The sequence below is a fragment of the Artemia sp. Qi Xiang Cuo genome, chromosome 8, assembly GCF_049724085.1.
Source record: "Artemia sp. Qi Xiang Cuo chromosome 8, ASM4972408v1, whole genome shotgun sequence".
NCBI lineage: Eukaryota > Metazoa > Arthropoda > Branchiopoda > Anostraca > Artemiidae > Artemia > Artemia sp. Qi Xiang Cuo.
The window spans coordinates 77137980-77282158 of NC_142801.1; the positions used below are offsets into that span (position 1 = coordinate 77137980).

The 144179-nt window shown below is 36.8% G+C and overlaps 2 protein-coding genes across 9 annotated transcripts in view; both read left to right on the forward strand.

The window, feature by feature from the left end:
* The first annotated feature begins 3722 nt into the window (after positions 1-3722).
* loqs (double-stranded RNA-binding domain-containing protein loquacious) lies at positions 3723-73522 on the forward strand. Of its 2 annotated transcripts, none has more exons than XM_089093757.1 (8): positions 3723-3781; positions 23773-23908; positions 25894-26032; positions 30999-31174; positions 40223-40332; positions 62305-62433; positions 65297-65408; positions 71261-73522. In XM_089093757.1, the coding sequence occupies exons 1-8, from the start codon at positions 3764-3766 to the stop codon at positions 71398-71400; spliced, it is 960 nt and encodes a 319-aa protein (XP_088949883.1). In that variant the 5' UTR covers positions 3723-3763; the 3' UTR covers positions 71401-73522. The 2 variants fall into 2 exon arrangements, with proteins under 2 accessions (XP_088949883.1, XP_088949882.1); XM_089093756.1 differs by lacking the exon at positions 3723-3781 and adding an exon at positions 12057-12089.
* A 16535-nt stretch (positions 73523-90057) lies between these two features.
* Positions 90058-144179, forward strand: part of LOC148949809 (rho GTPase-activating protein 21-like) — a 280475-nt gene continuing 226353 nt past the window's right edge. For 6 of the 7 annotated variants that reach the window (XM_089093760.1, XM_089093758.1, XM_089093761.1 and 3 more), the window contains exons 1-2: positions 90058-90163; positions 114614-114816. In XM_089093760.1, the coding sequence (XP_088949886.1) occupies positions 114664-114816 (153 nt within the window). In that variant the 5' untranslated portion in view covers positions 90058-90163; positions 114614-114663. Of the gene's footprint in view, positions 90164-114613; positions 114817-143385; positions 143433-144179 lie in introns of those variants that run through there. The other variant, XM_089093762.1, reaches the window with a different exon arrangement.

The following is a 144179-nucleotide window of genomic DNA, read 5'->3' on the forward strand; positions in this document are numbered from 1 at the left end:
CCCCACGCCCATCATTTCCCCAAACACATCCAATCAAAATTTTTTAGACAGCCATTTTGTTCAGCGTAGTTGATTTCCATATAGAAAATATGTTTTTGAGGAGAACACTCCCCCACAACATTCGGGGCAAGGTTTTTAAGATATGACCTGGGGGCATATAAGGTTTTTATGGAAGGTGTTGTCGTATAAACTTCAAAAAAGGCTCATTTGATTTGAAATTTAAAGGGATAGTGCCGTTTTCAATAGTAAAAAGTGATTTGAGGGCAACTAACCCCCCTCTCACGCCCACCTTTTCCCCAAACACATCCAATCAAAATTTTGAGACAGCCATTTTATTAAACTAAGTTTTAAATTCTGGAAATTAGGTCTTTGAGGATGACAACTCCCCAACTGTCCTCAGGGCAAGAGTTTTAAGTTAAGGATTTTCCGAATCCTTCCCATTATTTCTTATGGAAGGGATGCTCGTATTAACTTTGGAGAGGTATCATTTGACTGAAAATTGAAAGTTTGTGTTCACTTTTTAAGAGTCAAAAGAGATTAAAGGTTGACTAGCGCCCCCCCCCCGCCGCCACGCCCGAAGTGCATCAGATAAAAAATTTGAGATAGACATTTTGTTAAAATAGTTCAAAGTTCTTATAAAAAAAAACTCCGGTGTCGACACAGCCCAACAGGGCCCGGGGGTAGGCGTTGTAAGTTATGCCCTGGGGCATAACTTATTAAAGGGGGTTTATAACTTATGGGAAGGGGTTTTGCATGGGAAGAACACATAGGAAATTTATTATGATTATCCAATTATAAGGTTAAAATACATACTCTGAGATAGATGTAAAATTGCTTTGGCACACAAAATCTTATTAAGGTCAATTCCAAACAGTCGTGATCCCTTTGTGTCAGCAAGTGAAATGTTCTAAACCCCCGTATTGGAGCTATTTTTTCAATCCATTCATTGTTGTCAATCGCTGTACACAAGTTATGCAAGCTGTTTATTGTTCATATATAAGGTTTTTATGAAAGAGGTAATCGTACAGACTTTGAAAAAAGCCTCATGCGATTTAAACTGAAAGTTCTAGATCCGTTTTTTTAAATCCAAGAATAATCGGACAGTAAGCACCCCCCCCCCCCCATGCCATAAAAAACTGAAACTTTTTGCAATCAGAATCGAAAAAAAATTAATTAAAAAAAAATTCCCGAAAAATAAGTTTTGAAAATATAAGTAAGGGCAATTTTATACTTACCCTCAGGAGGTAAAAATACTTGTTAAAATTAAAACTCAAAACGACCAGAAATTACTATTAGAGAATAAATGAAACCCAAAACGAATAAAAATTATATAAACAATCATAGCAAAAACCATACAACAAGTAATGATATAAATGAATAAATAGATCTTAAAGCGAGTAATGCTTCGATTGAATATGAAAATCAAGCTTAAAACGAAAACAAATATTTTGCTATTAAAGTATAAATGAAACTTAAAACGAACAGAAATTAAATAACAATCAATGTGAACAAACATACTATATATATTAACGTAAATGAATGAATAAATCTTTAAACGATTGAAACTTAAACTGAATATGCAAATCAAGCTTGAATCAAATAAAATAACTACAAACAAAAGTTAAGGTATTGCTTCACTTCAGAAGCCTAAAATCTTCTGCGTTATCGGTGCTGTGCTGAAAATGAATTATATTATAAATGTTTTCTTTTGTACATAATACTGAAAATGAATATTAAAATTAAATCAAAATTTTGAACCGATGATATTTCAGAAATTAGTATAATTATTTATCAAATACTCTTATTAATTTATTATTTCTTTTGAAAATTGGTCAAGACAAATAGTTTCACTAAAAACAAAATTTGGATATTGCCCCCTTCTTTAACGGTAAAAACATAAAGCCTTCTGCGTCATTGGTTCTTCACTGAAAACGAATTACTCGTATATTATAAATTTATTATTTTCCAGTTCTTACAGCATTGAAAATGAAAATAAAATTGAAGTGAAAAAAAAATCTTGAACTGATGGATCTTTCAACAATTAATATCATTACATATCTAATGTTCAATTTGATTTTGTTTATACTTTCCAAGACTGTTCAAGACTCATATAGTTTTGCCATTTTTTTTAACTCTGCCATTTTTTTTTACTAATCGTGTTGGTTTGTAATGAAAACACTCTATGGCTTCTAGGCATTTCTATTTGAGCGGAAAACTGCACCTCAAACTTTGTAAAACATGCATTTTCTTGCATGAAACAGCAAAATATAATAAAATGTCAAGTTTCGGAGTGTTCCACCACTCGCAAGCAAGTGCCATTGGTATTTTTGAATCCACATGGTCAATTTAGGGGGTGGAGGGTAGGCTAATTCTCGTAGCAGCCCCATTCTGTCGTCGTATAATTCACACTTTCAACACCTGGCGTCCGGACTATCATATAATCTACCAAGCATACAACTACCCCAAATTAGTATCAAATAAATGAAACCCAAAATGAACAAAAATTAAAATAAATATTAGAGTCAAATTCAAAACGAGCATAAAATAATATCAGTACGGATCAAACCCCCTGTGCTTTTTAAATGCCAGAATCTAATTTTTAATTTTCGGAAAAAAATTCAATTGAATTCACTGAATAAAAATGTGCATTGTCAATTTAATACACATATGCTGATATTTATTTCCTATAATCTTAACTAATTAAATAGTTGTTTTCAGTAAAGCGCCAATGACGCAGTAGGTTTTAGGCTTCTGCAGTGAGGCGATACCCAAACTCTTGTTTGTAGTTATTTTTATTCGATTCAAACTTGATTTGCATATTCAGTTTAAGTTTCACTCGTTTTGAGATTTATTTATTCATTTACATTAATATATATTGTATGTTAGTTCGCATTGATTGTTATTTAATTTCTGTTCGTTTTAAGTTTCTTTTATACTTTAATAGCAAAATATTAGTTTTCATTTTAAGCTTGATTTTCATATTCAATCTGAGCATTACTCACTTTAAGATCTATTATGTTTTTTGTATGTTTTTGCTATGATTGTTTATTTAATTTCTATTCGTTTTAGGTTTCATTTATTCTTTAATAGTAATTTCTGGTCGTTTTGAATTTGAATTTTAAGAGGTATTTGTATCTGCTTGGCTTAAGTTTAAAATGGTCTTTACTGTTTTTTCTAAAACTGATTTTTTGGAATGTTTTTTTTAATTAATAAATAATAAAACATTGGAGCCGTATGGCCTTTATTATAGGCAGCGCTACAGCGTTGCCTCTGAAATAAAGAACATTAATTCCCCTCAATGGGAAGGTGAGAGTAGATTCATTAGGTAAAAAGGTAAGAAGCATTCTTGATGTGTCCTCCATCCTGCTTTGTCACGTATAGTGAGGGACTTGACGTTGATAGAAATGGAGTACCCACTGCAGAATTTGCCAAAAAATCATTAATTCTATTAAAGTCTATACCCTAACCCTGATGACTCAGAACGTGTTGAAATTGGATGATAATATTTCTCTCTTGTAGATCGAAGATAAAACTCCTAAGGGAGAACATACCTGAGTCAGGTGCTGATTTTTGTACCTCAGAAATGAACTGTAAAGCTGACTTTGAGTCTGTGAATACAACGCGTTTTTTTCTTTTTTTTTGTGCCCCGGCCTATGCTATATTTTCCGTCAAAAAATAGCCATTGATGTGCTTGGACGTTACAAAATTTGTTCATTTTGGCAACTCCGTTCGAGCATTTATTCTTTATTGGCATACAAATAAAATGGGATCAATGTCTGAGGTAAAAGTTTACACAAATATAGTCAGGATGACAAACCAAGGAGCTATCTTTTGTCATCCTCTTCTAAATAACTCATCTGGTAGAATTCTAGATAAAGGTCTGTGCTATCTAAGAAAGTAGGCAAGGGTAAGGTCCCCTGTATTTGGACATTGAATAGCCCAATCTTTGACAAATACCCAAGTGTAAACCTTGAATTAGGGGTTATTTAGAAGGAAGCATATTCGGCAAACAATTCTTACTTCATAATATGCAGGGAAATTTCTAGGTGGTTCATTAATTGTAAAATTCAGTGCTTTTTTTGTCAACAGCATTTGAAAAGCTTGAAATGGTAGGAAAATGTTTATTACCTTAAATTACCTTAAATCACAGCTTGGAGTGAAATAAGGACTTTCGATCCTGTTGAATCACTCCTTATGATGACTGTTGTAGTTGGTTAAGTTCTGGTGGAAGATTCTGGTGCTTCCCAGTCAAACTTCCATGGTGTATCTTTCCACTCAGCATCCAGGTGGCGTTTGAAAGCATCTGTTGATTCAGCAGCCACAGTGTCCTCCTTGAGGTTATTCCAGAGGTTCTCAATCCGATTCAAGAAAAAATTGCATCTTGCTCCAGTTGTAGCGTGATGTTTGCGGATTTGTCTAAGGTGTCCTTGTGTTTTGTGGGAGGTGTCAATCTCCAGGATCTCATTTTCTTGATTGGTTGAGAGGAGTTTGTGCGCCTGGATCATGTCTCCCCGTTTCCGTCTATATACTAAGGAGGGGAGGTTGAGTTCCTTCAGCCGTTCACTGTATGTCTTGTTTTCCATGCCGACAATCATCTTAGTGGCCCTTCATTGGATTTGCTCAAGAACTGCCTTGTCCTTTTTGAATCGAGGGGTGGCCAGTATCATCCCCACCTCCAGTCTAGGTCTTACTAATCCTTTATAGAGTTTGGTGATTACGTGTTTACTCCTACTGGTGATGCTGTGTTTGATGATGCCTAGGGCTCTACTAGCTTTGGCTGAGATTTTCTGTGAGTGGGAGCTGAATTTCAACTGGGAGTCAACGATGACGCCAAGGTCACTCTCCTCCTGGACAGGCTCAATTGTGTGGTGACTTCCAGAATTTTGGGTTATGAGGTACTGATGTTTGGGGTTTTTGTGTCCGAAGTGTATGACCTTGCATTTTTCTGCGTTGAATCCCAGCAGCCATCTTTTGACCCAGGAGCACATGTGGTTGAGATCAGTTTGGAGGGATTGGATGGAGGAAGAGGTGTTGGCAGGACCTATGAGTTTCGAATCATCCGCATATAGGGTGGTTTTGTTGCTGGTGATGAGGGGTAGCTCATTTATGTAGATGTTAAACAGGGTGGGGCCCAGGACGCTGCCCTGGGGAACCCCACTAGTGACTTTTATTTCGTCAGAAAGGACATGGCTGTTTGGTCCAGTTATCACTTTCACTTGCTGTGTTCTGTCCCTCAGAAAGTCCTCTGTCCAACTGACCACTTGTGGACTAACAGATAGAGTAAGTAGCCTGTGAATGAGGTATCGGTGACAAACCTTGTCAAATGCTTTGGCTAAGTCTAACAATATAATATCCACAGGTAATCCTCTCTCTAGTAGGTCAGTTACAAGACTATATGACTCAAGAAGGTTTGTGTCCACCGATCTCTTTGAGCAAAAACCATGCTGACTACTGCTGATAAGTGAGTTGGCCTCAAGATGATTAATGATACGCTTGTTTATGATTCTCTCCATGACCTTGCATGCCACACATGTAAGGCTGATAGGTCTGTAATTTGCTGCAGAAGTTTTGCTACCCTTCTTGTGAATTGGGATGACTATTCCCTTCTTCCAGTCCCCAGGAAGCTTTCCTTGTGCAAGCGACAGATTGAATAGTTTTACCAGTGGGGCTGATATTACAGGGCTTAATTCCTTCATCAGTCGTGGGCTGAGACCATCAGGTCCCGTCGATTTATTGGGATCGAGGTCCTTAAGCTGTTTGGTTACTTCTTCGATTGTGACTGGTGAGTGTACCATCGGGAAGGGAGTGTGAGCCTGTTCTGCTGGTGGGGGGGTTGATTGGGGGTCATCCATGGAGAACACTGAGGCAAACTGCTGATTAAGCAGGCTTGCTTTTTCAGAGGGGCAAGAGGATATAGAGTTGTTGTTTACCAGGTCTGGTTATAGGGTAAGACACCCAGTAGTCAGCCACCTGCCTATTCTCGGACAGAACCTGTTAGTTACACAGTTAGATATACGAGTTTTCCCTGTTATTTTATATTTAAATTTCACTTCAATTGCTAATGGAAAGGCAGTGTGATCTAAGAAATTATAACAAAGAAGATGAAAACAGTATTTTCCCTACATATCCTGTTAGTTAACTAACAGGGAAACCAGCTATGTATAAAAACTTTCTAAGCACATTAGCCTAGAGGTTGGTTCCCTGTTAGTTACATTCTGTCCGAGAATAGGCAGGTGGCCAACTACTGGGTGTCTTACCCTATTTGAGTTGCCTAATAAATGAGGTTTGAATTGTTATAAATAAGTATTTTTGGAATATTTTACTCTTGAACAACTTATTTATAAACTAGTTATATGTCTTTCATCACTTTTCAATAACTTAACTTGTCTTGATAACTTCTTTGTATGGTTACAATTCAGGTTATATTGGCTATTTGCACATTAGGGGGATGGGGTGGGTAAATTTGAATTTCTGATAGAAGCTATTATTTTATTCATAAAGAGCATTGAGTGGTATGTTTACCTTATTCCTAAGTCAATAATATGAACTGCCAAAAATTTGCCCTTTTTTTTGCTCTTTCATAATTCAATAATTGCTTGTGGTGCTAGGCCCTAATTTCAACTTGAGCCCTTTAAGGGGCCCCAAAGATTTTTAATTTTTGTAACCACACAAAGAAGTTATCAACACTAATTAGGCTAAGTTATTCAAAATCAGTTAAAAAATATCTATAGGCCTAGTTTATAAATGGGTTGTTCAAGAGTATAATATTCCAAAAATACTTATTTATAACAATTCAAATCTTGTTAATTAGGCAGCTCAAATATAAACCATTTTCCTACCATTTCAAGTTTTTCAAATGCCATCAACAAAAATAGAGCTGAATTTTATGATTCAAAACTTTGCTGTTGACAAATTTTTAAAGCAATTCTAGCCTACTATACTTTACCCCACCCCTAATGTCTGGGCTGCTACAAGCAGGGGTGGCAAGGGGGGGGCAGTTGCCCTCCCAATAATGTGGAGAAAAAAATATTATACATCCCATGCCCTTTGTCTATTCAGACATGGACCCCTCTTCCCCCCCCCCAATAAAATGCTGGAGATTTGCTCCTGGATATAAGGTCCCTAAAATTTCCTTAGGACTGCAGAATAATTTCAGTAAAATTCTTGCTTAGCTACTTTTTTGCTATCTCAGAAATAGAGGTCACCACCATTTCTGTTTTTGGCTAAAATAGAAACAGTAAAAAATGGCAATTAAAAATGGAACAAAAACAGATTCTAACAGAAACAAGGGGAAAAAACAGAATTTTGTTTTTTGTTTTTTTTACAGAAAAACAGAAAGGGCCTGTTTTTTTCTTTTTAGCAGATATTTCCATATTTTCAGTTTTTTAGGCTTATGAGAGTAAAATGAACATTGACAAGCATTGATTAATAAAAAAGATGAAATATAAAAAAGACCAAACATTCAAAATAGCCACATAAATCAAAAGTTATCACTTAGAAACATTCAAAGTCCAAGTGACTTTGCAGTCATTTGTGAGCACTGTCTTTGAGTAAAGTACCCAGTAATACTAAATGCACTCTCACTTGGTACTGAAGTTGCAGGCACTGTAATATGCATACAAGCAATTTCACTTAACTCTGGGTAAGTGTAGAGATAGTCAGTCCAAAATCTTTGCAGATCAGAATTATTTTTTCCTGATCTACATCTCTCACTCAAGAACACTGGAACTTTCTCTTCATATGCCCTAATAATATTAGCTGTTGTGCTGGCAGTGCTTATATTGTTAGCATTTTGATTTGAAGAGTTCATCCAACACCCAGTCATGTTGAGAAACTTAGCAAACAAGCTGTCTTCTTGATGTGGAGTGGTGATGCATTTTTGTTAATCTTTGTCTTGATAGGAGTTATGTCAATAAGGAAAGATGCAAAGTTCAATTGGATTTGAAGGGGTTCTTTGGTATTCCTCTTCTTGGAAATGAACTGCTGATGAGCTGAATCTCTTTCTATATTGTTAATTTTGTTCATAGATTGCAGGGTCAAAAAACCAGCTCTTGTGAAGAGTAGCATATCAAGCTTAGGACTGTTAGAACAATATCTCCTGGGTTGGACAGCTAATTATGTCAGGCCATTGACTGACTCAGGAATAGCACTGTTATCTGGCTTCTCACAAAATAACTGAAGTACTTTACTTGCCAAAATATAATTATGCCCACTAGCTATCACCATTGCCTGTTTGAACAGGTGAAGAACCTCAATGACAGCTTCCACAATGGACCACTTATTGTTGTTGAGTTTGAGCTCTCTGATTTTAGCATCACAAAGGCTTCAGTTGAAGAATTTGCATAGTGGTTCTTTATGGGCACAATACATTTCTATCATAGTAAGGGTGCTGTTCCATCAAACATTCATGTCTTTTGTGATGGATGGACTAAGATTATATGTCTCTATACATGAAAGTGTCCAAATCCAATAAAAGTCACAAGAATGGAATATGATTATATCTGCAACCAAAACACAGAAAATGAAGATGGGTTTAAGAAAAACAGAAATGGCAAAAACATTAATAAAAATAAGGCTACATGGTTTCTGATTTTTCTGTTTTCTAAAAAAAAAAAAAAAAAACAGTGCTGACCCCTACTCGCAAAGGGGTGAGGTTAGGTAAATGAAACTTTCAGTAATGAATCCAGGGCCAAAAACGTACCCTGGGAAGATAGGCTATTGGCAAGCTTCCATTTAACCCTCTTCTGATTTCTAAGTCTTAGAAATTTGCCAACTTGACAGGTATTTTGACAAAGCAGCATTTGACGTTAATTTTCAGTTATCTGTTTCCTTTTCTCTGGTTTTGCACTAGTTCTGAAATTGCAATTCCTGTTATTTGAATTAAATTTTTAGCCATGTCAATGGTATTTTTCTAAGTTTTGGGAATATATTTGCAGATCTTTGAAACCTCACAAATTAGGGTTGAACAAATTTGTGAAGCTGAAAACAGTTTCTTATACTTTATTTAAGCTGGAGATCTGTTACAAGGTTCACTTTCAAAATGCAAAAACCTTGAAAGGTCATAAAAGGTCACTGTCCTCTAGAGGGAGAAGGATTGGAGGTAGGGACTTTAAAATACCTGTAAATATTTTGCTGTTCATATTATTAAATTATGCATAAAGTGAACCTACCACTTGATGTTTTTTTTTTATGCTCTTTCCAAATATAATAATCGATTTTGCCACAAATGAATTTTACTCCCACTTGTAAATATATATATCAATTCAGAGTATATATTTGCACATTAGCAGGGAAGGGGGTAAAGTTTATTTATGATGCAAATCAGAGGCAAGTTTGAACTTTACCTCCCCCTCCCACCCACCCACCCCCCCGCCCTAATGTGCAAATGCATACCCTGAATTGGTATATATAGGGGTGGGGTAAAATTCATTTGCAGCAAAAGTGATTATTTTATTTGGAAAGAGCATAAAAAAGGCATTGCATGGTTTGTTCACTTTAGTTTCAAGTCAGTAATATGAGCAGCAAAATATTTTACAAAATACCTTCCTGGGACATACTTTAGTCTGTAGACCAATCAGGGAAATTTTCATTTTCCTAACCTAACCCCTTTCCAAGATAGGGAAAAGTAGCTAAACCAGAATTTTACCAATAATTTGAAGGCTATAGCATCTAAGTCTTCTTGATAGTTATGGATAAAGAGATTTTATGTCTTTTGCCTCTGGAGCTGCTTAAGCTGGCATGTTTTTTTTTTTTGTATTTGATTTTTTTAGATATGTATTCTCAGATATCAAACATTTTTTCCCAGCTTGCTCTCAATAGACTAATAACTTCACCAAAATAGCCATTGATGTAAAATCCTTGCATATGACCTAATCTTTATGTCATTGTTGCAGTGGTAAGTGCAGCCTTATAAAGAAAAATCCTTTGGCCATAGTGACCAAAAATTTGAAAAATAGTTAAAAAAAATTATTAAAGTCATTAAACTAGTGATTGTCTGTCCCATTATAAGGCCCCCTGCTATTTATTCAAAAAGCTTGTGAAAGGATGGACATTGCTGACTCTGAACAGCTACTATTGTAAGAACCAGTGTCATTCATTGAGTGCATGGAAGATCTGACAATTAGAGTCCAATCTGGAAGAGGTGTCACTTCACCTATACTCATCCCATTGGTTATAGATCTGATGAGCATTCTTGAACCAGAGTCAGAGAGCTATCCACAGAGCAGGTTTGTTCAAAAGCCTGCCACTTCATTCAAAATAGACATGAACAGCAGAATATCAAGCTACACTAGTGATAAGAAATTTATCCTTGCAACCATACTTGATTCTCCTTTCTGGATCAAATGCCAAGGTGGAAAAGAAGCAGAGAAAAATTGCTCTCCTTTATAAGCTGCTTTTGAATCTGTGACAGAAACTAAAAATAGGAATAGTATGGCTCATGAAAATGATTGTGTGCCATAGTCATCATCAAGTGTCCTTGTTTTTTTTGTGGATCAAAAGATCAAAATTTATGCTAGCCAATGGTGAAGTCTGAAAGTATCCAAGCAAAGCAATTCAAGTAATGACATATGGTAAGACTTGATACTTTTTTGGTATTGGGCTATTAAGGACCATCACAAATTCAATTTCTTTTTCACAATTCTTTGGGTCAAAATGTATTTTGAAATCCAGTGATCTACATAGTGGATCAATGTGATAAAAGAATCCATTAGTCTATTCTGTAAAAATTCTATTGGCATGCTATTCAGCCTTGTAAGGCTTAGGCTCCAGTCAAGCATTCATGCAAACCTTTGGTTGGAGGGGACAGATGTGAAATATGTGAAGTAGTATGAGTGTATGATAAGCCTAAGCATTAGACAATTTTGAAAAGTAAGGTTTCTTGGGAATCTGGTCAACAGTCTCTCCTGGATGCATCTGCTGTTAATTAATAAATTGTAAAAGATGATAATGAAAAATTCTAGGTTGACACAATAATTTTATTTTTTATTGTCTTTCATCATCAGGCTTAAAAATGCCTCAAATAAAACCAAACCTGAAATAGACATTTCCATTTTGGTAAATAAGAAAAATGTAGATTCTACAAGTTCTACAATATGTACTGTATAGGTTCTTATGTCTTGGCCTACATGTGTTCCTTCTCATGTATGGATTTTCTTCTTTTTTTTATCAAAAGAATTTCAGCATTTATCAAGATAAATCAGAAGAAAGTAGTTCAGAAAATAATAAATTGCTGCAAAAACTGAGTAAATATATTACTAGGCAAATACTAACACAAATTTAGTAGAAAAATTGCATGTAAATTGCTGGATGTGAATTTGATTTTTTAGTCTCAAAGATTTTCAGATAATTGTGAAAAAAAAAATATTACAAAACAAAGAATAACATAGTAGAATTACTTCAAGAAGAGGGAAAATTTGTTTTAATTCCTAATTCAGCTCCAATTGTTAAAAAAAACTATTATTATCCCAATTTCAAATCACTGTCAAACTACTAATAGTTAGCAGAAATAAATTATAATTTACATTATTTGCATAATATATAATTGCAAAAAAGAATTATTAAGAAGATTAGTCTCCTTCAAGATTAATCATCTAGGGCTTAGAACCTAAAAGAAATGTTATGAAACTTACTAAAATTTACAAGGGAAAATTACCAAATTCCTAAATTTGCTCCAATTATTTGAAAAACTATTATTATCCCAAAACATAATAGGCATGCTGTAAAACTTTCTAACAATATAATTTTACTCTGGTTGCACTTCTGAATTAAGTTTAATTTATAATTTTTTTAAGTTATTATTGTTCAATAAATATCATTTTACTAAATCCAAAGTTTTTTGTTTTTTTTAGCAAGGTGTACTGTAGAAAAACTAGAAACCAAGTTTTTTTTTTCACCAAAATTGAGCCAAGAAGCATATATGGCTGAAAACCAGATGAATACAAATATAGAAATAAAGAAGAGGCTAAAATAGCTAGGGAAGAACAAACCTTTCTAAAAGTTATGAGAAATGCTGCTAACTTAATTTGGACTTCAGGGCAAAATAAGATCCAATGCTTGATCAGTTTTTAATAATGGTCACTATTTATATAGTAAGTAAGTAAGTTTATTTATTAACCCGCAATGTAAAATAAATGCAGAATAAAAAAGAAAAAAACAAAATAATATTATCCAAAGGAAATAATAAGAAAAACACAACATAAATAACATAACTATATTTATAAATCTCTAATCTGGAAAAAAATAAGTGAGGGGGTCACTGGCGCTTATCTTCCTTGGCGTATTGGTCCTCAGGTCCTTAGCGATGTTGTCAAGCTGCACTAGAGGGTCAATAAGTCCAAAATGAGAAATAATCTTGTGATTTCTTTACCACCTTGGTAAATATAGCAGGAATTTGCAATATTTAAAATAGCCTCTCTTTAGCTGAAGACGGTCTTTTTTGCGCATTAAAGGCTGCAAACCGGAAAGAAAAAGAATTGTAGGAGAACAAAAACTATGGTAAAGTTTACAAAAACCTTGGCAGCAGAGACGTGCATTTAGTTGAAAGTGTATCAGAAAAAGTAATCCCAAGCCATTTCAACTTTGAGACACACTTGAGAAGCATTGTGGGGGAGACCGGGGCATTATGGACACTTTTTCACAGGATTGCAAATAACTTTTCAATAAGACTCTATTTTGCACATATTATTCTACCAACATTAACTTCAGTATGTTAGCTTTATTTCACCTATTCATAACAAACTTGTACCTCATACCAGATTCTCATGGGAAGTGACCAAATGAAAAGTGGCAAAAGTGTCCATGTACCTGGAATACTGGGGTATAATGGACACTTGGTATGGGTAATTTGGACACAGATGTCCATTATACCCTGGGTTGTTAAAATCAGAAATAGAAGAGTAGATAACTGAATATTTCTTTTGTGTACATTAAAAATGTTTTGAATACATATAAAAATCATAACTACTTGATGTCAAATTGAGACAAGTTCACTTGAAAGACAAGCTGTTCTGCTTGTCGCATAGTGCCGCCAGTAAAGGATGGAGGCCCTATGTTCATTTTTATGCTGGCTCTATCAAATGTAAAAATCTGACCCGTCCGCTTGAACTTCATGAATGGCAAAAGTCTCTTCAAATAGAGTATCTCATACTCGTCTTCCTCCTGAGAAATGATCTCGCCAATTGAGTAGATGGGAATTTCCCCTATTTTTTCCTCAAAGACAAGGACGTAGTCGCCATTTTTCACATCTTCATAGTCGACGTCTTCCACAATCTCTGCATGCATGCTTTCATCATCAGAGTCACTTAGGTGGAATTCTCCTTCCATTTCATCCTGACTACTATCTATGTTGTCAAAACTCAAGGCTTTTTTCCCCTTTTTCTTGGTAACTTTTGCCTTGTTACTTCTCACTTTTTTATTTTCTTTGGCCTTTTCTGATCGTTCTGCAAAGTCTTTCATCAGTTGGTTTTTACAGGTGTATCGGTAGCTACAGTGCTTTTGATCCTTTTGCGGTTGGTAGTATTTTCTCTGGCACCGGCTTTAGGGTGAGGGGAAATCTGATCGAGAGAGACATTTAGGGGTACAGGCGCTTCTTCTAGTACTTCGAAACATGCATTAGAAGATGTGCTTGGTTGAGACAGATCATTGTCTTCAGGAATATTAAAACTCGCAGAAGCTGGTTCTGCACGATCAGAGACATAGGAGCTCAAGAATTCAGAATCGGTAAAAATGTCACGGTTGAAGGGATAGACTCCAGAAGCTCTAAAGCCAGACTGAATATTTTGTAGTGTGAAAACCTCTGGAAAAGCACTGCCAAGCAGTTCAGTAATACTATCAATCTTGATGAGCTGCCCAGAGTGGTTAAGCATCCATGCATCAGTAGCTCTATTGTAGTGAGCTTTCAGTGGTCCAAAAACAGATCTATCAAGGGGCTGAAGCTTGTGACTTGTATGGGGTGGGAACGTAAGAATTACAATTCCGTTTGATTTCGCATATTCCAGTGATTCTGGACTAATGTGGCTCACATGGTTGTCTATGATCAATAGGACCTTTGAGATAAGACTGCATCGTGTGTGCTTTTGAAAGTGTTTTAGAAATTCAACAAAGTTTTCAATGGTCATCCACCCGCTTACGTAAGCAGCACCTTTCGTGCCAGTAGGAGCACCAGAAACCATGCGTTCTTTGAAGTGAACACGCGGAAAGACCATAAAAGAGGAAATTGCTACACATGTAGTGCTAACAGCACAAAATACTGTTACAAGTTCACTCCTCTCGGCTGATGTCAGTTGACCTACTTGATTAGTACCTTTTTGAGCAATCAATTTCTTAGGTTTCTGCGCAGTTGTAAGACCGGTTTCATCAACATTCCATGTAGCATGATGTTCAAATATCTCTTTCTCTAACACAGCTGAGTACTTGTCAAAAAGCTCATTGACTGTTGCTCGACTGAACACTGTAGCCCGAGCAATGCTCGTAGCCTGAGGAGCACAGATAGACACACCTGGGTTTCTCTTCAGGACTGAAGTAAACTAATCCGCACCTGCAATTTTTTTATTTTCCCAGCTGTCCGGAATCTATTTCTTGTTCAGTTTTGCAAACTGATAGGCCAGAGTACGACATTGTTTGGGGCTGAGTCCATAGTCCAGCTTGCTAGCTTTTGTAAGATAATCAGTTAGATTCTTTTCTTTGATTGCACTTAATATTTTTTTAGTGCCTCTATCAGTTTTAAATGCCTCTGGTTCCTTACTCTCAAGTTCATTTAACGGCACTTCCTTCTACAGTTCTACCCATCTTATCAGGCTTGCTCTATGAATGTTGAGTTGCATTGATGTTTTCTTTTTGGAAACACTGTTGCAAATCATTATCAAAGCTTCTTTAATTGTCTGCCCGTCTGTTAAACCCCTCGTTAACTTTCATAGATAAATTCTTGCCATCTGAAATAGAACAAGCTATTATGATCTAGACGTAGAACAGATTTTGTTGCAATTGCGGAATCATGGACACCCCTGTCTATATTAGCCTGGTCATTGGTGTCCATATTGCCCCTAAATCAGTTACAATAAAAAACTTAAAACATGTCCACTCCATGAAGTGCCATTTCAAATTGTAGTTATCCAATTCCTAGCTTAAGTAGCACTCTCTTAAACTTAGCTGAAACACTATCTGTAACTAAATACTACTTGCTGACAATCTTAATACAGTAAAAACCAAGAAATTTACTTTGCCTTTGAAAATTGCAAATTTATACTCTCAGGAATGAATGTGTAATCCAAGCAACAGAATCCACTAACCACGTGTTTCTACCACTAATGCCACCTATTTTGGCTATAATGCATTTTAACCAGGAGTGCATAAGAATGGGGTGTCCATATTACCCGAGTGTCCATAATGCCCTGGTCTCCCCTACCCACATGTAAAGGATACAAATACACTAAATACTAGCAACCAAGAAAATACTAATACAAATATATTAATATTTGACTATTAATGACTGTCTATTTTATTATATTATTTGTAATCTGTTCTATTGCATAAAATACAATTTACAGAGGAAATTTCAGTTCGAAAATGTTTTTGTCTAATGAAGAATTGCAGTGCAAACATAGTAAGCATAGCAAGGTGTCAAATTATCATTTATCCGCCTCTAATTCATTTTTTTTGTGCTGAATGCTCAAGTATTCTCTAAATTTGTATCTTGGTTTGCTGTGGAAAGGTTATCTGGGAAGTGGGACGCCCACTTTTGCTATCTTCCTCCCACACTATGCAGCCAATTAAATTAGCTGTTGTCTAAGGGAAAGTCTCCCCTGTCTCCCTGTCTGCAAGCTCTGGATCCAGAAAAAATTCAGTATTCAGAGACTCCTGGATCATCCAGATCACAAGAAGGCTCTACTGGTAGCTTATGCAGCTACTGCCACCTGGCAGCTGAAGACTCAACTGCACTCAAGCGCTTCTTCTGCAGTGAGTATGAACATGTTTCTTGCCGAAGGATGCATCTAGACTTATTCCTAGCGCTGAAAGCCCATGATAAGAGCTCACTACTACTCAAATATGAATGTGTATGCTGTAGTAAGCGAAGCGTAGCCAAACTTCAATTGGCAGTACTTCAAATGACACAAACTAACCGAAGCATGGCACCTTTACGGCAGCAACAGCAGCAGCCAGAAATGCAACCAATTACCAACATCATCCCATCTCAGTCACCAGCAACTAACAGAATTCAAAACTCAAGCGCCATTACAGTTAGCGTTCTACTGCAAGCCGAAAAAGAGAGGAAACTACGAGAGGAGAAAAGTATGAACTTTGTAATATCTGGCATTCTAGAATCTGACAAAGAGTCTGATGCTGAGAAAGTTGTGCGGTCTCTGGCAATGACCTTGGTGCTCAACTACAACTGACAGACATCCTAGAAACAGCAAGACTGGGGAGCCCCCTCTCAGACTCGGATAACGTGCAAGGCCAAAGGCGCCTACTCGTGAAACTGTGCAAGGACTGTGAAGAAACCCGAAGAAAGCGATCAAAAATCTTGAAGGGTGCACCAAATCTGCAAAGATCCACTGACAACCATGTCCGACAAAACGTCTATGTGAATCCAGATCTCACGCTAATGCAAAGAACTGAATAAGCTGCTACACGCCATGCAAAGAGATCACAGTCCTCTGACAACCGACCGGATGTCGGCTCTTTAGCTGCTGGTCAACGCTATCCCAGCCCATGTCGTCAGTGACATAGAGTGCGCTGTGTACTTCAAGGTGGTGACCACTGTATACAAGTAATATCCATAGTTCGGAACAACAACAGAATCAAAAGGCCAAGAAATAACCGACATTTGACATGTGTAGTAACTGCAGGGTATTCAGCACGTATGCCATCCCTAAGACCTTACTCTCCTGATAATCCTATGGACCACCTCCCCTCGAATAGTTCCCCTCCCTTTCTAAAACCTGTAACGCTGAATGCCAAGACATATCTTCCAAACCTAATTCTTTGCAATGCCCGGTCCCTAACCAACAAGGTTGATGAATTAGAACTTGTCTTGCGCATAAATTTAGCACCATTAGCAGTAATTACTGAATGCTGGGATATGACAACCGAAACGGGTGCAATCAAAGGATATCTGCACTTTTTTAATACCAGACGCGATAGAGAGGACAACCGACGGGGAGGTGGCGTAGGAATTTATTGCCGCAAAGACTTATCATGTAAACAACTTAGTATCCCCTCAGATTCGTGCCACGAGACAATTTGGCTCTGGTGCAAGCCGAAGGGGCTACCAAGGACTTACTCATACATCATATAGCAGCAATATACTATCCAGAAGTTGCGTGTAATAGGCGAGAATTAGTGACGTAACTGCAATATCAAGTTGACAGTTTTCGGAAACAGTACAGCAATCCAGCATTTATTATAGCAGGAGACTTCAACTTAACTGACAAAAAATGGATTTCACGTGTGTTGGACCTTAAACAAGTTGTCGATGTTCCCACTCAAGCACACTGGACCTCATACTGACAAATCTCGAAGCGTACTATGAACCGCCATTTTCCTTAGGACCACTTGCAAAATCTGATCCCAACATTTTATGCTGGAAGTCAAAGAACAGAGACTGTATGCCTAAACCAAAAAAGACTAGAATACTGTACAGACCACTGAGTGAAAGCTCCATTCACGCCTTTGGCAGATGGATTGTGAACTTCGATTTTGCTGCAATCTGTGCTATAACTGACATCAATGAAAAGGTCGAGACACTATATTCGACTCTGCAACAAAAATACAGCGAATTCTTTCCTGTCAAAATTCGCTTGGTCTGTGAAACAGATAAGCCATGGCTAAACTCAGAGCTCAAAATAATGATCAAAAAACGATGCAATCTCCATGCCATGGGAGAAGTATCAGAGGGGAACAAGTTGAGAAACAAAGTTGTTTCAGCCCTCCGCGTATCTAGGAAAAGGTATATACAGGAAAAAGTAGCTCCACTCCTCAAGTCAGATTCCCACAAGTGGCACGACGCGGTAAAAAGGCTTACTGGAAAACAGAAAGCGACTGAAGTACGAATCAGCAACATAGACGGGAGTCTAACCAGAACCTCGGATGTTAACGAGTTTTTTACACAAATTTGTACTTCTTACCCCACCATAAGTGACGAACAGATGAGCAATATCATCAACAGTTGTAGTGCCGATGATATTGTGGAAGTGTCTGAAACATCAGTATTCTATGAAATTAAACGACCACGTAACGACTGTTCCACATACCCAGGGGAGCTCCCTATGAAGCTACTAAAAAAGTGTTCTCCTTCTCTAGCCAAACCCACGGCATCAACCATAAATCACAGTTTTTGAGAAAAAATGTTCCTAAAATTATAGAAAGCTACCTATATGTAGTTCATTCCGAAAGTAAGAGCACCCCATTCCTGCGATCACCTGATACCTATATCCATAACTCTCAACTTGGCTAAAGTGGCCGAAGGTTTTATCCACCGTGCCCAATTACAGTTGATTGCACCCTCAATAGACACTTACCAATATGGCTGTATACGAGGCAGTAGCACGGCAATATACCTAGTGCGGATGTACCAGTTGATAGTTGAGTGGCTGGACAGCCCAAATAGTGTTATCGATTTACTTTTGACAGACTACAGGAAAGCATTTGACCTTATAGAGCACCTCATTGCACTAAAAATCTAAAAGAGATGGGAGCTGGAAAAAACTTGCTGCTATTAGTGAGAGATTTTCTACGAGGGCGACGGCAATCGCTATATCCGTTATTTGCCGATGATATCCGCTCTGAGTGGACTGAACTTACTTGTGGCTGTCCCTAAGGAACGAAACTAGCTGCCCTTTTATTCCTCGCAGTCATCAATAAAATCCTTGCAGAATTTGAGGAGCGTTTCAAGTTCGTTGACGACTTGTCTTCACTTCTCAAATACATAGTAGAAAACGCAGTAGCAAAACAGCAGTTTCAACCAACACTTTTTTCGGACTTCGTTAACCAGTGTAAATCTAATAGCCTGCAACTGAATGAGTAGAAATCGAAAGTGCTACGTTTCAACCCGCTCAAACAAGATATTACAATACCAGATGTTCCCTTTCCAACTGTTTTGTCTCCAACAATACTGGGCATGACTTTTACAAGCGATTGCTCGTTTAAACTGCAAGTAGACAATATTACACTCAAAGGACACTACTCAATCCAAAGTTTAACAAATATGCGAAGACTGGGTTTCTCAGATTGTAAGCTCTTACTGGCTTACATGACGTACATCAGGCCAATCCTTGAATATTGTTGTCCTGTCTGGGGTTCTTAAGCAAAAAAACTGCCTTCATGTCAGAAGAACTAGAAGATATTCAAAAACGTGCTACTAAAATAGTTCTTGGACTCAGGTATGAGATTAATGGCCTGTCCTTGCGATTGTGAATTTGCCCACTTTTTTTGCTGGAGGACACGACTTGATAATGAGATTCGGGAAATTACTCATGTCAAACGAGAAACATCGCTCAATTCTTCCTCCAACCGCACCGACCCCCAAACTCACCAGGCATCAGAACAGACTACAACCCGCCAAGTGCCGAACGAACAGATTCGCCAATTTCTTCGTACTATATTTTGTTAGTGTATTAAATAAGTGATTTTTTTCTTAAATGATTGTAAAAATAGCAAAATTTAGTATTCAGTTTTGTTTGCTATGAAAGCTATTTGATTAAATAAATACGAAAGGGATTTTGGGTTCCAGTTTAATTCACATAATGCATGTGGAAAAAAAGGCTCAAATTATGGACCAAGCTTAAAACTCTGTTTTCAAAATGGTTCAAGGAGCCCTAACTACTTTGAATGGTAATAAGATTAAAGTGAAGATATCCATTGTTAATTATTTTTTATGCATTATTTATGTACATCCTGCCTTTGGTTTTTGGGATCAATTTATGTCACAGTAGCTGGTGTAGATTTCTCTTCTTTTTTTTCTCTGTCTATACTTATTTACTTTAAGTAATTACAGTGGATGATTCCACATATTTTGCTCATGTTTTGTTTCTCGATATAAATTTCGTACATCTATGTCTCAATACATGTTTTATATCTCATGTTTTATTTCTTTTTTTGTGTTGTTTTCTATGTTTGTAAAAAGTTTAATTTTTTTTCTCAAAATTATTTTCTGGCTCTCTGCTGGTTAGATTTGTGTTGATACCTGCCAACTCTAGAAATAACACATTATGTGAGAGCTTCTGTCGGTCCTGTTTGTAATTCTGGTTTTTATTGTTGGTAATGAATGAAGCTGTACGAAGTCAATATATCTTTTTACATTTCAAAACTAGGAATTTTTTTGAAAATGGTAGGAATCATAATTCTTCAACGAAAGGGGGGGGGGGAATTTCCAGCGTGATTTGAAATACGATTATAAATTAAATAAACTATTTTTTTGTCGAATTAAGGGAAACAGTATTTTCCGAGGAGAATTATCTGGAGTAAATTTTCAAGGATGATTTTTCAGGAAGGAGAGAATTGTTTGGGGGAACTTTACGCGGGAGCAATTTTCGGTGGTGGACTGGGAAAATCTTTCGTGGGTGGGATTTACTGGGGGAATTTTTTGACGGAGGGGGAGGGTGCATGGGCGCCCATAAGCTGAATTCCAGGGGGGGCAAACCTTGTCTAATTGGTACTTTTAATGCTATATAATAGAAATCTCAGAACAAAAATATATGGGTGCCCCCCCATATGGGTGCCCATGGGAGGGTGATTTCCTAGCATCATTTGAAAGACGATTAGAAATTAAATAAAAAACAAGTTTCGTAAACTGAAGCAACATTAAAACTTAAAATGAACAGAATTTATTCCGGATATGAAGGGAGCTGCCCCCTCCACAATCCTTGGCTCATTACACTAAGTTCTTTAGTGTTTTCAAAAAGCTTCTTATTACAATTCAGTGGTCTTGGGATTCAGTAGTTGTTCTTAAATGGCCAAGGTTTTTCAAAGGTATTTTGGTGAAACAACCTCAGACTTATACAAATATCACAACAACAAAAATTATCAGTGGATTGGACTAGAAATGGGAGAATGTTAAACTTGATTAGAATGTGGATCACTTAGAAATTTTATCCAAAACAATTCAAGGATCCAAAGAATTTTCCAAAGAATGTTGCTTCTGGAGCCTAGGGACCTTTCTTGTGTTTTACTGAAAGAAAGTAAGACCTAAAAAAGTGGCTGACAAATCAAAACAGCTATATGGTATCACACTGTAACCCAAAGCATTTTTAACCAAAGTACTACAAAAACAATTTTGATAGCTATATACACATGAAAGAAATCTGAAAAATTTACAAACTACAACCCGATTTTTTTTTTTTTTTTTTTTTTTTTTTGCATTTCACACCTACACCCCCCCCCCCCCCTTAAAAGAATCTCAGTGATGCACCTTTTTTAGGGGGACATTTTTTTATTTTTGGAGCATTTTTATGCAAAAGTTAAATCTTTTTATAAAGAGCAGAGGCTGAGGAAGGTATCATCCACCTCCTATTTAGTATAGCTCTGAATATAATATATAATATTAAAAGTGGACAGGTATATATATATATATATATATATATATATATATATATATATATATATATATATATATATATATATATTTAAATGAAATAAACCTTTTTATAAAGAGCAGAGGCTGAGGAAGGTATCATCCACCTCCTCTTTAGCATAGCTCTGAATATAAAATATAATATTAAAAGTGGACAGGAATTTATATATATATATATATATATATATATATATATATATATATATATATATATATATATATATATATATATATATATATTTAAATGAAATAAACCTTTTTATAAAGAGCAGAGGCTGAGAAAGGTATCATCCACCTCCTCTTTAGCATAGCTCTGAATATAATATATAATATTAAAAGTGGACAGGAATTTATATATATATATATATATATATATATATATATATATATATATATATATATATATATATATATATATATATATATATATATATATATATATATATATATATATATATATATATATATATTGAAATAAACCTTTCATAAATGAAATAAACCTTTTTATAAAGAGCAGAGGCTGAGGAAGTTATCATCCACCTCCTATTTAGCATAGCTCTGAATATAATATATAATATTAAAAGTGGACAGGAATTGATATATATATATATATATATATATATATATATATATATATATATATATATATATATATATATATATATATATTTAAATGAAATAAACCTTTTTATAAAGAGCAGAGGCTGAGAAAGGTATCATCCACCTCCTCTTTAGCATAGCTCTGAATATAATATATAATATTAAAAGTGGACAGGAATTTATATATATATATATATATATATATATATATATATATATATATATATATATATATATATATATATATATATATATATATATATATATAGAAATAAACCTTTCATAAATGAAATAAACCTTTTTATAAAGAGCAGAGGCTGAGGAAGTTATCATCCACCTCCTATTTAGCATAGCTCTGAATATAATATATAATATTAAAAGTGGACAGGAATTGATATATATATATATATATATATATATATATATATATATATATATATATATATATATATATATATATATATTTAAATGAAATAAACCTTTTTATAAAGAGCAGAGGCTGAGGAAGGTATCATCCACCTCCTATTTAGCATATATCTGAATATAATATATAATGTTAAAAGTGGACAGGAATTGATATATATATATATATTTAAATGAAATAAACCTTTTTATAAAGAGCAGGGGCTGAGGAAGGTATCATCCACCTCCTATTTAGCATAGCTCTGAATATAATATATAATATTAAAAGTGGACAGGAATTGATATATATATATATATATATATATATATATATATATATATATATATATATATATATATATATATATATAAAGCCTATATATTTAAATGAAATTAACGAGTATTTTTAAACTAAAATAAAAATGAATTGTCAAATATAGGGAGGGGGACTGTCTCTTCCCCAGTCTGTCTACCGTAGTATAGATTAGATGAAATTCGCATATTGATTAGTATCAAGAATATGTTGAAAATTTGTCATAGATAGTGAATAGGGGGATTGGAGAGAAGGGACCCCTCCCCCCTCTCTTCGTTTATACTATATCTGTTTTTTTAAGCTTGAACATTGCTCTTTACTGTTCTCTGAAAACGCTTGTTTTTTTCCTACTGTGCCTGAAACCAGCAATGTTCTTCTGGAAATAAGGACAGAAGTTTCTGAAAATCAAAGTCTAAAAGATACTACTGAATTAAAGTTAAAAAAGAGAATATTTTTCAAACCATTACGTTTGAAAAATGTAAACCAAGTCTAATCGTTTCAAATATGAAAGTTTAAAGAAGTCCTCCAAAGATAAAGTCAAGTTCATACTGACCTGACCACATACATTTTGTGTTGAAATGCAAGATAGTTGAATCAATCAAGTGCTGGAAAACCTGTATATAGTTCTGAATCCCAAAACCCCTCTACTGCACCATTTAGCTTTGAGGGCTGAAGCAGTACACTCCAGTTGTGGGGGGGGGGGTCAAAAGTTCTACCAATGGGCTCTGGACTTATCTCCAAAGGCTTGCTTAAATAATTTCATGACATGTAGGTACAAGTTGTACCTTGTTTATTTTAGTTAGGAGAAGGACTGGGTTTGGACAAGTCGTCTATGTTTTCAGTTATGTTTGTGTAACTTTATGCTGCACATCACGATACTCCTTCTTTTTAGGTGAAAACACCAGTTTCATTGTTGCAAGAATTGTATGTGAAAAAAGGCATAACACCCAAATATGACCTTGTACAGATTGAAGGAGCTATACATGAGCCAACTTTCAAGTACAGAGTCACAGTTGGAGATCTAGTTGGTAAGCGCTGATATTTAGTTATCAAAATAGTTTTAAGATTTTGTAAGAAGTTTAAAATACTGTAACATGGCTTTGATAAGTTTGAGGGGATCGTTGCCCTTACCTTTCTGGAAAAAAAACTTTGTTGGAAGGACAAAGTTGTATGGTGTTTCAAATAAGTGATATATTTCCAGTGAAAGTATTTTAGGTTTAAAAGTGTTGAAATAAAGCTAAAGGAACGCTGAGCCTCATGTTACTACTATTTGCGCCACTAAGCACACTGTTTTGCGCCACTAACCTACTGTTTGCGCCACTAAAAACAAATCCAGGTTCCAGAACCTAGATTTGGGAGGGATGTTTCTTATGCTTATTATATATGCTGTTTCTTATGCTTATTTGGGTTTCTTTTTCTGAAAGAAAATAATCTGTTAATTCAAGAAATATTTGTGTATACCATTCTTGTATACTGCATGCAAAGGACAAAAATTTTCTGTTCAAACAGTTTGTGGTAACGAACTGTAAGTAAGGAGCTCCTCAACACCTTGCTCTTTACGCTAAAGTTTAACTGTTGGTTTCGATTTTTTAAGAACGACTCCTTATAACAAGGGTTGTTTAATTAAAATAGGACGGTTTTTGATACGTGTTAAACACTTCGGTTTGAAGAGCAGGGTATTGAGTAGGGGTGAAACCCCATCATATACGAAATAATCTCTGTTCGTTTTAAACTTTAATGTTGCTCCTTGCTTTCAGTTGAAAAAAATTTTTTTTTTTATTTAAAAAAAAGAACAACCAAACGGTTGTAACGCCCGCTTTATCTGCAGCCGATTGTCGAGCAATACAACAATTAGTGGGATGATGCAACCATTATGCTCATCCTTGCTACTGAACAAATGGCCTATATATGGCAAATATAGGCTAGTGGGAATGTGTAAAACTTCAGTAATATAAATGACATTTTTAAACCAGAAGAAAGTAAGGATTCTATTGGTATACCTGTAGCCAGTCAAAGGGATAGATCATAGATATAAGAGAATAGCCTAAAAGAGGTGTTTTTGAAGGTAAGTCTCATTGATTAATAGTTTGAAGTTTTTCATCTTCAATAACTGTAATAATATCCATATCAATGTATAGCTTAGATGGCAGTGTTTTTCTTTTGCTACAGCAATCAGGAAAGTTACATTTCTAGAGTTCCATGATGATATTGTTTTTACGCTCATTTTCTGCTGATTTTTCACACATACTTCTTATTTTCAAACTTGGCGCCTGCTAAGTGTAAAACTACCTAACTATTTGAGAGTGAGTTCCTGGGTTTTCCTAATTTTTTAAGGAGTGTATGGTCGAGTAAGTTTCAGTTAAACAATTTAAAGCTTCGGATTTCATCAGTGTCCTTGGTACTTAAAGACATATTTTGAAAAATCTTCTTGCTGGTGGTACTGTGTCACCTTCAGTTGATGGTTGGTGGCGTTAAACTCATGAATTTTGGTTTTTACACTATTGGAAGGGAATTCGCTCCTATCACTCTGTGTGAAAACTATGGCTGTGTCCGAAGTAAATGATTTTTTTTTTTGTAAAAAGAAATATAATACTGGATTATTGTTGAGGGTGTGGCCTAATCTACTAATTTCCAATTTGGTTGGTGTTCTAGACAGTAAAAAATTACTTTTGAAACACAAAATAAAATATTCTAATGAGACTTGGGAGAAATTAGCAGCGTTATTTACTTTACTTTCTGCACACAAAACTTGTGAAGTACAAACATTCTATAGCATTATTTGTCATCTTTTATACTAAAATTGAAAATGATTTTATAGTTTTCTTTTTTCTTAGTCAACATCTATCTTTTATCTAGATCCATCTTCAACATTTGTCTTAACTACAAACAATCTTTGCCTTAATCGTTAGTGAGGTATCTTAGGGCACCTAAACTAAGAACAAAGTAAATGATATGCACTATATTATACAGTAAATAATCATTCGAATTTGTATATGCTTCTTTTTTCCTACAGCAACGGGTAGTGGCCAGTCAAAGAAGAAAGCCAAGCATACTGCTGCGATGACAATTTTGGAAAAAATTAGGGCTGCAGCTGCTACAAAAGCGAAAGATGAAGCTGCAAAAAAACTGAAAGGGTCGAGCTTATCTGTAGAGTAAGAAATTTGCTTTTCAAAGTTTCAATCTGCTTCCCAATACCTATGTGGTCGAACGGTTCTTCCTCTCTCTCCCCCCCCCTTCTATCTCTCCTCTTTATTTCTTTCTTTCCTCTTTCTTTCTTTCTTTCTTCTTTCTTTCTCTCTCCTCTTTCTTTCTCTCTCTTTCCTCTTTCTTTCTCTCTCTCTTTCTTCTTTCTCTCTCTCTCTCTCTCTCTTTCTTCTTTCTTTCTCTCTCTCTCTCTGTTTATCTCTCTCTCTCTCTCTCTCTCTCTCTCTCTCTCTCTCTCTCTCTCTCTCTCTCTCTCTCTCTCTCTCTCTATATCGCGATATTCTAGGACCACTGGGTCAATACGATCACCCCTGAGAAAAAAAAACAACAAATAAACGTGCATCCGTAATCTTTCTTCTGGCAAAAAATACAAATTCCACATTTGCAGATATGAGCTTGAAACCTCTACAACAGAGTTCGCTGATACTTTGAATCTGATGGTGTGATTTTCATTAAGATCCTATGACTTAGAGTGTTTCCTCCTTTTTTCGAAAATAAGACACATTTTCTCAGGCTTGTAACGTTTGATGGGTAAAACTAAACTTGATGAAACTTATATATTTGAAATCAGCATAAAAATCCGATTCTTTTTATATATCTATTGTTACCAAAATTCCGTTTTGTAGAGTTTTTGGTTACTATTGAGCCTGGTCGTTCCTTACTTATAGTTCGTTACCACGAACTGTTAAAAAAAAAAGAAGACACAAGACTAAAAATATAAAACAAAACACAAATAGATAGCAACACAAAAATTTTAAAGCAGCATGTGCTGCTTCAATGTCAATAAATTAAAATGAGTCATAAATAAAATTAATATATGTCAAGAGTCAATTTTCACGGTTAAATAGTGACTGGTTATACAAAATATATTAAAATATTAAAAACATAAATGGTTGGTACATTCAGAAACACCCACAGGCAAATACCTGAAATAAACTATCAAACATTAAATATTTGTCGAGTTAATATTATTAAAATACTGAGTAAAATAAGGGACAAATGAATTGCAATATCTCTCGGTACTAGAGGCTGGTTAAGTCATTAACTGTGGACAATTTTTCTTATTTTTCGGAATCTAGCGAATGGTCCTTCTGTAGGGGGTCTCTCAAGGTTGAGTAGTAGACCACGATGAGTTGGAGACTTGAAACAATTTAGTCCAGGTTGAGTTGTTTCAGTACATCATCATATGTTGAGTAGTTGTGTCCAAGTATAGTTTTTAAAGCTCTTTCTTGTATCATCTAAAGTATATCTGATTGTTTTTTCCTCAAGCCCGGATGTCAAGCTCAACATGCATACTCATGAGAAGGCTTAACTTAGCTGCAGTATATAGACTTTAAAACCTCAGTTGGAATACCAAATCTCTTCAGCTTGGAAAATGAATGTAAAAGTGAGGCGCCTTTTTTATTCAGATAGTGCGAGTTCCTTCTTAAATCTTTCTTCCAAAAGTATTCCAAGTATTTCAATGTTTTCTTTGTCGGCAGTAGGGAATTAAGAGAAGAGTGGTTGTCGACCTTTAGGAAGGAAAAAGTCATATAAGAGCTCTTAGTTTCACTCACCCTCAGTTCTACCTTTCCTAATTCACGTTTTAGATCATTAAAAATTATTGTCAAGTTAGACTGGTCTGTAGTCGGAGGGCTTCGTCATAGTGATAAGAAAGTTAATTCATCAGCAAATTTAAAACGTACTCGAATTGTTGCTAAAATACGGTTAAAACAATCAAACAGTTCGTGGTAACGAATTGTAAGTAAGGAACGACTCGGCTGAATAGTAACCGAAACTCTAAAAAACGAAATTTTGATACCAATAGATACATCAAAAGAATCATATTTTAATGCTGATTTCAAATATACAAGTTTCATCAAATTTAGTTTTACCCATAAAAAGTTACGCGCCTGAGAAAGTTTGCCTGATTTTTGAAAAAGGGGAAAACACCCCCCTAAAAGTCCTAGGACCTTAATGAAAATCGCACCATCAGATTCAGTGTATTAGAGAACCTGACTGCAGAGGTTTCAAGCTCCTATCTGCAAAAATGTGGAATTTTGTATTTTTTGCTCGAAGAAAGATCACGGATGCGTGTTTATTTGTTTTTTCTTTTTTCCAGGGGTGGTTGTATCGACCCAGTGGTCCTAGAATATCGTGGGAGGGTTCATTCGAACGGAAATTAAAAGTTATAGTGCCCTTTTAAGTGACCCAAAAAATTGGAGGGCAACTAGGCCCCCTCACACGCTCATATTTTTCCCAACGTCACCCGATCAAAATTTTGATAGCCATTTTGTTCAGCATGGTTGAAAATATAATAAATGTCTTTTAGTATGACTTAATCCCCCAAAGTCCCCGGGGGGAGGGCTAAAAGTTATGAACTTTACCCAATTTTTACATATAGTATTGGTTATTGGGAAGTATACATATGTTTTCAGGGGGGATTTTTTTCTGTTAGTGGGGGGGTCGGGGGTTATGTGAGAGGATCTTTCCATGGGGGAAGGGGCATTGCTATGAAGGGGGCACCAGATTTCCCAGCATTATTTAAAAAACGATCAGAAATTAAATAAAAAAACAAGTTTTTCAACTGAAAGTAAGGAGCAACATCAAAACTTAAAACGAACAGAAAGTATTAAGTATATGATCGGGTTCTCCCTCTAGTCAATACCTCGCTCTTTAAGACAAATATTTTTTAGTACTTTCATAAGAGTTATTTATGCTAATTAACGGCCTTTGGGATGAAGGGGTCATTTTTAAAGAATTGGAATAAAATTCGAACTTTAGCGTAAAGAGCGAGGTATTGACTAGGGGGCGAACCCCCTAATATACGTATTAAAAATATATGAATATCGAAGTTCGTTACGTAAGTTAATTCGTAAGTTACGTATATTTATTACTAATAAAAACGTTCGTAAATAAAATTAAACAACTTTCGAGAAAGCCACTTAACCAAATAAAAGTAAAATTAATATAAAAATCTTGTTTTAGTTATTCATGTACGGTGAGCCAAAATCAAAACCTGCATTAATTCAAAAACGTTCAAAAATTAAATAAAAAAAACAAGCTTTTTTTTAACTGAAAGTAAGGAGTAACATTAAAACTTAAAACGAACAGAAATTATTCCATACATGAATTGGGATGTCCCCTCCTCAACGCCTCGCTCTTTACGCTAAAGTTAGACTCTTTCTCCCAACGCTATTTTTTTAACAATAAAAAACTTTAGCGTAAAGAGCGAGGCGTTGAGGAGAGGACAGTCCCTTTCATATACGGAATAATTTTTGTTCGTTTAAGTTTTAATGTTGCTCCTTACTTTCAGTTAAAAAACCTTTTTTTTATTTAATAAGAAAAGAAAATGGGATCAGGGAGTTGGACACACTGAGATCTTTAAAAAAAAAAAAAACTAGCAAGCAGACGTACAACAAATGGACGGAGGCCCATAACTTTAGCTTTTTCTACTTCTTAAACATGGTTGATCACTTGTTTGGAGCCACAGCTGCCAGGTGTTCTAGTACACGTGCAATACGCTTAAAAACAGGACATAGCAAATGTGCTTAGAACTGATAGAGCTCTATAGTAGATGTCGTGAGGAATGGTTCCTACATATTGGTATGGCCCCTACCTATAGCCCGTACCATGGCCCTACCTACCTATATAGGAATGGTCCATACCTATTGCCGATGTCTTGAAAAATGTCATAATGTCTTGCATTTTGTCGAGAGAATGATTGAAAAGTTTAGCATCTCATGTGGCCTGATACTTACCTTTCTACTCACATCTAATCACTTTAGGAGGCATTCCTAATCTAACCATCTCTTTCCCATCCAAAAATGTCACCCTTCAAATTTTTCAAAATTCTACACTCGGCATATTAAGTGCAACACTCTCAAGATTTGCTTGAAAAGGCTATGCGATCACAAAACCCCTTTGTGACAAGCCTTAATATAAGGTGCATATCGAGATTGTTGAGTCTAATGGATTCCTTTGGAGAGACAATCTCTAACTTTCTTTTCCTCATTTTTAATTATTTACTTGCGACATATTTTTAGCCGACTTAATGTTCGTGTTTTTAAATTTGGGCTCGTGAAGCTGCTTTTGTTGTTGTTGTTGTTTTTTGTGTGTGTGTTTTTTTTGTTTTTTACGCGAAATAGACACAGTAAAAAAAAAGAAACAAACATGAGATTGAATGAAAAAACTAGTAACTTTGTAATTTAGCAATTTACTATTTAAAATAGTAATTGACTGGGCAAGAGAAGTCGGAAATTACTTTTTGGCGTTAGAAAACAGGATTTAGTATAAACATTTGGATTTACTAACTAGCATTTTTCTGTGAGCTAGCTTAAGTTATTCGTCGCGGCTGTTTAACAGTATTAAAAGAAAAAACCATAATGGACACAAAAGACAAAAACGTATTAAAAGACACAAAAAGAAAAACCATAATGGAGGAAATCTGAAACAAAAGAATTCCTTTGAAAATGTATGTGTGTTAACTAAGCATAGGCATCTTAAAAAAGTCAAACATTATTTGCCTTTTTTGTGTCTTTAAATTAAATTCCCTGATAACTCCTTCAAAGCTTTAAATCTTCACCCTGTCGTGGGACCAGGCAATTATGCAGATTTTCTGGAGGGGGGGCAAATTAGGTTCCGAAGTAATGCTAAGGAGGCATGTATGCAAATAGTTGAGGGCGTCTGCCCCTCCCACCTCCATTTTGAAATCTTCGTTTTACGTCTTGTTCTCTTTCTCTCCTCTGTTTGTCGTGTAATTTGTCTGCTTTCTGTCTTATCTGAACTCGAAACCAAATAAGAACCTTTGTACTTCCCTGGTTCCAAGACAAGCAAAAGGTTTGAAAAAAGTTGAAAGCTTTGAAGATTAAGGCATCAAATTCGAGTGTCATAAAAAAAACATTTAAGGTTTATCTAGGTTACCTGTACTTTTAGAAGTTTTTGTTCACCTTATGATGATGGTATCGATGGTAACCCCATTGGGAGGCTACAGGAACTGTGCATTGCCAAACGTTTTGCTCCGCCAGGATATCTTATTGCCTCTGAGGTTGGACTGCCCCATGACAGGATCTTCAATATGGTGTGCATTGTGGATGTTTACAAGGAAACAGGTGGGAATTTTTTCTTCTAACAGAAATATTTGAAATTAGTTCAGAATTCTCCAAATTTTAGGTCTCACACCCTTCCAGCTCTTCTACTTTCGAATCGCTTTTATAGACACAAGTAGATACACCCATAGATCAGCACCGTCAGCGGGCCTTAAGGGTCTAGAGCCGTCATACTTACTTACTTACTTACACCCATAGATTGTTTTCCTAACTTCGCTTTTATAGACACAAGTAGATACACCCATAGATCAGCACCGTCAGCGGACCTTAAGGGTCTAGTGCCGTCATACTTACTTACTTACTTACACCCATAGATTGTTTTCCTAACGTTTTTTTTGACGAGAAAAACATTGTTTATAGCTGAAATTTGAAAGCACCAGTTTAACAGTATTAGAGTTTGCCAACACGTGTTATTCTCATTACGGGGGTGTAGCCTTTGTTGCTCTTTGACACTAAGTTATGCCAAAATGTAAATATGATTGCTTCTTTTAGCTCTAGATGATAGGAGGAGACCTTAGGCTTTTCCGTTGAAGAAGGTAAGACATCTCAAAGTGGTGCAAATACGAGGGCTATTCAGAAAGTAGGGAACGTTTTGTTATAAAACAAAAACTAGGCACAGGAAAAATATTTTATTATATACATCTGAAAGAGTGACTAAAATGCTACTTTTCTACATAGTCACCAAACAAATTAAGGCACTTATCGTGGTGGTAGAGAGGCTTCGAAATTTCTTCATCATAGAAATCCGCCGCCTGCGATCTCAGTCACTCAGTGACGCACTTTCGGAGCTCGTCGTGGTCATTAAAACGCTGTGTCGCTAGCCAGTTCTTCATCTTCGGGAAAAAGTGAAAATCATTCGGTGCTAGGTCTGGACTGCAGGGGGGATGTGGGAAAATCTCCCATTTGAATGAGTCCCACGAATCCTCTCATCAGCTTTGGCGATAAGATCGTCTGTCACAATGCTCGGGCGTCCACTCCTCTCTTCATCATGCACGTTGGTTCGGCCGTTTTTAAACCGGATACACCATTTTCGCACTGAACTTTCATTCATTACTTCGTTGCCATACATTTCGCACAGTTGCCGATGAATTTCGATAGTTTTTTATTGCTAACAAAAACCGTATTACGGACTGCACTTCACAACTGGAGGGATTTGCAATTGCAGCGCACATTTTAAATTGGAATATTGGGGAAGGGGCAGTCCGGAGATGTTCTCGTTCTCACGGCTGGATGCCGACTAAAGCTACGAGCACGCGCCTACCAAAACATACGTGATCGCCGCGTGTCTAGTGGCGTCAGACAGAAACGTTCCCTAGTTTCTGAATAGCCCTCGTAGATCTCGATATCTCTTTAAAGCAAGATTTACGGAGACGATGATATGCCGCTATTATTATCAGAGGCAACGCTCTAGCTTTATCTGTGGATAAAGAGCAATAAGCCTTCAGTTACTGTTATTTATTTATTATTAAATTTTTTCCTCCCTGCACTACTTTTCGAACCCCCCCCCCCCTCTTAGGTTTTAGACTTTTACAGTGAGAGAAGGAGACGATATCCAAACTTGCTTTGTAGTGATTTTTGTTCGTTTCAAGCTTGATTTGCAAATTCAATTTAAGTTTCACTCGTTTTAAGATTTATGTGTTAATTTACATTAATATCTATTGTATATTTGTTTGCATTTATTGTTTATTTGATTTCTGTTCGTTTTAAGTTTCATTCATACTTCAATTAATTTAAAAAACTTTTTCCACAAAATAAGTTTTTCAAAGAAAAGTAAAGAACTCCATTAAACAAAAAATGAGCAAAAATAAAATCAAGTAATCTACCAAGCGTAAAACTACAACAAATCATCATCGATAAATAAATGAAACCCAAATCGAACAGAAATTATAATAATTAACCGAGTCAAACCCAAAACGAGCAGAAATTAACATAAGTTGGGCGCTAAACCCCTATTCCTTCCCAAGGCCAGAACAAAATTTGCACTTTACTAAAAAAATATAAATGTTTGTACTTTTATAACTTTAATAAATCAAATAATATTAACATTTTGATTACTAAATATCAGTATATGTATATTAAACTGACAATGCACATTCATTTGTATTTTTTAAGTAAAGAGCCCTTTTTGAAGTTTCTACAACAACGCCTTCTATAAAAAACCTTATATGACCCCAGGGGATAACTTAAAAACCTTGCCCTGAGGGCTTTGGGGGATTGTCCTCCTCAAAAACATATTTTCTATCTGGAAATCAACTACGCTGACCAAAATGGCTATCTCAAAATTTTGATTGTATGTGTTTGGGGGACTGAGGGGCGTGGGGGGGGGCTAGTTGCCCTCCAATAACTTGACTATTAAAAAGCGTACTAACCCTTCAAATTTCCAATCGAATGAGCCTGTTTTGAAGTTTCTACGACAACGCATTCTACAAAAATCTTATATGCCCCCAGGGCATAACTTAAAACCCTTGCCCTGAGGATTGTGGGGGAGTTTTCTCCTCAAAAACACATTTTCTATCAGGAAATCAACTACGCTGAACAAAATGACTATCTCAAAATTTTGATTGGATGTGTTTGGGAGAATGATGGGCGTGGGGGGGGGGGGGGCTAGTTGCCCCCCAGATCACTTTCGACTATTAAAAAGGGCAATAGAACTCTCAATTTCCAATCGAATGAGCCCCTTTTGAAGTTTATAGGACGATCCCTTTCATATGAAGTGCCCTGCTCTAAAGGAAAAAAATAATACATAGTATATTGTGCAAACATCGTTCTTATATGCCCTCAGGGAATAACTTAAAACCCCTGCCCTGAGGGTTGTGGGGGAGTGTCCTCCTCAAAAACATATTTTTTATCTGGAAATCAACTACGCTGAACAAAATGGCTATCTCAAATTTTGATTGGATGTGTTTGGGGGAATGATGGGCGTGCGGGGGGGGCGAGCTAGTTGCCCTCCAATCACTGTCGACTATTTAAAAGGGCACTAGAACTCTCAATTTCCAATCGAATGAGCCCCTTTTAAAGTTTCTGCGACGACTCCTTCCATATGAAGTGCCCAGCTGTAAAGGAAAAAAATAATAAATAGTACATTGTGCCAACATCGTTTTTATATGCCCTCAGGGCATAAATTAAAACCCTTGCCCCGATGGTTGTGGGGGAGTGTCCTCCTCAAAAACATATTTTCTATGTGGAAATCAACTACGCTGAACAAACTTGGTTTGCAGACTTATCTTCCTATTCTTCCAAACTTTTTTTAATTGTAAAAAAACACCCTGAGCCTTGGCGATTCTACTTTTAACATCTTCACTGCTCCCACCATCTTTACTAATAATACTACCAAGGTAAGTGAAGATGCCGATTTGATCAATCTTTTCATCACCCAACGTCACCTTTTCATCTTCACTTATTCCTAGCCTTAGTAACCTATTCAAACCTATTCTAGCACCCTGAACTCGCAAACCTCTAAAAGTTCATTCATTTTGCTCACACTTTCCTCTAGGATGCTTAAATCATCAGTCCAGGAGACTTTTTCCTCCCCATTTGATTCTGTGGTCTCCCATTGCCTTTCCTGTGCTCCTTAATACAAAATCCATATAAAGGGAGATAGAACACAGCCCTGCTTAACTCCTGATTTAATATGAAACCAGCTGCTAAATTCATTTCCTGCCTTAGCTACTGCCGTGTTATTGTCGTACATAGCACTAATCGCTTTAATGTATTTGTCTGGTATACCATACAAGGATAAACCTTTGCTATAGCTCTTTTATCAACAGAATAGAACGCTTGCTTATAATCTATAAAACTAAGGACCAAAGGAGTTTGACAACTAAGGCACTTCTCAATTTTTAATCCAAGGGTTAATATTCGGTTGACACATCCTCTACCTTTACTAAAACCGCACTGTTCTTCTCTTAAAACTTTGTTTACGGCATTTCTCAGTCTAAAAAGTATCATATTACTAAGTAATTTACTACCTACAGAGACCAGACTAATACCTCGATAATTACCACACTCACTTTTATCACCTTTCTTATAAAGTGGCTTGATTAAGGTTTTCCTAAAATCATTTGGTACTTCCCCTTTTTCAAACCATATTCGTAAAAAACAGATCATCTGTTTCTGTTCTGTTTCTGTGTTTTTGTATGAACAGAACAGAAACAGGTGCTTTGGAAACAGAACAGAAACAGTTCCCATGCTTACTACCGACCTGGGTGTTCAAATCTCCTAATAAAAACACCATGCTTCTACCTGGGACCCTGTCTATTTGTTCCTGTAGCTGTAAGTAAAATTCATTTGAGTCACTACTTTCTCCGTCAGTCAATTTTACTGGGGCATATACTACTGTGACTGATATCCTGATTTTTTTATTCATAAAAGGAGCGACTAGTATTCTACTTCTAATACCTTCCCTACCTATAACAAGACTTGGCAGCTTCTTTATGCATCATGAGTCCTGATCCCTGCCTATGCACGCTGTCATTCCTGCCCGAGCAAATAATTTCTATATCACCTAATTTCATGTTTTCTATCCCTGGGAAATGAGGTTCTTAAACTCCCAAGAAGTTCACTTCTAAGCGTCTGAATTCGTCAGTCAAAATGTTGATACGATAGTTATTTTTTAATGCTGTAACATTCGAAGCTGCAATATTCTTGTTTTTTTAATCATTGAAATTATTTTGGCCTCAGGAAAAGCAATGGCCCCAGAACCAGGGCAGGGCCGGGACTAAAACATCTTCTAAAGTCTACGAGAATTGCTTAAACCGGCTTAGAACCGGACAGCAAAGTCTCTGGGACCTCCATTTGAATGAAGGCTTTGTGAAATCCTGGGCTCATCAAGGTCACAACATAAGTTTCCACAGTTGGCGATGCTCTTCTGTCAACAAGAGTCGAAATCCTGCACAGACAATTTCAAGTCTTTTACCTTCGACTCATTATATATCCATGCCTACAAAAAATTATGCTACAACAGGGAGGCAACCCATGATAGATAAATTAGCTAGGAAAAATTCTTCAGTCCAAAAAAGCCCACTGAAACAGACCGAACCTAGAAGAATTATCCATTAATCAGAATCCAGTGCAAAAACTTTGTTGTTTACTAGGCCATAATTTCCTCCAGGGGTGCCACTCCTCAAGGTCACTCTGCAGCGCTGTTAGCAATCACAGTTTTGGTTAGGAAAACTAGTTAAAGGTTCACCCTGATGCAGCTACGAGGCCACGCAAGCAAGGATGTCAGGAATAGGGATGGAGAAGGAGCTTATGACGTAGCGGAGACCCCAAATCATCTCACAGCGATTTGTCAGGTTTATGCAGTTTATCAGGAATGGTTCAGGATATTAAGTTGAAACTTCCAGGAAATACTGAGGGGGATGCTGAACTAAATCAATTGGCACTGTGTGTTTCCAGGTTGTCAAAAGGACGTATCTGCAATATCTTTTAAGTGTCGGAGGGTGTTAAGTTGGAACTTCCAAGAAATGTTTAATTTCAGAAGGGAATATGTTCATCATGGTTTTCAGAAGGGTGTATCTGCAAAATTTCTTCAATGGATAAGGGTATTTAGTTGAAGCTTTCTGGGAATGTTTTACTAAATCAAGAGGCATTTTGTGCTTTCAAGTTTGCAATATCTCGGGAAGGCCTACGAACATTATGTTGAAACTTTCAGGGAGTTTTGACGGAATACTCTTTCAAATGACACCATTTGCAACCATGCTGTCAAAAGGGATATCTGCGATGTTTCAGGAATAGTTAGCTGTACTAGTTGAAACTTGTAGAGAATGTTGAGGGGGTTGTTGAACCAATAAAAAACACACCATGTGCATGCTGTTTGTCGAAAGAGCGCATCTTTAATATCTCAGGATCGGGTATTATGTTTAATATCTAAGGGTATTATGTTGAAACTTTCAGGGAATCTTAATGAGGATGTTGAACTACATCAAAAGACACTATTTGCATCCAGGTTTCCAAAAGAGCGTGACTACAATATCTCAGGAAAGACTAAAGGTATTAAATTAAAATTTTCAGGGGAAGTTAATGGGGATGCTGAACTAAATTAAATCACATTTTTGCCTTCTAGATGTCGAAGGGGCTTACCTTCGATATCTCAGGAACGTTCAAGGGTATTACATGGAAATCTCCAGGGATGTTACGGCGATTTCGAACTAAATTAAAGCGCATTTTGTGCATCCTGGTTGTCAAATGGGCAAATCTTCAGTATCTCCGGAATGGTTGACGGTATTACATTGAAATTTTCAGGGATGTTACTGGGGATTTTGAACTAAAACTATCACTATCTCCATCCAGGTTGTCAAAAGGATGTGTGTGGAATATCTTAGGAACGCCCAAAGCTATTAAAAAATCTTCAGAAAATGTTAAGGGTGATCTTGAACTAAATGGAAATACAGCATGCGAGTCAGGTGTTAAATAGACGTCTAAGCAACTAAGTATATTAAGCTGAATCTTTTAGGAAATATCGATGGGGCTGTTGAATTAAATCAAAAGGCACTATATGTATCCAGATTGTCATGTGGGCGTGTCTGTAATATCTCAGGAACATATAGGGGTGTTGAGTTGAAGCTGTCAGGGAATATTGGTTGGGCTGTTCAACTAAATCAAAGACTACTTGTCTACCTGTTCAACACTGCTTGCATCTAGTTGGTCACGTCGTTGTATCTACAATATCTCAGGAACAGCTATAGCTATTAAGTTAAAAATTTCAGGGAATGCTGAGGAGGATGTTGAACTAAATCATGAGATACCAGTAGTTTAACTAGGTGTTCAAATGGATGTTTGTGAGTACCTCAGGAACACCGTAGGGTATTAAGTTGAAACTTTCGGAAAATATGGGGGGTAATGTTAAACTAAAATCAAGAGACGCTATGTACATTCAGGTTGTCAAAATTTCATACCTGAAATATCTTAGGAACAGGGAAGGGTACTAAGTTGGAAATTCCATGGGACGTCGAGGTAGACAATGAACTAAATCCAAATACATTATTTGCATCCAGGTTGTCAAAATGGAGTGTCCACTATATTTTAAGAACGGTTAAGAGCGTTAAAATGAAATTTTCAAGTGAATACTAACGGTGATATAGAAATAAATCAAAAGGCCCTATCTACGTCCAGGTCGCCAAAATGGTGTAACTATAAGGTTTCAGGAATGGTAAGGGTTTTAAGTACAAGCTTTTAGGGAATTTTGAAGGGAATGTTGACCTAGTCAAAAGACTATTTAGCCAGGTCGTCAAAAGTGTGTATATGAAATATCTCAAGAACGGCTAAGGGCATTAAGTTGAAGCTTCTATGGAATGCTGAGAGTAACGTTAAACTCAATCAAAAGCAATTGTGTGCATCCAGGTACAGAGACGTCTTTTCCTACCACACTAAGCATGCGCTCAAGTCAAAAATAAAAAGAGCTGAGTGATTTCCCTGACTTATATTTATTTTCTTATTCTATTTTTATTCATTCTTAATCTTTCGAACATTTTCCTGGGAGATTCTTTTCAGTGTATTATCTAGATTTTCCTGTTGAATCAAAAATTTAGTTCAAGAACCATCCTGAACCATGATTTCAAATTGAACGAAGCTTATGCTATAACTACGTGGAATACTAGCGAAGGCGACGCTGAGACCACCTTTACAATTTAAGCTAGAATCCGATGCTCTAATTCTTAATCAAAAAACCTGAAAAACTGGAAAAATATTTGTAATATTGACCAGTCATAAAACTTTTGCATCCAAATTCCAAAAAGAAGTGTCCAAACCAATATGCTGCCAAAATGTTAAATGCTCATATTTATTAACATGCTTGCTTGTGTGAATTTGTTTTGAGGATAGAGGGCGCGAATTTTAAAATATATGTGAATTGTCGGAGAAACATAGTAGATTACGAATCATATCTTTCAGGCTAAACATGACTGTATTTCAATAATGGGAGTGTATCATATCAGCTTTTGATCTAGAGATTTCTAGGCTGAAGTTCGGTTTTGGGTGTTTTTTACGTTATATTTTCTAGTTGGAGTTTTTACTCAGGACGACTGATATTCCTTTCATTGAGTTTGGGAGAAGCCCTGCTAAGGAGATTTAAGCTCATCACATCTTACTCTAACATCCATAATGATGATTTGGGCTGATAAATCGTCTTAGAATTCCGTGCTTCGTTAATTCACAGCTAAAACAATCGAAATTATTCTGTTTTTGAATATATGTAAATTTTCTTTTTGTTTTTATTTATGACCTAAAGCCTGTATAAGATAAAGTAAAATTGTATGATTTTATTAACAATGCTTTATTAAAATGCTTTTGTTATTGATATAAGCATTTATACTTACTTTAAAGTTATTTTGAGAATTGCCGGTAACCATTTTCTAGTGGCTAATAGTAAGGAACAAGGGGTCACTTTAAGGGTCCCTTAGAGGGCTTGAAATAGAGTTTACGAAAAGACTGGTTAGTATACATGGAAAGAGCATAAAGCAACACATAGAGTGGTGTCTTAACATTCTACCTAGGTAAGGTACGCATGAATTTGTTCGAGAGATTGTCATTGGGAGGGTGGGGAGAAGGGGTCAAGTCTCTTGTGGCGATTAGAGTATCACCAGCTGTATAGACAAATAGTCCACAACAGAGAATACGACTTTGCAATATAAGAGCTACTAAACAACAATGCCTGATATGATAAGGAACAGCCAGTTATAGCCTACTTGCCCCCCAGCAAAGATGGTGGTAATCCACATAAGTGATAGTAGTTCTACTTTGTAACGCCTACTGTGCTCATGCTCTACAAGCAGGGTAGTTAACCTGAATGTAGTTAAGCAAAGTCCATCATGAATTGCCTGAAATGTGGTTATAGATTTAGTATAACAGGATAGTTCACACAGTGTGTTCTGCAAAAATTAGTACTTTTTTGTTTGTCTTTCGTTGAGGCTGCCACTGGTTGTTCCAGAAATAAATTCTAGAAATTTGTTTAGTAGGGCTCAGAGTCAGAGAATATTTGATTTTCTAAGGGAATAATAGTCTCATAAAATGTAAAAAAGTTGCGATAAACCTTTTTATTCTGACTTTTTCTAGGCTCGGGAAAATCCAAAAAGCTCGCAAAACGCCAAGCAGCTATAAAAATGATTGAGACCATAAAAGATGTACCAGTGGAACAGCCAGCCGTATACGATGAGGATGATGAGGTGAGTACAGGTGTTGCTAGGTAAAAGGGCGGGGAGAAGTCACTAGAGGAGCTACTGGCCAATAGTGGGAAAAGCTATTGCGTTTCACTTACAGGTAGATCTAGAGCAAATCTAGAAAAACAATGAATCTGGTACTCTTGGCACGCACGTGGGGATACATTTCGGGGGGGCGGGGCTGTAATTTTGGTCGAACTTGTACGAGAACAGGTAAACCCCATTTCAGACGCAATATTGCGATAGACCTGTAATGTTGAGGATGGTGACAGGGGTAGAGGTGCTGCTAGGTGAGAAGTCACTAGAGGGGCTTCTGGCCAAAAATGGGAAGAGCCAATCCTTTTCAGACGCAATACTGCGATGCGATATACCTGTCATGTTCGGTTATTTGACTTACTTACTTGACTTAAGGCTCCTGCCGAGGGTTCGGCGTAGAGAATGATGAGACTAGGCGCCTCCAGGTTGACCTATCACTTGCTAGGCTCGCAGCTTCTTCCACCGGGATGTGGGCTTGGGTGAGGAATTCATCGGCTTTGTATTTCCACCTAGTGGGTGGGCGTCCTCTGGGTCGCTTCCATCCGTGTAGGGTGGGGTCGAAGTTGAATGCAACCCGTGCTGGGGTGTCGCGTGGCATGCGAAGGAGGTGGCCGTACCACGAAACAGTACGCTGGGTGAGCTGCGTCGAGAAAGGAGTTTGAGCGGTACGTTACAATAGAGTGGTTGCTAACGAAGTCAGTCCAGTGAAGTCTTATGATTCTTTGGAGATGTTTCGTCTGTGCGACATCGACGGCGCTGAGGATAGATTTTGCAGTTGGTCTCGTCTCCGCTCCATACAGCAGGACGGTGCTAACTGACGCATTGTAAATGCGCATTTTGGTAAAGCGGCTTATGTTTGGCTTTCGCCAGATGCTGCTAAGCATCCCAACAAGTGCTGAAGCTTTGGTAATTCGAGATATAAGCTCTTTTGTGATCAAGCCATCATTCGAAAAAATAGATCCCAGGTAAGTGAAGTCTTCAACCACATCTACTCGGTTGCTTCCGATGTTGACTTCTTTTACAGTAGAACGGGACGTGGGGGCTCAAGGAGCATAAATTTGGTTTTCTGCCAGTTGATCTTCAGTCAAACTTTCGAAGCTTCTTCTGAGAGCACCTGGAGAGCTTTGATAACCTTTTCGACGGTGCTCGCAACTAGCGCTATGTCGTCGGCGAAGTCAGCATCAGAGAGTAGCCGGTCTTCGAACTGAAGGCGATTCGTCGTGCTAGTCATAACATGGTCTATAACACAGTTGAAAAGTTCGGGAGCGGCGGCGCAACCTTGCCGGACGCCAGTCTTCACCGAGAATGTGGGACTACGCCTTCCATTGACTTGCGCGCAGCTTTCCGTATCATCATACAGCGTTTCAAAAAGTGAGCAATATTTCTTGGGTAGACCCGTAGTTCTTAGTATGAGCAAAAATGAATGGCGATCAACAGAATCGAAGGCAGCCTTAAAGTCCACGAATGCGATGTACGCTTTTCGATGGAACTCTCCTGTCTTCTCGATCAACTGGCCCATAGTAAACATCTGCTCCGTCGTCGACCTGCCGGGCATGAATCCGGCTTGCTGGGCTCTTCTGTTTCTACGCAAAAAGGTGGAACACCTGTCCAGGAGTGACATGGCGAAGAGTTTACCAGGAACGGAGAGAAGCGTGATCTCACGATAGTTGGAGCAGATTTGACGGCTTTCCTTGCGTTTCCAGAGTGGCAATATGATGCCAGCACGCCAGTTATTCGGTATGCTTTCCGTTGTCCATACAGCTGATAAGATTGGCTGGAGCCGCAGAATCATCGCTGCACCCCCGCAATTGAGGACTTCTGCAGAAATACAACAAACTCTGGGGGGTCGATTATTATTTAACCGTTTTACAGCATTTTGGATCTCAGAGGTGGTAAACGGTTGCGATACGAGGTCGGAAGTAGCCTCGGGTGTGGTCATGGCTGCTTGAATCAGATCAGGGTGGGGATGAGCAACTGCCTCGGCATTCAGAAGTGTTGAGAATTGACTGCTCCAGGCAGAGACTTGGCCTGCATCGTCATCCAGCATGCTTCCGTCAACAGACAGAACATGGCTCCCGGTGGAAGTCTTCCCTTCCGTCAGCTCGCGGAGGTGTTTGTACAGGGAGCAGGTTTCTCCTTTTCTTGAAGCATCTTCAAAATCCCTGGCTTTCTTGTCAACAACGGTCTTCCTATCACTGTGCAGTAGGCTATTGTGCAGGCCATTGAGTCGTCTGTACTCTGGCATATTCTTTGCTAAGCGGTGCTTCCGGCGCAGCTCGATTACAGACAGAGTCTCCTGGGATATCCAGGGTTTATTCTTGTGTCTGTTGCGGCCAATGGTACTGCCAGAAGAATCGAGTATATTGTCTTTGAAAGACTTTCATGGTACTTCAGGGTCGTCCAGAACTTGGAGGCAGCTAAGCCGGTTAGAAATATCGAGAGCATACTTCTGTTGCATCTCAGATGTAGCCAGACTACTCATATCGAGCTTGGGAGGCCGTCTTTCTTGTCCTTGTGCTCTCAGGCGTAGCCTCAGTTTGGCGACTACCATCCTATGGTCTGTGTTTCCAAGCTCGGCCGACCTATAAGTCCGGCAATTTGTTATTGATGAGCGCCAGCGACCCGAGATCATAACATAATCGATCATCTTCTTTGTCTGTCCGTCGTTACTATACCAAGTGTATTTGTGTATATCTCGTCTCTTAAAGAGCGTGTTTGATATAAACGGATTATGCATAGTGCAGAGCTGGAGGAGTCGTTGTCCATTGTCATTCAGTGGATCCGGAGCCACAGGGCCAAGAACTCTTTTCCACACGCCTCCCGCGTCCTTTACTGCCGTGTTAAGGTCTCCCAGTAGAGTGACGATGTCGTGGGGTGGGACTCTAGACAGGGTCGCTGAGAGCTCTGTATAGAACTGATCCTTAAATTCCGCAGGACTCGGATTGGTGGGAGCATAGCATACAATCATTGTCCACTTTCCTTGCTTGGGCTGGAGCTGAGCCATCGGTATTCTATCTGAAATTTGTTTATAGGAGAGAAGGCATCTCTAGGCTCTGGCGTTCAGCCCAAGGCCTACACTATTTGTCTTGCTTTCTGGGTCACCAGACCAGATCAGGTGATATCCTTCTTCAATATCCTCGGACTCTCTTCCGACAAGGCAGGTTTCCGTAAGACCAACCACAGCTATATTGAAGCGTTTTAGCTCATAGACAAGCATTCATTTAGCTCCAGGAAAGTTGAGTGTGAGTACGTTCCTGGTGGCGAGGCGTATTCCACCTTGGTCAAGAAGGTTCATTCGATGGTCTGAAATCGGTCCAGGGACATGCTGGGGTCGTGGAAGGTAAAGGGGGGTAGGTCATCCGAGGCAGTATCATCGTTATTCGCTGCGGTAAAATTTTCGGGTGGAGGGTTGCAGGCCCAACGACCCTAGGCCTGGGATCTAATTAGAGCTAGGACTTGCCTAGATACTGAGAGTCCCTGGGGTGGGCTCCGCCCACCTCATCAGGTTGAGGCTGCCCATTAACATGGAGCGTTTAGTTAGGGGAAACCCCATATCCAGAGGCACGTGGTCAGCAGACATAGTCTGCCTCATTCCGGACGAACTCCATCCGCCTCCATGGCGGATGTTCGATTATTTGCGTTCAGTTAAACCGAAGCAGGCAATCTATGAGATCAGTCTTACGTATATAGATATCATGTAAATATTTTATCTACTTTTCTTTATTTACAGTACTTAGCTCTCGTAGTCCAAGTAATTTAGGCATTGAATTGGTTAAATTGGATGTTTTGTGCTCTTATTTTCGACGCTCTGTTTTTTACTTAGTGGCTGTAGACACTGGGCTGGGAGTACCATTGATGCTCCTCTTCTCCGTAACAGCTCTAGAATTGAGTGGTGTAAGTGTGTGTGTGGGGGGAGGGGGTACAGCCGACATGGCTGCGGTGTGGGAAAATTCAACTTAACTGTATTGTAATTGGATATAATTGAACAAACAGTCAATAAATGACTCACTAGTGTTCATCAAACAGTTCGTGGTAACGAACTGTAAGTAAGGAGTGACCCAGCTCAGTAGTAACCAAAACTCTAAAAAACGGAATTTCGATACTAAAAGATACATAAAAAGAATCGACCTATTATGCTGATTTTAAATATATAATTTTCATTTCGTTTAGTCTTACCCATCAAAGGTGACGAGCCTGAGGAAATTTGCCTGATTTTTTAAAAAGGCAGAAAAAGCCCTTGAAACTCATAGAATCTTAATGAAAATCACACCGTCAGATTCAGCGTATCAGAGAACCCAACTGTAGAGGTTTCAAGCTCCTATCTGCAAAAATGTGGAATTTTGTATTTTTTGCCAGAAGAAAGATCACGGGTCCGTGTTTAGTTGTTTGTAAGTTTTTTTTTTTCTTCAGGAATGATCGTATCGATCCAGTGGTTCTAGAATATCGGGATAGGGCTCAAAGCTCTAGTGCCCGTTTTGAGTGACCGAAAAAATTGGAGGGCAACTAGGTCCCCCCTCACGCGCCTTTTTTTTCTGTAAATCGTCCGATCAAAATTTTAAGATAGCTATTTTCACCATAGTTAAAAGGCTGAATAACTATGCCTTTGGAGATATCATGACCATATTTTGTTGTTAATTTTTCGACAAATGAAAATTACACGGTTCAAATCACAAATATTTTCACTCGATGTCCAGCCTCCCTACCGAAATATTAAAAATCTCCAAAATTTCTGGGTAATCCATTTCTAATTCAAATTATCGAATAAAATTATTTTTTTACTATGCATAACTATTATATTTTTTACTAGGCATAACTATGCCTTTGGAGATATCATGACCACCCACAGCCCCTGGGGAAAGGTCTTTAAGTTACAAAAGTTGCCCATTGTTTACGTATAGTATTTGTTATTGGGAAGTAAGTACACATTTTTCGGGTGGGGGGGGGGGAATTTTTTGCTTTTGCTATTTTCCAAGAGGATAATTTTCCATGGGGAGGGAAGTTTCCAGGGGTGAATTTTTCAGGGAAAATTTTGCGCTGGGGTAATTCGCCATAATTCCTATACGAATTTAGTCTTATCACCTGTTTCGTCTATGACGAGTCGGTCTCCCGCGTGAAGGTTTTGAGGGCAATCACACAGGATAAATTTTTGACTGGATCGTAATGTGCGAAGGATAAATCCGTGGGGAGGAGGGATTTTTCCGGGGAGGTGTTGCTAGATTCCCTGGCATTATTTAAAAATGCCAGATCAGAAATCAAATTTAAAAAAAAAAACAGTTTTTCAACTCAAAGTAAGGAGCAACATAAATACTTAAAACGAACTGATAATATTACGTATATTAGGGGGTTTGCTCCTCCTCAACACCTCGTTCTTCACACTGAAGTTTGGATTATGTCCCAATTCTTTGAGAACGACTCCTGAAACACTGTGTTCGTTTAATTAGAACAATGAGAAGGTTTTTTTAGAGTACTAAAAACTTTAGCGTAAAGAGCGAGGTGTTGAGGAGGAGCAACTCCCCTCATAAGCGTAATAATTTCTGTTCGTTTTAAGTTTTAATGTTGCTCCTTACTTTCAGTTGAAGAAACTTGTTCTTTTTATTTAATCTAGTGTATAGCGACTGGTTTCCTATAGTAATCTAGAAAATTGAGAAATTGACAGTTGGGGAAATTTATCTATGCAATTGTTGTCGGGAATTGTGTTAAATTTCATATAAATGTCTCTTTATAGTACATTGAAATTATAAATGTTGTTTTCGTACTGAAATTATGGAAAACGAAAATTTTATTTTAATGAAAATTAAACAATAAAACGTTTTGATGTAGAGGTGTGAGGTCACTATCAATCAAGATTGGTAAATGTAGGCAACACACTTCAACATTTACTAAGAACTTGGGTTATTCCTTAACCTGTTTAGGTTCGGCGAAGGAAGTTCTTTTTAGGTGAGCTCTTAACATATGTTGAAGTGTGGCACCTCGATTTACTAATTTTTATCAGATTGTGGTTATACGCCCCTCAATAGTCCTTATATACAAAATAAGAAGCGATTGAAGTTTGAAGCGAGCAAGCATGATGAAATATTCAACGGTGGCTGATGTTCCCATGAACCCCTTCCCCCAATGAAGCCTAGTGGGGTATCATTTGCCTTTTACTTAAAGAACAAAAAGGGTTCTGATCATAAGGCAAAGTATCTATATTTTGTATTATCAAGTCCTATTTTGCTTTGAGTTTCTACTAAAAATGTTTTGGGTTTCTGTCATAATCCTGCTATAGCGTTAATAACTGCTGATATATCAAGAGATCCCATTTAATGTGAGGGATTGCAACATACCCAGCTTCTAAAAGGCTGCATGTTCTTGAGATCAGGCTTAAAGTAGAGATTTTAATTTAAGTGAAAAATGAATCAGTCGGTGCTACATTTTGGATGTGACTGTGGTGATCTAAATTGCATATTTTACTATATGCTTTTAACTTGAAGTAACTCAATTTGCATTTTTATTTATTTATTTATTTCCCTCAAAAACGAGGAGTATAAAAGATAATTAAATAAATCATCAAAAATCCAAATAACACACCATCAAACATAGCAACAATTTACAAGTTGCCCAAAAGAAAACTTAATCAAATGCAACAAATAGTAATAATGAAATCATGCACTTTTTAAACTATATAAAAAAAAGGAAAAAGATTATGAACATAAAGTATATTTTCAGATTTACGGTAAAAATTATTTATTTTTACCTTGGCTATTTCCAACGGCTCTTTAATTTTAAATTTTGAAACTAATTCAGTATTACTAAAGGAAATTGGAAAACCAAGTAAAAACTTACAATATTTAAAATAACAAACGCGAATTGCTGAAAAATCACAAATTTTAAAATCTCGAAGAAGAAGGGAAGGATAAAGAACATGCGGGAGGGCTACTGCATTAAAAAGAGAACCTAGAATTTCACGACGATAAACACCACGTAGCCGTATTATGGAACCAAACGCCTTTCTAATTTTTTCTTGAATATGTAAAATTAGCATCGACTTAGATTCACGAGCTGAAGCAGAATAAGGTAACCCAAGATAAACAACAGCATCAGAAACCGGAAATGATATATTTCTATCGCAAATTAATTCAGCTCGGTCATTAACATTAACGGGAAAATATTGACATTTTTTAATACTAATAGAAAGGCCCCGAACATTAAGCAGACTAGAAAGGGAATTAAAATTCTTAATTAGACTAGCTTTAGAACGGCTCAATAGGATAATATCATCAGCATATGCAAGAAAAGACACATCCCGTCCCCAAGAAATAAGGGTTGTAGATAAAGAACGAAGACACTCCGCCAGACATGCGTTAAAAATATAAGGAGATAAAACCCCACCCTGTCTCACGCCCCGACCCACGGAAATTGGATTAGAAAGAGAATCAGAAGTATGTGCAAAAATTTTTATCCTAAGCCCCGAATACCAAGATCTAAGAACTCTAACCACAGAAAGGGGAATCCCACCAGAAATAAGAGCTGAAAGAGCGGACGCATGCGAAATATTGTCAAAAGCTCCTTTTATATCAATTAATAGTGTATAAAGTGGGGAGCCAGTAGATCTTGACTCCTTAATTATAGTATCAAACGTTGCATGCGCATGGTCGCAACCCATTCCTTTTTTGAACCCTACTTGATTAAGACCAACATCCAAATAATCAAAAAGATCCTTTATACATAATTCAAAAAGTTTACCAATCATAGAACCCTTCGTTATCGGCCTATACGAATCACAAGAAAGGAGATCTCTTTTACCAGATTTTAGAATAGGAGTTACCACAACAATCCTAAAAGATGGAGGAACATTACCAAACTTGAGAATAAGATTAAAAAAAGTCAAAAGAAGAATAAGAAAATAAGTTGGAGCAAATTTCACATGATTTGAAAAAATCCCATCATGGTCTTTAGAGGATTGTGGCTTTAATTTACGGCATGCACCCAACAAAGAATCAAACGAAATAGAAAAATCATGCGAATTAAAAGAACTGTTTAAAATTATATCAACATGCGAAAGTTGTTCAGGATCATCACAAGATTTCGAAAGGTTTGCAAAATGAGTTTCCCACTCAACAAGAGAAGGGCCATTCTTTTTAGAAGGTTCATTAACTCTCTTTGTTGAACGTAGAGCTTTCCAAAGTTTCTTTTTATTCATATCAACTTCAGACGAAGCATCCATAAGCAAAATATTATTATGACGACGGAGCTCCGACTGGAAAATTGCCTTCTTTTTTTCATGCATAGAAAAGCCGGATGAAGATCACGCGGTTTTCCACTATTTTTCCAATGTCTAAAAGCTAATTTAGATTCATGATTAGCATGTACAAGAAACGGATTTGACGACCAAAAAGGTTTTTCAACATTGGGTTTACACTTTTTAACACCAAAAGTTTCTTTAGCACCATATTTTAAGCAATGTAATAACTGAAGATATATGCAATTAAGCTCAAGCTCTATGTTATCTTTATGACACTTCAGAATATCAGGTACAACTACTTTTCGAGCTAAAGAATCAACTTTATCTTGGTAAGCCGGAATCAGTTTTTCATCCCAGATAATTCTCTCAAAATAATTAGGGCGAATTGGAATAAAATTAGAAGCAGAAACAGAATCATGAATTACAGAAAACGATGTCAAAAACTGAATAGGTAAATGATCACTTATCGGGAAATCCGGGATAACTTTTACAATAATAGATGGGGAAAAATTAAAAAGTACATGGTCAATATTACTCGTACTCCCACTCCAATGAGAATAAGTAAAATCAAGTGTCTTACGGCAGATATTAAAATTTGGTAAAGACGAAAATAAAATTGTGCTACGTTCATTTACACTATCAAGATCACAGTTAAAATCACCAAAAATAAAAATACGTAAACTCGAATCTAATAGGGCAATAAAGCTACTAAGTCTATGGCAAGCTGACGTAAAGGCTTCAAAAGACGAATCAACATGATAGTCAGTAGGCAAATAGCAATTGACCAAAACACAATCAAAAAGTTTGCAGGCAAGAAAAGACTCATCAGCACAAGATAAAATAGCACTAAATTCTTTAGGAACAAATGTAGCAATGCCACCCGCAGGGCGGCCTCCGGTAGGCCTCGCAGGAACGGTAAATATATCATGTAGACTTGAAAGGGAACTTAACATATTCAAAGAATGGTCCAACAAATGATGCTCTTGCAAACATAGTATTGAACTATTTTCAGAAACAAATTCATTCAGCACTACAAATTTGCCAATGACTCCATTCGAATTAAAGGACGTAATCGTAGAACCAATATTCATTTAAAAAGCTTTTTCATAGCAGGGCAACTGAAACTGTAAGACGGGTGGTTAGTTGAGTTGCAATTTGCACAACAAATGGGGTTAGTACATGGAGTATTCTTCGTTGATCTATGATTTCCACTGCAACGAGCACACTTCAGAGTAGAAGAATCACAGTTTTTTTCGGTGTGAGAGGGACTTTGACATGCGAAACATCGTTTTGGAAGCACCTTGTCTTTCTCAACTTTGTAGAGCTCGTAACCGAACTTAATCCCATGGACGATATAATATTTTAAAAATGCTTCGGACTCAAACGACACCTTTACTGTTCTCGACATTCCAAGGCGCCTGAACTCCAGAATCCCAGGCAAAGTGGCTGCTAGAGCTTCAATGTCGAACTCGATATCCACACCACGGATTATTCCGAAAAACTTAGGCTTTTTAGTATTGATAAGACAATCAGGGAAGGAATCCTTTAGATCACAAGAAAACTTTTTCCCAGATTCAGCCGCCACAGTGATAAAAATCAAATCATTGGTCTTTTTTATTTGCTTGATACAGCCCGAGCCGAATTTGTCCAATTCATTTTTCCTGGAAACAGGGTCACGTAACGAGGCTGGCGGATTAGCGATAGTAATAGTCTCTACTGAATCAGAGCTGATGGGGAGGGGAGGCCAATCAGGTGAATTTAAAGGGGAGGGGAGGGGGAGCCCAAGTTGGCTGAACACTTCGACAGCGAGGACTGTAAGTCTTGTTCAATTCTTTCAAGAGAAGTAATGGATTTCTCCAGCTTTCTGCCATAATCACTAACAAGTCGATCCAAACGTACATTGGAATCAGATTTTAATAAAGGGCAGTCTCTGAATGAGCGAGGCACTAATACAGGCCATTTGAAACCTTTCTGGTCAAGATCCGTGACCATCTTCATAATATCTTTTGCTGTAGCAAGTTCCGCAGCGTTGCCACGTCTCATTACTCTCTTTATCGGAATTCCAGAAAATTTCCAAAGCAGATTTTTCGCATTCACCAAAGCCTCAAGGCTGTAAAAGTTCGCCACAGTTTCAATAAGCTCCGTTTCTGGAATACCATTCGCAAATGCATCGCAAATAAAAAACAGGGCAGAGTTCACAATTACATGAGAAATCCCATCTGCAATTACGAAGGTTTTTGAAAAATCACAGAATGAATCAGAAGAATCATCGCAGGCAAAATTATTCCGCTTTACCTGTTCATTTGGGCAATGATTATCAGTCGAATCGTTAATCACAGGTGCTTCCTGGCTAACAGCCAAGAGAGGGTCTTGAGACGCAGGGGTTACGGCATTCAGTGGCGTCAGCATATTTATTGAAGAATTTGGGTGCTCACTCTCTATTGGGTCACTAGAAAATTCGGTAGCGGCTTTGCAAATAGAACAGATCCAGTTAGGAGTATTCTTTCTATCGGAAACGGTGATCCCTGAACAAGAGGGATGAAACAAATTGGAACACTTAGTGCATTGCAACAGCGTGCCTTTCCCCAAACAACGTTCACATTTTGGGCACACTTTTGGAGACATCATTGGCTTGAAGAAAAAAAAAAAAAAACTATCACCCCAAAAGACAAGGGAAGTGGCAGCCCCCGTTATCTCATTCCGGCAATTTAAGGGAGACTCTCCCGGCAGGCACAATGGCACTTGCCTCGGGTTTACTGCCCCTCTTCTGCTTGTCACTTATGGTTGCTCAAAATTGAAATCAGCACAAATCTATTTTTGTAAAGTATAAATAAATGTCCATAAACTAGGTCAGTAGATTACAACATTTTTAATCCGTATGAAATGTCATGACAGAATGGTTGCACAATTAACTCCGGTCACTGAATTAATTTAGGATCCTACCGAGTTTCAAGTTGATAAAATCCAAAAAAGGTGTTATCACATTCAAGGCTAAATGAAGACTGTGACTATAATGTGACTATAATGATTGGTTGGAATAACCGTTGTACTTAGGTCTGTTTTATTCTTTGTACTTTTCATAAATTTTGTTTTTACTTTTCTAAATTTGTGTTGCTTTCTTGTTCCCATTCTTTTTGTTCTCGTCTAAACTGAAGAGACATTCTTTGATACAGGCAAAAATATTGACCTTCTTTTGTTTTTTATTGGGGGGGGGGGGGCTTCTTGTCTTTTACCCGTTTTTTGAATTTTTTTTTTTTGGGGGGGGGGTCTTTTTTTCTAATGACTTTTGCTTAGAGGGGTCTGTAAAAGCTGAAGGAATGACTGGTGCTAACTGAGGACTAAAAAATGATGTTGAGTCTAAATTGGTACATGAAAAATGGGGTCGTGTAAACTTCAGTCCAAAGAAAATAGACACTTTCTAACTATGAATTCCACTTCCATAAGAAAAATTTTTAAACGTGTTCTACAGATAAGCCTTATGTTACTGAGTCTTTTAAAAAACTTATAAGAAAAAAAAATCAATTTTATCAAAGCAGGTCGTATTACTGAGGCTAATAGTCTAAGGAAGTTCCTAAAGAAAAAATTAAGAAAAGCAGCTTCTAATTATTATAATAGTAAAGTCAAAGATTTGTATTCTAACAAGCAAAAGCAATGGTACAGAAAAATTAAAGAAATATGCGGAAAAAGTCCTTCCGAAATCGATTTTCATCTCCCTGAATCCCCTAATAAGACTGCCGACGATTTGAACTTGTACCTTGCTTCCATCGTGCAAAGTCTCCCCCCTTTCACTGGCTCAAGTGCAACTATTCCTCCCAATACTTCCTTCCCCTTTATTTCTCCCTCTGATATTATAAATAAAATTCTTAAGCTTAGAAAATCAAGTATTTGTCCCTTGGACATCCCAGTTGACTTAATTAAAGCCTTTTCGGACAAAATTGCTGAGCCTTTATCAAATATTTTCAACCATATCACAAAATTTGGCAAATTTCCAAGTTGCTGGAAACAAGGTTTTATAACACCTGTCCCAAAAAAATGCACCAGTCTGACTTTCACCGACATTCGCCCCATTACACTCACTTCTGTTTTTTCCAAACTTTATGAAGGTTTCCTCTGTGACTGGATTAGGGATAAAATTTGTCCGCGTATTGACACCCGGCAGTTTGGTAACTTAAAGAAAACTTCCACCACCCATTACCTTGTCCACTTAATACATACCATCGTAAGTAACCTTGAGAAACAAACGTTTGGCTGAACCTTGTCTTGGTTGATTTCCAAAAAGCTTTTGACCTGGTTGACTACACCACCCTAATTCGTTTACTACTGGTTGACTTTGAAATTGACTCTCTCTTAGTAAATATTGTTATATCGTTTCTTTCAAATAGATCTCAAGTTGTAAAATACAAAAATATTTTCTCTAACCCCCTTCCTATATATTGTGGAATTCCTCAAGGAACCTTATTGAGACCAGTTTTATTTCTAGTTATGATTAACGATATTGGTAAGGACTTCCCCCAAAGTTGGAAATACGTGGATGACTTGTCGATCCTCGAAGTATGCCACAGGAATATTAAAAGTGACCCCCTTGAAATTCTAAACCACATTTTGGATGAAGCTAAGAACCTAAACATGAAAGTAAATTCCACTAAATCAAATATAATGACAATAAATTTCTTGAAATCTACTCCTGCCTTCCTTGACCCTATCCCCCAAGATATTTCTGTGTCTTCCTTTAAATCACTTGGTATTACAATTTTCTATAATTTAAAGTGGGATATCCATGTGAAAGATATTGTCCGTAGAGCTAATGCATCCATGTCTCTCCTTAAGCTCTTGAATAAATTTAACGTCCCCCCATCCCATTCTTTAAGGATTTATGCTTCCTTTGTCCACCCGCATCTTGAATATGCTTGTCCGGTTTGGCATCCTGGCATCTCCCGTGATGAATCAGATAAAATTGAATCTATTCGAAAAAGAGCCCTTAGAATAATTTTTAAAGAAACTTTGGTACCATATTCACTCCTTCTAAAAAAGGCCAATTATTTTTGTACTGATGATACCCATGCTTGTGTCCGTTTGGTTCTTCCGTTCCCTCCCCTTTTTATATACTATCTTTTAAACCTTTTTAACACTATTTTATCTCATTTTTTTTTGGTTTTGTTTTAGTTTATGCCTTTTTAACTTTCTTACATTTGACATTTTTTGTTTTTTAGACTAATGAATGGCTTTGCCTTTCTGATATTGTTGTTTTTGGCATTGTTTAGCCAGTTTTTTAGTTGTTGTGCTATTTCTATGTTTTTTTTTATTATATGACCCCGAAATGTGAATTCGGTCCTTCAGGGCTTGTGATAGTCATTTTTTGAAATAAAAATATCTTGTCTTAACTCGTGAAAAAAAACTACTAGTGCCACTGACAACACCGTGTTACCTTGTAGATCTAGAACAATTCAAAACGAAATTCGGCAGGTTTTTTTGTTTTTGTTTCCAAACTGTTGTTTGTTTGTTTTAAAATAATTGTGCATGTGTAGAAAGTATAGTAATTAAATATGTATTGTTCTCTTTTGCTAAAGTGGGTATTTCTATTTTCGACTCGGGGTAGAGTGAAAACGAAAGAGTTTTATGAAACAAATACGTCTAAGATTATCATTTACGTTTTCATAATTGGCTTTAGGATCTAAACGTTAGATGGTTTTGTCTGTTGTTTTTTCTCTCTCTGACACGAACCTGAATTTTACCTCTTATGGGTTTCTTTGTCTAGTTACAAGTCTCTTGAAGGAAAATGCCTTTTGGTCAGGCTCAGATCGGCAAGTTGTGGGGCCCGATTGGAAGTTTTTGCGGGGCCTTGTCTATTCATTAATTTTTTAAGTAAAATTCAAATTCAGCATATGTATATATATATATATATATAGATATATTAGGGCCGACGGATATGGCGTTTTGGGGTCCGATACCGATATATCGGTAGCTTACCGATATAATTTGCCGATAAATTCCCCTCCGAAAAAAAACCTTACCTGAAAGTTTAAACCCCCTCATTCTCTGCCCATATTTATACTCACATGTTTCTTCCTGGTCTATTGCACATCAAAAAACAGCCTCGATAAGTCACTGTGGATTCCAAAAATTAGGCCATTTACAAGAATGATTTGATTTTCTTTACCTTTTCTGATCTGCAGCTTCTGAGGACACAAACAAAATGGCGGATAATTGTGCAATGACAAGTAAGAAAAAAAAGTCAATTAAAAAAGTGGGTTTAGTTACATAAACACAAATACGCGAAAATCTGATTGAAAGAAGCTTAAGATATTTATTGAAATTGATTATTCAAAACCCAAGTTTCAATAGCGGGAATTTCTATTTTAATTATCCACATATTAATATGAAAACTTTAATTTACATTCATATCATAGGGTCTCTTACTAACGAATCCATGGTAGGGACACTGGATATAGGGATGCAGCTAGGGTTTTAAGTTTGGAGGATAGATTTAAAGAATGCATTGACAAAATCATCCAGTATACCGACTAATGTGGATACACAAGCTAAATTTCCAAGGTAAATTTTCCAAGGTGCTTACAAGTGGTGGTGACACATTGGAACGGCCCCTTTCCCACCTTAAAACACCCCATCTCCCCCTTAGCTGAGTCCCTGAATGGATATCATGGTTTTAACCCATTGGATCTTGGATCTTTCACCCACGTAAGTGTACATTCATTAAACAGAAACTTATCGTTGATTGTATTCGTTTTAGTTGTTTCGGTAGCGGATGCAAGTTCTTGAAGTCACCATACATTTAAAACATTGTGCACTGGGTGTATATTGACAACAAATATACTTTGACGTCATTTGACTCACTTGTGCTGCTCTCTCCACCATGGTCAGACTTAGCTGGTGGCTCCTTCCCCAAGTACTGGGCAAGCAAAGATTACCTGAGGAAATCTCATCGGCCCGTTAATATCGGTCAGTTAGGTCAGAAGTCCGAGAAAATTCGTTAAGAGCCTTAATTTTGGTTTTTGCAAATGACGTCATGTACTATGTTAGTACATCATATAATCATTTCTTATGACATCATATATAGCATCATATGCCATATATGGCATATGATGAAAATATATCATATTTTCTTATGTGGTGTCATGTATAGCATTGTTGAGTTTCCAATACAACAGTTATTTATATAATATAATGTTTGTTGGAAGGCTCCAAAAACGAAAATTTGCGGTTGCAGATAGTATGAATGATGATACTTTGGAAACAACGCCTGAACAATCAAACGTGAAACATGTTTAAATTCGACAGCCTGGACCATCAATTGTAACAACACAAATACGGACAGCTAAAGCAAAGGCTATTGCTAAATTGTCTGGAGTAATCAAAATCTGAAAACGTGTCAAAAATGAAAATGGAGAGCAAAGACCCGGGCGGTTGGAAGATATGGAAAACGACAATTAGAGCGTGTTAAAAGCGAAAGTGAAGAGCAAAGACATATGGTTAGAAGACATACGACACCGAACAAGTGATCGAGTCAAAAATAAAAATGAAGAGCAGCGAGTCAACGAAAATCAACGTGGACAGCGAGAATAAAAACTTGTCAAAATTGGAAATGATAGCGATGGTGATTGGGTTTTGGATTTTGACATGGATTAGGTCATCAATGCCTACCATACCTTTGTTTAAAAGAAAAAAACAAAGGTTCGGCGATATGTAAATCGATATGTATTTTGTAATGGTGAAAGATAAGCCGAGGTGTAACGAACCAAACAAATTTAAAATGATAGTAATGATGATTGGGTTGTGGATTTTGACATGGATAAGGTCTTTAATACCTACCATACCTTTAAAAATCAAAAATATGGACTGGATAAATGGTTGGAAGAAAAAGAAGTTTTTGTCCCTCCATCTGAACAATTAAAATAAACAAAGGTTCGGCGATATGTCTTTCGTAATGACAAAAGACAAGCCAAGGCAAAAGAAGAAGTTTTTGTCCCACCACTTGAACGATTAAAAGAAACAAAGGTGGTCGTCAACGCCATCTATACCTTGTAAAATCAAAAACCTGGACTAAACAAATCATTGGAAGAAAATTAAGTTTTTTCGCACCACCTGAACAATTAAAAGAAACAAAGGTTCGGCGATATGTCTTTCATAATGACAAAAACAAGCCGAGGTAAAAGTTGAAGGTCCAATTAAAAAAAATGTAATTTTACAAAGGCAGAAAATCTGATTTAAAGTCCATTTGGACATCATGACATCAAGAAAATGCTCAAATTGTCTCTGTTTAGAAGACAAGCGACAGTAAGAATCTATATATAGAAGCCTGCCGCGTGCTTCGCCACCCGGCTTCCGGTATATATATATATATATATATATATATATATATATATATAGATATGTGTGTGTGTGTGTTTTTAGTACCGGAAGACCAACAGCTGTAAAAGCTTGCTTTAAATCATCCTCCACTTCTCGCGCATTCATCTATCCTTTACCATAGTTGTTTGTGTATCGCAATATTTCTTCCAAGAGATCCTTTGGGTTACAAGAAATCCCATAATCTAAAAGATGTGCAAGGCTTTCTTTAACAGCTTCATCGGGGTCTAAAAAGTACCTTTGGCCATATGAAGGTGGTTCAAAATCACCTTCAGGAGTCTACCGTGGATGTGTCGCTAAATGGATTTTGTGGTAAATTCGTCCCGCTACTTTGAAGATGAAAAGATTACGATTCTTTATGGTTCGATCATCGCTTACGATGAATGAAGAAAAGCAAAACTTGAGTTCAAGTTTTGTATTTGTTGATGGACAAATACAATTTGTTGATGGGCACGTTAACAAATTGAGAGGTAGTAGTCAATCCGGACTTGTCCCAGTTAAAGATAGGAATGGGGTGGCAATTAGCGATAAGGAAAAAGCTAAAGCGAGATGGGCCGAACATTTTGAGAACTTGCTTAACCGAGATAGAATTGCAGGAAAAGATATAGAGGGAACTGGAAAAGTTTGTGATGCCATGAATGTGAAGGAAGATTTGCTTTGTGAGGAGGAATTAGCAACAGGGCTAAATGGATTAAAGAATAATAGAGCTCTAGGTGCTGATAGGATGGTAAATGAGTTTCTTTAACATGGTGGCTTTGAGGTTAAAAATAAGTTACTGAAGATTATGAATATGATTTTTGAAAAAGGGGAAGTACCTAACGCTTTTAGGAAAACCTTAATTAAGCCACTTTATAAGAAAGGTGATAAAAGTGAGTGTGGTAATTATTGAGGCATTAGTCTGGTCTCTGTAGGTAGCAAATTGCCTAGTAATATGATACCTTTTAGACTGAGAGACGCCGTAGACAAAGTCTTAAGAGAAGAACAGTGCGGTTTTATAAAAGGTAGAGGATGTGTCGACCAAATTTTCACTCTTAGGCTAATAATTGAGAAGTGCCTAAGCTGTCAAACACCTTTGGTCCTCAGTTTTATATATTGCGAGCAGGCGTTACATTCTGTTGATAGAAGAGCTTTAGCAAAGGTTTTATCCTTGTATGGTATACCAGAAAATACATTAAAGTGATTAGTGCTATGTACGAGAATAACACTGCTGGGTAGGAAATGAGGTTAGCAGCTGGTTTTGTATTAAATCAGGAGTTAAACAGGGTTATGTTCTATCCCCATTTATATGGATTATTTTGATGGACTTTGTCTTAAGGAGCACAGGAAAGGCAATGGGAGACCACGGAATCAAATGGGGAGAAAAGTCTCCTGGACTTATTATGCCGATGATTTAAGCATCCTAGATGAAAGTGTGAGCAAAATGAATGAAGTTTTAGAGGTTTTGCGAGTTCAGGGTGCTAGTACTGGTTTGAAAATTAATGTTAGGAAGACTGTCACTAAGGCTAGGAATAAGTGAAGATGAAAAGGTGACGTTGGGTAATGAAAAGATTGATCAGGTGAGCAGCTTCACTTACCTTGGTAGTATTATTAGTAAAGATGGTGGGAGCAGTGAAGATGTTAAAAGTAGAATTGCCAAGGCTCAGGGTATTTTTTCACAATTAAGAAAAGTCTGGAAGAATTGGAAGATAAGTCTGCAAACCAAGATTAGAATATTAGAAGCTACAGTGATGACAGTGGTCAAATATGGCTCTGAAACATGGACGCTCCGAAAAGCGGATGAAGATTTGCTAGATGTTTTCCAGAGAAATTGCTTAAGGATTGTTCTGGGTACCCGGCTGACTGACCGTATTTCAAACAATAGGCTATACGAAAAATGTGGTTCAATACCGCTCTCTAGCTATATAATGAAAGAAAGGTTGAGGTGGTTAGGGCATGTTGTGCGGATGAAGGATGACAGATTGCCGAAGATTGTTCTTTTCGGCCAACCATCTAGGGCTAAACGGAAAGCAGGTTGTCCCCGTGTGGGGTGGGAGGACATCATAAAGAAAGCTTTAAAGGAAATGGGAACTTCGTGGGCGGGTGTAAAAAGGGAGGCTTTGAATAGATTAGGGTGGAGGAGGAGCGTGCGTAGCTGTGTTGGCCTCAGGCGGCTTGGTGCTGCGGTGAGTTGTTAGTAGTAGTAGTATTTGTTGATGGAACTCTTAAGAGACCAAGTGACGATCTATAATAAGCCAAACCAATTCATTTGGAAATTGTGAAGGTGGCAATGCAGTTTGACCAAGCAGGTAACAACCTCCAAATAAATCACCTTTGTTGGGTACTTTTTCATCGGGAAAATGGAGGACTCTTCAGTGAATACATACAAATTCGAAGGGCTCGAATGACTTGTAATTAACGCTTGTGTAGTCGACGGATTTTCTTAGGTTTTTACTGGGTTTTTGCCCCACTGTTTGTTGGCGTTGTTCTCCTAACATCGTATTTCTTTCTTCTTCACTTTTATTTTTGTCTCGTTCTGATTCTCACTGTCGCTTGTCTTCTAACAGCACAGTTCTTTGTTCTTCACTTTCATTTTTGACACTCTGATTCCCGCTGTTGCTTGTAATTCTCGCTACCGCTTATCTTCTAATTGCATATTTCTTCGTTCTCGCTGTCGTATATCTTTTAACCATATATTACTTTGTTCTTAATTTTCATTCTTGATTCGTTCTAATTCTCATTATCGCATGTCTTGTAACCGCTTTTTTTTTTTTTTTTTTTTTTTTTTTTTTTTTCTTCACTTTCATTTTGAGTCGTTAAAGTTCTTGCTGTCCCTTAAATTTTAACTCGTTGTAATTGTCGTTTTCGTAAATATTCTAACTACATATTTATGTGTTATTCATTTATGTTTATCATTACTTCAGGCATTTTTTAAATTCCCTTTACCTTAGCTGCAAGGATTGGTCTTGTTATTTTTGATGGTCTAGGATGTTCATTTTCACCCGTACATCTATATTTCTCAGGTCTTTCTCTTGGTATTGTCTCATTCGATGGTCCAGTTTGTTCTTTTTGAGCTTGCATTAATCATGTTTTTGTCCTCTAGATATTATCAAGCTGCTGAAAATGCCTTTTGGAACTTACCGAATATGAATACATGAATTTACATATTTCTAAGTTTTTGTTCTGTAAATTCTTCCAAAACTAATTGAAAATGTAATTTCCTCGAGTCCTCACTATCAATTGACGTAGCTGCTAAACTAATGAATCTATCCTGATTTATTATTGATATCATATAGTTTTTTTTTGGTTTTGGTCTGGAAGATGATCTCTGTCCAAAAGCAACGGTTACTAGAATTGTTAAGAATATTTCACAATTCGAAAAAAAATTCATTGTGAAGGCAGTGCGCCTTTTCAAGCCTTTCAAACGCGGGGCCCGATTGGGCCCAATCGTTCCAATCGCTCTTTATCTGGCCCTGCTTTCGGTCATGCAATTGAAAACTATTACCTCACTTCAAAGATTATAAGAATGTAGCGAAGTTAGAAACGAAATTCCTGTGAAAATTACAAGTGCTATCCAACTGAGACTTTCAGTTTAATTATAATCTTGTTAGCTTACAAGTTATTTTGCGTAATCTCGTCTTGAAACTTGTTTCTAAAAAATATTTTAATCTATTTAGTCTAGAGGCTTAGCCAGATCTCTATTCAAAAAAATAGCTTTAATCTTGCCGAAATTGTCCTTGCGTTGTTTGGAGTGAATGCAAGAAGATTAGACGAAACGAACGAAGCGGAGGTTTATTTGAGCTTCCCACAAAATCTTTAAATTTCTTTTTTATTGCTTCTATCGGTATGATTGATGTTAGTAGATAAAGACAAAGTCTATCATTATAGACCTATTTGGTAGAGGACTTTTACGGTAACTTTTCTTTTTATTAGTCTCGTAGATCTTTTTCGTCAATGTTACAAATTCAATGGTGATCTGACAATACAAATTCAGCGATGCTACGAAATAGTTCCGTGACAAATTGATCTGCCGGAATTGGGAGGCCACTAAAATGCAGTTACCACTCCCTTCTTCTTTGTCCTTCATATGCTAATAAATAGCTGACGAATCATTTTAAGGACCTGTGTGTCCTTAAGAACCTGTGAATCATTTTAAGGACCTGTGTGTCCTTAAAGACCTTTGAATCGTTTTAAAGACATTTGTGCCCTTAAGGACCTGCGAATCATTTTAAGGACCTGTGTGTCCTTAAGGATCATTTTTAAGGACCATCTTCTGAAGTGACGCCCCTGTTTGGAAGCATAAGAATTTGGCAATTTAAAAAAAATGCAATTCAATATCTCCCTAGATTTGGAAGAAAAAAAATTTGGTCTTTCTATCGAAAAATAAAAAAAGGTCTGAAACCATGTGAAATGTTATGTCTTCACCGTTTCCTCTAATCGCGAAGTACTTTTGACGCCCTTGTCTTAGAATATATTAATTTTGTCGTAGCCGATGTTTTTACCAAAATTTGTTTTCACGGAAATTCGGTGTGGAATGTTATTTGGTGTTTTTCACCAGACTGTCAAAAACATGCCTTAGCCATTTGGGCTATATATTTGCATATTAGGTTGACAGAAGTTTAGTGAAAAGACTACCCACCCGGTCAGTGCTGAAGTCAAATTGGTGTAGGACTAGATCTGCAATTGGGGGTATTTGTTATTCTTTATAAATAATTTGATATTTCCAGGCTGCCAAGGAAAAGGTTACGGAATACGAGGCTCTCTCTGGTTCTTCTAAAGGTGATGAGATAAATAAAATATCTGAATATTTGAATGGTCGTGTAAAGAAAGAAGATGGAGATAAAGCACTTTCAGTTGCTGCTAAAGAGCTGAAACGGTGTCTTACAATTTAATAATACCACCAATAAAACATTCACGCATTCTGGAAGTCATTTTGTAGGAACGATGTGCTTGAAAAGGTGGGAGGTTGCATAAAGTAAAGTGCTTTTAGGAATGATATAAGTATTTTATGTTTTTTAAAGTTGTTCTCAAAATTTCATTGTGTTTCTTTTTTAGTAGACCTAACTGCAGGGTATACTAATACCAAATCATGCATATACTTACCTCCTTTTCTGGCAATATACCCTACCTCCTCATAGTTCTAGATACAGTCCTGATAAGTAATTTCGCTGTTGTTTTGCATTTCCTATTTTTCTTGGATTCTTGGCCTAGTAAATAGCATTCCACTAAATTTTGTTTGTAAATTTACGTTAATCACCAAAATTCGGTGTGGAATTTTGGGAAGTGCTCCCAAATTGTTGTGCTCATGCTTGTCAGTAGAATAGGCTATTTTTGTAATTGTTTATTTATATGAATAATTGCAACGATTTATCTTTCAGGTTGCAAATAAAATATTTGATCGCCATTCGGCATCAAAATCTCACAAATCGGCTGACGGTCATTTAAAGATATCGCAGTTCCATCGTGCTATGAAGAATGCTACTGGAGAAATGATTGAATCTTTGCAAGTATGTATTTATGTTTTTTTGTATGCCTCTGTCCGCTATATGGTAATACTAATAATTGTGCTCAAAGCATTTTTGCAACACATATTTATGTATAATTCACTTATAATTTTGAAAACGGTTGAGTAAAATAAAGAGAAAATAAAAGAAAAATACTCTGCAAATATTGCAAATTAATGACATGACAATGACATAAATACATTTTTAGACCACACTGGCTATACATGACAAATGAAACTCAGAGAGGAAAGAAAATAACAAAATGAAAAATAAAAACAAAAAGGTGAAAAAACGAGGATTTTGTCAGCCAGTGGCGAACCATGAAGAAGAAATAAGCAAATATTTCGACAAGGACCTCCGGTGAGTCGTCCTCAGTGCTAAACAAAAAAGAAAGAAAAGAAAAAGAAGAAGAAGAAAAAGAAAGAGAAACAAGAAGAAGAAGAAACCAACGAAAATCGTTTCTTTTTCTTTTCTTCCTTTTTTGTTTAGCGCTGAGGACGACTCGGCGGAGGTTCTTGTCGGAATATTTGCTTATTTCTTCTTCTTCATGGTTCGCCACTGGCAGACAAAATCCTCGTTTTTTCACCTTTTTGTATGTTATTTTTCATTCTGTTATTTTCTTTCCTCTCTGAGTTTCATTTGACAATGACTTAACATCCATAAGAGCAAAATTAGCAATTAAATAGAAAGAAAAAAAAAATACTAAACAACCGGATAATGTTGGCCCAGCCGTAGGCAGTGATCAGTGGTAAGTTCACGTTGATGATGGTAGAAAACAGCCATAGTACCAAAGTGAGCGATTATTTTCCCGTCCCGGTAAGAGCATGATAAGTGATGACGAACCATGCAGTATTGGAAATGACAAACACGAATTAAGTTACGATTGCTTTCAATAAAGAAAGGGTAAAGCAAATGCACAAAAACTACTGCAAGATCGTCAAGCGTTGAATAATGTAAAGAATGTATTTATCAGAACGCCACCTTGTCTCAAAGGTTTTTGTTCTTTAAAAACATGTGTATAGTTTTGGCAGAGCCTTTGCCTCAAGTGACCTTACACTGCCTTGAGATCGTAGTACGTTTCGAAAAGTAGCCACCTTTGAATTCACGTAGTACGTTGTAGCCACGTAGTAGCTAGTTTGTAGTAGCGTATTGTAGCTACATTTCGTTCTTGTAACTGATGTAATTTCTGTTTGAAACCCGTATTTTTAGTTAATACGGACATAAAAAAAAGCAATTTGTAACGAGAGTCTAAAAATTATTACAATTTTTGGACGTCATATATCATTAAAAATATTTTTTGGAAAATAACGCTTTAACAGTTATATCATGAACAATATTTTTTTGTTGGAAATCAGATCCTCTTAGTAGAATGAATGTATTTTATAACCCATCAAAAATACAAGGCATGGCGATGGAGTAAAACAAAGAGAAAACAAAAGAGGAAAAAGACCCGCATACAAAATAGGAGCAAATGCGTACAAACTAAAAACACGGGTAGACAATATATTTCGAAAAAGTAAGCAACTCCAGAGGTGGCAAACCTCTTTAAGTGAATCATACAAATAAAGACAATATAAAAATTATAATAAAACAGCAAAAAAAGAAATAAGCAAACTAGCATTAAAGCAAAAAACCCTTCCTAGGGTGGTTCGACGGAAATTCTGTAAGCTTGGAAAAATGTCTATCTACAGGATCAAGAGGATCTGATACTGTATTCAACACTTAAAGATTGTTGGCAATAGAGTGGAATATAACCGTAAAGCTCTGCGTAAATTATTTTCTGCTTTTTGTGTCATTCAGTTTTTATATTTCCGGTTTTTACCTACTGGTGCATCCTTTTTCAGAACCATACATGTTACGATTTTTAGCTCTCCTTTTCCACAATCATGTGGCCTATCTGTTAAAGATATCGACAATTATTTTATCCAATGATGTTTTCATACTTGGAATAAATTTTCAAAAGATACTTAAATCGAAAGAGTCGAGATTTTCTTTTTTTTATACGTGAATCTTGCTATATGAGCTCTTCATCCTACTTTTAATTCCAATGGTTTGTCAAGAGTGAGCATATCTTTAAAAAATGCCTGGAGTCACTACCATCCTCCAGAAGCAATCGCTGGAACCAACGCTTAATCAAGTTATATATTTCTCGGTAAAAGGGAAATCGGGAAAACTATTGCAAAATAGTCCTTGTAGTATTCTCGAGTCATTTTCCGGGCCTTATCTACTCTTTAGGACTAAGAATATACATCAGTATGAAACCGATCACTTAAGACTTGGTACATAATCTTTATGTAATCGGTTAAACCCGTTTGTAAAGTGTTTCTGTAAAAACAGGTGAACACAAATTACATTGCAAAAAACTAATTAGATCACTTGACCTGTAAGGAGTCTAGTGGGTCCTATAAAAGGAATCAACTTTAGTCAAAGGTTTTAAAAGAGTTTGTTTCTCCTTTTTGAAGTTGAGACTCTGAATCCAGTATTGCACGGTGTTGCTCAGCATCTCTGGTGCACAAGCCTGATGAATTAAAAGGGATCTGGAATATGAACACCTTCAATGCCTTTGAAAGACTGTCAAATGCGATGATTATTTCAAGTATTAATATACTATTAATATAATTGTAAGTAATAAGCTTTAAGTATAAATATTGTTAAATATAAATTAATTATCTATAGATTTTGTTAATTTAAATCAAATAATGATCAGTTTATATAGTGCTGCAGGTGAAGTCCGTTTGATTGCCCATGATTAGGCTCCTTTTAGATAAAGCCTAAACATTTCCTATTCAATCTTCAAGGCTTATTTAGATCTTCTGAAATGTATATTCTAAATTGGGTGATTCTACTAGCAATTATTTTTTTTCAGTCCCTAAGCATTGGAGATAAGAAAATCAGTTATAAAGAGCTATTGAAAAACGTGGCCGGAGAGCAGAAATTTGATTACAACTATATGGAAATCGAGGAAAAAGCCTTTTCTGGTTAGTGCTTCTAAAAATATTTATTATCTTATAATATATCTTACTATCCCACTATATATACAAAATATTCTATTATCCTACACTATTCTACTATCTATAATGTCTAATAGGTAACTAATAGCTTATAATTTCGTCTGATGTGAATTTCATGTTATGAGAGCTGTTCTAAGCTAGCTAGGGTCTTAAATTGTCTCCACAATACATTTCAAATAATATGCCAAGTCGGAAAATAAATCAAGTATGTTTGGGTAATTTGGTGTCTTTATGGTGATATGTGCTTTTGTTTTCTTAATTGCGAAAAAGACTAGATAATAGTCTATTCTCTTCAAAATCTTTCTACTCATTTTCATTGGGATGGGAGTATATGGAACTCTTAAGCACTATTCATGGCCCTAATCTGTTTATGAATTCTGTTTATTTAAGTCTCTGGCAAAAGTAAAAATCTTTTATTTGATAATTTGAAAAAGAAAAGCTAAAAAAATTAAAAAAAATAGAATTTCGAGTGGACCTCCCCCCCCCCCTCCCCGAGGTCTGACCCCCTCCTTCAATATTAGTACATTCCTAGCTCTTCCTTGCCATCCTTTTTCAAATTTGCAAATGGAATGCTTGTGGAATATTATTTCTTTTAACTTCTTTCCATTTTTAGATTTACGCATGTTTTTATCTCTCTTGAAAACATACTTCATTGGATGCTTTATGGATTGGCTGCTACCCTTCCTTGTGTCTCTTGATGATTGTTAATTACAGTGGTATTCAAGTGACCATGAAATTTCGCAATTTGTCCTAAAATGTTAGCAAAAACGAGTGAGGAATTATAGAATATGGGTCTCGATAACCCTCCCAGAGATATCGTCACGTGAAATAATTCTTTCCTAATTATTGCAGAAAGTCATGCAAATATTCTCCTTTTAATCCGCGTAGTCAGTCTACTCAGTTCCGTGAATAAGCTATTAAAGAGCATTATTTTTGCAGTTTTTCTTTTGTTGGCTTTTTTGACTTCGTCATAAGAAATGAATGATCGTATACAGTTAAAAGAGCACGTAATCAATCAAAAATGCTGAAATCAATCGCCCTTTTCTGGCGGCGAAACTGATTTCTGGGTCTGGGGGGGGGTGGATATTACTGCCTGCTGGATTCTGTACGGGATCCAACCCAGACACTGTTCCATACCTTATATCAGTGGTTCCTAACCGATTCTGGGCCATGCCTCCACCTAGGCATTTCTAAAATGCTGATGTCCCCTCGTGACATTTAAACTTTCTTATTCAAAATTTTACGTGTATTCACCTGAAAGAATCTTAAAAGGTCATTAACTTGGTATATTCTTTTGGGTCAGTTTATGGTATATTCTTAGTTTATGGGATATGGTATATTCTTTTGGGGTCTTTAGGCATATTTTATACTAATTAAAAAATATTTTCTGAATGCAGCATCTTTTATCACATATGTCGTCATTGCAATACTATCATGTATCTTTTTCGCTCTTTAAAAGCATTTGAATGTGACGTCATTCACGTGAAAAGTGTTTTTATTTTTTACTAAGGCTCTAAAGTATAGTCAAATGACAGGTGCACATCCCGCCCATGACCCACCAAGCCCCACCGGTGGGGCGTACGCCCCACGTTGGGAATCACGGCCTTAAATCATATGGCTGTTTCGTATTCTGGCATTTTTGTCAGAAATTCCAAAAAAATGAACTTTTGGGTTGTACTTTTCCCATTTTTAAGAGGGTGGGAGTTAATCAGATCAATTTTTGAGATGTATCTTCTGCCTTCCTTCCTTCGTTCTGCCTGTAAGCCGTGAATATAATCTCGGTTTTAAGCTAAAATTCTGTCTGCAACAAAAGGGTAATTGCCGCCTTCTCAGTCCCTATTCTTAAAGTTTAGCATCAATGTATTCCTTCAAATGATGGGATGCCAGGGGGTAAATCCCTCCCTCAAGTATAAAATAGAAAATCTTTTATCCAATTTGAAAGTTGTGACCCGGAATGCACATGAAGCATCCCCTTCTCCTCCTCCACAGATCCACTGTTTTCGTTTTTAAATGGTGTGCAAACTAAACAATACTGCACTGAAGTGGGGAAAAAAGTATCAGATAATTTCACTCATTTAATTGAAGCTTTCCAATTGTTGCTTCTAATGATATTAGCCATTCTGTATGGACTGGATATATCTTTAAGGGGGAAGTGTCCCACCACGCAGCAATTTGTTATCAGAAATGCTTGTGGTTTTATACAAGATTTCCAGATAGTTTTAAATGATAAGCTGGTATTTATTACACATTTCCTTTGATAGTATTATATTGCTCCTCTTTGGGCATGATATTTTATGTTTTGTTGATCAATTAATTCACTCAGTTAATTGAAGCTTCCCAATTGTTTCCTCAGGGGGAAGGGCCCCGCCACACGTTACCTTAGACCTTAGTTCCTCCAGTGCCTCTGGAGGCACACAGGGCGTCGGTGAGTAGCCTCCAATCTTCCCTCGTGTGAGCCTGCGTATATGTCTTCCCACTCTGGGATGAGACTCGTCTGGAGGTATCACACAGCAATCTGTTATCAAAAACTTGGGTTTAAGTAGTTTTAAATGATAAGCCTTTATTTATTACATATTACTTTGATGTTGCTCCTTTTTGGGCAAGAAATGTTATATTTTGCTACAAAAGGCCGAAAACGGCACTTTATGGTGGGATTTCCGTTGCCTAACCGGGACTGCTGTTGAAAATAACTTAAAATAGATCCAGTGGTTCTATACGACGGATTTCTCTGGGCAAAAAAAAAGAAAAATGAGCACGTATCTCTGATTATTCTTCCCTGGAAAAATGGCAAGATTTCCTGGGTTTCTTACACAGATGGCTGAACTCTTCCATAAGTCCACAGAGATGTACAATTTGATCACTTTTTCATAATTTGATTTTTCGTCAAGATCACGCCCTTTTTGAGGATTATTTTCTCTTACTTTAAAATGTTGTGCATTTTCATATACTATTAACTTTGGGCGTGTTACATTAAACGTAATATGTTTCGTACATCAGGAATCAAATTCCAGATTCTTTTGAAGTGTGCCTTGTTTTCAAACTTATGTTTATAGAGCTGTTGAAATGACGTGTATGTGGATAAAAATAATTTTAAATCTACATATTATATTTAATCTGAATTATATCTAATATATGTATAAATGAGTCGTTCTCTAAGAATCACTATTTTGATTCTGGTCAATCAAAAAGATTTTTTTTTGTGTCAGGTCATGGTGGATAAGGACGTGCTTTGTCTACAGGAGCATTTCTTATCGAAAGAAGGACTAGCCCTGCTGCAACTTGATGGTTGTGTTGAAGTCTTTGGTGCGTAAGGACTGTAGAGTGGGTGAGGAAGACCCTCTGGTTGTGTTGCTCTATTTATGCGTTGCGAGCTTATGCCCAAACGAATTTTGTCCTCTGATTTCTTTATGTCGGTTCAACTCTAAGACGTCGTTGTGTTTTTTACTTCTATGACAAAACCGAGATTTGTACTTGGAGCGGATGTTCAGCATAGCTTGTAGTAAGCTTGCAAATGCTGTGTCAGAAGTGCAGAAACAAGGCCTCATTGTTATCGTTGCAGGGGATATAATGTAATCTTAGTGATATTGATCACTAATCACTAGTGATATTAATCACTAACAGAGATCCTTCTTTGTTCATTTCAGGGACATTAACAGTGACCCGGCATTTACATATGTGCATAACAGTGGGTCTACATCCAATCTTAAATTTTCCTTTCGACGAAACAGAATGCAATTCACCCCTCTTCTCGTGTTAACAGTACAATCAGTGTTTCTGATCATTTACTCGTATCGAATACGTTCCGTGTTGATTCAAGTAATCGTAGTACCCCTCTTAACAATCATTACCGCTGGGTTTGGAAACAGGAGTGGGAGAAAGTTCTACCTACCATTTAGTATGTGATAATATATGGTCAAAAATTAAAGTTCTTTACCTCCTATAGCAGACTAGCTCGAGCTTAGGTAAGGCTGACAAGCAGTTATCACTGAATACTTATGAAATTGTACCCAAGTTGAGAGTGGCAGCAACGGTGGCTGTACCTACTATAAAAATGTGAAAAACCCGATCATAGTGAAGCCTGTCGTCGGCTGCAGTTTTGGTTTCAGCTGTTCTGTGACAATGATAGGCCTAAAGTGGGCACAGTGAGCAAAATTAGATTGTACATGAAATGCAAATTTGCAAAATATTTAGCTCAGCACTGGGCTTGTATTATAAAAGAAAATAGCGCTCGAACCAAAATCAACCCTTCCCTGGTTTGGAAATTTGTGAAAAATAACAGAGGCATTAAGCATTCCAACCCTCCCCATTTAGGTCCTTCAGGGGAAGAGTGGACTGACTACTGCACTTCCAAGTTTTGTGCACCTGAGCCCCAGCTTGAACAGGCTTTTTTAGTTACCTTCTTCAGTGTCTGTGATGCCATTAGTAAAGTGAAAAAAAAATGTTCAAACTCTGTTGATTATATTTGTGGTTTGCATGTGATGAATGGCAGCCCGATGCTTGTCTTTTGTCAATAGATGACTTAACTGTAATTTAATCAATGATATTCTCGTGTTGCTTAGTCCCCGATTCTTTTGATATCGGTATCATCATTCCAGTTATCAAAAAAGGGAAAGACCCATCTAAGTACAGTTCGCATAGGCCAATTACTTTTGCTTCGGTTCTCTTTAAAGTTGTTAAAATACTAGTTATTGATGAGATAAACCGAGTTTGTTACACGCCCAGCAACCAGTTTGGGTTCAAAAGGGCAGCAGTAGAAATCATGTGCATCATGTTATGTGTAATATCCTTCTGGAATGTGATCGAATTGATGAATCTCTTGTTATTGTAGGTTTAGATTTAAGTTGAGTGTTCGACTCCGATCTTCATAGCTAACTGCTGTTAAGCGCATATAACCGCGGTCTTGACAAGTCGGGAGTTCTTACTTTCCGTAATTTGTATCTGAAACTCGAAGTGAAGATTAAGATTAGTCTACCGAGTGGGATAAAAACTTCTTCTACTGTTATCCCAGTTCGAAAAGGGATTGGTCGATGAGCTATCTCTTCGCCCATTCTTTACAATGACAGCATAGTTGAGTCTCAGTATGTGGTTAAACGAAGCTTTCTGTATCTTGGTCAAGATCTGTCTTTATTGAAAATATGCTGACGATATTTTATATTTAAATCATTATTTTTTGCCTTTTTGAAGAGAGTTTTGTGGCGTTGAGAAGCTCAAATAAGAAAATCGGTCTGTCTTTCAACGAGACTAAAACAGAAATTGTAATTCTGTTTTATTGTAAATTCGTCTTTAATTCTTTAAAAGAGTTGGTATTTCCAAAAAGCTGACTGGCAAAGCTGACTAAATCCAAGGAGAAAAAAAGAATTTTGGACATACATCGGTGAATGTCGATATTTTCCGATTTCGGTTTTTCACGGGAAGATATAAATTATCTAATATGAATCGTCGCTCTAGCTACCTCTCAAAACTTTTGCATTGGTCTGGTCGAATTTTCGCTTGGTTCCCGAAACGCAGTAAAATTGAGGTGAACCGGGAAAATGACAATATTTTTCTTTTACCAATATTAGCGTATTATTTTCGAATTTCCAAATTAGAATTCACAATTACAATGTTGTGCATCAACTATCTGTTAGCTGGTGCTCTGTTTGGGGGGGGGGGCAACTATAGATAGCGTCTTTAATTACTATCATATTATCAAAAAGACAACGATTGTTATATGATTTTTTCGTTTGAGCTAGTCTCCTCCCTACACTCCTGAGGATATACTAATATTTTTAGTTAAGTAAGAATAAATTCCTCTTCTAATAGTTTTATTTCCATTTTAGGTCAATATCAGTGTTTGCTACTTCTGTCTTTGTTTGCTCCTGTGGCAGTGTGCTACGGCACTGGTGAATCTGTCAGTGGCGCGGAAGAAGCTGCTGCTCTTAATGCTTTGGTTTATCTCAAAACCATGACCAAAAAGTGAAGCAGAGTTCATCTTTGATCTTATTGGTGTATAACCTTGATTGTGTCTTTTTTGATCAAACCTGATTTGTCAGTTCTTTTGTAATTATCTACCTTTGGCATTTTTAAAGTCCACTGCATTTCAGATACTGAGAGGACGGTTTTAATTTAGAATCATAACAACAACAAAATTATTTTGAGTTAGTGCTTAGCAATTGTGGAAGTATAAATAGATTTTTTGTTAAAAATAGGAGGGGGGGGCGAGATTCTAACTAAAAAACATCAATAGTAAAATAGGGGAACAAAAGAAGAAATAGAAACAAAAATTAATAATAAATAACTCCAAATTTTTTGGGGCAATGGAAGAATCTTAAGAATGATAAACTGTTACTTTTATTGATGTTAGAAAGGAAATGGAAAAATGAAAAGAAGAAAACTTGAATGAAGAAGTGCCCTTACACCATTGTCAGGCTGCAAAAAAAACTAAGGTCAGCACGATATCGACGGAACAGTCGAGAAGGGAGGGCAGTTTTGTAATTAATAACTAGGAATTTCAAATAAAAGGACTTTACAGCATCCATGTGAAAAAAACATTCTACAAAAAAAAAAAATATTTGTTGTCAACTAGGACTCGTTAGAGAAATACTCAGCCTGTATGGCTGTCATTAAAAGTAGCTCTTCTGTATTTCTTTTTTTATTGATGTTTAATGTGTCATACGACCAGCTTTTAGCACTAAATTTATTAAGCTTTATTTTTAAAATTTTATAATAATTGTAATTTTTCTAATGTTTTTTTGAGCAAATGGAAATTATCGTCGAATTTGCCAAAATTCAAAGCTTTAATATTCGCTCTCAGTTTTACGATAAAAAACAAAACATTTAAGATGCTCGTCACAATCTTAAGAGAGAAAAGAGTGTGTCACGCGATGACAAAGATTAAGCAACATATTTGGAAAATGTGAAAATTTCTGTCTTATGCTAATTACGTAAACCTTCATTATGCTAGTAGGTTGAAGGAACTATCATAATTGAAATGTGAGAATATTTTAATTTTTTGTAGTTTGTAGATTGGATAGTTAATTATTATAATGTGTTAATGTATAAAGATTTCTCGGATTTATTGTTTGGTGCTTCAGTATTCTACTAAGTTAGAAAATTTTTTAGAATTGGAAATGTTCATTCCCAATTTACATCTATGCGGTGTAATATTTGTTTCAAACCATTTCAGGCTAGAATGCCAATCATTTCGAATGTACTTCCAGAGTTGGAAAGAAATATGAAAGTACTGTGATGAAGACCTAGGTCTGTCCTACCATTTGGATCAATGCGACCCCTTCACTACCAACTTATTCTTTCCTATCTAACGCTTTTTATGTTTTATACCTTAACAATTTGAAGTCTCATACAACAAAGAAAGTAACAGAATTTGTCAGAGAATGAAGCTCTGCCTTTTCTTGAAAGTTTGCTTTTTTGCTAAATTGCATAAATTAAATTCGTCGACAAATTCGCTTTATGCTTTCTTTAAATTAGAATTGAATCAACAGTAAAAAGGTGTTGTGAAGATTTCGTGACAAAATAATTTGCCACTGTTGATTCAATCCAATTTCATTGAACTGCAAACGAAACCAACTTACTTAGTATTTACTCTCTTTAAATTTATTTGCCAATAACATATTAGCAATAGTTGTTTAACTAGAAAGGCATAGATACTTTATCTGCCAAGAATTACATCAGAAAGATGTAAGTTTTTTCTTCGAAGTAGTCTATAATTGGAACCTGCACGATGTGTTGAATTTAGATTAATCGCCGCAATCAATTCCGTCATAAAAAAAAAAAAAAACTCAAAACTATGCTGCTATTTTAAGAATTCAGATGGACTGGCGTCCATTTGTATTTTTCTCTTTAGACCTTATAATATTGATTAACTGTAGCTATCTAATTGAATTTATTTTTCCAGACGCATGACAAAATATAAGGATTGTCAGTTCCATTTCTAGAAAAAGTATTCTTATGTGTTTCCATTGAAATTTTCTCATAGCGTTCGAATTAAGATTTCATATTTTTCTTATAAAATTTTAGGTCAATTTTGTCGAACGAAAGCTATACGGTATTTCGTTTATTGGATACATCAAGTGACTTGAAACAAATTACTTTCAGTTCTATATTATATATATATATATATATATATATATATATATATATATATATATATATATATATATATATATATATATATATATATATATATATTATTGTATTTTAAATAGTTCTATATTATATTTATAAATAATCTTATATAAAAATTAACAGACTCTCTAGACAAAAACCACTTCCATTCCTTTTTGTTTTCAGAAAAAGGCATGGACAAGAATTATACCAAGGAAAGAGTTCTAGGCCTTATACGTTTGCTGAATCCTGATGTATCATAGCATATAATATAGAATTCAGAAAAATCTGTAATCAGTTTGAGGAGGAAAAGCTACTCATCTAGAATTTTGCAAAAAAAAATCCTTCACTCATCCTTGGGAGTTTTTTTTTCCTAATTGAAGTAGCTTACTATTAGTAATAGCCTAAAGTTTTAGCTGTGGTTTAGTAATCAGAAGGATCAATTCTGAAGGATTAATTATCAAATTCTGAAAACTACTTTTAAAATGCCTAAATGCATAGTTATATCATCCCTAACAGTGCTTCACTTTACTTTATCCCCCCCCCCCCTCTAATGTGAAAATATATAGCCCACATTAAAAATCTCCATGGATCTTCCGAAACATGCTAATAAAATATTATAAATATAAACCTTCGCATTCTTGGCACAATCACTATCAAAGTAACAAAGAATGGAGAAAAACCCAATTAGGGGTAATTTTCTTCGCCTCTTTGAGGAAACACATTAAAAAAAAAATAAGACACTCATAGGGTCCTCCCTTGCTGCATGCGGTACTCACTAGACCTCATTAATTGATTATCAATTTACTTTAACAAAATATTCATCTATTCAGTAAGAAATGGACTCATGATCTAACACCCACAGATGATAAAGGAATAAATAATTTAAAATAATTATTAAAATTTGATCTTTATAATAAATCCGAAAAGAGGGAAAATAATGCATCCTAATATCTATACGCTTCTTGTCTGAGGAGATATGGCTCATTCTGTTTAATTTATGCATTGATATTTGAAAAAAAAGGAAAAGCCCAACATTAGACTGGCATTAAGGCAGTTCAGGTCCTAATCTTGGTGGAGAGGGCCTTATGCGAATCCTCAAAAAATATTCGGGTATTCTAAATTACAGGAATAAAACAGTTTCAATAAATGAAAATTTCTAAATATTTGTATAAACTGCTTTTTCCTATTATTTGTGGCGTTGTAACTAATATAATCAGTTGTACTAATCCACCTAATTATTATACAGTATAATCCATAATGCTGAATTACTTGTTAAATTGGGTCACGATTTTTAGACTCAAAGCAGATGGATTATGTATTACCTATATATTAGCGGGTAGATATTACGATTATGATATAGTAAGCTTTGTTTCAATTAATAAACGTGTTCTCTTTCATCTTTTTCGTCTGAAGTAAGGCCTTGCTGTGGTTGTAGGGGTTGTTTTTTTTTCAGTGAATAGAGTTGTTATCATCACCCATATATTTTGATTACGTTTCAGGGTATCGAAGGTCACATGCCCGATTGATTGTAAGTACCCCGGATGCAATTTATGGTAGACAACATCAAGGTTTATCCAACTGTCTCTTGGTCCAAACGGTCTAAGTATGAAAGGAATAACAAGTTTGAATGTATGCATAAATACTTGTAGCATAATTACACAATATCAGTTATTCTCGCTGATTTCCCATTTCCAACGGGAGTAAAACGGGGGCTGTATCGCCCCTGCTTTACTTCAGTGCTTCTTGACTCCTTTAGTTCTCATTTGAACCCCTCTAGAACAAGAGACCTCTTTCTCTCCTGGGATCCATCGCTACTAAGTAGATAGCATTTAGATTCCCATGAACTATGGACATTCAGTCTTTGAGACGATTTACAGATGATTCAAATAACGGTAATTTCGATGGACCTGTGCCACATCGTCCTTAGGCTTTCTATACTTTTAAATTAATAAAATTTATGTTTATAGTTATATATGTAAATTCGACTCTTTTTTTGTTTACGCAAATACTTTCTTCTACTAACCTTAAAACATTTTTGCTAGGATTCCAAGTTGTTGTTGTTGTTAATAAGAGGGCGTATAAGAGCGATATAACACGCTCTTGACGCACTTAGCCTTTGTTCTATTCTTTGCACTAAACTTTTCTTCATAGGAGTTTGACAGAACGCATCGTACAGAGAGGATATGCAACTTTTTCTACTGTTATCTTCTTTCACTTCTACGTTCACCATATGCAACTTTGTCTCTTGACTGCGTTATTTCCGCTTAAACACTTCCACCTATCAGAATTCACTCCGTCGATATCTAAAAATTACAAAATAAAATACATCTAAATAAAAATTACATCTGAAATCAATAAACACATACCATCGTCCATCATTCTTTTTGTCTTTGGACCCCTAGTTAAGTTTTTTAAACCTTTCCAGAAACAATTTTCCTAGAATTATTCAATCCATTTTCTAAGCTGTCAAATTCTTACCTCTTCAATTTCATATCTTGCTTTTATCCGCTATTTCTCTTAATTTTTTCTCCCTGAAGTCTAGATTGCTAGGACACGTTCTGCGGATTAAGGATGACAGTTTGACGAAGGTTGTCCTCATTGGCCAACCCCCTAGAAATAAATAAAAAGCAGGTAGTCCCCGAATTTGACTGGAGGGGGTTGCAAGGAAGGATCTAAGAGAAATTTAAACTTCATGAGAGGGTGTAAATAGGGAGGTTTTGAATAGGTTGGGATGGAAGAGGAGCCTGCGTATCTATGTTGGCCTCAGACGACTTAGTGCTACAATGAGATATTAGTAGTAGCCTATCTCTGTCTTAACTAACTGGTAAGTAGTTTAACTTTCTGACTTTCAGCTTTAGATTGAATGTGGATACAACTAAACGGTGCGTTTTCATTTTAAAATGAAAAGCAGGCCTGTTTCATACTCCTGGGGCTTGAATGGATCCTTGCTGTCCCCAATTTACCAATTACTTCAGTTGATACTCCTAAAAATAATGATATTATCAATGACAACATCGTCAATAATGGTTTATCAGTCGCTCAGGAAAGGAGAGCCTCTTAAATTGCCGACGCACAACCTCAGAAATCTTAAATTACCTAGTAGGCCGAACATGGTTCACAGATATCATGGCCCAGAAATCTTGGATTTGGTGGGTAGTTTTCTAAATTGCCTTTTATTTCTAATGTCAACACTGACGTCGAGCAACAGTTATAAAGACGATAAAAAAAAGCAATTGCTACTACCGTTGATAGTTCATCCTAGCATAAAGTTGCCTAACATCATATCCGCTCTGCTATAGTGATTTCACAGGGGAGTGCAATAGCTCAAAAATGTATTCTGGGTTTTTCTACTCTTATTAGCAACGAGTTTTTTTTTTACACAAAATAGGCTTAGGTTTTGCCTTAAGCCTCACTATTCGTGAATGACAATTATGGTAGAAAAGGCTCTGATATGTAACTATTTCTTTAGGTGAAAATATGAAACACATTAAAGTTTAGAAAAAAAATTGAAACAGATTAAGAATTAACAAAAATTGGAAGTGTAGTTTTCCGTGCAATTTCCCTAACCAAAAATTGCAAAACTATTGCATAACACATTTCCAATTGATGCATCTGATTCGAAAAGACTCCTCCTCTGTCCTGCGGAATTTCTTTAAACCCGGAAAATCATACGCCCACAAAGGGCAGACCGAAGGACAGTGGCGTAATTTAATCCAACGTAATCATGGTGTCAAGTTGTGCAGAACAGCCTGTGCCTCGTCTCAAGTGCAAATTAAGTACAGCATTAGTAAACCGAACAATATCCAGATAATCATATTTAGAAAATTATGTGGTTGACTCAAATTTGTCCCATTTACATCCGTCCTCCCGGAATCCACCCAAAGGCTTGAAATTTTTCCTCATTGTGACATGCTGGCAATTATTTTGCCCATGCTTTTTTCCTTTGGGAAAAGGGATTAAATCCGCTAAACTGGGGGTACAGGTACTCGCTTAGGTGCTGTAACGCACTCAGACCATCCGAATCTTATGATCTGGAAATTACACGTGAACCAAGCTAAGGATCGAAATCCTATTACTGGTAATAGAGCAGCTAAACGGGTGTCCCACTTATAGCAAACTAGATTATGCTACTCTTCATCAAGAGGATATTGAAAAACTTTCTCTCTGACGCGAGCCAATAATTAAAGCACACTTTTTTTCCAGGAGCTAAAGGAGAGTAATCTCTCTCGTTGTCTTTACTATCAGTTAAGTCACTTCAAATTGAAGCAAGCTAAGGGTCGGGACCCTGTAACTCATGACAAAGATGAATACGTCAGCTAAGCGAATCCTTCACTTACCAACTGTAGTAGACTTGATTACCCTACTATTTTTCAACTTGCATTCGTTTTTTTTTTTTTTTTTTTTTTTTTTTTTTTTTTAGAAGAGGCGTTAAGCCTTCTTCTTGAAAACCCGCTCTAAAGTATGACATGGAAGCTGCAGTGAGTTATGTGTTTATTCTTATTAATAAATTAAGAAAAACTTTTTCCACAAAATAAGTTTTTCAAAAAAAGTAAAGAACTCCATTAAACCAAAAATGAAAGTATCAATAAATAAATGAAACCTAAAACTAACAGAAATTAAAATAAATAACAGAGTCAAACTCAAAACGAGCAGAAATGAATATGAGTAGGGTTCAAACCCCTATGTTTTCTAAAAGCCAGAATATAATTTGTACTTTACTGAAAAAAACTCGAATTAATTTACTGGAAAAAAATGTGAATTGTCAAGTTTAATACACATATGCTGATATTTATTCCTTGAAATTTTAATTAATTTTTGATTTCTCAAAGTTATGAAAGTGAGAACATGTAAAAGAATTAAATAATAGTTTGAATCTTTCTGGTTTTCCTTTAAGAATTTATAGTTTAGCCTGCTATCTATATGCTGGAGAAACTTTTTCAGCAATTTTTAACAACATAAACTCTTGAAAATCATGACACAAATAGTAGTGTTTAATTTACTCATATATATCCTCTGATCAACCTATTTTGCGCCCCCCCCCCCCTAAATAAAAATTTTGGACCAACCTATTTTGGGCTCCACCCCTAAAAAAAAATCCCGGATCCGCCCCTGGTTATATCTATGCTCTTTCACAGCCTGGATACAATTACCCTCTTTTGATTTAGTAAATTTTAAGAGCCGAAGTAGTAATAGAAGTAGCCCCGAAAATTTGAACTTAATACGCTTAGCTGTTCTTGGTATATTGCTGAGATATCTTATTGGCAACCGGCATACAAACAGTGTGTTTTGATTTAATTTTAAAGCAACATTTATTTTTTAAGCATAATAGTCAAATTACATAACTCTGGGGGTGGGGGGTTGACCTACACAATAACCCTAGAGATATTGTTACTAGACCATTCAGCTATGCTTAACAAAATGGCTGTCTTAACATTTTGATTGGAAGTGTCCGGAAAATTATGCGCTAAAGAAGAGGGCTGATTTCCCTCCAGCATTTTTTACTCTTAAGAGGGCACTAGAACTTTTAATTTTCAATCAAATTAGCTCCTTTAAAATGTCAATGATATTACTAGCTATAATAGAGCATCGCTGATTATGTCCTTATATGTCCTTTTAATACTTGCATGCATATAGGTTTTTCGTTTAATTGGAACTCCTCCTAAACATTCCCTAAAAGTTTCAACTTAATGCCATTAGTTAGTGTCCTTAGTTATAGTAACCGTAGAAGCAGCATTAAATGAATACACACAGTGTCTTCTGGCTAGCTCAAAATCAGCAATCTATGAAATGTATGAAGGTGAAATTTTCAGAGTAAATTTCTGTTGTATGGATGAAAACCTGCCATCCGTATGCAGGTTGTCAAAAGGGCATATCAGCAATATCTTAGGAACAGTTTCATGTGTGAAATTAAAACTTACAACGCTTGTTGTGGGGAATGCTGAACTAACCAAAAGACAATGTTTGCATCATAATACTAACGCTTCTATTCCCACAACTACTGCTACTATTACTGTTACTGCTACTAAAGCTCAGACTATTACTATTAACTGTACAAAATACTGCTACTACTATATTTGCTGGTGCTGCTACTACAACTAATAAACCTAAGGATATTAAGGCGAAACTTTTGGGCAAAATTGTAACTGTATTAAAATAAATCGAAACACACTATGTCCATGTAGGTTGTCAAGAGGACGCATCAGCAATGCTTCAGGACCGGTTGATGGTATTAAGTTAAAAATTTAACCGTGTGTTGAAGAGGATGTTGAAAAAAGGTGCTATTTGCATACTGCTACTAATGCTACTACAACTATTTCTACACATAATTACTGAACCTTTCAACAATGCTGAAACAATTGATGTATCTAAACTCTGTTTGGATATTTGTTTGTCAAATCACTTTGACTCTTAAAAAGGGCACTATAACGTCCAATTTAAAATCAAATGAGACCCATCTGAATTAATACGACCATCGATTCCGTAAAAACCTTATATGCCCCCAGGGTATAACTTAAAGCCCTTGCCCCAGGGCTCTGGGGGGTTTTACCAACCCTGGAAGCATTGTTATATGTTCTTTGGACTATTTTAAACCAAATTACCATCGCACAATTTCAATCATATGCATTTTGTGAAAAGAGGAGTAGTAGGGTGGAGTGCTACTTGACCTCAATCACTCTTAACTCTTAAAAGGGAACTAGAACTTATAATTTCAACCAAATGAGCCACCTCTAAAGCTTATACAACCATCCCTTCCATAAAAAACTTAAATATCCCGGGAGAAAAACTTATAACCCTTGCCCTCAGGCTCCGGTGGTTTGTATCAACTTCAAAAGCATTGTTACATGATATTTGGACTATTTTGAATAAAATGACTGTCTCAAAATATCTATTGGATACATCTCAGAAAAACACGAGATAATTATGAGTGTGTGTGTGGGGATGGGGGTAGCTGCGCTCCGATTCTTTTGACTCTTAAAAAGGGTACTAGAACTTATGATTACCAATCCAATGAGTCCTCTCCAAATCATATACGACCACCTTTTTTATAAGAACCTTATATGCCCCAAGGGTATAACTTACAACCCTTTCCCTGAGTGCTGCAGGGGGGGGGGTGTCTTCCTCAAAGACATAATTTTGAAAACCTTCAACTGCGAGGAACGAAATTGTTATCTACAAATTTTGGTTGGAGGTGTTAAGGCAAATGCTGAGCCAGGAGGGGGGGGCCTGTTTGCTCTCAAATCACTTTGACTCTTAATAAGGGCACTATAACTTCCAATTTGAAATAAAAAAAGCCCTATCTGATGTTTATACCACCATCCATTCAATAAAAACCATATATGCCCTCATAAAATAACTTACAACATTATCTCCGGGGCGCTGGTGGGTTGCGTCATCCCTAGAGGCATTTTTATATGTCCTTTGGACTATTTTGAAAAAAAACGTTATCTCATAATTTCAATCAAGTGCGTTTGGTGAAAGGAGGGGTTGTAGAAGAGGGAAGGGGGCTAAATGCCCTCCGTTACTTTTGACGCTTAAAAAGGAACTAGAACTTCTAATTTTCAACCAAATGAGCCTCTTCTAAAGTTAGACAACCATCTCTTACATAAAAACCTTAAATACCCCTGGGCAAAAATTAGAGCGTCTGATTACCAATGCAATGAGCCCCCCTCCGAAGTTTATATGACCATATTTTCTGTAAAAATCTTATATGCCCCAAGGGCATAACTGACAACCCTTGCCGTAAGGGCTGGAGGGATTTTATATCCTCAAAGACATAATTACCAGACTTTTTCAAATACGTTGAACAAAATGGCTATAACAAAATTTTTATTGGAAGTGTTAGGGGAAATGTTGGGTCGGGTGAGGGGGGGGCATTGTCCCTCTGATCACTTTCGCCTAATAAAAGGCAAACCAGTCCTCTCTATTTCCAATCGAATGAGCACTTTTTGAAGCTTCTACGACAAAACTTTCTATAAAAGCCTTATATGCCCCAAGGCCATAACTTACGACCATTTTCCTAAGGGCTATGGGGGGGGGACATCCTCAAAGACATAAATTTCCTGACCTTCAGTTACGTTGAGAAATATGGCCTTATCAAAATGTTGATCGGAAATGCCTGGGGAAATAATAGGCGTGGGGGGTGATTCTCCCTCCGATTACTTCGACTATTAAAAAGAGCAATAGCCCTGTCAATTTCCGCTCAAAAGTGAGCCTTTTTTGAAGTTTATATGACAACGCTTACTATAAAAACCTTATATGCCCCAAGGGCATAACTTACAACCTGAGCCCTGAGGGCGGTGGGGGGTTGTCATACTCGAAGACATAATTTTCGGACCCGTCAACTACGTTTAACAAAATGGTTATATCAAAATGGCCCTTTTGAAGTTCTATAAAAACCTTGTATAACTACAACCTTTGCCATTGGGGCTGTGGAGGGTTTGTCATCCTCAAATACATAATTTCCAGACCTTTCAACTACGTTTCAATTTCCATTTGAATGAGCCCTTTTTTTAAGTTTTATGACAACTTTCTATAAAAACCTTATATGCCCCCAGGGCATAACTTACAACCTTTGCCATTGGGGCTGTGGAGGGTTTGTCATCTTCAAAAACATGATTTCCGTGCCTTTCAACTACGTTAAACAAAATGGCTATCTCAAAATGTTGATTGGATGTATTTGGGTAAATGGTGGGCGGGAGGGTGGGGTTAGTTGCCCTCCAATCACTTTCGACTATTAAAAAGGGCACTAGCTCTCGCAAATTCCAATAGAATGAACCCTTTTTGAAGTTTCTACGACAATGCTTTCTATAAAAACCGTAAATGCCCCCACGGCATAGCTTACAACCCTTGCCCTGAGGGCTGTGGAGGGATTTGTCATCCTTAAAGACCTAATTTCAAGAATTTTCAACTGCATTGAACAAAATGGCCATCTCAAAATTTTGATTGGATGTGTTAGGGGAAATGATGGGCGTGAAAGGGGCGTTAGTTGCCCTCCAATCAATTCTAACTATTGAAAAGGGTACTAGCTCTTTCAATTTCTAATCGAATGAGCCCTTTGTGAAGTTTCTACAACACTTTTTATGAATACCTTATGTGCCCCCAGGGCATAACTTACAACCCTTGCCCTGAGGGCTCTGGGGGGAGTGTCATCCTCAAAGACATAATTTCTGGACCTTTCAACTACGTCGAACAAAATGGCTATCTCAAAATTATTAAATGGTGTTTTGGGAAATGGTGGGTGTGAGAGGGGTGTTAGTTTTCTTCCAATCGCTTTCGACTATTAAAAAGGGCACAATTGCGTTAACATCGTTCTTTACGTCGGCAGCGCTATTGTGCTGCCTATGATACATCATTAGCTGATTACAATATAAATTCTACGCAGTTACAGAAATTTCTCGTTACTCATTGGCAGATGGTGACCACTTTAAGTAACAACTAATTTAAAAAACTTTTTCCACAAAACAAATTTTTCAAAGAAATGTAAAGAACTCCATTTAACCAAAAATGAGCAAGACGTGTCAGTTGCCTTTGAATCACTTTCGACTATTAAAAAGGGCACAAGCCACTCCAATTTTCAATTGAATGAGCGCAATGAACTTCTTCGATACGAAGTGCCCAGCTCTAAAGGAAAAAATTAAAAAATAATACAATGTGCCACCATCGTTCTTATATGCCCCCTCGGCATAACTTAAAACCCTTGCCCTGAGGGTTGCGGGGAAGGGTCCTCCTATTTACTTAGTCTTCGTTTCTTGTCTCGTTCTCGAGTGTCCCCATTCTTTACTTAGGCAGCGCGATCGTGCTGCCTATGATTTATACAACAACTTTCTATATAAACCTTATATGCCCCTGGGCATAACTTACAACCCTAGCGCTGAGGGCTCTGAGGGGGTTATCATCCTAAGACACCTAATTTCCAGAACTTTCAACTGCGGTGAACAAATTGGATATCTCAAAATTTTAATTCAATGTGTTTGGGAAAATAGTGGGCATGAGAGGGGCGTTAGTCGCTATCCAATCACTTTCAACTACTAAAAAAGGCACTAACCCTTTCAATTTCCAATTGAATGAGCCCTTTTGAACTTTCTACGACAACGCTTTCAAAAAAAACTTTATATGCCCCCATGGCATAGCTTACAGCCCTTGCCCTGAGGGCTGTGAGGGGAGGGGTTGTCATCCTTAAAGACTTTCAACTACGTTCAATAAAATGGCTATCTAGAAATTTTGATTGTATGTGTTTTGGGAAAAGGTGGGCGTGAGAGGGGGGTTAGTTGCCCTCAAATCAAGACTATTAAAAAGGGTACTAACCCTTTGAATTTCAAATCGAATGAGCCCTTTTTCAAGTTTCTACGACAAGGATTTCAATAAAAATCGTATATGCCCCCAGGGCATAAATTATAATCCTTGCCCTGAGGGTTGTGAGGGAGTGTGCTCCTCAAAAATATTTTTTCTATCTGGAAATCAACTACACTGAACAAATTGGCTATCTCAAAATTTTTATTGGATGTGTTTGGGGGAATGATGGGCGGGGGGGGGGGAGGATAGTTGCCCTCCAATCACTTTTGACTATTAAAAAGGGCACTATCCCTTTGAATTTCCAATCGAGTGAGCTTTTTTGAAGTTTTTACGACAACACCTTCTTTAAAAACCTTATATGCCCCCAGGGCATAACTTAAAACCCTTGCCCTGAGGGCTGGTGGGAGTGTACTCCTCAAAAACATATTTTATATCTGGAAATCAACTCCGCTGAACAAAATGTCTATCTCAAAATTTTGATTGGATGTGTTTGGGAAAATGATGGGCGGGGGGGGGGGGGCTAGTTGCACTTCAGTCACTTTTGACTATTAAAAAGGGCACTATCCATTTGAATTTCAAATCGAATGACCCCTTTTTCAAGTTTCTACAACAAAGATTTCAACAAAAACCTTATATGCCCCCAGGGCATAACTTATAATCCTTGCCCTGAGGGTTTTGGGGGAGTGTCCTCCTCAAAAATATTTTTTCTATCTGGAAATCCACTACACTGAACAAAATGGCTATCTCAAAATTTTTATTGGTTGTGTTTGGGGGAATGATGGGCGTGGGGGGGATAGTTGCCTTCCAATCACTTTCTACTATTAAAAAGAGCACTAGCCCTTTGAGTTTCCAATCGAATGAGCCTTTTTTGAATTATATACGACAACATCTACTGTGAAATCCTTATATGCCCTCAGGGCATAACTTAAAACCCTTGCCCTGAGGGCTGGTGGGAGTGTACTCCTCAAAAACATATTTTCTATCTGGAAATCAACTACGCTGAACAAAATGTCTATCTCAAAATTTTGATTGGATGTGTGGGGAAATGATGGGCGTGGGGGGGGGGGCTAGTTGCACTTCAGTCACTTTCGACTATTAAAAAAAGCACTAGTCCTTTGAATTTCCAATCGAATGAGCCTTTTTTGAAGTTTCTACGACAACGCCTTCTATAAAAACCTTATATGCCCACAGGGCATAACTTTAAACCCTTGTCCTGAGGGTTGTGGGGGAGTGTTCTCTGAAAAAACATATTTTCTATAGGAAACTAAACACCGATTAACACAAGGACTATCTCACAACTTTCATTGGATGTGTTTGGGGGAATGAGGAACGTGGAGGGGCTGGTTCGCGTACTACCACTTACGAATATTAAAAAAAATCCGATTTATTTCCATAACCAGTTAAATGAATCCTTTTTAAAGCTACTACGACAATGCCTACGATACGAAGTGCCAGGGTATGGAGGAAAAAAAACAAACACATTGTGCCCACATCCTTTTTTACTTAGGCATCGCTGACTCGCTACCTATGATAAAAATTGTGCCACAGCATGGGGTGTATTATGTCATTATGTGCCATAAAACACCAATTTCGACCAAAATACGGAGAATCCAAACTCTAAGTTAGCCAATTGATTTATTATAGTCTACACCCTAAACTCAAGATGCCCCCCCCCCATCTTGAAAAACGAGAATTTTTTCAAAGTTTAAATGCATCTCATGATTCATTTCCAATTCTTTATCTCCCCCACGACTATCAGGTTACCGAAAAATCTCAGATATATTTTTAATGGCTTAGTTAGAAGCTACTGCCTTTCTCAACGTCGGCTACCTTTTATAAATTCGTCTTAATGACTCCATCGTAGTGTTATACGGCACCTTCTGGGGCCTAAGGATGGGAAGCGCAACAAGAATACGATTACAGTTTCCATGATCGAAATTCTCTTAGTGAGGGCTTATGATACCCGAACTTTTATACTCCCCCTTCGATTTAAGTTACTAAGCAAAGACTAAAAAAATATGTTTCGAAAAAACAACTGCCAAAACAAAACAAAAAACTTTTAACTATTTTTATTTCCATGAAAGTAAATGAATTTTTAATTCTCAAAAATAACGACGAGACCTACTAATCGGATTCTAATTAGTCAACAGTGCTGCACACATCTTGCGAAAAAATTTAAGGAGTTACGAAGTAATACAAACATTGAACATCAAATTTAAAGAAAATCTGGATGCAACCAGGATGCAAAACATCTGAACAAACTTTTAATTTCATTTTTGATTCCGAATTATTTAGATCTGTCTGTTCGAATTTTTGCTCAGGTTGAATCTATTTCTTCTTATATCAGTCTTTTCTCTTCTGGGTCTTTCAGACTCTTTCTTAGCGCGTGACTTTGACTTTAACTCACTTTCCGTTAATTTATTTATCATCGCACTAGAGGATTTTAGCAGTCTTCAAATTTCAGGTATTTTAACAAGGCTAATAAAACATTTTTTTTCAATTTCCTTGTCATTTTGTTTTTCCCAATTAGACCACTAGTTACAGATTTTCTTGTATCAGAAAAAAAATCGAGACTTTGTCTTACCTAATCCAATGTCTCAATACAATTTTACCTGCACAAATTTGGGTTAACATGGGAAGATATGGTAACCTCAGAAGTAGATCTATCCTGGTTGCCTCGTTCAACTTGTGGCTCTTTGGTTTCTTCTCCCGAAATGGTTACAAGAAACAAAAAAGTGTATGTGAAGAACTTCACCTGAAACTAGAAAAAAACTAGCAACAGTTGACAAAAAGTTGTAGACATTTTAAACTTCGCTTAAGTTCTTGTGAAGGTAGCTGGTTCTTATGAAGGTACTCTATGCTAAATATGCTCTGTGTTAAGGATCTTTGGTCCTACTAGCATCTGTAACCAAATTTCTACTCTAGTCAAAAGAATATACATTTCTTCAGGAGTCTATTTTGAGCTATCAATCGTTTTATCTTCAGTTAGCCAGAGTGATTTCCTAATCTCTTTATCATGAAAATAAACATCATTTTCTCTCTCACTCCAAGGGTATGTCCGGTCCTAAGATCCCAAATAAAGATTTTTTAGCGTGATTAAAACTACGTTAATTTTTACTTCCTCTTCAGCAAGCACCCCGACATTATTCTTCTAGAATAGGATCTCCTGATTCTTCTTCCTGCAGCCCGGAAAGTGGGAAAAAGAAAACAAGTTTTAATACAAGACCAATCCAGTCTTACCGTTTTCCAACAATAGCCCTGTCAAATGTTCGATCTCTCAACAACAAGGCAGAGGATATGGAAGTTTTCCTAAGGAAACATTACATTTATATCATGTGCATGACAGAAACATGGATACCATATCATACCTTGGCCATGATTGATGGGTATTCCTGTTACATTTAGTAACAGGATTACATTTTTAACAGGGTTACATTTTGTTACATTTAGCAGTGCATTGGGAGAACCGAAGACGCATGGTGGTGGTGTCGGTTTCTACTGCAAAGAAAACGTGCCTCGTAGGATTCTGGATGTCGTAGTACCAATGGACCATGGCATCGAAGTTTCGTGGCTGTGGGCACGACCATAAGGCCTACCTAGGCAAGTGTTGTCATTGATATACGCCATGGTATATTTCCCACCAAGAGGACTATATCGGCGACAACTATTTGGATACTTCCAACAAAGCTGCGACTTCATCAGAATAAAATATCCATATGCAGGAATCTTTCTTTGTGTGGACTTCAATGACCTCAAGGCAAACTGGATCGAAAGCTCTACAGCCCTGCATCAAATAGTTAAAGTGAAAACACGGGGAGAAAACACCCTTGACTTGATCTTCACTACACTTAGTGATTTCTACTTAGATCCTTTGGCGGAAGAACGACTCTCAACCAGTGACCATGCAACAGTTATATTACAACCAAAGTCAACAATGAGACCTACTAAACCAACCCAGTTCACCTACTGTCCACTTGCAGAAGAAGGTATATTTGGCTACAGAGAATGGCTCATCTCAGTATGCTGGTTCTGCCTTTTCGAAAACAAGGACGCAAACAGCATGACTGAACTCTTCTATGAAGAAACAATTCGAGAGTACGAACGTTTCTTCCCTGAAAAGCGAGCTACAATTAGGGCACAGAATAAACCATGGGTTAATCAGACAATGAAAGCAGCAATGGCAGAGCGAGACATGCTTTATGAGACAAAGCCACACTCTGACAAATATAAACGGAAGAGAAAAATAGTAGTTATACTCCTAAAGCAAGCTAGACGTCTGTATGGACACCAAATTTTTGCTAAGTTGTCAGCCAGTGACCTAAGAACGTTTCACGCAACTGTACGGAAACTAATTGGACAGCAGAAGTCTAAATCCACCCTGAAGGACCAGCAAGGAGAGAATGTAACCGCAGAAGCAATTAATGCACACTTTTCAAATATTTGCCGCCAACAGCCTCCCCTCAAGACTATACCACAGAATGGTCCAATCGAAACCATCCCTATTATTACAGTTTCCCAGGTCCAAGAAAAACTCGAAAACCTAGACATTAGGAAAGCCTCGTACCCTGGTGAAATTCTTATAATGCTGATACATGCATGCTCCTCCCCCGTCCCCCCCACTGGCTGCTCCATTGGCTATGGTGTATAACCAGTGCCTACTGGAAGGCATTTTCCCAGATGATTTCAAAAAGGCATTTATCACACTAATTCCAAAGAAAACATCACCAACCTCACCATCCGATCTCAGGCTAATCTCAAAGACGCCTATAATTTCAAAAGTCTTCGCAGATTTTCTTTTACACTGGCTGCTAGCAGAAGTACAACACAAAATCGATCCTATACAGTTCGGTTTTCGTCGAAGACACAGTACAACTCATTATCTGGTCAGATTACTTCATGATCTACTAGAGCACCTAGAAAATCCTGAGGCCCTTGCTGAAATAATCATTTCTGATTTCATGAAAGCTTTCGATCTGCTTGATCATGAGACTGTAATCAATGAAGGCCATGCCCTGGAAGTCTCTCAGTTTCTTTTATGTACCATTGCAAGTGTCCTTTCGGGTCATCAACAGTACGTACAACTCGAAAACGGGGAAACATCCAGCTTCCAAGACACTATGTGTGAAACTGTCCAACGATGCGATTGAGGTCCAATCCTATTTGTTACTGTCATCAACCAGAAGAGGAGGCAACACAAACAGTGTCGTAGACTTGTAGATGATTACTTATTAAGCCTGCAGAAAGTTCTGCCAAAAACACGCAATCAACTCAGACCCCGTGTTGCAGAACTTCAAGATGAATCCGTTCAAGTGAGGCTCCTAATAAGCCCTTAGAACAGCTGTGCAATTCATGTCAAGTACCTGAAGAAAAGTAGCATAACTGAATCTGCACCTCTCCATACATAGATTTCATTAAAAATACTTGGCATCACATTTAGTGATGATCTCTCGTTTGGAGATCACATTAGCCAGATCACAGCAAAGGCAGCTGGTTTTCTAAAATCCCTTGCAAATCTAAGAAGGTTTGGAATGACAGAGGAACTCCTTCTTTCGTGCTATAAAACCTATGTAATGCCCGTAATGATGTACGGCTGTCTTGCCTGGCACCCGTCGCTTACAGAGAAGCACAGAAACAAATTGGAAATAATTTAGAAGAGAGCCTGCAAAATAATTCTTGGGTTGAATTATAAAAACTACAAATGTACTATCAAAACATGGAGAATGGAATCGGTTAACTTATTTGGCTTCAAGATGGGATAAACAATAGCTTTTTCCATACGTTAGGAAAACTATGATGAAATGTTCGTCCCAGAGTTGTTAATAAATATATAAAATAGCCCATCCGAAGGAAAGGAGAGATTTTGCAATCCACTGCCTATGGATTCAACTATATTGAATTCCACATGTTGACTTTAGATTCACAAAATAAACAGCTTCTAGACTTTTTTGTCATGTGGAAGGGTTCTAGAAGTAATTGATTAATCTTGACTTTTATAGGGGGTAGAACACTTGCCAATATTCCTTCCCCCAAAGTCTACAATGCATCTGAAATTTACATTATCTTTCAAGAAGATTCATTATTCGTTGTTCTTCAGACTACCAATATGCATTCAGAAGGACGGCCATTTCGGGAATTCGTTGAAAGGTCGAATCTAGCCAAAATATTCTAGGGTCTGAATGTGTTTAAGAAATTGAATATCTTGTTGTTACATCAGCATCATCACCTTAATATTAAAATGTGAAATAGGCTACCTTTTGTTTTAAGTTCCATAGTATGTCAAAATTGACAAGAATGTATTGCAGATTATATATTTTAACCGAATTGTAAGTAGCCTAGTGATCCAGATGGTTGGTAGACCTATACGTTTAAGAAGCAGCCTAAACAGTTTTTGTTCCTATTCCTTGCTTCTTGGTCCTTGATAACCTTGTTTCAAAAGCCTAGGAGCTTTACCAGCCTAGCCCTCAGTTTGATGGATTTATCGCTGTTTCAATTAATTTCCTAGCTAAAGGACTTACCTTCTACCTACCTTCATTTTTTCGTCAATATATACCAAATCATATTATTGATTTAGGACTAAAGTGAATACACCATTTGATGCCTTTTTTATGCTGATTACGAATATAATAAGCATTTCTATCAGAAATGAATTTCAGCCCCCCCTATATATGCCAATTCAGGGTTAGGTTGGGTTAGGTATAGCCTTTATAGGGGGGGGGGGCTGAAATTCATTTCCAATAGAAATGCTTATTATATTCATAATCAGCATAAAAGAAGGTATTGAATGGTGTATTCACTTTATTTGAAACTCAATAATATGATTTGGTATATATTGACCCATTTTTTTTGGTTGGGGACTAACCTAGAGTAAGCTAATCAGTTGCATGGGTGTAGGGAGGGGGGGGCAGCTGGGTAAATATCTACCAAATCATATTATTGACTTATGCATAAAGTGAATATACCACTTGATGCCTTTTTTTATGCTGATTACAAATATAATAGGCTAATCGTTTCAATTGGAAATGAATTTCAACCCCCCCCCTATATATTTCAATTCAGGGTATATATTTCTACATTAGGGGGGGGGGGTAGGGGTAAAGTTTAAAATTACCTCCCATTTACATCAGAAACAAAATTTGCCATTTACATCAGAAACAAAAACTGTTTAAAAAAATGTTTTAAAACAGCCCTAATATCATTACATCAAGGAAGTTCAACCAGGACTGGTACTCCAAACAAAATGGACAGAGAACAATTCATTCAGGTGGAATTACAATACTTACAGACAAGCTTTTAAGGCTAATCTTGCCTTCTTGGCAGCCAGCCTAGAAGGTCTATTTGTAATAGGTTGAGTGGAGTTATTTACTGTTTTTTTAATATGATTAGTATAATCATTTTTAATTGAATTTGTGTATAGGGCATTAAGCGAATATTCCCCCAAATCTCTATTTAAAGAAATATTACTATTTATTTTGATTTTAATTTCAATTGCCTCTCAAACAACCTGTTTTATGCCTAAATCATTACTAATAAGGCAAGTTTCTTCAAAAAGCATTTTATGACTAGGTTTATAATATATGTGACTGCTTCAAGCAGAATCAAAAGAAATATTTGTACTATTAGGATATAAAGCTTTAGTTATGTCATCTTTGTGTTGTTGCAGGCGTTTTTCTAAATTTTGATGGGTTCTACCAACATAAAAATGGCCACAGTCACATGGTATTTGATAAACTCCTCTCTGGCGAGTAACTGGGGTTGTATCTTTACCAGAATTTAAGAAATTCATGATTTTAAAATTATTTGTAAATATGACATAAAGAGCATTTTGTGTGCAAACTTTTTTAAACTTGTAGTGACTTTTGGAATATATCGAAAGTAAATTGTATTTGAGGGCTTGGCGGGAACTTCACATGGAAAAAGACCCTTAATTTTATGGGAGTGTCTTGCCAATCTTTGGCTAATTGTATTGTTAATAAAGACAATAGGATGACCATTTCCAAAAAGTATGTCTCTAATAAAATTCAATTCATCTGTGATGTAAACTATCATTTAATTGAAGATTCAACAACAGGAACAGATTGTGAGGTTTTAATGTCCTAGTCAAAATTTGTAATAAGTATTCAATGTATTTTCAGTTCCATAATTCTTTTTATCAACAATAAAATGGTCTCCCTATGGGTGTGCTGCTATCCGGGTTATTAGTTAACATTTATGTAGGACACCTTGAAAATTGGGCCTTAAATTCATATTTTTTAAAACATGTATATTGGGGGCATTTTATGGATGATGTAATATAGCTCTGGAATTATGGGGAAAATGAACTTTCTAGATCACCTTAATACATATGACCGAAATTTACAATTTACCTTAGAAATTGAAAATGCAAATAAATTACCATTTCTGGATGTTTTAATTATTCATGACATTGATAAACTGGATTTTACAATTTACAGAAAACCCACCCAAAATGACAGATATCCACATTTTAAATCCAATCACCCCCCACAAGTTAAAAGAGGTGTTGTTACATCTCTTGTTGACTGTGCCCTAAACATTTGCTCTGAATCTTACATCACAGATGAACTGAATTATATTAGAGACATACTTTTTGGAAATGGTTATCCTATTATCTTTATTAACAATACAATTAGCTGAAGATTGGCAAGACACTCCCGTAAAATTAAGGGTCTTTTGCAATGTGAAGTTCCCATCAAGCCCTCAAATGTAATTTACCTTCCATATATTCCAAAAGTCACTACAAGTTTAAAAAAAGTTTGCACACAAAATAATTTTTATGTCGTATTTACAAATAATTTTAAAATCATGAATTTCTTAAATTCTGGTAAAGATATAACCCCAGTTACTCGCCAAAGTGGGGTTTATAAAATACCTTGTGACTGTGGCAATTTTTTTTTTTCTATGACCAATCAAAATTTTTAAAAACGCCTAAAATAACACAAATATGACATAATTAAAGCTTTAAACTCTAATAATGCAAACATTCCTTTTGATTTAGCTTTAATAAGTAACATATTTGATGACCGTAACCATAAATGCTTTTTGAAGAAAATTGCATTATTAGCAATGATTTAGGCATAAAACAGGTTGTTCAAGAGGCAATTGAAATTAAAATCAAAATAAATAGTAATATTTCTTTAAATAGAGATTTGGGGGAATATTCGCTTAATGCCCTATACACAAATTTAATTAAAAATGATTTGAATAATTATATTAAAAAACCTGTAAATAACTCCACTCAACCTATTACGAATAGACTTCTAGGCTGGCTGCCAAGAAGGCGAGATTAGCTTTAAAAGATTGTCTGTAAGTATTTTAATTCCAGCTGAATGAATTGTTCTCTGTCCATTTCGTTTGGAGTACCAGTCCTGGTTGAACTTCCTTGAAGTAATGATATTAGGGCTGTTTTAAAACATTTTTTTAAACAGTTTTAATGTAAGTTTCTTTTATAATGTTTTTATTCTCTTTGTCTGTTTTGCTGAGGACGGCCCTTGGATATAGGGTCGAAATATTCATTTAAAGTTGTGTTCCACTGTCTTGTATAAAAATTTCCCTGTTGTTCTACTTATTTGTTTATACCAGCAGCTCCCCCCCCCCTAGATCTTCAAATTTACATCAGATATGGCTGAAAAAGCAGATGGTTTGGAAAAAGCAGTTGATAAAACTCCATCACACTATTAACTGCCCCCCCCCCCCCTAGACAATATGCTGCCTCCGCCCATGCCCAGTAGCCTAGTCAGACAGCTAATCACCATTTTAACTGTTAAATCATTTTGAAATTTAGCATCAATGTACAATTAGGCCTATTGAGAAGAAAACACATTTAGATCACAACTCTTAGCCTACTTCATAATATAGCCTATAGAAAAATTGTAGCTAGACTAGGCTAGTTAATCATTTGTAAAAGCACTTCACTTTACCCATAACCCCCTAATAGGCAAATATATAGTCCAGATTATATATTTCCCATCAATTTTGCCGTACTTCATTCTTTTGTTTTAACTTGACATAAAAAAATAGAAGTAATGTTGACAAAATCAAGAAATAGAAATATTTAATTTGGGCTAGGTTATATAAGATAAAATAACACTTATTTTCCAAAGGCTATCACAAGCTCTAATAGAGCCAAATTGGCTTCATCTGTCAAAAAGAAACAGAAAAAGCAAAACAAAGAAACAAATAATACAGGAAGAAAAGACACCAATCAAGAATAAAAATGCTCAATAAAAATTTAATGCAAAAAAAAAATCCAAGTCCAAGAACTAAAATGAACTTTGTGCGAATAATGGCAAAAATAGAAACAGAAAAATAGAGGAAGAAAGGGTGGGGGATAAAACAAAATCACAGGCAAGAAGAAAAACATTGCCAGATTCGTATTCAAAGGCAATTACCTAAAAGTAAAAAAAAACACTTAAAATCAAGCCAAATTAGCTGTCAAAAAGAAATTTACAATTAACATAAGGAATACAATTAAAAGTCAAAGAATTTAAAATTAAAGGTCAAAAATAAAATTTAGCATAAATAAATATTACAAAAGAGTAAAATAAAAGTGACCAAAGATAAAGAGAAAAAAATGACACATGATTATTGTGAGCGTACATGAACAACTAAAATAAGGGACAGAGGAGTTAATTTTGGTACAGGGCATAGTTCAGGATTTATTTAGGCACTCCAGAATAGAGAGGATAAAACTTTTCCAGAACCTCTCAGTAATGGTATTGATCAATGAATATGTTGGAATTGCCAAGGAAGCTAAGCAGGGTAGTCTGGGTCTAATGGGGTCATGTAAATCAGGAAAGATGTCCTCAGTACAAGGATTAGGTATTGTGGATTTAGCAAAATGCAAAATGCAAACAAATTTTTTCTCTCCTTTCTTTTAACATGGTAATATGTGCAGATTTAATGAGGAAAAGTATGAAATTTACCTCTCTTTGTAGATGATCCTGAATAAACTCTTTTGGACCAACTCAATTTTGTCAATAAGTTTGCTTGAATAAGCTTGTTTCCAAGGCGGGGGGAATGAGTGTTTATTGAAGCACTGATTAATGATCAAAGTCAGAGGTTTTGCAAGAAATATTGCATATTCACACAAAAGTTTTACTGGCAATTTGCCAGGATAGGAGGCACAGTTATTAAAGAACAAGGAGGATCCTTATTCTTTTTGGGAATACAAATCACAATACCCTTGCATAAAGCAGTGGGTATTTATTGTTGTGCAATACAAGCATAAAAAACAAGAGCAATATGTTCAACTAGCTTTTTGGTACAATACATCAGATGTTCAGGTTGAAGCCCATATGAATCAGGAGCTTTACCTTTTTTAAGTAGATGAATCCAGGTAAGAACAGATGATGGCATTATAGGAACAAAATTCCAGCTATGGTCTAGTTGAGAAAAATGGAGAAGGAGGGTCTGGCAGAATGGTGTATCCAAAGGTGGAGGCCTATCAGAAAATAAAGAGTAGAGGTGTCTTTCCCATGAAGTTATATCTATTGGATTAGAAATTGAAGAAGAAGAAAAAGTGAATTTTGATACTTGCTTCTGAAGCTGCTGTGGGTTATCTCTTTCAAAAGAATACTGCTTTCCAGTAATCTCTCTTTATAGATTTGACAATTCCCAAAAGGAGACTGGATCTTGGATGGCCACAATCAACCCATATCCTAGACCATAGTTTATGATGGTGCTTTGTGAAATTCAGCTCAGGATCCTCCTTTCATCCCTTTTTTCTGTGTACCAACACAAATAATCTCTGATGGAACTGCAGCTGAGGCAGCAATTTTCAGCAAATGAGTGATTTTGGCCCCATATCCTAGACCATAGTTTATGATGGTGCTTTGTGAAATTCAGCTCAGGATCCTCCTTTCATCCCTTTTTTCTGTGTACCAACACAAATAATCTCTGATGGAACTGCAGCTGAGGCAGCAATTTTCAGCAAATGAGTGATTTTGGCCCCATATCCTAGACCATAGTTTATGATGGTGCTTTGTGAAATTCAGCTCAGGATCCTCCTTTCATCCCTTTTTTCTGTGTACCAACACAAATAATCTCTGATGGAACTGCAGCTGAGGCAGCAATTTTCAGCAAATGAGTGATTTTGGCAAGACCCCAATACAGATCTAGGCAATCACCTTTCAGCATCATAGAGAGCAGGCGGAAAGGGATTTTGATTCTTGAAAGCATTGAATCCAGTACACTTTATAAATGGCAGGTCAATACTTTCCCAAAAATTGGACTTTTTATGTATTTGTAGAAGAGACAGATTCAAATGAAATTGCAAATGCAGATGATCACTCATTAGCATATACTCATTAGTTTTTTTTATTCCTGACTCAATCCACAATACTTCTGACAATGCTAATAAGTCTAAGTGGTTGTCTCAATTATTTTCTCTACTTGCTAAGTTTCAGACAGTTAATACATAATTTGTATATTCCAGAAAAAAAAAATTTGTTTATTATTCATTTTCATAAATTATGTCCTTGTATACATTAATGTTGCATTACTAAAAAGTTTGATCCAAGACTTGATCTTAATGTTTCAGTTGTGATTAAGTTTTCCCCTCAGATTGTGCCCTCGATGCTCCATGTGGGGGTTGTAGGCACACAACCTAACATTCCTCCCTTTTCAAGGCTTGGGATTGCCTGCCTGATGCTTTAAGGACCTTTGGCTGGCAGAGTTTTCTCTGGCAAACCAATGTTTCTTTGTACATTTGGGTTTCCAATGACTTACAGATATTCCTGGACTTACATTATGCTGATAATTCAAGCTTCCTAGATGAAAGTATGAGCACCATGAATGAACTTTTAGAGGTTTTTTGAGTTCAGGGTGCTAGAATAGGTTTGAAAATTAATTGTGAATATGACTATGTTGCTAAGGCTAGGAATAAGTGAAAATAAAAGGTTGATGTTGGGTAATGAAAAGATTGATCAGGTGGACAGCTTACTTACCTTGGTAGTGTTATTAGTAAAGACAGTGGGAGCAGTGAAGATTTTAAAAGTAGGATAGACAAGGTTCATGGTCTTTTTCACAGTTAAAAAAAGTTTGGAAGATAAGTCTGCAAACCAAGATTAGAATAATGGAAGCTACAGTGATGACAATGGTTGAAAATATTTCTGAAGCATAGATGCTCTAAAAAGCAGATGAAGATTTGCTAGATGGTTTCCAGAGAAATTGCCTATGGAATGTTCTGGGCACCCAGCTAACTGATTGTATTTCAAACAGCAGGCTGTACAAAAAGTGTGGTTCAGTCCTGCTTTATAGGGCTATAGTGAGAGAAAGGTTGAGATGGCTCGGGCATATTCTGTGGATGAAGGATGACAAATTGCTGAAGATTGTCCTTTTTGGCCAACTGTCTAGGGCTAAATGGAAAGCAGGACATCTGCAGTTGGGATGGGAGGATGTCATAAAGAAAGATTTAAGGGAAATGGGAACATCCTGGGAAGGTGTAAAGAATACAACCCTTAAATAGATCAGGATGGAAGAGGAGCATGCATAGCTGTGTTGGCCTTGGGTGGCTTGTTGCTATGGTGAGTTGTTAGTAATAGTAGTAGTAGTACAGATATCAGTGTTAAGCCAATAATATAAAAGTATCTTGGCCCATGCTTTTATGAGGCTCCTCCACCAACAGCGTACATTTTGTTATTGTATTCAGGTTTTCTTAGCCAAGAAACTTCCAGGTGTAAGTTTCATGCCATTTTGGAAAAATTAGCCCCTTTTTGGATGAAGTACCTTTTTTCTACTTTTTCTTTTTCATTGGAGTCCCCTATCCTAGTGTCTTAAGGATACAAGCTTCTTGCCATTTGAAAAAAAAGTTTTTGCAGCCAGGATATTTTTTTTTTTACCTGATTATCCCATTGGATAGTCAGAGACTTGTAACTGATCAGATGCAAGAAGTTTTTGCTCTATTTTCAGGCCTCTAAATACCAACTCTCAAAAAATATGTAGAGTCCTCTTGATCCAGATCAGTGGTCCAAATTACCAACAAAAGTTTCAAACCAAACAGAGACCTAATATTAAACATGTTTTATTTTTTTTTACTAAAATTTTTGTCTGTAATCAATGGGCAGTTAGCGTAATTTAGGGCCCTTTTCCCTGAAGCTATGTAGATCATGTCATCCCCAGAGATATATCTATTGGACTTTCAACTTCTGAAAAAATGACTATCTGAAAATTTTGATCAAATGCTGTAGGGATTAATAGTTTCTTTGAATATGTGGTTTTAAGATTTGAAAACTATGGACCATTGTTTGCTCTTTACTAGGTTGTAGCTAGTGCTGTAGCTGTGATTTATTCTAGTTTACGAAAACAATATCTTTAATTGAAGGATTTCTGCAAAGCAAATACAATTTTCCACACATTTTGTGAGATAGTCTTGCATACATATGCACAGAATGAAGAGATTTGGGTAAAAATTGAAATTAATGATTTTATTGATATTTGGTCCTAAGACAGCTGCTTTAAAGTTTCAGTCACTCTTCCATGAAACATATATTCATCCCCTCTTTAAGGGATTTATAGATAGCCAAAACCCTTAAAGAGGGGATTCAATCTCATTTGCCTTCTAAGTCCTGTGGACATGGTCAGTCATAAATCTTTGAAAACCCTTTATTTGGGGTCTCCAATTGCCTTCAAATGCCTCATAGAACTCATAGACTATTTGAATTACTCTTATTTCAGGCTTATCTACCTTAGTTCTGCTATAGGATGCATGGTTGCTAGACTATCTATCAACAAGTGAAATGGCATCATTTTATACAATTATGAAAAAGGCTTATGCCAGCTTTGCCTCTCACTCAGACTAACTGTCTTGGCTTCTTCTCCAATTAGCCATGAATCAACTTTTTCATCTAAGTCCACCAAGTTGATTTTCATTCAAAAATCAATGGAATTTTCTGATGGATGTCAAATGCCTTTAAGCCTATGCCCTCCCCTAAGCTATGAACATTTAAATCATGTTTATTTTCAATTGCCATTTTGTGTTTTTTTTTATTTAAGTGTGCACATCCCTGCCTCACATCCTTGAAATAATTTTGTGAGTACATGTTAATTATTTTGTGATTAACATGTACTTGTTAATAATGTGTGAGTATATGTCAATGTGTGCAGGTATAAGAAAGTCTGGATCCCTTTCTTGCATATTTTTATACTGTCTACTTATAATTTGGCTTTACTAAATATAATTTGTACTTTACTTAAACAAAAATTCAGACAAATCTACTGAAAGAAATGTTGAACCTCAATATGTTGACAACAGTCCAGTATTTCTCATTTAATTTGTGAATTCGCAAACTCTCCAAATGAATTCCTCCATATCTGCATGATTGCAATGCCTCTTCATACTTCTTATTGCTATTCTTTCCTTTTGTGTCTCTTCATATTGTCAATCCATCATTTATTATTATGAGTAGAGTGTAGCTGAGCAAAATAATGAAAAGGCCTGGGACTTTTGTTGTGTATGCGTAAGCCTTTCTGAATTTGTAATGAAAGAAATGCAGCATTGGGAGCTGTGGTTGGACAATTGTAATTTATAAAATATAGCCAATTAATGGTTTTTTTTTCGTTTCTCCAGATGCTATTTATAGAAGAAATTGAATTCATTATCTGGAGCCATTGCAAGGCAAAGTACATTACATCCCTTTTCTGCAGTCTTTTAAATGTGTTGAACTCAGTGTAGTTTGTTCAACAACTTATCTGTCTTTTCCTACATGCCATATTCTGGCTAATGTATGTGTGTTACAGAATCTTCTGTGTTGAGAATTTTCCAGTTGCCCTAAACAAAAGTTAAGACCTAAGGACTGCTAAAATGCACAAAAGCATGCATATTTGTGCCTTCAAAGAGACTCTTATACAAAAGTAGGAAACTTCATAATAAACGAAGATTTCCAATCGTCCCCAAAATACCCTTTTGTTATGGTCAGTGGCCCTCTAGGCTGTTAATACAGGACTTATGCAACTTGCATAGTAAAACAGAGACATACATGCCCAATTAAGGGCTAATCAAGGAACTACATCCATTAGGGCAACAATTGGGATTGGGATATTTTAGGGCTAAATATATGAGTACTGAAAAAGGTCACTACCTAAATGTTTAAGTTAAGAAGATATTTGGTTTTATCAATATTTGGGTGACTTGGCCACAAAAGCAAATCAATCTACCAAAAGGTTGCCTGTTATTTACGCAGATTCTCAATCTATGATTAAAACAAGATCTGGCTTCATCTAAAGACTAAGAAATACTGCATCGTCAGGTTAAAAAAAAATGGCCTGGTGAAGGTTGATAATCTTGTTATAGTTAGAATTATCTGTAGCGTAGAGAAAGTTTATTGTAGTTGAAAGCTGTAGCCATTAATAGAAGAAAGCTTCATTGTAAGTCAAGTCCCTTAACGCCATCTCCTTAACCAATAATAAGAAAAAATTAAGTTTCAGTAAGAAAATAGAGCAAATCAATTTATATATGCATTACTTTACAACTGCAAGTCTTTAGGACAAGAAGAACCTAATGTAAAAAACAATAGCTCATGGACATGGGCTTCCCAAAAATGGTGCCCAAAACAGTTTTTTTTTTTTACAGCTACTTGTATGTAATGGGTATTTGTAGAAACTTTAGGAGGGGGGGCTCATTTAATTGAAAATTAAAAATTGTTTTAGCCTTTTTAAGGGCTGAAAGTGACTGGGGGCAACAATTCTCCCTCCTATCCTTTTTTGCTCTCTGGTCCTTTATAATCCCCAAGTTGGACTACAATTTTGAGATAGCCATTTTGTTCAGAAACGTCAAAGATCTTATAAGTATGCCCCCGAGGTCAACATTTTTACCATGACCCCAGGAGACATGCCCCTAAACTATGCCAATTATCCAATGTTCACAAATAGGTATTGCGAAAATGTGGCTATGTTTGATTTTGGTTGTCTAATCTGCTAGGAACTCTTAGGGACCATTTGCTTGGCCAAGATTTACAAGGAAAAATGTGTGCATGAGTAAATGGAAAGATACTATATGCAATCAAGTCCCTAAATTATTTGCTATTATTTAAAACATTCAGGGAGTGCTGGTATCAAGGGAACTTCAAATTTTGACTTAGGCAGGGCTTACTTGACTTTAGGCTCCTGCTCCATGGGGGGTTGTGTAGAGAGTGTTACAACTCTGGTCATTGACATGCAACTTCTGCTATATCTTGGGAACAGCTTGAGGATAGATTTAAAACTTTCAAGTGCTGTTGGGCTGAGGAAGGAGACTTCAACTTTTTGTTGGAAGGAGGGGGGGGGGATTTTCGTTGCCACTACCTTTTTGCACTATAGACTTCTTTGGGGTTTATAATCTGTGCTTGGCTCAGTACCAAGGTAATCGAAAATAAGTATTTGTTACTATGTTATCAGAATCTGCAATATCTTGGCGCTGTGTTGTGGCCTGGGGGAGAGGGTAGTGCTAAATCTAAAGACACTATGTGCATTAAAGTTGTCAAAATAGCATATCTGCAATATCTCAGAAGCAACTTGAGGGATGGAGGGGAAACTGTCAGGTAGTCTTGGAGAAGGGAGGGGGAGTGCCAAGGGAACTTCAGATTTTGTGTTGAGCGAAGGGGCTAAAATGTTTTATCTCTGATCAACTTAAACATTATTCCACTGTAAGCTGTAGTGGGACATAGTAAAGGGAGCTGGCAAAGTAAATCAAAATACACTGTGTTACCAGGCTATCAAAATAGTGTATACATAATATCTTGTGAATGGATTGAGTGACCAAGCAGAATCTTTTAGGGAGTTTTTTTGGGGGGAGGGTCATTTAGACCATGATCTTTAACTTGGAGGAGGAGGCACAGAAGGGCTAAGCCTATTAGCTTCAAACCGTCCTAAAAGTTTTGTTACTGTTAAGCCCATGTGGGACTAGAACCTATTCATAGTGAAGTAGCAGTGTAAATCAATAGATACTATATTTATAAAGGTTAGCAAAATAGGGTATCCACAATATCTCTGGAACAGCTTAGGAGATCAAGTTGAAACTTTCTGGAGCATTGTGGGGTCAGGTGCACCACAAATTTTGACTTGGAAGTAGGAGCAGAAATGTATCTAAAAACCATTTTTATTCAGGATGTCAAAGGAGCATATCTGCAATATCTTGGGAGCAACTTAAGGGATGAAGTTAAGTCTTACTAGTAGTTTGGGGGTAGGGGGCAAGAGGACATAACATTATAGTGGAGGTCACTATTCTCCTAAACGTTTTTAACTGTAATCCGTGTGTGAATTAGCATCTATTCACATCTGTGTAACAAGGTAAAACAAAAGATGCTATGTGGTTCCAAGTAATCAAAATAGTCAAATAAAAAACAAAATCCAAGGAAACCAGTGGGTGCCAGGAGGGCCAAGCGAGCCTTAGGGCCAAAGACAGGGGGGGGGGTCATTCTGTTTAAACTTTTGGAAACCATAAGCCCCCTTGGGGTTAGAATCTGTTCCCGGTGATTTAATAATGAATATCAAAAGATTCTATCTGTGCTCAGGTTATTAAAATAGCTAATCGTCATGATTAGGGACTTGAAGGAGGAGAGGTAAATCAAAAGATAATTTGAATGTGGATTATTGGGATGAAATTTCTGCAACATCCAAGGAAGGATTGTGGGGATGAAGCTGATACTTTCAGAGGGTTGGTTGAAGAATAGGCAAGAGAACTTCAGATTTTGTGTTTAAAGGGAAGGAACTAGAGGGCAAAAAAAATTGGGATCTGTCCATAATTTTGACACTACTAGCCCCTACAAAACTTTAAAGCTGTGGAAGAAATTGAAATATTTTCATAAAAGCCCCAAAACTTATATTTGTGAGCTATCGGGTCTAGACAACCGTTCTGCACAGATAAAAACCAAAAAAAGAATTTATTTCACCTGAAAATATGCCAAATACTTTTTTTTCGAATCGGCTAGGACTCATAATACTTTTATTGAGCCCAGTTACTTGATAATGAATGTTTTTGGTCGTTTCAAACCTAAAGGCTAAAGGATTCTGGACACACAATAAAAAGGCCTTAAATTTTATCTTTCTGATTGGCTTGAGAATTAAATGCATAAGTATCAGAGTGAGGTAGATCCCTATGCTGAAAACAAAGTTTAAACTAGTTTTGGCTTTAAGCTAATTGAATCGATTTGTGATAGCAGAAAATGGGCTGTTTTTTTTACTGTCTGGTAGGCTTACAATTTATAGAGTCAATAAGACCTCAATGAAGACAAAAATATTTTGAAGATTGAATGTATGGATGTGTAACACCTAAACTGAGCTAATAAGTTTCATTCTCAGATTCGCTCAAACTTACAGGTCATGCAGACAGAGATAAGACGACCTCAAGTGTGGAACTTTCAGAATGTCCTCTATAGGAGGACAACTGCAGCAGGGCGTAAGATCCAGATATTTGGACAACGGCCTCTGCAAAGGGCTGCCTTAACCCTTTCGGGGTACCTGCAAGACTGGGGACCTTGTGGTCAATTCTGATCCCACTTGAGGAGTGCTGCCCCTTGAAGAAATTATAGCCTAGTAAATGACACAGCATTTGCACAGGATTCTGATCAATGGATAATTCTTCTGGGCATTGTATGTTTTGAAGGGCGTCTTTGGGCTGAAAAACCTTTTCCTAGCTAATTTATCTACTATGGGCTGCCTCCCCGTAGTAGTATAATATTTGTAGGCATGAATATATAATGAGTCAGAGGTAACAGGTTTGAGATTGTCTGTGCAGGATTTCGACTCTTGTGCTGAAAGAAGAGCATCGCCAAGTGCTGAAAAACATGTTGTGACCAAGATGGGCCCAGGATTGCACAAAGCCTCCATTCATGGAGGTCCCAGGGACTTCTTGCTGTCCGGTTCTAAGCCGGCTTAAACACTTTGCTGTAGACTTGAGATGATATGTGATCCCTTTCGTGCACTGGTATCCGGGATCATTGCTTTTCCTGAGGCCAAAATAATTTCAATGATTTAAAGAACATGATAATTGGAACTTGAAATGTTACGACGTTAAAAAATGACCATCGAATCAACATTTTGACTGACGAATTCAGACGATTCGAACTGTACTTATTAGGAGTTTCAGAAACTCATATCCCAGGGGGTAGGAACCCTGAAATTAGGTGATATAGAATTTGTTTACTCAGGCAGGAAGGATGGGGTACATAGACAGGGAGTAGGGCTCATGATGAATAAGGAAGCTGCTAAGTCTTGTTTAGGCTAGTAAGATATTAATAATAGAATATTAGTTGCTCATTTTGTGACTAAAATGTTCAAGGTATCAGTTTAGTAGTATATGTCCCTGTAGAACCGACTGATAGAGATACTAGTGACTTAGATGAATTTTACTTACAGTTACAGGAGCAAATAGACAGGGTCCCAGGCAGAAATATGATGTTTTTACTAGGAGATTTTAATGCCCAGGTCGGTAGAAATAGGGATAGATGGTATCCTAGCCTAGGTAAATTTGGTGTAGGAAAACAAAACAGTAATGGATACTGACTTTTGCAATTCTGTAAGTATAACAATCTAGTTATAACCAACACGGCGTTTGGTCATAAAATGGCTCATAAATTAACATAGTATTCACGTGATGGTAAGACAGCAAACCTCATTGATTATGTTATAGTAAACCGAAAACTGGCACGATCATTACAGGATACTAGGGTATATAGGAGTGCTGTTGTTGATGTTAACAATATAGATCACCATCTAGAATGGCTTATGGTTAATCTCAAGTTGAAATTCCAGAAGGACGAATACCTTCCGGGAAGTTATCGATGCTGTAAGATTCCAGGATGAGAATTTGATAAATACTTCCAAAGTACACTTAAATAATAGAATTGAAAGTTTAAAATTTGATAATGTGGAAGATGGTTGGAATAATTTTAGAAAAATAATTTGTGAAGCTGCTGAAGGTGTCGTAGTGAAGAAAGCTAGGACTGCAGCTAAGAATATTAGTGAAAAAGCTCTATGTTTAATAAAAAGAAGGAGGTGCTTTTACAAAAATTATATGAGTGACAGATCATACGAAAACAAAAATAATAGAAGGAAATGGGAAAAAGCATTAAAATATAAACTAAAGAGGTGCGAAATAGAGGCCCTGGATGAAAGTGATAGGGACATGGAATATTGTGCTAGACGGTATAATAGTAAAATATTGTACTGGCATGTTAATAAATTGAGAGGGAGTAGTCAATCCGGACTTAGCCCAGTTAAAGATAGAAATGGGGCCACAATTAGCAACAAGGAAAGAATTAAAAAGAGATGGGCAGAACATTTTGAGAATTTGTTAAACCGAGATAGAGGTCCAGGTAAAGATATAGAGGAAAATGAAAAAGTTTGTGATACCTTTGGATGTGAGGGAAGATTTGTTTTACGAGGAAGAATTAACAACAGTACTAAAAGGATTAAAAAATAATAAAGCTCCAGGTGCTGATAGGGTAGTAAATGAGTTTCTTAAAGATGGTGGTTCTGAGGTTAGAAACAAGTTACTGAAGATTATGAATAGGATTTTTGAAAAAAAGTAAGTACCAAATGATTTTAGGAAAACTTAATTAAGCCACATTATAAGAAACTTGGTAAAAGTGAGTGGGGTAATTATAGAGGGATTAGTCTGGTTTCTGTAGGTAGTAAATTACTTAGTAATATGATACTTTTTAGACTGAGACATGCCGTTGGTAAAGTTTTAAGAAAAGAACAATGTGGTTTTAGAAAAGGTAGAGGAGGCGTCGATCAAATTTTCACTCTTAGGTTAATAATTGAGAAGTCCCTGAGTTGTCAAACACCTTTGGTCCTCAGTTGTATAGATTAGGAGCAAGTGATGGATTCTGTTGATAGAAGAGATTTAGCAAAGGTATTATCCTTGTATGGTATACCAGACAAATACATTAAACGGGTTAGTGCTATATACGAGAATAACACTGCTTGCGGTTAAGGCATTAAATAAGGTTAGCAGCCTGAGTTGTCAAAAGATGAAAAGGTGATATTGGGTGATGAAAAGATTGATCAAGTTGGCAGCTTCACTTACCTTCTTAGTATTATTAGTAAAGAACGTGGGAGCAGTGAAGATGTCAAAAGTAGAATAGCCAAGGCTCAGGGTGTGATTTCACAATAAAAAAAAGTTTGGAAGAATAGGAAGATAAGTCTGCAAACCAAGATTAGAATATTAGAAGCTAGAGTGGTGACAGTAGTCAAATATGGCTCTGAAGCATGGGTGCTTCGAAAAGCGGATGAAGATTTGCTATATGTATTCCAGAGAAATTGCTTAAGGATAGTTCTTGGTACCCTGATGACTGACCGTATTTCAAACAACAGGCTATACGAAAAATTGGGTTCAATACCGCTCTTTAAGGCTATAATGAAAGAAAGGTTGAGGTGGCTAGGGCACGTTGTGTGGATGAAGGATGACAGATTGCCGAAGATTGTTTTTTTCGACCAACCGTCTAGGGCTAAACGGAAAGCAGGTCGTCCTTGTCTGGAGTGAGAGGACGTCATAAAGAAAGGTTTAAAGGAAATGGGAACTTCGTGGGAGGGTGTAAAAAGGGAGGCTTTGAATAGATTGGGATGGAGTAGGAGCGTGCGTAGCTGTGTGGGGCTCAGGCGGCTTGGTGCTGCAGTGAGCTGTTAGTAGTAGTAGTATTGGTACTTACTTTACTTTCAGCGGAAACAAGACGAAGAACTGTCCTGCCTGGTACCAATGGACTTCAGAATTATTTCCAACGACTACTTTAGTCTGTTGACTGCAGCTTCCCCAGCGATCTTCCGCCAGTCTCTGTCCTATCTCCTACCATGCCTCTGATAGCCTCCCCAAGGTTCAAGGTTTTCTTTGAATTTTTGCCAAAGATTTTTTGTTAATTTGGAGTATGTGGCGAAGGCAGTGGTGATCAAATGCATCCAGAGCTCTAGCTTCTGCAGCCTTTATCAGGCATGTCTCGCAGGCGTACAGTAGCACAGTTCGGACGGATGCTAAGTAGACTCTGGCATATATACAATGTATGTTAAGAGGAAACTTAAATTTTGTAATGACATCTTTTCTGCTGATTGTTACTTACAGGCATGTTAAGGACTTATAACCCCAAAATAGCCCCTCTAACAGTAATAAACTGCTCCAAAATTTGATCTTTTTTTTTTAACTCTACAGTGCGACTTTTTTGTGTTTCTAGTTGATAATAAAAGGATTATTAATGTTATTGGATCTAACGAAATAAATCACTATAATTATGAGGTTGTTTGCAAGATTAACGTAGACTGTGTAGGTAAATAAAAATAAATACTGAAAATAATGTTTGAGGAATTCATCTTTTCAAACTAGAAAATTACTTTCTAAGTTGTTTTCAGTAACTACTATGTATTGTTTCTGTAGTTTGTAGTTGGTAGTTATCGGACAATATGGTAAGGACGTCTTGACACATTGTACCTTTGGGGCAATGCAAGATGTGGCCGAGGAGTATGAGGCGACGTCTTTTAATGGTAGAGGATGGCTCTTCAGTCTGGCCACACTGGCTTCTCACTTCGCTATTAGAAATTCTAGACCATCTGCTAATTTGGAGTATATAGCGAAGGCAGCGGTGATTGAACGTGTCCAGAGCTCGAACCTCTTCGGCCTTGAGCAGCCATATCTCGCAGGTGTATAGTAGCAAGCTCGAACGGATGCTATATAGGCTATGACTTTGGTTTTATGGTTATGGATGTATCTTTTTTCTTTAGGCTGATCAGCTTTAAAATAAGTATAATAAAAAGCCTGAATAAATTTTTGACGTTCAAGGGAACTTCAATTAAAGAGAAAAATTAAAGAAACCAATCATTTTAGTTTTGAAGCAGAAAAACTTTAAAGATGTTCCAAATATTAACCCATAATAAATCTATGGCTTAAACAGACAAAATTAATAATAATAATAAAAAAACAAAATCAAACAAGAAGCCATATTAAAATTTAAGACGAGTAGAAACCCAAAACGAATAGAAATTAAATAAATAGTCACATTAAACATAAAAATAACAGATGCTGCATTAATAGACGAATTGTTAAAAATGACTGAACCTGAAATATAAGTCAGGTTAAAAGACCAGAAATTGCCACAAATAAGGGTAGGACTATCGCTGCATAAACCTCCTAAAGGACATCATTTTTATCACGTTACTCAAAACAAAAACATTTTGAATAGTTTCTTTTAAGTAATTAAAACGTTCAAAAACAAAAAAAATTGCTGAGATTTCCTTGAATATATATCATCATATATTAAACTATCTGTCTACTTTTATTCGTTCTTTCCAGTAATTAAATAAAAAAAACAAGTTTTTTTAACTGAAAGTAAGGAACGACGTTAAAACTTAAAACGAACAGAAATTATTCCGTATATGAAGGGGGCTGTCCCATCCTCAACGCCTCGCTCTTTACGCTAAAGTTTTTTATTGTTTAAAAAAATAGAGTTGTGAGAAAGGGTCTAACTTAAGCGTAGAGAGCGAGGCGTTGTGGAGGGGACAGCCCCTTTATATACGGAATAATTCCTGTTCGTTTTAAGTTTTAACGCCGTTCCTTACTTTCAGTTAAAAAAACTTGTTTTTTTTATTTAATTTTTGAACGTTTTCGAATTAATGCAGGTTTTGATTTTGGCTCACCGTACATGAATAATTAAAACAAAATTTGCATATTATATTTGGTTAAATGGCTTTCTCGAAACTTGTTTAATTTTATTTACGAACGTTTTTATTAGTAATAAATATACGTAACTTAGAATTAACTTACGTAACGAACTTCTATATGCATAAATTTTTAACACGTATATTAGGGGGTTCGCCCCCTAGTCAATACCTTGCTCTTTAAACTATAGTTCGAATTTTTTTTCCAGTTCTTTAAAAATGACCTCTTAATCACAATCAGTTGATCAGTTGAAAAACTTGTTTTTTTTTATTTAATTCCTGATCTTTTTCTTTAATAATGCTGGGAAATCCGGCGCCCCGTTCATTGCAATGTCCCGTCCCCCCGGCAATCGGCCGTCATGGAAAGAGCCTTCCAGATAGCCCCCCCCCCGCTCCTTCCCCCCCCAACCAGAAAAAATCTCCTCTGAAAAAGTCTGTATACGTCCCAATAACCAATACTATATGTTAACATTGAGTAAAGTTCATAACTTTCAGCCCTCCCCCTGGGGACTTTGGGGGATCAAGTCATCCTAAAAGACATTTTTATCATATTTTCGACCATGCTGAACAAAATGGCTATCTCAAAATTTTGATCGGGTGACTTTGGGAAAAAAATGAGCGTGGGAGGGGGCCTAGTTGCCCTCCATTTTTTTTTGTCAATTAAAAAGGGCAATAGAAATTTCAATTTCCTTTCCAATTAGCCCTCCAACTATATTATAGGACCAATGGGTGTATACGATCACCCCTGGGGAAAAAAAAAAAAAAAAAAAAAAAAAAACAAACACACAAACAAATAAACACGCATCCGTGATCTTTCTTCTGGCAAAATAAAAAAAACAAGTTTTTTTAACTGAAAGTAAGGAACGACGTTAAAACTTAAAACGAACAGAAATTATTCCGTATATGAAGGGGGCTGTCCCAGCTCCTCAACGCCTTGCTCTTTACGCTAAAGTTTTTTTATTGTTTAAAAAAATAGAGTTGTGAGAAAGTCAAACTTTAGCGTAAAGAGCGAGGCGTTGAGGAGGGGGACAGCCCCCTTCATATACGGAATAATTTCTGTTCGTTTTAAGTTTTAACGTCGTTCCTTACTTTCACTTAAAAAAACTTGTTTTTTTTATTTAATTTTTGAACGTTTTTGAATTAATGCAGGTTTTGATTTTGGCTCACCCTACATGAATAATTAAAACAAAATTTGCATATTATATTTGGTTAAATGGCTTTTTCGAAACTTGTTTAATTTTATTTACGAACGTTTTTATTAGTAATAAATATACGTAACTTAGAATTAACTTACGTAACGAACTTCTATATTCATAAATTTTTAACACGTATATTAGGGGGTTCGCCCCCTAGTCAATACCCTGCTCTTTAAACTATAGTTCGAATTTTTTTTCCAGTTCTTTAAAAATGACCTCTTAATCACAATCAGTTGATCAGTTGAAAAACTTGTTCTTTTTTATTTAATTCCTGATCTTTTTCTTTAATAATGCTGGGAAATCCGGTGCCCCCTTCATCGCACTGTCCCTGCCCCCCTGAACCCGTCCGGCATGGACCGATCCTTCCATATGGCCCCCGACCCTCTCCTTCCCCCACCTACCAGAAAAAATCTCCTCTGAAAAAGTCTGTATACTTCCCAATAACCAATACTATATGTTAACATTGAGTAAAGTTCATAATTTTCAGCCCTCCCCCTGGGGACTTTGGGGGATCAAGTCATCCTAAAAGACATTTTTATCATATTTTCGACCATGCTGAACAAAATGGCTATCTCAAAATTTTGATCGGGTGACTTTGGGAAAAAAATGAGCGTGGGAGGTGGCCTAGTTGCCCTCCAATTGTTTTCGTTACTTAAAAGAGCACTAGAACTTTTAATTTCTGTTCGAATGAGCCCTCTCGCAATATTATGGGACCTCTGGGTCGATACGATCACCCCTGGGGAAAAAAAAAAACAAAACAAAACAAACAAACAAACAAATAAACACGCATCCGTGATCTTTCTTCTGGCCAAAAATGGAAAATTCCACATTTTTGTAGATAGGAGCTTGAAACCTCTTCAGTAGGGTTCTCTGATACCCTGAATATGATGGTGTGATTTTCATTAAGGTTCTATAATTTTTAGGGGGTCTTTCCTCCTTTTTTCGAAAATCAGCCAAATTTTCTCAGGCACGTAACTTTTGATGGGTGTTATTAATGAAACTTATATATTTGAAATCAGAATTAAAATCTGATCCTTTTGATGTATCTATTGGTATCAAAATCCCGTTTTTTAGAGTTTCGGTTACCATTGAGCCGGGTCGCTCCTTACTTACAGTTCGTTACCACGAACTGTTTGAAAAATGCAAAATTCCAAACTTTTATAGATAGGAGCTTGAAACCTCTACAGTAGGGCTCTCAGATACACGGAATGTGATGGTGTGAATTTCATTAAGACTCTATAGTTTTTAGAGGGTCTTTCCCCCTTTTCTCGAAAATCTGCCATATTTTCTCAGGTGCGTAACTTTTGATGGGTAAGATTAAACTTAATGAAACTTATATATTTGAAATCAGAATTAAAATCTGATTCTTTTGATGTATCTATTGGTATCAAAATCCCGTTTTTTAGAGTTTCGGTTACCATTGAGCCGGGTCGCTCCTTACTTACAGTTCGTTACCACGAACTGTTTGATCTTGATTACTAGGGTAGTTTTCTTCTTTATTTGTTGGTGTTTTGACAAATAAAATCACGTTGTTTAAAAATACATGTCGTTCCCAGTAAAAAGCAAAAAACATTCGAGCTGTTTAAGGGTTGGGAAAGAAAGGGAGGTGTTGCACCATTCTTGTTTGTAAACTGTGAATAATCTTGTTATACTCTTTTTCTTGTCGCATTGTGGATGTTAACCACCCGGTGCACAATACAAATCATTTTCAGTAAAGCGTAAATGACCCACTCACCTATTGAACATTTAGGAGACTGGTAGCTCTACTATTCTTTGTGGTAATTTCTGCTCGTTTTAGGTTTCCTCTATTCATCTATATCAGTATCTATTATCTTTATTAAATGTTAAATTAGGCATCTGTCAAATTAATTTTAGATATAAGAACGTATATTCTCCTCGTTTTATATTTTAAGAATACAGCGTATTTTGAGGTCGTCTTTAAGAAACGCGTCACATTTTTTTTTTAATATTTTTTTTTTTTAATAAATGTATTAAATTTTTGAGACATACGATTTTAAAGTTTTGTAAGGTTGACAATTATGGATTCAATCTGCTTTTAAAAAAATAAAATCTTAAAATTTCTCCTGTAACACGGTGCCTTCAGTAATTTTTGCAGTGGAAGAAGCTCATGCCTTTGTGATTGCTTTTGCTCTGGTTTTAAGTATCCCATTACTATAGTATAAACACCGAGAGTGTGTTTAGATAGTGTTTTACCCCCGTAGTCACAGCAACCCGTTTTATTCTCGAACTCTAGTCGAGTTTGCGCTGTCCCTGTCACCCAGTAGGATCTGTGTGTAGTTAATTGCGAATATTGGAAATTTGACTCGTGGATTTGGGAAGTTTGGACAAAGGGGTCTTAGGGTATTTGAAAAGTTCCTCTAACTCAGGTATCCGGAAGTTCTATTTAAGTTACTCTGACAATTTTATGGAAGCGATATAAAAATTATCAGGCAATAATGGCAGATAATGGGGATGGAGGAGTGTGTGTAACTGTGTTGGTCTTAGGCGGTTTGGCGCTGCAGTGAATTGTTAATAGTCAAAGTAATGACAGATAATGATGATACATCATTCTTATTTTCAAACATTTTGCCCTACTGACAAAGAAGCAATGTCTCGACGTCAGGACCTTATCAGAACTGCGGTTGACTCGACTGTAGTCAATTCAACTATGGTCGTTCACGATCTGAAGGCACTCCAATTTGTTTTTTTCGTGACTGTTTTACATCTCGACACATCTGTTTCACCAGTATTTCTGAACTTGCTGTTAAAAAAGGTGCAATATCGTGTTATACGACTTAATAGGACATGGTAGTGATACATATATGGCAGGCACAAGTTGGACTAAACTTAGCAATTATTCTGTCAATGCCATTTGTGTTTAGTCGAAATTAGTTCATTTGTCGAAAGTTTTGGTCATAAAATTTAAAGGTACTTGAATGATAAACGCCCTACCTAATGCTCTTCCAATATATTTCCCTGACGCTCGAACCTAATGAAATATACCAAAGTAAGATAAAAATATAATACTTCAGAAACAAATTTGGGCTATATATTTGCACATTAGGGGGGGTAGGGTTAAAATATAGCAGGTCTTCTTGCCTAATGTGTTAGGTATAATTATTCTGCATATTATGTAGTAAGAATTGTTTTCTAACTTCACACTGTTATAATAGTTTACCCCCCCCCCTCCTAATGTGCAAATATATAGCCCAAATTATATATTTCCCATCTATTCTGTCACTTTTCTTTGCCCTGTCTCACGCTAAGCTGAAAGAAACTAACGAAAAAAAACAGTTCTATAATGCGCCAATGAATTAACAACTAGAGCGGTAGGGCGTTTATCATACAACTAACAAGTGAAATTCATGTCATCACAAGTTGCTATTTGATATTGTTTGCCCGTATTTTAAAATCCGAATAGACTTGCAAAGACAAGCTTGAGAATTTCGAGACGATTACAGGTTCATAACCGGTTTTTCGGCACAAAATTTATAACGAAAAGATACAAAATGCTGAGCCAGTTCTTCATTTATCAGTGGATGTGAACCTGGCATAGAGGCATCGATAATGATTTTTTTTTTGAAATGCGCAGGAAGTGCAGGAAAATATGGCGGCATGAGGGGGAAGGGATCTGGATCCATACGAACATAAACGTGTTTTATGGCCAGAAAAGGGTTGGAAACCCCTATCCTGAGCATAAAAAGTTAGACTTTTAGGTTAAACCTGTATTTTGCAAAAAAAAAATTATGTCAAGCAATAATATGAGTTATGAAAAATTTTTATAGTCAAATATTTGAGTTTGTAATCTTAAAAGTTTGCCAATTTTGTAATTCGACGATTGCTAGTAAATCTCCTGTCCTGGTTCTATTGTTTCACTAAAATTTTGGCATCAGTTGTGCATATTGATAAGATAAATTTTAGCTGTCGAAAAGTTGTTCCTATACATATTTCTCAGTGTAATCTTTTTCTTTTGGGGTTCGAAATGCTTGTGTTTACACTTATTTAATATCAATATAGAATATGGTAATTCTGAATTTAATTGTGATATTTATTTTGTTTCACTTTTAGTTTACATGTACTATATTTGACAGAAGCTAGGGAATATAAATTTTCCCTCTAAGATTTTGTAATTGAGGGGTTTCATCTTTGAGTATTGAGTAACTGGTCCTTTTTTTAAAGTTTTTATTGTTAGAGTTTCGGTTATAAATTGCCGAATCGAAACTGATTATAGATTTTTTTTTTTTGGATGATTTGAAAGCTTTGTTGTTTTGGATTTTTAAAAGAAAAATATATTTTTGAGATACCTGTGTTTAGTGTGCCTGTCTGTCAATATATATATATATATATATATATATATATATATATATATATATATATATATATATATATATATATATATATATATATATATATATATATATATATATATATATATGGGTGCAGGGGGTGTTTGAACCCACCCCCACACCCGAGCTTATGTCCTCGTTACAGCTCGTGTTTCAAATATAACGTTATGCTAGAACTGAAGTAATACGCTTCTTTTTTGATTAAGTACAGGTTATACGAGTACAAAATGAAGAATTAAAAAATTCCCAAATGAAGCACTGTTTTGTTCTTCCGAGGATAATAATTGTATCATAAAAATATCCAAATTTGGCAATGAGCATTTGGCAGTGAAAAACTACATCCACTTAAGGTACACATCTGATTTGTGCTTTTATATCAAGCAATAAGGTCAAGGTTAATCTTAGGTACCTGCAGAAGTTTTTTTTTTTGAGGGGGGGACTCGTCGAAAAGCACAAAAATGGGTTAAAGCTTAGTATAGATGGGAAATATAGTATGGGTATAAACAAACCGTGGATGATTTCCGAATTTTTGCTGGATTTTAAGTTCGTTGATATCCTACTAGGTCATGTTATTATACTGCCTTGTTTTCATTTACAGTTGACAATTAGTACCTGACTAGTGTTAACTCAAGGAGGCAAATTAGAGTCATGGCAACACCCACTGGAAAATCATCACAATCATCAGTTTCACCTGGGATAAGTCCTCGGGTTGTTCTTGTTAAACGATCGCTAAAACAAGGAGGGAATGAATTTGGATTTACGTTACGACATTTTATTGTTTACCCGCCAGATGAGGACTCGGTAAGTTAATTTGGTACTGATGCGTTTTGTGGGCATCGCTATATACTGTATCAAGGAAACCAGTCACGAAACCCGTCAAACGGGCTATTTGCAAGAGACCTCTATAGATAAATGATAGCAAAGCCGTGGTTTCTCAATGAGTTACAATATTTAAACGATTGTTTTGTGGAGTTTAAGGGGGGGAGGTACCGAGGTTAGATTAGGTCACATATTTAATATATGCTATGCTTTACCCCCTCCCCCTAATGTGCAAATATATAGCCCAAATTTGTTTCTAAACTATTATATATTCATCCTATTTTATTTTATTTCATTAGCATTAACCAGACTTGACTTCTTCACGGTGCCCGCATAATTTACCAGTACCTTTAATTTTATTATTTTAGTATTTCAATATATAATGGTATTTGATGATTTTGGTTATTTATTTTATATTTGGTCAGTCGAATCTGGAACGGAGCTTTTTTATTATTTCATGAGATATCGTCAATTTTTAAGCAGCTTAAAAACAAATTTACCGTATTAAAGGATTGAGACAGAATCCGCAAATTCTGGCTGAATTTAAGAGAAGAATTACGTCACATATAAACGTCAGTATTTCTATTCCATGGAGCAGTTTTCGGGAGAAGTGAAGTTTTCTTTCGAAGTAAACGATATTGGTTTGGAATTATTATTTAATTACGGTATCGCTTTTGCTCATTTATTTATAATAGTTATCCTCAAAGAGCAGTTGACCCACTCCCAACTATATTTTGAAAACATCTTTTTGGTTTTCAATGAAAAAAATCTAAAAAGACTCTTTGCCTCTGCCCCATTCCCTGCATTTCCATGAATCGTTGCCCCTGGTTATTCGATAGCGATTCTTTAAAAATAATAACTATTTTACCAAACAAAGATTTCAGGAAAGACTGTAGATAAATCAGCGAAACGTCGAATCGCGGCAGCGACCCAAAAGTTTCAAAAAATATTACTATTTTATGCTGAATCATGAAAGAGCAAGTGGTTAAATTACGCTGCATCAAGTGCAATATTTCATAATTAAAAAGGTCCTTTCAAACATGGCTCACGCAATAGTACGTAAAATATCATAATCATCGTATGTTATCCGTCACAGTTATCATGCGCAAACTATTAAAAGATTTGAAACGTGGAGTGAAGATAGAGATTCAAGCTCAGGTCAAGCTCTGGCTTTACAGGAATAGTTAATCAATTTGTTTTCAAAATTTACTGACTGCTTTGCCAGGAATTCCATTTTGTTGAACCTTTCCATACCGTAACACAAAAACTTATGTATCGTAAAATTCTAAGTAGAGCTCGAGTCTACTCAACGTGCCCATGTAATGACAAAATTCGTTCTATAAGATTAAACAGCGCGATGGGTGGCTCTCTCTCTCAGAAATCAGATATACCAGGTGGTGCGTGCCAAGCGTTTTAGGGAGTGTGCAAGCGTGGTGGTACTCTGCGGCACACGTGGCATTCCGAGATATACGCCAGGTGGCGAGAAATTACTCAAGGACCCACGATAAAGAAATATCGATAGAAAATAGTTGCCAGGCTTCAACGAGCTAAAGAAGGTTAGAATATGGAATCTAGGACAGAAAAAAGCGCTGAAAACGAATATCTGGTGGTGAATTGAAAATTCCTTGGGCCAATGGCAAAAAGGGCGTATCTGCAGAAATAGAAAAAAAAAGAAGTTTGAGTTTATTTCTATTCTGGGGAGCTTTTTGATAATTTTGTCTGGTAGAATATTTCTCTATGAGTGCAATTTCAGATCCAATTCCACTAATGAAGGATTTCAAGAGTAGAGGGGGACTTGCCTTAATTTGCACTTGCAAGCATTAAGAATTTACGAGTTCTTCAACTGATCGACATTAGCGTGAAAAAGCTATACTCTGTGCAATACTGAGTATTTTTGCAACTTCTCTCCCCTCACCCCACCCTAACTCCCCCTGTGTGACCCAGACCTTTCCAAGCTCGGACAACCTCTTTGCGCTACACTTATGCACCTATCGGACATTTTACAGGAGCGCTACCAAGCAATGCGATCCTATTTCACGAACGTTAATGTCATCACTTTGTTGATAGTCGAAGGTTATATTCAACGTAAAAAGGCGACGAGGCTCGTTTAACTTTGTGCCGCCGGATCATACAGTTGAATCCACCATAAATTCTGATTAAAAAAACAAAAAGTTCTGGTCTGATTGGCGTTACAACAAGCCAACTAGCAGTCGCAAAGTGGATTAATACCCTACCTTTTGTTGCCTCAGTTTCGTCTGCTTTGTATGACCTTATTAATATGAATGAAACTTTAGAGCTTGATTCTCCGCATCACGAAGATAGCTCGAAATTTATCGAAAAGCAAATGATGTAAAAACGGCTGTGTCCATATTGCACTGCCACACAGACCCCTTTACTTCAATTAATTAAAAAAAACGTTTTCCAAAAAATAAGTTTTTCAAAGAAAAGTAAAGAACTCCATTAAACAAAAATGAACAAAAATAAAATCAAATAATACGAAGCGTGAAACTACCGCAAATCAGCATCGATAAATAAATGAAACCCCAAACGAACAGAAATTACAATAAATAACCGAGTCAAGCTTAAAACGAGCAGAAATTAACATAAGTTGGGCTCAAAGCCCCTATGCCATCCGAAGGCCAGAACATAATTTGCACTTTACTGAAAAAAATATAAATGTTTTTACTTTTATAACTTTAATAAATCAAATAATATTAACATTTTGATTACTAAATATCAGAATATGTATATTAAACTGACAATGCACATTCATTTGTATTTTTTTCAGTAAAGTGCAAATTATGTTCTGGCCTTGGGAAGGCATAGGGGTTTTGAGCCCAACTTATGTTAATTTCTGCTTTTCTTTGCTTATTTTGTGGAAAAAGTTTTTTAATTAATTTCTGTTCCTTTTATATTGACATAGTCGTTTCAGGGAAAAAAAAAAAAATACTTTATATCTTTTCGTTTTTTAAGACTTTATAGTTTGGCCTGCTATTTGTATGCCGGAAAAGAATTTTCAGCAATTTTTAACATCATAAACCCTCTTAATAATCTGGACACAAATAGTATTGTTTAATTTATTTTCATACCTCCTCTAGCTGACCTGAGATGGAAAACTTGATACCATTTGCAAAAAAATCTGCTTACTTTCTTTGATAGCTTGGATACATTTACGCTATTTTGACTTGTTTAATTTTAAGAGCAGAAGTAGCCCCGAAAGTTTGAACATAATACCCTCAGTCGTTCTTGGGATACTGCTGAGATGCCTTATTGGGAATTAGCATTAACACAGTGCATTTTGATTTAATCTGAAGGCAACATTTAGTTTTCAATAATAAAGGGAAATGGCAGGGTGGGCATGGGTGGGGGATTAGTTGCCCTCCAATCACTTTCGACTATTAAAAAGCCCTTTTCGAAGTTCCAAATACGCCCTTTTCGAAGTTCCTACGACAACTCCTTCGATACGAAGTGCCCTGATATAAAAAAAACAACATTGTAACCACATCGATCTTTACCATAAAAATTTCGAGCCTTACAATCACTTTCGATTATTAAAACAGGCACTATGCTTGTCGATTTCTCATCGAATAGTTCTTTTTAAAGTTTCTGTAATAACACTTCATGCGTGAATCATGCATGCCTTCGAGGTATACATTGCAAAACTTACCCCACAGGTTGTGAGGGGGGTTGTCATTTAAAAGAGCATAATGTCCGGAACCCTAAACTATGTTACGCAAAATATCTCTCTCAAAATCTTGATTGGAAATGGTGGGCGTGTGAGAGGCGTTAGTTGCTCTCCCATCACTTTCAACTATTAAAAAAGGCACTGGCCCTTTTAATTTCCAATCAAATGAGCCCTTTTGAAGTTTCTACAACAACGCTTTCAATAAAAACTTTATATGCCCCCAGGGTATAAATTACAACCCTTGCCCTGAGGGCTGGAGGAAGGGGGGGTATGACCGTAAGAGACCTAATTTCCAGAAATTTCTCCTGCGTTGAACACAAAGACCATCTGGCAACTTTCATTGCATGTGTTTAGGGGACTGGTGCGCTTAAAAGGTTGTCTAGCTACCCACCAATCGATTTCGACTATTAAAAGGGGCACTAGCCCTCTCAATTCCCAATTAAATGAGCCCCTTTTGAAGTTTTTACGACAATTCTAACTATAAAAACCTTATATGCCCCCAGGGCATAACTTACAACCTTTGCCCTGGGGGCTCTGGGTGGTTTGTCATTTTTAAATACATAATTTCCAGAACTATCAACTACGTTGAACAAAATGGCTATTTTTAGACTTTTATTGGATGTGTTTAGGGAAATAGTGGGCGTGGGAGGGGGTCAATAACTCTTCACTCACTTTCGACTATTAAAAAGGACAATTTCAATTTCCAAACAAATGAGCCCTTTTCGAAATTTCTACAACAACCTTCTATATAAACCTTATATGCCCCCAGAGAATATCTTACAACCCTTGCACTGAGGGCTCTGAGGGGGTTATCATCCTAAAAGACCTATTTTCCAAAAGGTTTGACTACGTTGATCAAAATAGCTATATCCATATTCTTAATGGATACGTATGTGAACATGGTGAGATTCAAAGGGGTGTTAGTTGCCCTTTAGTAACTTCCGATTATTAAAAGGGCACAAGCCCCATAAACTTCCAATGGAATGAGCCTCTTTTTATGCTTATACAACATCGCTTTCTATAAAAACCTTACATGCCTCCAGGGCATAACTTAACACCCTTGCCCTGAGGGTTGTGGGGGGGGGGAGGTGTTTGCATCCTTAAAGACTTAATTTCCAAAACTTTCAACCACGTTGAATAAAATGGCTATCTTAAAATTTTGATTGGATGTGTTTGGGGAAAAGGTGGGCGTGAGAGGGGGGGGGGGCTAGTTGCCCTCAAATCAACTTCGACTATTAAAAAGGACACTAGCTCTTTGAATTTTCAATCGAAAGAGCTCTTTTTCAAGTTTCTACGACAAAGATTTCAATAAAAACTTAAAGGCATCCAGGGCATAACTTATAACCCTTGCCCTGAAGACTGTGGGGGGAGTGTCCTGCTCAAGATATAATTTCCTGAACTTTAAACTGCGTGAAACAAAATGGCTATCTAAAAATTTTTATTTGATGTGTTTGTGGAAAAGGTGGAATAGATAATTTCGGAGACCACACTGCCTTTCCATGACGATAAAATAAAAGTTCAAAAAAGGGATAAAATCCTTTTTAATAGACAGTGTATAGAAATTCACAAATACCAGATATTTCGGTCACATATAAAGTGACCGTCATCAGTAGTAAAACTAAGCAAAAACAATTTAAAACAAAAGTTTATTTACGAAATCAAATGAAACTACTTGATTTCGTATATAAAACTAAAACTAATTTGATTAAAACTAACTTTTATTTATCGGGAAAAGGTGGGCGTGAGAGGGGGGTTAGTTGCCCTCAAATGACTTTCGACTATTAAAAAGGGCACTAGCCCTTTGAATTTCCAATCGAATGAGCCCTTTTTCAAGTTTCTATGACAAAGATTTCAATAATTACCTTATATGCCCCCAGGGCATAACTCATAACCCTTGCCTTGAAGACTCGGGTGGTAGTGTCCTGCTCAAAGGTAGAATTTCCTGAACTTTGAACTGTGTGGAACAAAATGGCTATCTCAAAATTTTGGTTGGATATTTTTAGGGAAATGGTGGGCGTGGAAAGGGTGCTAGTTGCCTTTCAATCAATTTCGACAATTAAAAAGGACACTAGTCATTTCAATTTCCAATCGAATGAACCCTACTTGAAGTTTCTACGACAAAGCGTTCTATAAAAACATTATATGTCCCTAGGGAATAACTTACAATCCTTGCCTTGAGGGCTGTGGGAGAGTGTCCTCCTCAAAAATATAATTTCTATCTGGAATCAACTACGCGGAACAAAATGGCTATCTAAAAATTTCGATTGGATGTGTTTAGGGAAAGGTGGGCGAGAGAGGGGGTTTAGTTGCCCTCAAATCACTTTCGATTATTAAAAAGGGTACTAGACCTTTGAATTTCCAATCGAATGAGCCCTTTTTGAAGTTTCTACGACAAAGATTTCAATAAAAGCTTATATGCCCCCAGGGCATAACTCATAACCCTTGTCCTGAAGACTCTGGGGGGAGTGTCCTGCTCAAAGGTATAATATCCTGAACTTCAAACCGCTTGGAACAAAATGGCTATCTCAAAATTTTGATTGGATGTGTTTGGGAAAATGGTGGGCGTGGAAGGCGTGTTAGTTGCCTTCCAATTACTTTCGACTCTCAATAAGGGCACTAGCCTTTACAATTTCCAATCGAATGAGCCCTATTTGAAGTTTCTACGACAACGCGTTCTATAAAAACCTTATATTGTGCTGCCTATGACTGACGAAATCCTTGTGAACGTGATAGCCAATGAGCAGGCTAGTCCATCATTTGCAAGCTCCCTACTTGCAGTTGAGAAACGAGGACTTGAAGCCGTAGCCAAGTATGCCAAAGAAAATGAAAAAGCCTTTTCAGAAGTTAAAGTAGCCCCAATGGATGTTGCTTCAAGAAAATAGGAATAAAAACGAATACCGTTGGACAAAGCGCAGTTTTTTCAGAGCTTATGACGGTGAAGAGAATCCTGTGTAGGATAGATTTCAGCCATAACAGCGGACTGAAACAGATTAAACATGTTCTCAGCTTTGAACTCGTTTCATATACTCCTTCAATTTTTGAGCTCAGGGATTCTACATTGGCGCTTCGAAGTGGTGTTAAGTCTGCCGTGGTAGACTTTCCGAGAGAGACCAGTGACTTGCGTGAATGGCCTGAAAACCCGAACTTCGAAGAGGAACGTTGCTTGTATGGGCGTGAAGCCCTTGTTATCAACTTCATGCCAATGGTTCACAAAAAACCATCAGTTGAACGTGAAAACCTCAAAATCTATGCCATACGGTTGCTTAAAGCCGTGTTGAAAGGAATACTTGAAACAGCAAGTGAAATTCATATCGTGGGTAACAGGTGTGACCGACTGTTTGGTCACATGCAGTATATCTCTGAAAGACTGCAGTGGTTGTCACCGGTTATGTGGCCGCTGCTCGACAGTCTACTCCTTCCCGACGAACTTAAAAATTGGAAACTGGACAAAGATTGTTGCAAATACAAAGAGCAAAGTAAACTTTATGAAAGCAATTTATGAAAGATGGGAAGCCAATAGATTTGACTATATAAGCAGCTTATTTATTGCCGACACTTTGCGTGTAGGGAAAGCGCAGAAGGGATCCTAATCAGTTTTCCATCAGTGATTTACGAGTACCCTTGTACCCTCGTAAGAAGGAGCTGAAAGCGTTGCCTCCTACACAGGGGGCGTTTGTGCAACATTGTAGGCGTTCTTACTATCAGCTTGCAATCTGGAAAGCCTCATTGAGTGCAAGATCATGTCTGAAAAGCCCCTTGAGTTATAGATGACAGATTTGTTGACAAGATGTTGTTCCTGTTATTTCGAGCGCTTCCGTCGGGAAAGTTACAACTCTTTTGTTACTATAGCAAAAAGTGCAACAAGAACTGTAAATGTCTTCCTCGATTTCGTGATGTTTTGTGTGCTCGTGCCGGAAAGTGTGATAATTCACCCGAAGAAGTATAACATATGCGTAATTTGTGGTCATTTTTTAGATTTTTTGTCTTTCTCTTTTTCATCAAAAGCTCTGTTTCTGCAGCAAATTTTTTTTATTTTGGACGTACTTATGACGAGATTAGGATTCAATATATGTGCACTTTAATTTATTCCATGTGGCTTCTTTTTTGACGCCACTAACGGAATGGAGTTGCAAAGGTGTTGTCACCTTCCTGTGCAGCCCCAATTACTCTGTTCCTCCCCCTTTGAACAAAACTCTAATGCAAGTACAGGAAAGTTGATTTCTGGTGTTACCACTTCGGTATGTTTTAATAATGTGCAGTCAGGAAGCTAGATCTGATTGTGCTCATCATTTTTTCTTTTCTCTCTCGGTATCTTATTCTGTTTCACATTCTAAGTTCAAACCTCTCATCTAGGTCGAAAAACAGAAAATATAGCTGATGACGTCATCGACTATGCAAATTAGTTTGTCTCCTTTGGCGCACAAAACTTTCGTTGCGCCGGCCTATATTCGTTTTCAGCAACCAATTCTGCCCCTGATAAATTACTCTAACCTTCTATAGCTCGTTGAAGCCTTTGATGTTAGAATTTCGTTTGCTGGGTCCCTGACCAAAGCGTTTTAGGGAGTGTGCCAAACGTGGTGGTACTCTGTGGCGCACGTGGCGTTCTGAGATGTATACCAGGTAGCGAGAAGTCAGCGCCCCCTCGATATAACGTAAGATTAGGTCTTTAAGTCATGGTAGTGTGAAAGGTTCTACGATGTAGTGTAAAAGAACCGATACTAGGTTGAACGGAACTTGATGATTCAACAAGGATAAACCACAAAACATCTATTTGGCACCATTCTATAAAATAGGGTTCTGTTTCTTATAATGTAGGGTTGACTTTGCTAAAATCATAGTCGATGCTATAGCGCTGATTTGGTGAAGAGCGATGCGTCTCTCTTTCATCATTGATTTATTTTTTTATCTTACTTTCCTCTGGCCTCATCATATAGAAAGGATGATTGTCAAAAGTCGGACGAGGGCTCGTTCAATCGCAGATTATCCGATCCAGTGCTCTTAAAGGAAAAGAAGCCAATGGGAAGTTTTCTATTTTGAATTCGCCTTTAACTTTTCGCGGAATTTTTTCGATTTAATCTAACCATAACTCCATTTTTGTATACGGAATGTATTTTGAGTCCTGGATTGTCGAACTGTTTCAATCCCACTACAAACACGCTTAATACAGACGGTGCTTGAGATAGCTAAGCTAAGTATAACAACAAGCCCAACCAAGTTATGTACATGGGAATTTGCTGTGAGAGAGGGGGAGGACACATTATTAGGCGAGGTAAATGGAAAAATAAGAATCATAAAAAAAAAACATGTAAAACTTTAAAATTCAGGTGGGAGTGCAGCCACCTCCACTCTGCCTACATGTCTTGCTTGAAGGAGAATATTATTTTTCACTATTTATTTTTTCTTTTTTATGTAGCTGAGTATCTGTTACATTAGTTGATTCGGATTTTTTTAATTACTTATTTCTATGGAAGTACTTTTTTGTGCTTTATGTGGGAGTAGTGTTTTGCAATTGCTGGCGATTCTCCGAGTCGGTTACTCAAAACAACAGCGATATTAAGTTCTTGTAAATTTGTTCTTGTTGAAAGGTGGTAAAAGTAAGTTCAATTATAAAAGTGCTTTGACTTCACACCTATCTGAAGTGAGTTTTTAAAGTTGACCTTTCTTTTTGTCTTATTTTGTGATATAAATACGTTCTGGGACCACACTCGCTATGCATCATGTACGAAAAAAAAAGAAGAACGAAAACAAAATATTAAGACAAAGACGAAACGAGTGTAATTTTCGACCAATGAATAAAAAAAGCTGATATTTCAGTAAAGATCTCCGCTAAACAGTCCTCATTTGCTGTAAAAACTAACCTCTTAAAGTAAATTTATATATATATATATATATATATATATATATATATATATATATATGTGTGTATTTTTTCTTTATTTTTTAATTTTTTGTAGTAGACCTATTGAGGGGGGAGGTCTTAACGGAGGTCTTTTCCGAAATATTTTTTTTTATTTATTGACTGAAAACTAATCTCGTTTGGTTTTGTCTTTTTCTTAATATTTTTTTCAGTTTTTGTTTCTTTTTTGTATGATATTTTGTATTATTTACATAATTCTGCGAATTCAGATTTTGTTGAGTAGTACGTATTGCAGTAAATAAGAAGGCGACGATATGTGGCTTGTCCTTTACAAAAAAGATAGAGTCTAAGACGTATTAATTCTTTTCTTAAAAATATCTGTATGGATTCCATTTTAATTGGATTCCAAATATGTAATATTTACCAATTTTAGAGTTACCCATGGGAAGCTCTCAGTGTAAGGAAATTTGAATGATATTAGAGAAAGGTAAAACACCCTTTAAAAAAGTAAAAATGGGATGATTTCAGAGGCAACGCTATAGCGTTGCCTATAGTAAAGGCCATACGGCTCCAATGTTTTATTATTATTTATTTATTTATTTTCCCAGAGGCACTTCGCATGGAAGGGGTCATCGTAGAAACTTCAAATGGGGCTCATTCGATTAGATATCGAGAGTTCTAGTGCCCTTTTTAATAGTCGAAAGTGATTGGACGGCACCTGACCCACCCCCCCATGCCTGTCATTTCCCCAAACACATCCCATAAAAATTTTTAGATAGCCATTTTGTCCAGCGTAGTTTATTTTCAGATAGAGAATATTTGTTTGTGGATGACACTCCCCAAAAGTCCTCAGAACAGCGGTTTTATTCTATGCCCTGGGGGGAAATAAGATTTCTATAGAAGGCGTTGTCGTAGAAACTTCAAAAAAGGCTGATTCGATTGGTAATTCAAAGGGCTAGGGCCCTTTTTAATAGTCGAAAGTGATTGGAGGGCAACTATCCCCCCCCCGCATGCCCATCATTCCCCCAAACACATCCAATCAAAATTTTAAGATTGCCATTTTGTTCAGCGTAGTTGATTTTCAGATAGCAAATATGTTTTTGAGGAGGACACTCCCCCATAACCCCCAGGGCAAGGGTTTTAAGTTATGCCCTGGGGGCATATAAGGTTTTTATAGAAGGCATACCCAAACTCTTGTTTGTGGTGATTTTTGTTCGTTTCAAGCTTGATTTGCGTATTCAATTTAAGGTTCACTCGTTTTAGGATTTATTTATTAATTTACATTAATATGTATTGTATGTTTGTTTGCATTGATTGTTTATTTAATTTCTGTTCGTTTTAAGTTTCATTTACGCTTCAATAGGAAACAATTTTTTTTTTCGTTTTAAGCTTGATATTAATATTCAATCTAAGCATTACTTGCTTTAAGATCTATTTATTCATTTATATAATTACTTGTTTATGCTTTTGCTATGATTGTTTATTTAATTTCTGTTCGTTTTGGGTTCCATTTATTATTTAGTATTTATTTCTGGTCGTTTTGATTTTGAATTTTAACAGGTATTTGTATTTGCCGATATTAATTTCAAAATGGCCTTTAATTTTCTTTGAAAAACTTATTTTTAGGAAGTTTTTTTTTAATTAATTTCTATAAATGAGCATCAAATCCAACAGGTCCAAGAAGCCTGTACCGGAAGTTTCAGATCTAGGCTATATATGTTAAATTACGAACTTTCAGTTTGTACCGAGAATGAAGGTGTTTCTTTGTTTTTGTTTCACCATGGAAGAGGGTGTCGAACCAGTGGTCATGGAATATCGGAAGAGGAATCATTAGAGCCGAAACATAACCTCTTTTTAAGGGCAGAAAGTGGCAATCACTGCAATCTATTGCTACAAAACAAATTTTATGCAGTAATACCGACGGTAATCAGTATTGTGGTGTTTTCTCACAAACTATTAGGTGTAAGGTCGGTGGATCATTTTGTGCGGTGAGAGGGTGCCTGAACTCTCAAAAGGTTATTTTCTAAATATAGACTAAGCTTTAAAATGGGAGCAGAGGAAGTGATTCTACTACCACTGCTACTGCTGACAACTCACTGCAGAACCAAGTCGCCTGAAGCCAACGCTTCTCGCACGCTCCTCCTTGATTTCATTCTATTCAAAACCTCCCTCCCTCCCAAAAACACCCACCCAAGAAGCTCCTATCTTCCATAAATCAATGTCCACCCTGAATGGGTGGGACATCCTCCCACCCATTCAGGGACGACCTGCTTTTCGCTTGACCTTTGATGGTTCACAGCCGACAGAGGAAGTGATAAGTTTATTCTAATTTAGAAAAATTTTTGATTTCAAAATAAAAGATTAAACGCCTATATTTACCTACACAGTGGTTGAAGGGGGAGGCATTCCCAGTCCGATCACCCTTAAAAAACTGTTTAAAAAGTACTTGAATAGTAACTCATTTTGTTATTATATATATATATATATATATATATATATATATATATATATATATATATATATATATATATATATATATATATATATATATATATATATATATAAAGAAGCTGTTTATTGCCGTCCTGAAGCAGGCTCCACCTAACATGACTCATAATGATGTAGAATTCCTTGTTCCAAGTGCTTCAAGGGCAATAGAAATCGGTAACTTTGAGCGTTCCAAAGTGTTTAACCTGTATTTTTGGGCCAGGAAGGATCTTGAAGATTTTCTTTTTGTATAAGTTCGGGTCGGCTATGAGAAGCTGCCTGCCGAAGAATTCAAATTTCTCCCACAAAGGTGTTTTTCCTGCCATGAAGTTCGGCACATAGTGGCCGAGTGCGTACTGACGCCTATTTGTGGTCGTTGCGGTGCTTCAGACCACACCTCCTCGAAGGATAATAGGTGCACGAAAGTTCTGCATTTTGTGCAAAAAGAAAGGCCATACATGCTACAGTGTAAGGTGTCCGGCTAATAAGGCGATAAACAATACTAAACCCCTATCGAAATGAGTCTAAAACCCGCCCACTCAAGGTGCAATGATGAAATGAACCGAGGATCCTCCATCTCTTATGCAGTTGTTTCAGGGAATCTAAACGGAAATTTGCTAAATCGGTCTGTGCCATCAGAGGACTTTTTATCTAAATGCGACATAATGTGTATTCTGGAGCAGTTTGCAACTACTTTGAGCCTGAGCCTTTTGGAACTATCATCCAATCATAAAGTGTTTTCGGTCGCTGCACGACGCTCTCAGTCTTGTGGTGGTCTAGCAACCTTTGTGAAGTCATCTTTTCCTTCGTCTATTTTTGATTTAGCAAGTAACTTTTTGGCAATTAGACTCCAGAATTTGTTGTGCTAAACATTTATCTGCCCACGAAATACCGTGACGACCGATCTGAGAGACTTTTTGCCATCAGTGCCGCTTGGTTATCTAAATGCTTACTACTACTACTACTGCTACTAACAACTCACCGCAGCACCAAGCCGCCTGAGGCCAATACAGCTACGCACGTTCCTCCTCCACCCCAATCTATTCAAAGCCTCCCTTCTAACACCCTCCCACGAAGTTCCCATTTCCTTTAAATCTTTCTTTAGGACGTCCTCTTACCCCAGACGAGGACGACCTGTTTTCCATTTAGCCCTAGACGGTTGGCCGAAAAGAATAATCTTCGGCAATCTGTTATCCTTCATCCGCACAACGTGCCCTAGCCATCTCAACCTTTCTTTCATTATAGCCCCAGAGAGCGGTATTGAACCACATTTTTCGTACAACCCATTGTTTGAAATACGGTCAGTCAGCCGGGTACCCAGAACAATTCTTAGGCAATTTCTCTGGAAAACATCTAGCAAATCTTTATCCGCTTTTCGAATCGTTCATGCTTCAGAACCATATTTGACTATTGTCATCACTGTAGCTTCTAATATTCTAATCTTGGTTTGCAGCCTTATCTTCCTATTTTGCAAAACTTTTTAATTGTGAAAAAACATCCTGAGTCTTGGCTATTCTACTTTTAACATCTTCACTGCTCGCACCATCTTTACTAATAATACTACTAAGGTAAGTGAAGCTGCCCACCTGATCAATCTTTTCATTACCCAATGTCACCTTTTCATCTTCATTTATTCCTAGCCTTTGTGACTTAGTGTTTTTACATTAATTTTCAAACCTATTCTAGCACCCTAAACTCGCAAAACCTCTAAAAGCTCATTCACTTAGCTCACACTTTCCTCTAGGATGCTTTAATCATCAGCATAATCTAAGTCCACGAGAGTTTTTCCTCCCCATTTGATTCCGTGATCTCCCATTGCCTTTCCTGTGCTCCTTAGTACAAAGTCCATCAAAATAATCCATATAAAGGGGGATAGAACACAACCCTGCTTAACTCCTGATTTAATACAAAACAAGCTGCTAACCTCATTTCCTACCTTAACCGCAGCAGTGTTATTCTCGTACATAGCACTAATTACTTTAATGTATTTGTCTGGTATAATATACAAGGATAAGACCTTTGCTAAACCTCATCTATTAACAGAATCGAACACTTGCTCATAATCTATAAAACTGAGGACCAAAGGTGTTTGATAACTCAGGCACTTCTCAATTATTAACCTAAGAGTAAAAATTTGGTCGACACATCCTCTACATTTTCTAAAACCGCACTGTTCTTCTCTTAAAACTTTATCTACGGCGTTTCTCAGCCTAAAAAGTATCATATTACAAAGTAGTTTCCTACCTGCAGAGACCAGCCTAATGCCTCGATAATTGCTACACTTACATTTAATAACTTCCTTGTGAAGTGGCTTAATTCAGATATTCCTAAAACCATTTGCGGCTTCCCCTTTTTCAAAGATTATATTCTTAATTTGCTGTAGCTTATTTCCAACGCCATAGCCACCCCATTTAAGAAACTCATTTACTACCCTATCAACACCTTTAGTCTTATTATTTTTTAGTCCTTTTAGTACTGTCATTAATTCTTCTTCGCAAAACAAATCTTCCTTCACATCCAAGGTATCACAAACTTTTTCATTTTCTTCTCTATCTTTTCCTGCAACTCTATCTCGGTTTAGCAAATTCTCAAAATTTTCTGCCTATCTCTCTTTATCGCTGCCTATCTCTCTACCGTTCTTTCCTTATCGCTAATTGTGGCCCCATTCATATTTTTAACTGGGCCAAGTCCGGCTTGACCACTCCCTCTCAATTTATTGACATGCCAGTACAATATTTTACTATTATGCCGTCTAGCTGCACCTTCCAGATCCTCGGCAATTTTATCCATGGCCTCCACTTCCTTAGTTCATATTTCAATGCTTTCTCCACTTTCTTTACATTCCTTTTGTTTTCATATGATCTATCACTCAGATAATTCTTGTATAAGTCCTTTCTCCTTTCTATCAAACAGTTCGTGGTAACGAACTGTAAGTAAGGAGCGACCCGGTTCAATGGTAACCGAAACTCTAAAAAACGGGATTTTGATACCAATAGATACATCAAAAGAATCAGATTTCAAATCTGATTTCAAATATATAAGTTTCATTAAGTTTAATCTTACCCATCAAAAGTTACGTGCCTGATAAAATTTGGCTGATTTTCGAAAAAAGGGGGAAAGAACCCCTAACAGTTATAGAACCTTAATGAAAATCACACCATCATATTCAGCGTATAATATAACCCTACTTTAGATGTTTCAAGCTCATATATTCAAAAATGTTGAATTTTCCATTTTTTGCCACAAGAAAGATCACGTTTGGGTTTTTTTTTTTTTTTTTTTTTTTTTTTTTTTTTTTTTTTTTTTTTTTTTACCAGGGGTGATCGGATAGACCCAGCGGTCCTATAAAATAGTGGGAGGGCTAATTTGAAAGGGAAATAAAAGTTATAGTGCCCTTTTTAATTTACCAAAAAAATGGAGGGCAACTAGGCCCCCTCCCACGCTCATTTTTTTCCCAAAGTCACCCGATCAAAATTTTGAGATAGCCATTTTGTTCAGCATGGTCGAAAATATGATAAAAATGTCTTTTAGGATGACTTGATCCCCCAAAGTCCCCAGGGGGAGGGCTGAAAGTTATGAACTTTACTCAATTTTAACATATAGTATTGGTTATTGGGAAGTATACATACTTTTTCAGAGGAGATTTTTTCTTGTAGGTGGGGGAAGGAGAGGGTGGGGGGCTATATGGAAGGATCTTTCCATGAAGGACGTTTTCATGGGGGAAGGGACATTGCTATGACGGGGGCGCCGGATTTCCCAGCATTATTAAAGAGAAAGATCAGGAATTAAATAAAAAAAACAAGTTTTTCAACTGATCAACTGATTGTGATTAAGAGGTCATTTTTAAAGAACTGAAAAAAAAAATTCGAACTATAGTTTAAAGAGCAGGGTATTGACTAGGGGGCGAACCCCCTAATATACGTGTTAAAAATTTATGAATATAGAAGTTCGTTACGTAAGTTAATTCTAAGTTACGTATATTTATTACTAATAAAAACGTTCGTAAATAAAATTAAACAAGTTTCGAGAAAGCCATTTAACCAAATATAATATGCAAATTTTGTTTTAATTATTCATGTACGGTGAGCCAAAATCAAAACCTGCATTAATTCGAAAACGTTCAAAAATTAAATAAAAAAAACAAGTTTCTTATAAGGAATCCCAAATGTAGGAATCCCAAAAATAAAGGAATCCCAATGTAGAATGCAAATAGAGGGAAAATGCCAGTTTTCATGCAAAGAAGGGGGAGAAAAGAGCCCAAAACTTTTTCCTCCGACCATTTTGCAAGGAAGGGGAAGTCATACACATTTTGGAAGGGTCTCATTCGATTAGAAATTGCAAGTTCCATTAACCTTCTCGAGGATCGAAAGTAATTGGAGGGCAGCCGTTCTCCCTTCTGTGCCTATTCTGCTCCCCCTAAGTTCCCTATCATATCGGATAAAAATTTTAAGACAGTCGCTTTTGTTCAGAAACATCGGAAACAGTACCCCCTACCAAGAAAAGTAAAATTTTTATGAAAATTTTTTTTAATTATTCAATGACGGCGAGCCAAAACAAAAGCTGCATTAACTAAAAACCGATCAGAAATTAAATAAAAAAAACAAGTTTTTTCAACTGAAAGTAAGGAGCGACACTAAAACTTAAAACGAACAGAAATTATTCCGTATATGAAAGGGGCTGTCCCCTCCTCAACGCCTCGCTCTTTACGCTAAAGTTTGACTCTGTCTCACAACTTTATTTTTTAAAACAATAAAAAACTTTAGCGTAAAGAGCGAGGCGTTGAGGAGGGGACAGCCCCTTTCATATACGGAATAATTTCTGTTCGTTTTAAGTTTTAATGTCGCTCCTTACTTTCAGTTTAAAAAACTTGTTTTTTTTATTTAATTAAACATAATCTCCTGGTTTTGTATTAAATCAGTCTATATTGAGAGCTCATACTGCAAACATCTTTTTCGATATCATCTCATTTATACAGTAAAACTGTTAATACAGCAAGACATTTGTGATTCCATATGGTTTTTATTGAATTAATTTCATAATCAGATTTGGACTTGAAAATAGTTCACCTTGAACTTGGATTATATTATTTGACCTACATATTACACTGACCTAGTACATATATGTTTTGATTAGAATACTCAACTGTCCCTGGCTATGATAATTAGATTCCGCAATGACCGATCAAAATGGGAAGATTATTTTAAATCCGTTACTGAACTTCGTCAACAAGATCTATCCTTGATGGTGCGAAAATTGATCTGATTCTCTGAAAAGCTGTGTTTTTTTATGATGGTACTATTATCAGTGCTAAAGAGTTTCTGTATAAGGAGCTGAATATTCAGAGCCGAGATGTGAAACATGCAAAGGATGAAGATAATGTATTTGACATATGTAAACAGTTAAATCAGGCGGCAAAGGATAATTTGCCTTTTCCCACTTTTGTTATATTCTCGCCTTCTGAAACTCCAAAAATCGGGAAGGCAGTCTCGGCTACTTTAGTCTCCAAAGTTAATGAACTCTCTTGAAAAATTGACGGCTTTTTAGAGAATGCGACGCATTCAAGCCGTGTTTGGCCAGCTAGAATTGATACCAACATAATAATTAACCCTGCCCCAGCTCCTACGTTTGCCGTTGTGCTAAAAAAAACTGTCCTACAAACCTTACCTCACCTAATGCTCGTAAGGACTTCGTCGATGAACTTTGCCCTGAGGCCTCAGGTGAAATAACTGAACTTAAAAAAATCGGCTTCGGAATGGAAACTTGTTGTTAAATCAAAGGGTGCAGCAAACAAAATTGCCGATAATGCTAAAAACAGTACCTCAGGTATCTCAGCGAGTGTGAAATCCCCACTGTTTATAGGGATCATGAAAGGCGTACCGATCGAATACGATGAGAATCAAGTAAAATCTCTTGTACCAGACTGCGTGAAAGATTCACAGTGCGGAAAGTCCCGAGTGTTAAGGGTCTACTTTGAGTCGAAACAAAACCTGGATCAATTCTTGAAAATGTCTGTGAAAGTTGGCTACGAAAAGCTTCCTGCACAAGCATTTGTATATCTCCCAAAGCGTTGTTTCTCGTGTCATAAGACTGGGCATCTGGCCTCACAGTGCTGCAATCGGGCTTTCTGCTCTCGCTGTGGATCGTACGATCTCACCTCTAATAGTGCCTCTCCGTGTTCGGAATGTGTAAAGTATCCTAATAACAACAGTCAACTAGCAAAGCCCACGGTATGATATGGTTGTGTCTACTACTACGCAAGCTGTACTTTCGTTGAATTATGTTGGACTTTTGGTCAAAATTCCTGAGATAAAAGGTTTGCTTTCGAATTGTGACGTATTGTGCTTGCAAGAACATTTTTTGACGAGTCATAGTTTAGGCCTTCTGAAAATTGACAATAATTTTAATAGCTATTCGGTGCCCGCTAAACGATCCGCTTCCAGTGGCCGCCCCTCGGGTGGTATTACGATGCTTGTTAGGGCCTTGTGCCGGTCGAGTATTTTTGATTCATGTGATCTTTTTTCTTTCTGTCCGTGTAAAAGAGTATATTATTGTAAACGTCTATCTCCTGACAGATTACCGCAATGACCAATCGGAATTTTTTTTACTTCTGCGTGTGAGAAACTAGGATCTTGCTTTTCAAAGATTCGCCTGTTAGGTAAGTCTTGTATTATTATAGGAGATTTTAACTGTAATTTAACTTACGCCTTGTTATTGCTTACTTCTATTTTGTCTGGAATTTTTGACGATTCGCTTAGGATATTGCCGAAAGATCTCGATTACACTTACACACACCATACGAGTCACGTGTCGAACCTAGACCATGCAGTTTCTTCAATAAATCTCCAAGTGTCACCTGTTCACATCGTTACTGATTTCCAACTATCAGACCACCTTCCAATATCTGCATCTATTTATTGTCCCTCTGCTCAGTCTACTCCTACCACACATCAGCCCCACGCCCAATTTACAGGGATTTGGAAAACATCCAAGATGATCTTTTTGCTGCAGTTACTAATTCTGTCCTACATAAAATTCATGTTCCGTTCCAGCTGCTCATGAAAAATCTGCAATTTGATGTAACTGAAATATGGCTGTTGCTAGATATCTATCTTGCACAAATTTACCATCCTCTGCGATGCGCAAAAAAAGTCGCTATACCTCTTAAACGTATACGTCGGGGTGTCATAAAGCATTGGTCCAGTAATCCGAGCCTATATGAAGCTTGGAGAAAATCCAAATTTTGGTTCCATTTGTGGCTCCGGTGTGACCGTCCTGGCTCTGGCTGGATTTCTGACTTTCGTCTTTCTACCAAAAGAAAGTTTGCAAGAGAATTATCTATGCATGTGAACCAGTTAGTTGAAGAGACGCCTCAGCAAACTTCTCTGTCCCAACCTTTCTTCTCGAGAAATTTTTCAAAAGATACTCCTAGCGCCAGCCTATCTGCTCAGGTTATTTCCGATTCCGAATGGAATTCATGCTTTTCTGCTGAATTCTCCCCACCAGATCGACCCTACAGTCCGAATATGAAGATAATCTTGATAAATTTCTGTCTACTTGTCCAACCGACAATTTTGTTGTTTCGGTTGTTTCTGTACTGCGAGGAATCCAACGCCTAAAGCGTAAGAAATCTTCTGGCATCGATAAAATGAGCGCTCTTCCCATTCTGCATGGAAGCGAGCTTCTGGTAATCCATATTGCTCTTTTGTTGCAGATGATTGTTACCCAAGCAGTTGTACCTTCTTCTTTCTCAATCGAAGATCTCACTCCAATTCCAAAGAAAGGTAAACTCGCTACCCAGTGCTCGTCCTTCCGCCCTATAACAGTGGCCGCTACCTTCTGTAAGCTTTTTGAACTTCTGTTCATTGACCATCTGAACACAAAATGCTATATTCCACCTTACCAATTTGGATTCCAGCCACGTCTTGGTTGTGGCCACGCTTTGTTGGTTGTCACAAACGCATTGATCGACGCTGATGCATCAGGTGAAACTCTCATGTTGGCCGGGCATTATGTTCGTAAAGCGTTCGACTCTCATTTACGCCGCTATGCTACTCCATGCAGAAAAACGTGGAGTGAACCCTTCATATATCAGAGCCCGTCGGGACATGTATTATCGTCTTAAAGTTCGCTTAATACTTCATCCATTAGCTAAAGTTGACTGCTCTCAAGTCTACGCATCAACCCCTAATATTTTTGTTAATGTTGAAAAAGGTACCCGTCAAGGTGCTGTTTCTTCCCCTTCACTCTTCAATAATGGAGTTCTTGATGCACAGTCAGCTGTTCCTACATCTTTCATCTTTGCCAGTCTTGATTTTTCTCGTACGTTATGCAGACGACATTCTGAATTTGAGCCGCACTATCCAGCGCATAAGCGAGATTTTCGCAACGCTACAATCTGAGTATGTAAAACTAGGTCTTTAGTTCAATGCTGAAAAGTCCGAAGTTGTATTCTTCCTGGAATCAAGCGTCACCTAGGGATATTCCTCTCGGAAATAGTAGGATTAAACCAGTAGATCATATCGCCTACCTCGGTCTTCCCATTGGTTCGTCAATAATGCAAACGCGACAACTTAATTTCTCACATTGAACGTAGAGTTGGGTTATCATATGCTTCTTTTGTAACCAATAAGTTACGCTTCAACCGCCGTCTTCTTTCAAAACGTTTTAACCCTGTTCCTCTACCACATTATCTGTACATGTCGCCGTTTTGGAAAATGCTCACAAATTCTGACAAGTCAAAAATTCGTTCAGTTTTCTTCTGGTTCGCAAAATATCTTTTACTTTTTCCCTCTTGGACGCGCAATTCTTATCTAATTAAAAAATTCAGCATTGCTGACCCCATTATAGCTGTGGAAAATCAAATTCGGGCTTGTAATTCCCGTTTAACGAAGGTGAACCATCCCTGGTCGTCTGTACTGGCCCAGTAGTTAAGATGTATTTGTTGTGTCTTTTTTTATTGCGTATATTACTAATAATTTAATTGTTTATTGGTTATAGGTTCTTTTAAGCATATTGCTTTAAGTAAATATGTAAAAGGATCCGTGATTGAATAATTTCCTTGTTTCTGATATGTATATGTATATCGGAGTAAATGAATGATTTTGTTGAGAGTGATCTGAGTTCAAGACCAGCGTGCGAAAGTGTCGTTTAAATGTTTGTACAGTTTCTTGTCATATTTAAACTAGTTGATATTATTATCTACTGTATATTTTTAATTAACTGATGATTATTTGGGTTATCTTTTTTTTTTACCAATTGCGGCTTGATGCAATGATGTTCATATTGCTTATGTTTGTTCAGTATTTAGGAGCAACAAAGAAGAAACATGTCGCGTACCTGCAGAGCAGTGTATAATTGAGTTTTTCTTTCTTGTTTTGTAATTTGTTCTAAGACCTGATTTCGATCTTAGTTCCAGTGTTCGTCACTAAAAATCACATGTATAATTGCTAAGTTTATGTGTATTTCTTTTTTTTTGCTTATTGCTCCGTCTTTTCCTTTTTTGTATAACTGGGTTTCCAATAAATAATAATAATAATAAAGCTTTTTCACTAATATTCTTAGCTGCAGTCCTAGCTTTCTTCCCTATGACACCTTCAGCAACTTCACAAATTATTTTTCTAAATTGTTCCAACCATCTTCCACATTATCAAATTTTAAATTCTCAAGTTTATTATTCAACTGTTCCTGGAAAGTTTCTCTCAACTTCTCATCCTGGAGTCTACCAACATCATAACTTCCCGGGAGGTAGCTACCCTTCCGAAATTTGGGCCTTAGATTAACCCTTGACACTACCAGGTGGTTATCTTTACTTTTAACCTCAATAACAACACTCCTATATACCCTAATATCCTGTATTGATCCTGCCAGTCTTCGGTTTACTATAACATAATCAAAAAGGTTTGCTGTCTTACCATCACGTGAATACCATGTTAATTTATGAGCCATTTTATGACCAAACACCGTGTTGGTTATAACTAGATTGTTATGCCTACAGTATTGCAAAAGTCTGTATCCATCACTGTTTTCTTTTCTTACACCCAATTTACCTAGGCTAGGATACCATCTATTCCTATTTCTACCGACCTGGGCGTTAAAATCTCGTAGTAAAAACATCATAATTCTGCCTGGGACCCTGTCTATTTGCTCCTGTAACTGTAAGTGAAATTCATCTGAGTCACTATTATCTCCGTCAGTCGGTTCTACAGGGGTATAGACTACTATAACTGATACACTGAACTTTTTAGTCATAAAATGAGCCATTAGTATTATATTATTAATACCTTTCCAGCCTAAAAAACACTTAGCAGCTTCCTTATTCATCATGAGCCTTTCTTCCTGTCTATGTGCACCATCCTTCCCGGCTGTATAATCATATTCTATATAACCTATCTTCAGGGTTTCTACCCTTGGGATACGGCTTTCTGAAACTCCTTATAATTACAGTTCGCGTTTACGGAACTTTCCAGTCAGAGTGTCGACGTGACGGTTATTTTTTAACGTTGTAAAATTCCAAGTTCCAGTTTCCATATTCTATAAACCATTGAAATGGCCTCAGGAAAAGCAATGATCCCTGAACCAGTGCAGAACGGGGATCACATATCTTGCTAAAAATAAAAGAGCAGGGTTTATGCTGTATCGCGACTGGTGACTTCAATTGTGACCTAACCGACCCGCTTAATTCTTCTGGTGACTATGATCACCAAAGTATTATTTTCGGTCTGTTCAATGATGATTATGTAGTTGCACCGAAGAATGAGAGTTTTACTTACGTCCATAATTCGGGTAGTACATCTAACCTAGACCATGTTTATCATACGTCATCCGTAACCATCGCGGTAGTTGTTCTTAGTGATTCGAAATTTATGCGTGATTCTCGAGTTAGGCTGAACATTTATTGCAGTGAACTTACTCATGCCCTAGCTCTTTCAGAAAAATCAGCAGTACCTATCAGGCGAGTAAAAGTTGGAACTGAAGAGCCCGGTTGGTCAACTAATTATAACTTGCGAAATGCTTGCTTCACTGCTAAGTTTTGGCTTTCAGTTTGGATTGAAGCGGATAAACCGTGCGATGGATGGCAGTGAAAACTGTATATTTATAAAAAACGCCAGTTTGCAAAGCAACTTTCTCTGCATCGGAGTTCAATTATCTCGTCTTGTTCGGAAAAAGTTCGGTCTCAGCCAAATAAGTTCTGGTCCAGTCTTGTAAAATATATGCCAAGTCAAATACCGTCTTGCATACCACTTTCCTCATGGGTTGAGCATCATAAAAAATAATTTTCTGCTCCAGATCCACGTCTGCAAAATAGTTTTTAAGTGAAACTTCGGGATTTTTTTTAGCATGCTTCTAGCCTGGGACTGATAATTACAAAGAGCCGGGTTATTTCTGCTATTGGTAAACTGAAGAAAAAAAGTCTAGAGGTTTTGATGGGATTTCTACACAGCATTTGTCGTTGTGTGGTGAACTGCTTTTGACACGTTGTGATTTTTGCTGTCGCTTGTCTTCTAACCGTAAGTTTAGAAGACACGACATTGCTACATCTTTCTACTGAGTATGGCACCTTGGCCTGCTAAAGAAACCCCATGCTTCCTTATGCTTCTTCATGCTTCTCCATAGAATTCAGGTTGGTCTCGGATACGCACATGACAGAAGGAGAGACCTCATTCATCATATGCTGTAGCCAACTTGGATCGTAGACCACGTACATTGCAGTGGGTAACAGTAAACATATCCGTAAGAATTGTCTTGGATCGCGCATTTGATCGTCTACTGGAAGGAAGTCCGATCTGAGGCTGTTTTTCGTTTTAAAACTTTTGGTAAATACCTGCTGGATGGGTAGTTGGCCCAAACAGTGGACAAAAAACTTCTAAGACAGACTTTGCCTCATCAGATAAGGAGCGGTCATTAGACCTCATACTTACCCTCAGCAAGGGTGGTGGTGACCCCAATAGGGGAAGGAATCGGCACCTTGCGGTATCTACCACTCTCAAGCTCTGCGGGCAGAGACGCCAACCCTTGAGTGGTTTGCCGGAGCACACCACCGCATACCCAACATGCAGAGGCCGTTGTCCAAATCTGGATCTTCCGACCTATTTCGCAGTTTTCCTCATGGAATGGATCCTCCCATGATGGTATCCTGCAGTACCATACAATTTAACCCATTGCTGAAAGAAGGTTTGCAACTAACGGGACGTGTCAACACGCCGGTGGGCCCTGCTCAGTGTGCACCAGAGAAGCCTTTTTCATCCTCCACCGGTATTTATGGCCCCCGGGCAAGGGGACCCCAGTTTCAATTTATGGACCCCCAGGGGCTAGGTCCTCCCTTGGTCCGCGCCTTCCTTTATGGGAGGTACCCTACATATCTGTAGGACGTTCCCTTATCCACCACCTGGGGACGCGCTGAGTGGCCCAGAGAGGGCCCCTACTGAGAAGGTGACTCAGGTACTCAGACAGTTTTGATCCTCATTGTTGCAATTCTTCTACTTGCATGTTTTTTCTCCTTCATTTTGGATTTTGATTATTTTAGACAGTTTTCAATGCCCTTTGCTTTAGCTGCCCTTAGTAGTCTAGTCTCGTTTAATGGTCCAGGTGAATTTACGTCGTTCGGATAGTTCCCTTGGACTTATCACGATTGTTCAGGTAGTTGGACATTTTTTCTCAGGGAATCATCATTTATAATAATTGTAAATATGCGTTTTTTGGGTTGTTCTCTTGTCATTTGTTCTTTGTTATAAAACTGCTTAGAGAGCTTCTCAAGATAGGCTGATAATTCTCCTCAGACTAAATTGGTTTTATGTTATGTATGACGTCACTGAAATATATATTATGATGCGAGTTGTAATTATTGACGTCACTTACATTATTCATGGCGTCATTCTCCGTCATTACATTATTGTTGTATATACGCTCGTAAATATGTTGTATATACGCTCGTAAATCTTATCTTATCTTAATCATAGTTTTCTATAAAGCTCTAGTTTTTAGAATTCTACATGTATTGGAAAACATCAGAGTAAGTTTGCTTCGGCTATTTTTATACATATTTCCTGTGTTATTGGTGAAGCAATAATTTTGGTTCTTTTTTAGTTTTAACTTTGCCCTTTACTTCCTTAAGAAAAGCTAAGTTTTTTTAAGTTAATTTTTGCTCGTTCTCTTCAAATATACACATTGAACTTTACGGAAGATATTCCAAAGGCATATCTTTTAAGAGTGACTGCCCTAGAACAAGAGCGATTGGAATGGAATAGAACATAGTTTTTGCACATTTGAAGAGCGGAAAAGCTTATTGTTTTTTTTTCGCTTTAAACAGAACAATTTTCAGTCAAATCAAGGAGGCACCCTTGTGCCTCTATAAAGAGGCGACCCACCACAATGTTAAGCGATTTCCGGTCCTAGCGGTCGCAGAGAGACATCGGTAATCGCATTTTGTAGCCCAAGCTCAAACTAAGAGACTTGCAAAATTTCACCCCCCTCCGACTTTATCTTCATGGGTAAAAGTGGGCCGGAAGCTTCGAACTTCCGACCACCTCCCCGCTTTATCGCTGTCAGGTTTGGTTGATATTTAGAGGCTGAGCTTTCCTCGGGTCCGGGAGCTTCTCCTCGAAATTTCAGCTCAATTCGATCACTCCTTCCCTGTTTTCCAAAAACCAAATATAGCCACTTAAAGTTCAAATTTTTTTTTTCTTCTTAGCCACGCCTACAGGCCACAGCTGGCAACTGATCCGGGTGAATGAGGACTCATTCGAAGCAGAATTCGACCTCTTTGGGCCTTTTGATATTTTCAGACCGAAAAAATTATCCCCCGAATTTACATTTACGAAAAACCTCGTTTTCCTATAAGAACCCGCTATAAGCGAGCTCTTATCGTTTTCCTGTAAGAGCCCGCGAAAACGCGGGCTCGTTGTCCTATAAGAGCCCGCAAGCTGTCAAATCAGCTAACAGTTAGTCAAGCAATAATAAGTAATAAACTGTACAAAAACGTGCAGAAATTATTTGAAAAAAACTACGTTTTCTAAAGAGTTAAAGAGGCTGAGTTACAAGGTCGAACCTTAAAACGTACAGGGATTAGGAGGCATATATATATATATATATATATATATATATATATATATATATATATATATATATATATATATATATATATATATATATATATATATATATATATATATATATATATATATATATATATATATATATATATATATATATATATATATATATATATATATATATATATATACATATATATATATATGTATATATATATATATATATATATATGTATATATATATATATATATATATATATATATATATATATATATATATATATATATATATATATATATATATATATATATGTGTGTGTATATATATATATATATATATATGTATATATATATATATATATATATATATATATATATATATATATATATATATATATATATATATATATATATAGGCTTTGTGTACCTTTGACTCCTGGTTCTTGCTATACACACCTGCTTCTCTCTGTGAAATATTATCTTTTTTTCTGAACGAATTCAAGGCCGTATCCAGGGGAAGGGGGATGCATTTTTATGCGTTTTTTGAGGTTTTTGTGTACCCCCCTCGCCCCTCTCCGAAGAAAATCCTGGGTACGACCTAGAGTGAGTATCATCGTTTTCCCCCCAGAAAATATACCTCCTCCCTTATGTGAAAAATTACCCCCGGGCATTCATCCTGTGGAAAACTCCCCCCAGGCAAAATTGAGAACAAAAGAGGTACCTCAAAATGTATTTGATGTCCTAAGGGGTGACAAAAGGACCATATATCGAAACAGTTCTAGGACAGTGGCTGGTTGGTCTCCAATCACTTTCAACGTTAAAAAAGGACTGGAACTCTCAATTTCCGGCTGAAAGAGTATCTTCCGAAGATTCTACGACCACGAGAGAGAGGCTGGGGGTGAGGAAAGGACAGCTATATATAATTGTCCTGTTTCCGTGCGAAAATGTGGGTAATGTTCACAAGGGTGCTGCGGGGTGACAGCACCCTTAGTTTTTGGTGTTTATTTTAATGCTTTTTTTCACTAAAGTGATTTGCTTGATAGTGTTGTATTATTAACGAGGAATGGTAGTTCTTTGTGTAGGGTGGTAATGGTGGTGAGATGCCTAAAGGAGTATGTTGTTTAATAATCATAAGAAAAAATGCTTCAACAATGATAATTATCCTTGATAAAAAGAATATCTTCAATTATTTATCAGGAGGGGGTCTGAAATATCATAAAAGGTCATCATTTCCTCGGATTTTAAGGTGGATTTCTCGAATCAACCTTTTCTTTTATAGGGATATTTCCCATTGACACTAGTACACGACAATGCCCCCTTGGGTACAAGAATACAATAAATGATGCATATAAATAGGACAATAAGAAATATTACCATTTAAATCTGAATGAAAACAAAGCTCCTTATAGCACTTGCCATTACCCTCCCCACACCTGGGGATTTTCCCGGTTTTGCTTACGAAGGCCACTTCACTTCTCCACCTTTGTGCCAGTAGGAATCTGAATGTAAGCTTTCATCCCCCAATGTAACCCCCCTTCCCCATATCTTTTTTGATAAATATCTAAAGTTTCATCGAGAGTTAGAAAATTTGGGTATTAAAACACAGTTTTTTATAATAAAAGTTCTCCCCCCCCCCACCTACGCATTAATGCACTAGCCCTCCTCCATACTGATTAATGCAAAACTATACACCGGTGTACGTAATTTTATCCAGCCTCAAATGAGTTAACATAGTTAAATGAAGCTCAAAATAAATGTAGCATTTCAACTCTAAATTTCAAAAGTAAATGTGTTTTTTTAGGATCGTGTGCTCCACCACGCAGTATTAGCCTACGCTCACTGAAACTGCAAAGCTTAAAGTATATTTTTTTGATAATTTTAAATCAATTGTCTATCTCAGAATTTTCACTCGATGGTTACCCTTTGGGCCAAAATTATCATTTTGCGCCACAAAATGGCAGAAAATACCACTCTATTATGGCAATATCTTTTGTTGTTACTTAAACAGGGAAGTAGAACTTTCTTCTTTCTTTCTAATTAACATCCGTCATTATCGGGGGCAATTTGGGGGGGGGGATTTTTTGAGGAGAAAATCTGAGGGGAAACGCTTAGCACCATGAAATTGAGGTTTAGGCATGCTGTCCACTTTATTTTGTATCTATAAAACAAACTAGTGTTTTGGAGAGGCATGAAGCTCAAGTCAGCGCTTTTTTTGGAAATATACAAGTGAACTTTCATGATCTTCCAAATCTGTTACTTACTGACCTTTTAGATATGGCACTGTCGCTATAGCCTCCGTCATCACTTAAACTAATTGTTGGACAAGGGAGGCAAAAGCTGTGTATCGATTCTTTCTCCATTCCAGAATTGACGTCATCTTTTTAACCGGGGATATTTGACTGCAGTCTCGAGTGCGCTGTGGGATTCAGGTCAAAGGAAATTTAGTCTTTGTAGAACAATGCATCCTTCTTTTTTTTTTTACTGTTGTTAGCTTAAGCTAAGGAATACTGAGTTTTTCTAGGTATGTCTTAATGGATTAAGGATTAATGTGAATAAATGTGAAATTTAAAATATTTATTTCAAGACCTATGAATAGTGCCAACGTACTTTATTCTAGTTCTATACAGATGAAAGTAAGTCATGTGTGTATACAGAGGAAATTGTGGAGGGTTTCTCTTTCAAGGCCAATCTTAGGAGGAGTAAAAACTCAATTCTAAAGCTTTGCTTGTTTCCACCCATTACGCTGTGTCAAAAGAATCCCCCTTGAAAAATGTTGGTGGAAATATTAAAATGAATGAGGTTAATTCTGCATCTGTTTATTGTTCTTCACAGGTCCACTTTCACTGTCAGTGGGAATAAACATAGTTTTGACTATAGTAGGAATAGACCAAGAGAAAATACTATCACTATCAGAAAATACTCATACTATCAGTCAGAGTTGCCACCAGGACCAGTTCCTAAAGTGCTACCATTGCCCAAATTTGCGTGCTACACATCGATTTTCGGTGCTACAGCCAAACATTTTTTGCGCGTATCGTGGCTTGTGCTGCGACATCTGTATGGTCCGTTTAAGTGTACTTAGATTAGTTTTCAGGTCATTTTTAAAAATAATTTTTAGTGAAAAGAGATAAAAATGTAATTTATATATAAAAATGTAGTCAATGTAGCGCGTGCTACATTCAATTTAGTACGTGCTACTCATGATGAAATAGTGCTAAAATAGCACTTTCGTGCCACAGGTGGCAACCCTGCTGTCAATAAGAGGTAA

Excerpts from the sequence above, each read along its gene's own strand:
- loqs (XM_089093757.1), top strand. Across the intron at positions 31,175-40,222 it reads GGATGTTTACAAGGAAACAG|GCTCGGGAAAATCCAAAAAG; the intron begins GTGGGAATTTTT and ends GACTTTTTCTAG. Across the intron at positions 65,409-71,260 it reads CGAGGAAAAAGCCTTTTCTG|GTCAATATCAGTGTTTGCTA; the intron begins GTTAGTGCTTCT and ends TTTCCATTTTAG.